This window comes from Alexandromys fortis, unplaced genomic scaffold, assembly GCF_014885135.2.
Source record: "Alexandromys fortis isolate MF-2015 unplaced genomic scaffold, M_Fortis_MF-2015_v1.1 scaffold_3, whole genome shotgun sequence".
NCBI classification, from domain to species: Eukaryota; Metazoa; Chordata; class Mammalia; order Rodentia; family Cricetidae; genus Alexandromys; species Alexandromys fortis.
In genome coordinates this window covers 29,292,191-29,434,034 of record NW_026067909.1, presented here as the reverse complement: position 1 = coordinate 29,434,034, position 141,844 = coordinate 29,292,191, and the positions used below count along the sequence as shown (strand labels likewise).

At 49.6% G+C, this 141,844-nt stretch overlaps 1 protein-coding gene across 6 annotated transcripts; it reads left to right on the top strand.

Moving 5' to 3' along the window:
• Positions 1 to 23,942: 23,942 nt before the first annotated feature.
• On the top strand, positions 23,943 to 127,536 carry Arhgef7 (Rho guanine nucleotide exchange factor 7). Of its 6 annotated transcripts, none has more exons than XM_050136914.1 (22): positions 23,948 to 24,354; positions 51,063 to 51,149; positions 73,942 to 74,026; positions 74,998 to 75,128; positions 78,393 to 78,594; positions 84,022 to 84,110; positions 91,969 to 92,063; positions 92,275 to 92,370; positions 96,686 to 96,808; positions 100,844 to 100,982; positions 101,674 to 101,733; positions 102,582 to 102,728; positions 104,791 to 104,877; positions 107,119 to 107,197; positions 107,341 to 107,480; positions 110,025 to 110,249; positions 111,890 to 111,983; positions 114,434 to 114,523; positions 117,348 to 117,524; positions 123,980 to 124,079; positions 124,325 to 124,379; positions 125,525 to 127,536. In XM_050136914.1, exons 1-22 carry the CDS (start codon positions 23,986 to 23,988, stop codon positions 125,645 to 125,647), a joined length of 2,793 nt encoding a protein of 930 aa, XP_049992871.1. In that variant the 5' UTR covers positions 23,948 to 23,985; the 3' UTR covers positions 125,648 to 127,536. The 6 variants fall into 6 exon arrangements, 5 of the variants coding, with proteins under 5 accessions (XP_049992871.1, XP_049992867.1, XP_049992869.1 ...); XM_050136910.1 differs by lacking the exon at positions 117,348 to 117,524 and adding an exon at positions 107,582 to 107,677 and having other exon boundaries at positions 23,949 to 24,354; XR_007590820.1 differs by lacking the exons at positions 117,348 to 117,524; positions 124,325 to 124,379; positions 125,525 to 127,536 and adding exons at positions 107,582 to 107,677; positions 119,605 to 119,662 and having other exon boundaries at positions 23,943 to 24,354.
• The last annotated feature ends 14,308 nt before the right edge of the window (positions 127,537 to 141,844 follow it).

Here is a 141,844-nt window from a genome sequence, read left to right as displayed (position 1 = left end):
ACCTGTCGTTTTAAAGCTTTGGCTGTGCCCAGAGATGAGAGGTACCTGGCACTGTCTCAGTGGGAGAATACTGGGCGGCCCAAAGCCCTGGCCTGTTTGTTCTTGTGCACTTTTATTTTTAGATTGTTATTTTAAAGTTAATGTACATGTTACTGGTTCCTCACATACATGGTGTGTGTATGAAGTTGTCATACACACACCATGCTTTCTGATTTCCCCTTCCTCGTGGCGGTTCTTTTCCATGTGTAAACCAGCCTCCCTGAGGCTGGGCAACTCCTAGGCATTGGTGTTTCAGAGAATGAGGGGCACCCCAAGCTCTTCCCAGCTACCCCTCTTCACCCCGGCCTGCTTCGCTGAGACAGAGAACAGTCCATGTGCAGCCAGGGATGTAGTGGGATTTCTGGGTAGGTCTCTCTCTGCTTCCCTCTAGTGGTGGTGGTGGGGAGTCCATGCTCCCTATGCTCACTCTTTCCCCACCCTCAGACACACACACCTGCTTAGAAGCCTTGGCTTTGACCCTCATCTGCTCCCTAGGTGAGATGTCACCGTTCCCTCAGAATGGGTGTTGGGAGTAGCCCGGGCTCGGTAGTCTCAGGCTGGGGACCCTTGCCAGCTTCCCCTTGCCGGCTTGCCTCATAACCTACCCAGTCCATCCCACGACCCACTGAATGGCTGTTGGGGGTTCCTTGGCATCTCTGTTGCCTCCGTTCAGTTCCAACCCTAGATGCACACAGGGAAAACAGTCGTGGAGAGAGGTGAGTTGCTGAGCTCAGGCTTGGGACCTGCTTCAGGCTGTGTCACGCTGTACCTAGGACAGTGGCTCTGGCTGGGACTCCCCATTATAAAGCAGTAGTTTGTTCCCCTAGGAACAAATGCTGAGGCACGACTCTGCACACTGTTTGCACACACAGGCAGCCACCATCTGTCCTGCACAGACCACGAGGCACAGATGAGACATAGCTTTACACCCCAACTATAACCACCCATAGACTTAAATTAAAGCCGGGAACAGGTGCGAGCATGGGACTATCAAAGCCGTTTCAGACAACCAGGTCCGTGAACACACCGTCTCAGCTGCAATGCAATGCTCTTCCAGAGTCACATAAAATGTGGGACACCTGACAGTGGCCCCAATCCTTCCCTGTGTCTGTCATCAGCTCATCACGGGCATCCAACACGGAAACCATACGTGGGAACTTCTAACCCACACAGACCTGCCCCCTCCACATACATGACCCTCCTAAACTGCAGTTCACCCGGCCCCAGGTGTGTCCTTGAACCAGCTCAGGCTAAATCCAGCTCAGCTCCTGGACAGGGTCCTTGATGTCTAGCTACCTGGCTGCCTCCTGGTGCTCTCTGATCCTGCTGCAGCAAGGACCCTTTGAGCCCTGCAGCCTCTGCCACCCTTTGTTGGCAATCTGTAACACAATTGTGTAAAGTATGTGTGAGCATTAGTAATTAAGAGTGCGTAGAAGAACCCATGATTGCTGTGGTCACATCTGTCAAGGGCAATCAGTGGCACTTGGTGAATTAAAGCCAACGACATCAACATAGCTCTTGGATTTATTGTTACTAGGTAAACTGATGTTGTGGACAGAAATCTGACCATCTGTTTTTGACATCTTGTGCTCACAACAGTGAATGTGTACCTCCATCAGGAGGATCTCACACATCACGGTAGGGATGTGTTTCCAGTCTTTCCAGAACCGTCTCTTAAAGGTGCCCTGGCTGATGGCAGCAGCTGGAGAGACAATCACAGCCTCCCAGGGCCTTGAGAAGACTGATGTTTCTACATCACAAGCTTGGTTGAAAGGCGTCTGTTGTAGTTACTGTTCTGTTGCTCTGAAGAGGCAGCATGACCAAGGCAACTCTTCTTATAAAAACGAAGCATTTAACTGGGGGCTGGCTTTCAGAGGGTTTGTCCAACATCAAGGCGGGACGCAGACAGGCGTGGCTCCGGAACAGAAGCCGTGAGTTTTACATTCCGATCTGCAGACAACAGAGGAATCGATAGAAAGACTGGACTTGGTGAGGATTTGTGTGGAACCTCACAGCCCACCCCTGTGGTGACTTAACCTCCTTCAGCAAGGCCACACCTCCTAATACTTCCTGAAGAGTTCCCTAACTGGGGACTAAACATTCAAAACCACGAGCCTTTAAGGGACAGTCTCATTTAAACCACCAGTGTCCTACTGAAATTCACATCTCCTAGGATTCTTGGAGAGCCTCTTAGCTGGTCAGCTAGCAGTTTGGAGACAAGCCATTTCAGATTCTAGTGGGTTCTGACCCGGCGTCTAGTGCCTGTCTCCTCCTTCAGAAGGCTACCTGGTCCTGGACCTCTTCTCATGCTGTGATCTCAGCCCTGGCTGGAAGCTTCTATCTGGGACCATCTCAACATCAGGTCCAGGTCCAGCATGGTCCCTCAAGGCCAGTAGCAGGGTGCCTCCTGCTGGCCCATGGTGTGCGGTGCCTCCTGCTGGCCCAGGGCGTGCGGTGCCTCCTGCTGGCTTCTGCTGGGGAAGCACTGGAGCAGAGCCAGAAGGGGCAGGCTGGTGACCCCTCTGCTGCCTCCGTTTTCTCATCTGTCTAATGAATACGGTGACAATAACAACACAGTAATTACACCCCAGAGTTCTATGAGTGACAAACAAGTGTCACATGGGTGCCTTTCAATTCTGGCAGCAGCTCACAGTGTCCTCAGTGGTGAGCCAAAAGCTGCTGCTTTTGAGTTCGTGCCTCACAGTTTAAACAGCCCATGTGTGTCCCAGTACATAAGCATGCATGTGCGTATTCACAGATGTACATACATTCCACATATGTTTATACTGCCACACAAACACCCTGACACATCCATATCCATATACATGCACCACACACACACACACACACCACACACACACACTGCCTCTGCTCCCGTCCCTGGGAAATCTCCCACATCCTCGAGTGCGTCTCTTAGCAGCCCTTCATCCACAGCAAGCGCCTTTGCCTTGAGCTGGGCCGAGCAGGGAACTTACGGTTGTTCCAGGGTTGACTGTGGCTCCTTCCACACTGCACCCAAGGAACCCACGGAGGAAAAGCTGGATCCAGATCCCGATGGCCCTGCGAATGTGGAGCTAGAGATCCCACGCAGCCGTCTTTGCCCACCAACACCGCCTGGCCTTCCTCGAGGCCACTGCCTCTGAGGGAGTGTCGGATTCCCTCTAGAGCCCACCAATGGCCCAACTTTGCTTCTAACCCTAGAACTTGATTTAGACCCAGCGGGACCAGCTTCCCCCAGGGTGGAAGCTCTTCTTTTGGTTGGGGCAGAGGTCTGGGGACATGTGTGGTGGGGGAAGGAACAGGACCTGGGATCTGGCCATTGTCACTACTGTGCCTATAGCTGAGATGTGACAGGTGCCGTGTGTTAGTCTGAGAAGTCAGTGAGGCCTTTGAGGGTCCAAGGGTTCCAACAGGAACAGATGGACTCTGGGCATGCAGTTGTGAGGTATGCCCACAGGAGACCGCCACACGAACACTCATCGGTGCTGGCAACTGCATGGGGAACTTGCCCAAACCATGCAGCCGTGAGCCTTATACCCCTGTGTCTTTGATGCACAGAAATCACAGCCTGGTTGTTGCCCCACTTCTGCGAGCACGAAAGGAGAACTACAGAAGGCGAGGGTCGTACATGCGGGGCTTTCCTGGAACTGTAGATGGGCTCTGATGGGCTGAGACTTTGTTCCTGTTTTGGCAGAGGTTGGAGGTTATGGGGTTCTAAGGTCAGATGCCTCTAACACAGCGTCAGTTGTGCTAAGGTCTGAGAGCCTGTGACAGTACAGACAGACGATGGCTGTGAGTTGAGGCCAGAACCACACACAAGCCTGAGCCAGCAGGGCTGTCAGCAACCCTGATTCTCCTGGCCACTTAACCCCGGCAGGATGTGGGGAATCAAACCTAATCAGGCTCTCCTGCCGTCAACACAGCTGCGTCCGCCGCTCCTCCTTGTGGCAGCAAGATGCAGAGAGCGCTGCAGAAGGGACAGACAGACTGCCTGTTGGAAATAAGCTGGGCTGCCCTGTCCACATACCCCAGATGGAGGTGCAGGACAGAATTACAGTACTACGTGCACATGGGTCTGCCTTTTGTGTGCCTGTGTGGATCGGAGCAGCTGGGTTGTGGAGACGATGAAGGGATGCTCGGAGGTGGGAATGTCCAGTGCTGGACAGAGAAGGTGGACCGGGGAACCTTTCATCAGGACAACTGCTGTCTCAGAGGCACCCATGGGGGTGGGGGGGGGCGGGGAAGACAGATCAGGAGAACCACTGTGCCGCAGGCGCCCTCTGCTGGCTGACCGTGCATCCTACACTCCTAGCCTCGTAGATAGGAAATTGACCCAACTGAACAAACCCTGGTAAAAGCTGGTGAGAAAAAGGATTTCTGTATCAACACAGTGGAACTGCAGGAGCCCCACTCTGTTCCCCATTCCCAGCCTGCATAGGTTACATTCCTGTAACTACTGTGAAGGGAACTGTGTCCCTGAGGCAGAGACTTTTAGAAATGTCTCCCTTTGGGCTACTTCCTGCTATGAGAAGTCTCAACACCTCAGGGCCTTCGGAGCTGCCCTGGAATGTGGTCTCTCCTTGACTACACAGTGGCCAAAGGGCAGACTGCCTCTGTCCGGTCCTAAAGCAGGTCTCTCCAAAGAGCTGTGCCTTGAGAGGAGGGGGGACAAGCAGAGCTCTCCCCACTGCCCCCCAGCTTCTCTTCCTTCGTGAAGTGAGCCCGGCTGAAGAGGAGCCCCACCTGTGAACTACAGACGGGAAGAGTAATTGGGTGAAGAGTGGAAGTACGTTGGCAGGGCTCCCGGGAGGATAAGCCAGGTTCCCCCAGTGAAAGAACAGAACAATCCGTGGGGCACCTTCTCTCACCGTCCCCTCTAGGGCAGTTGAAATAGGGAGAATGGCACCTGTCGGTTAAGTCCCCGGGACACTGCTTTGTGTAGAAGAGCTTTTGTAGAGCGGTGTCAACACTGTGACATCATTTAGTTTACAAAGCTGTACACTTGGTTGTTGAAATAGGAGCGGCAGGGCTGCGTCCCCGGCACCGGGCCGCCCGCATGGCTAGCTTATGCCCAGAAATAATTACACGGAAACTGTATTCTTTCAAACACTGCCTGGCCCGGCTAGTTCCAGTTTCTTATTGGTTAGCTCTTACATATTGTTCTAACCCATTTCTAATATTCTGTGTAGCCCACAAGCTGGCTTACCAGGGAGGATCTTAACCTGCGTCTGTCTGGAGTGGGGGAATCATGGCGACTCCTCCACTAAGCTTCTTTCTCCCAGCATCCTGTTCTGCTTTCTCCACTTACCTAAGGGTTGGCCTATCAAATGGGCCTAGGCAGTTTCTTTATTAGTAAGAAATCACTCCCACATCACTTGGTGGTTGGCAAAGTACCGCTGGAGGACCACCCCACCTGCTGCCTGTTCTTTTAAGTAAAGTTTTATTAGAACACACCCGTGTTGTCTGCTCACTTACGCATTGTCTGTGCTTTGTTCATAGCAGCAGCAAAGGCCATGTAACCACAGAGCCTGAAGTACTGGCCGCCTGGTTCTTCATAGGATGTAAAGATCAAAGTGTGCTTGTTGTCCATGCACCCGCACTTGGGGAAAGAGGAAGGGAAGGAAAACAGAGCTGCACTCCACAACTCGTTTTGTCACTGAAATTGCGCCAGTCCTGGTCTCACACAGCTGGAATCCCAGCTCTTGGGAGGTGGAGACAAGAGGACCAGGAATTCAAGGTCGAGCGCAGCCACAGAGCCAGGTGGGGGCCAGCCTAAGCTATGCGAGACCCTCTCGAAAACAAAACAGCACTTTTTCAAAAGCAAAATGGAAACAATGACACATTTTTTTTAATATTCTCTATACTTTTCAGCATTGAAAACGTATTTGGGTAATAATGAGAATGAAGAGAGAAAAAGGCAATGCAATGTACTGTATTCCTGACCGCGAATGGGCCACACTGTATGTGACCATGTCCGTGTGCAATGCATGGGTCCTCTGGTCCACACTATTTGTGACCTTGTCCATGTGCGATGCTGTGGGTCCTCTGGGCCAGAGTTTGGGTGGAGAGAGGGAAGGAATCTCTGTATAAAATGCAGAACTTTAAACAATGCACCTCTACAGCCAGGCAGGCGGTACACACCTTTAATCCCAGCACTCAGGAAGCAGAGGCAGGCGAATCTCCATGACTTCGAGACTAGCCTGGTCTACAAAGTGAGTTCCAGGATGGCCAAAGCTATATGATGAGGCCCTGTCTTCCTGTGATGTTGGAAGTGTTGATAGGGACTCACTAAGTGTACCCGAGGGAGCAACTAGGGAAGTCACGTGCCTGGCCTTTTGGGAGACATATTTTTGGATGGTCACGCTGTCTCCAGGCCCTTTGCCCTTAGTGACTGGCTGCTTTAGTCAGCCAGTCAGCAGGCGCTTGAGTGTCTGCATATTCCAGGAACAGAGACGAGGGAGCCGTTATTTATGGAAAGGCTTGTGAGAATGCTGGGAGTCTTGGAAGAGCTTCACAGGAGAGGAATGCCTGCGCAGGGCTGCCAGTCACGTTAACATTCCCTGGGGATGCCTGGGTAAGGGAGCGAGGGAATGCTTGGTGGCTGGTCCCAGGGTGCGGGTCATCAGGTTTAGTGACAAGTTCCTTCACTCTCTAAGTCAGTCGGCAGCTCTTTCTTTCTCTTGTTATTTTCCTTTTCTTTTTCATATACCTCTAGCAATATGACCTGTGTAGACCTGTGTAAAAGCCATCACAACAGTGCCTCTGGGTGCACGCCTCTCTGGCCCTTGCCGTCTGCTCTCTGGGTACACTGTAAGATCATGCCTCCATACACATGAAATGTATTCACACCTTGGCCTTGAAATCCCGGCCTCCAGGACTGTAAGCAAGGAACCTTTCTTCTTCATAGATTATGGGGTTTCTGGTATCTAGAGATAGCAGCCAGAGTGGGCTAAGATGGAGGGAATGGGTCCAAATGCCAGTTCGGAGAAACAGCATCTGGAGCCAACTTGGAGAGAGATACTGTTTGGGGGAGGGGAAACGTGGTATCTAGGGAGAAGACCATTTGGCAGTCAGTTAATTAGGGAGGCGGTTCTCCCAGGAGGCGAGTGCAAGGGGCAAAGAACCCTGGTGGAGGCCCTGGGGAGGAGACTGGCTTCCTGCAGTAACTAGAGAGAGGCCCCTGAGACCTGGGCGCTGGGGATGAGGTCCGCCTGGCAGCCTCCCCTGCAGATGTGCTGTATCTGCTCAGATGTCAGAGGCAGACGGATAGAAAACCGCCAGATAGTAAGGGACCCACCTTGCATCCCTGCCAGCACCCTTCTATGGCAGTCAGTAGGATGACCCAGTGTGTCCCTGTGGGAAGGGCTGTAGAGAGTTGGTTCTCTGACTCTCCACACTGCTGGGATGCAGATGCTGGGGAAAGGAGCCTGATCACTTTCACAAAATGTGGAGTGGGGGAACCCAGATTCCTCCCACAGGCACCCTGAACCTATCAAGTGCCCATTGCTCTCTGGGCATGTCTGCTTGTCCAGAACACGGATGCACGCGGAAGCAGCCACCCTGAGCCATAGCTACCGTTCTAGAGCAAGGTTCCCCTCCTGCCCTGGCCTGGGCCTGGGTGGGGGCCCGAGTGACTCGGTTTCTTAAGAACGAAGCAGTCAAATGTCCTGAAACAAAGATGAAGCCGGTGCAGCTCTGCATCACTCAGCAGATGGCAACTTCCACCTAAATTTCACCTTTTCTGCTAAATTTCACTGCCAGTATAAAGGTGTCATAAGCAAAGACGCATCAAAGCAAGCAGTAATTGACTCAACCATGCAGTTACTGCTAGCGACCAACAGTGGGCGCTAGTTAGCAGCGCGGCTCATTGATCACAAATCCTAAGGTTGCAAATTGATAAGAAAAGGAAAACAAAAGATTGGACCAGAGAGATGACTTAGTCGTTAACAGCATATACTGATCTACCAGAGGAACTGAGTTTGATTCCCAGAACCCATATTGGGTGCCTCACAACTGCCTATAACTCCAGTTCCAAGAGGCATTTCTGGCCTCCACAGCCACCCAACTTATACATACATGCACGCACGCGTACACACACACACACACACACACACAATTAAACATAAAGTGAAACTTAAAATCATACCTAACCAGGTGTGGTGACACACACCTTTAATGCCAGCACTTGGGAGGTAGACCCTGGCATATCTCTTGAGAGTTGAGGCCGTCCTGGTCTACATAGCAAGTTCCAAGATAGCCAGGGCGATATAGAAAGATCCTGTCTCAAAAAACAATCAAGCAATCACTCACATCTCTGGGCGGGTCTGTGAGACTTTCTGGGAATGACTGTCTGACTGTGGACAGAATCATCCCTAGCCTGGGGTCCTGGACAGAACAGAGAGGGGAAAAGAGCGAGCCAGCTATGATGGCCGATGCTGGTTGTCAGCTTGGCATATCTGGAAGTGGGAACCCTCAGTTAGGGGGTTGCCCCAGTCAGACTGGCCTGTGGGACTCTGTGAGGGTGTTTTCTTGATTACCAATTGATGTGGGGGCCCTCTGTGTGTGGTACCGTTCCCTGGGCAGGGGAGCTTGGGCCGGATGAGGTTAGTGAATTAGAGCAAGGAGCCAGCCCAGAAGCAGCCGCCCTCTAATGTCTGCTTCCAGCTCCTGCCCTGAGTTCTTGCTTGGCTTCCCTCTGTGCATGACTGTAAACTGTAAGATGAAATAAAACCTGTCCTCCCCAAGTTGCCTTTGGTCATGATGTTGCCCACAGCAACAGAATTCAAACTAGAACACAGCTGGGTGCCGCCACACCCTTCTCCATTTCCTGATTTGCTCCTGTGCACAAGCAGCCTCCCTCCTGCCACAATGGACTGGACCCTCCAGCCCAGAGCCCAAATAACCCCTTCCTCTCCTAAGCAGCTTCTCCCAGGTACCTTTTTTGTTTGTTTGTTTGTTTGTTTGGTCTTTTTGAGACAAAGTTTCTCTGTAGCTCTGGAGCCTGTGCCGGAACTAGCTCTTGTAGACCAGGCTGGCCTCAAACTCACAGAGATCCGCCTGCCTCTGCCTCCCGAGTGCTGGGATTAAAGGCGTGCACCACCGCTGCCCGGCTGGTACCTTTTCATAGTGACAAGAGTGACCAGCTCTTCCCCCACCAGTGGGACTCTTAGGCACACGATGTTCCCATGCTAAGCTTGTGAGCAGCCGCCATACCATTTCCCACAGTGGTAAAGAATTACTTTTGTGTTTCTGGGGTCTTTGGCCCCAGAATGTAAAAGCCTTCCAGTGGCTGCTGGGGTCCTTTGGAAAGGTGGGAAGGGCCAAATCTCATGGCCATAGCCATAGATTCATGGAGCAACACACAGGTGTGTAAAATAAGACCTCACCAGCTTCTGTGGCCATCTCACTCCCCCATTCCAGAGAAATTAAAATGCCAGGTTTGGGCAGAACAGTGATAGGGGTGGGGAGGAGGGGCATGCCCTAAAAGGTTCATCAGGAGAGCCAGCCTGAGGAGACAGAAAAGAATCAGGACCACAAATACGGGCAGGACATGGGAATGACACGGGCTTAGGCCCAGCCAGCCACCCCAGAGTATGCAAGAGCTATGGGAAAATACCAAAGTTAGCATTTGTGGAATTGGAATTCCAAAAGAAAAGAAAATAGGGCATGGGAAATATCTGAGAGTTCATGCCCCAGAACTTTTGGAAGGAACAAGGCGCTAGAAAAACAGGGAATAAATAGTACAGGGAGGCAATGACCACACAGCGTCATGGGAAGTGCAGCCCAGTGCAGCAGCCACTATGTGCTGGGGAGGAAATGTCCCCCCATGCCAGCGCTGGAGAGAGCAGCCATGAGTGCGTCATCCTCAGAGTGACCTCTAGGCTCCTGCTCTGTCCGAGTGGACGTCTGCAGGGTGAGATGCAGGCACTGTGGGATCGGTTCTAGCCGTGGAGGCTAACAAAGGTGGGACAGATGCACGCGTGACCACAGCGAAAGCAAAGTCCAGCAGACCCAAAGCAACGGAGACTGCAAGGCAGAGCCCAGGACACAAGGGATGACCGTTGTTCAAAAACATCCGGCGCTGGATGTCTGAGATCCAAACAGACAGAGAAGTGTGAGCCAGAGAGAGGGGAGAGGGGGAAAACCAAGGCTGGGAGACGATCTGTAAACAATAAACAAGCGCTAGCAGGAGGGATGGCTCAGTGGGGAGAGTGTGTGCTGCTCTTCCGTAGGACCTGAGTTCTGTCCCCAGGGCCCCTGTCGGGAGGCTCACAGCCACATGCAGCACTAGTGCCAGAGGATCAGGTGCCCTCTTCTGTGGTCTTTGGGCACCCACATACTCTGGTGCATACAGTGTGGTGTGTATGTGTGTGTGTGTGTGTGTGATAAAAATGTAAAAGCACAAGTATGTAACTGATCCTCCTGACAGAACTGATGGACAGACAAACTGACTTCTCTTTGTTCAAGGAGCCCGAGACAGAATGGACACGTGGAAGCACGGCATGGTTGCACAAGACCAGACTCAAGTGTCTAGAAATGAAGATTATAGCGATTAATGTCAGAGGAGGCCCTATGGAAGAACAGACCAGAGGGTGTGATGCAGTCCACCTGGGGACGGCTGCAGGCAGCACCCACAGCCCTGATTGGTTGAAAGACCCACAGCTTCGGCAGGAAAGGCGAGACAGCTACTTTCCAGACTGAAGAATGGTTCTTTTTTTAATTAGATTTTTTATTTGTTCTGTGTATGTTTGTGCCTAACGTGGAGGTCAGAGGCCAACTCATGGGAGCTGGCTCCGCCTTTCACCGTGTTAGTCCTGGGGTTCAGCTCAGGCTGTCAGCCTTGGGGGCAGGCACCTTTTCCCACTTAAGAATTTCTGTATGCTTGCTCTGTCTCTAGAGGCTGATTTTTATTTATGTGCATGTGGCCGGGGTGGCCCCTGGGTGTTGGATTCCCTGGAGCTGGAGTTACAAACAGTTGTGAACTACCTGGCACGGGTGCTGAGCACCCAACTCAGATCCTCGGCAAGAGCAGCACTCCGAGCCTTCTCTCCAAGCCCCACACCCCCCTGGGGATTTTTAAAATGCATGATCTGTTTCAGCTGTATCCGCCCTGTTTTATTTGATAGGTCTGTGTGGCGATCTTTGCGGTGTCCATAGTCAGAGCGTGAGGGAAACATCTTCAGTTGGGACATAGCTCTCTCCATCTCCTCCCTGTGAGCTGCTAGGTCCCTTCCTGCAGCCAACCATGGGGAGGCAGAGACACAGGCTGTGGAAGCTCAGGGTGTCAGGAGCCCAGCAGTTTCCCCAGCCTCCTGTGTTCTGTTCCTGTCATTGTTTCCCCTCAGACCTCCCTTCTTCATCTGCCGAGCTGAGGACGACCACAGCTTCTCTGGTAACTTGACTGACGAGAGGCTTTAGACGACGGTGAACGTTTGATCAAGGCGTCATGTTTATCAGCCAGAATTATTTTAAGAAATGATATGCATTTTATAAAGTCAAATGTTCTCTCACATAATTTTATAAGCAGGCATTAGAGAATTTTTTTATTAAATCATTTCAGAGTTACCAGGTGTTTTCTTGGATCTTTGAGGAACAAAGTCGGCCTGCTCTGTGTCTGAGAGTGACTCTGAACTTTGGGTCCTTCCGTTTGTAACTCCGGAGTGCTGAGCTCGCTGGCATGTGCTGCTGTGAGTGCTCTATGCAGCGGCAGAGATGGGGCCTAGGGTTTGTGGATTCTAGCAGACAGTCTGCCATCTGTTCTAAAGTTAGCATCCACTGTGCCTTAGTCTATTTGTGCTCCTATGACAAAATAGGACAGATGCATAATCAATGAAGAACAGACAGTTGCTACCCACAGCTCTGGAGCCTGGGAAGCTGAGATCAAGCAGGCCCACTGTCCAGTGAAGGCTCAGCCCTGTGCAAGATGGCATTGGGGTACTGTGTCCTCACAGGGCAGAGCACCCCATCCCGTCCTCACGGGTGGAGCACCCCACCCCGTCCCGTCCTTACAGGGCAGAGCACCCCCTCCCGTCCTCACGGGGAAGAGTACCTCGTCCCATCCTCACAGGGTGGAGCACCCTGTCCCATCCTCACAGGGAAGAGTACCCCGTCCCGTCCTCACGGTAGAAACCCTATCCCATCCTCTTGGGTAGAGCACTCCATCCTGTTCTCATGGGAAAGAGCACCCCACCCCATCCTCACGGGTGGAGCACCCCATCTCAGCAGGAAGAATGGCAGGTGCACTGGCACAAAGTCTCATATAAGAGACTCAATCTCTTCACAAGGGAGCACGCATGGCCTGGTCACTCTCGTAAGCTCTGCCTCCCACTTCTTTCACTGCCTGTGAAGTTCCGTTGTCTGGAGTTTGGAAGAGATACTCAAGCCGCGAGTAAACAGACGTTAAGTAGAAGCCATCTAAACTCATGGAGCAGATGCTGAAACAACTGACTTTTGTCTGCTTGCTGTTTATCTGAATCAAAATGGGACTTCCTGTGGTGGGGGGGTGTATATATGTGTACACATGTATGTAGGTGTGTGTGTGTCCCTCAGGTCACCATCCACCTCGGTTTGTGAGGCAAGGTCTCTCACTGGTTTGCAACTCATTAGGTAGGCTAGGCTGATGGGCCAAAGAGCCCAGGGATCTGCCTGCCTCTGCCTCTGCTGTGGGGGGATCTGAGTCTGCACCCCCACACCCAGCCTTTTCTGCTGGATTGAATGGCCATCATTATGCCTGCATGGCCAACATTCTTCCAACCAAGCCGCCTCCCCAGCCCCAAGGAACTTAACTTTTTAAATATGGACTTCGTGTTCTACCCAGATACCATGTGGCTCTTGTAAGGCCTTACTTAATGGATTTCAGGAAGCGTATTAGCTCACTCAACTTCTGCTTTCTGGTTGAAACCCTGCTAGATTCACGTTTTCTCCTGTACCAAACTCCAGGGCCAGAGGGAGAGATCCAAGATAGACAGGCAGGAGTCACTTCCATGTCTGGAAGGTGTGACCTACCTTTCTGGAGCCTGGGGCTCTCAGAGCCAGCACTGGCTAAGGCAGAACTTCAGGAAGCAGGACACTCATCTTTCCTCCCAGCTCTGTCCCTGAGGCCGGTCGCTCCGAAACACCCTCCTCACGTGCCTCTAAGATCTCCCAGTCCCTAGGGTGGATTGGAGAAAAGCTGAGTCCTTCTGGTTAGGAAGACATTTCCATTTTACTTCTGGTCCAGCGGCCTGTGTGCTCACAGTGAGGACCTGGTCCAGCAGCCCGTGTGTGTGTGCTCACAGTGAAGATCTGTCCCTTTGCTCTGAGTCACCAGGAAGCAATTCCCAATCAGGCGCCATTGCCAGTCCCCTGCCCCAAAGCCTTTCCCCAGAACTTTCATTCCTGGGTCAAGGGTTAGGTTTTAAAAGCCAAGTTTCTCTTAAAAGCCATCAAACAAACAAACAAAAAACAAACAAACAAAAAAGCAACCCACAAAACAAAACCCACAGGATCTTTCAAACCAAGGCTTCAAAGGTGTTGGTCACCTACAGGTCGCACTCTCCCCTGCTTTCCTGTGATAGAACCTCGGTCAAGGTGGGGAGGGCGGGCTCCACCACTCGGTGACTAGAACATCTCAGGGAACTGTGTCAGTCAAGTCATTAGGGCATCAGGCACCTTCTCTGAGGCCTGTTGGCAAGGCCAGTCTGTTTTTCTTTTCTTCTTTTTTGGTTTTTCAAGACAGGGTTTCTCTGTATAGCCTCAGCTGTCCTGGAACTCACTCTGTAGACCAGGCTGGCCTTAAATTCACAGAGATCCATCTGCCTCTGCCTCCCCAGTGCTGATATTAAAGGCTTGTACCCCTATGCCTGGGTGGCAAGGCCATTCTTAAGAGAAGTGCCTCCTCTCTCTGTCTCTGTCTCTGTCTCTCTCTCTGTGTCTGTGTGTGTGCACGCACCCACGCATGCTGAGTGGAAGATGGATAAGTGGAAGTAGAAGAGGAAAGAGCACAGAACCCACTCCCTGCGTGTGTGCCAATTTTACAGGAGAGTCTGGTCCCAAAGGGTTTCTGACACCAGCTCCGAGGGCCACAGCAGGCTTGATGCCTGATTTGTCCTTGCCACTGGGCACCTCTGCTAGGTGGTCTGAATGTTCTTCTGATGGGGCCGACAAAGCAGGTCCCTGGAGCTTTGGAGCTAGCGTGCTCAGTACTACGCAGTCCAGGTAAGCCTGGGTTTCTGTTGTGCTTGCCCGTAAGGGACAGGCAAGCATAGTCGCTGCAGCTGGGCCAAGAAGCAGCCCTAGCAGCCCGAGGCTAGGAGTGTCTGCAGTGTGAGCTGCTGCCTCCAGAACATTCTGGCTCTGAAGATCTGATAGTGAGCTGTGTCCTTCTGCTCTCTGTTGAGCAACGAGTCACACTCCGCTGCCCTGGCCCATCATTTCCTAGTCCTTTTTTTTTTTTTTAAAGGAGGTTCACTAAGTAACAGAGAACAGGAGTGTGTTTGGCCCGTGTTTTAGTGATGAGAAGAATTACAGAGCAAAGGGAAGCCAGTGAGCAGGAGATGAATGGTGCCAAACCTAGGGGCGACCCCACTCTGACCTTAGTGCCTACCGTTCTCTTGTTCAGTCTGCTCCCCACCCTCCAGACAGGGTTTCTCTGTGTGACAGCCCTGGTTGTTCTGGAACTCACTCTGTAGACCAGACTGGCCTCAAACTCACAGAAATCCACCTGCCTCTGCCTCCCAAGTGCTGGGATCAAGGGTGCAAGCCGCCACCACCACCTGGCCTGCAGCCTGCTTTTTTATTACACCAGGGACCACCAGCCTGGGGTGGCACTGCCCGCGCTGAGCTTGGCCCTCCCACGCAATGAAGAAGATGTCCCCCAGGCTTGCCTACGGGCCAGTCTCGTAGGGGCATTTTCTCAGTTGCGCTTCTCTCTTCCCAAATGACACTAGCGTGTGTCGAGGACGTGAAACTTGCCAGCACCACACACATAATGACTGCGTCTCATCCGTGTGTTATTGCTTTGTAAGGGCTCTAGCACAGGAACAGAGCAGTTTTTTAAAAATTCATTTTAACGTCCGTATTTTTTTTTCCCTATGGGAAACTTTTGAAGGCAGAGAAAAGTCAAAAGAATTGTACAATGAATGATACGTACCTTCCACCTAGATTCCAGAATCCATGCTCCTGGAGCGGGTTCCCAACGTGCACGTGAGCACCCAGAGCTCCCTGCCACATTCCAAGGGTATATTTTCTAAGAGTATCCTTTCCTGAGGCTGTTTGTATGACAGTTACACCATTATGAGAATGAAAATTACTTTAGTTCAATAACATTATATAATGTATTTTTCGTATTCAATTTTCCTGGATTATTCCCAAATGTCTTTTTTTTTTTTTTTTTTTAATAGCTGTTTTCTAATTCTGGAGCCAGCCAATTTCACTCATTGAGTTTTGGATCTTCCTGTCTCTGGTGGGCTCTTAACTATCAGGAATTTTGACTTTTGTATAAGGAATGAAGTGGGGCTTGATTGCAGATAGCATGTCATTGTTGTTGGTCACTGTTCTGAGCAGTCAGGACCTCCTTTCTTCACTGACCTTGCATATGGCTCTGTGGTAAGCCAGGGCTCATTTGTGGCTGTGGTTCTGAGACCTCCACCCTGTTCCCTTGATCTAAGTTAGCCTGAGTCCTACTTCACTAGCTTTGGGTCAGTTCTTGACCCACTATGGTCTCCCTCGGGCATGCTATGGTTGTTCTGCCCTTTCCTCTTCAGTATAATCTTACAATCAGTGTGACAACTGGAATCTTCTGGAGCTGCATTGCTTAAGTGGGCCAATCTGGAGACAATGACACTTCTGACAATGTGTCTCGGTTGAGACATATTTTTATTACTTTTTAAAGATATATTCTCAATCCCTACCTCATCTGTGTTCTCCTTCCCTTCCTCCCCTTTCTGTGTGTGTGTGCATGAGTGTGCATGTGTGCATATGTGTGTGCGTGTGTATGCATGTTTGCACACAAGCCATAGGGGCACCCTTCAAGCTGCAGTTTTTTTCCTTCCGCTGTGTGGTTCCTGGAAGTTGGTCTTGAGTCACCAGGCTTGCTGACAAGCACCTACCTTTACCTACTGAGTCATCTTGCTTGCCCCAAGGCACATTTTAATTTCTGTGTGTGGGGTGGGAACAATGGCTTAGTGGTTAAGAGCGCTGTCTGCTCTTACAGAAGACCCAGGTTCAATCCCCAGCACTAGGTGGCTCACAGCTGCCTGTAACTCCTGTCCAGAGGATCCAACACCCTCTTCTGTCCAGGGCACCAGGGACACATGTGGTGCACAGACATACATACTGGCAAAACATTCATACACGAAAACATAAATAAAAAGATTACTTTCAGCTTGTTTTGTGTTGTATTTTTAATAATGTATTCATATCTTTTATACTTATTTTAACAATGATAACACCTTTTGTTTAAGTTATTTTTGGTGTTTACAAATAAAGTTGATTTGTTATGGTTTTTCCCTCCACAGATATCCTGTATTTGCCCTGTTGTCCTGTTATTTTACAATTTTTTTTCTTTTTTTTGTGGGAGGACATATTCCCACACAGACAGTCACAGATAGCATTTGCTTTCGCCTTTCCCATCTTTATGTCTTTTAATCCCTTGGATTTTTACTTCGGGAATTACCCATGATCCCTTACTGCCGTGGAATACGATCCCCCCGGTGATTGTTTCATCTCTGTCACAGGGAATATTTCCCCCTTGTCCAGAACATGTCTGAACTCTGGACAGCTGTCAGTAGGGGTCTGAGAAGGTCGCCTCTTGATGCATGGCAATGAGCAATGTCAAGACCACTGTATTCAGTGTCTCTGGCTACGCTTTCTCTTCCCAGTGATTCCCCAGCCTCCAAAGTCACCAACCTGGAGGTGGATACCTGGGCGCTGCTGCCTGTCCCCGCTCTTGGCTGTGACACTTGAGAACCAGCCTGGGTCCCTCATCCATGAGCCAATGAGGAAACATCAGAAGCAGCTGAAATCCCACGGGGGACATCTGATCTCTCTTGATCTCAGTGTTGGCCACCAGACAGAGGGGACGCAAGCGCCAGGTCAGCTTGTGGCCACTCCGCACATTTACGAAGGTGATGGAGTTGACGAAGTGGAAGGGAGGGTGGGAGCACTTCAGACCACAGCTACAGGAGCTGTATTTCTTGGTGGTTGCTGTAAGCACTGGGCAATACCCCAGATCTGCAGCTTGAAGCCCACCACAAAAGGTCAAAGTGCAAAGGCACCCTCTGCACCCAGGAAGGGTCTTACCCGAATCCCTCTGCCCACTCCTGTGCTGGCATCTAATTCTGTACTTCTGACCTCTAGAAGGATATGGGATAAAGCATGCTGTTTAAGCTCCGCCCTCTGTGGCACATTGTTTTGGTTGCCCCAGCTAAGCAATGCAAGTTGTAGCTTACTGTTGAAACATTTTCTAAGCCCGACCACGATGCTGCAAACTAGCACTCGACGAAGTGTAGGAAGAGGTGGGCGCTGTGCGCCAAATCAGCAAGAGACTTCTGTACCATCCGGATGATTGGACCACCAACCTCTAAAGAATTCAGAGCCTTCTCCAGCAGATGCTGTGAAGTGACCTTGGGAGAGGGTTCCTGCGGGCAGGTATTTGAAGATCTCTTCCCGAAGCAGCAGCGCTAGCTAGTATCTGGAGATCTGTCCTCAGCAGGTGTTCGTACTGCCCTTACCACAGTCCGCAGAAGCTGTGCCTGTGTTCCTGGCTGTGCCCCAGTCCTGGAATCCAAATCCCTGAGCCTCACCCTATCAGAATGTCCTGCTAGCTGGGCCTTGGAGCCTTCTTTCTGTCCACCTGGGTGGGTTCTTCTTGTGATATTGAGATGAATTGCAGTGGGTCAGGAAGCCTCAGGGCGTGAGAGATGCCCCCAGTTCCCCTTTAGAAGTCACCACACCTGTCCCGGTGTCCACCTAAGAGGTGATTCTTGTGAATCCTCTACAGGGTCATGTCAAGTCCCTGGGTACATGAGCACTGTCATCCTGGCCTCATCACCTTCCTTGGTTTGTTCTGTTCCCACGGCCGTCAAGGTACCTATCACTGCACCCCACCGGGATACAGTTCTTGGGGTGTGTCCCACCACCCACCCATGGCTGGCTAGGGTGAACATTGATGTGGAAGAAGAGGACCACAGTGATGTGTAGACACTTGATCAGGGCTGTCTTGGCTCTGGTTTCTGTTTGGCCTGGAGGTCAGTACAAGTGAGGCTGGCAGAGCCTCATGTGTAGCATCCTCAAACCTTGTTTTTAGACCGTGGGCCCCTAAGGGGCTCTGTGTTAATAGGACTATAGCCCTGGAGCAGATGCTGAGCACCTAGGAGGCGGCAGGGAGACAGCTGACATGGTCCCAGTGATTTAGCCTCACTGCCCTGGCCAGGCTCAGCGCTGGGGGTTTTCTGTGTTTGCAGACACCACTGAGAGACTGTCCACCACCATCACCCACAGAAGCAACAAAACTTCTTGTAAATTTTAAAGCTTCAGTGGGATACAGGAATGTGGTGGGGGTGGGGGGCATTCTGTCTATGTTACCTAGGCTGGAGGACCTGCAGGGCACATGGACCTCCTGGAGAGACTGTCTGGCTATCTGTGCCAGGTTTTATAAGAGCACACATTGAGGCTGGGGACGTGGCTTAGTCAGAGGAGTGCCTGCCTGGTTAGCAGGGAGTCCTGTGTTCTTGCTCCAGCATTGCATAGAACTGGGATGATGGTGCATGCCTGCAGACCCAGCGCTTGAGAGCAGGAGGGGTCTTGAGCTATGTAGCAAGAGGTTGTCTTAAACAAACAACTTTAAAACAGAGTGTGGTGGGTGGGAGGGATGGAGGGAGAGAGAAAGAGAGAGAGATTTGCTGAAGCTAAAGGTGGAAAAAAATCAGGATAACTGTGCATTGTGAATGGACTCACGGTGTAGCAAATGAAAAAGGCAGACAAACTGCACACCAAATATACATAACTCTCTAAAGCAGCTTGGAATTTACAGAGAACTTGATTGAAAAATAAGCCTTTGAGAACTCATAGGGAAGAAAATTTAGAAGTCAGGGACCAGAAAGGACTCAGAAGCTCAGTAGGCAGAGCACAACTTTAGAGTTGAGCTCCAGGGAGCCTGTGTGATTTGGAACAGGGCTACAGCCACACTGTGGTGGTGGCTGCATGGGTACAGCCATAGAATACCTATCCCTAGTCCACACACATTTCACACCACACCACACACACACACATCCAAGAGCACGCACCATGCACCAATACTATACACATCATACCATAGGAGCACACGCACATATCCCCCATACTGCACCCACACACCCTGCCACAGCCCGCCCCCACACACCGTGCACACGCCATACACTGTACACACCTCTCTCTACTCCCCCCTTACTTGGACTTATCTGTCCAAGTCTAGGGGGAGTCTCATGACACACTTGGTTCAGTTAGTAGCTGCCCACCTTCAGAGGCGTGTATTGAAAGTGTGCTCTGTTGGCGTGGGTGGTTTTGGTTGGACGTCCTGGGTGTGGGGTGCGTGGAAACTATTCTTGATACATACTGTGAGTGCACAAGTGTTTTCCAGAAGAGCTTTTCTTCTTTAGGCACAAAGGCTTATATAACATGCACTCTCGTGGATGGTGAGCAGGCACTCACTTGTGTGTTCCTGGACCAGGTTTGGAAATGGTATTTACGGGCTCTGTTGCCGGATCACGTCGGTGGCCAGCGACATCGGGTTCTTGGCTATTAAGAAGTACATTCTTCTGTAGCACTGTGGTGAAGGAGATGATCAGAGGGAAATTATAACTCCTTTTAGAAGCAGTAAGAAAGGAAGCGTTCTTTATAGAACCCCTGGGACACAGTGGGGTTCTCTCCAGAGGGAGGGGAAGCAGGATGGGAGGGGGAAGGGATGGAGTGTTATTCTTGGAACAGATGAGGCACCGCAGGAGCTGCAGGGGACTGAGAGGTCAGCCTCCTTGTCAATCCAGACAGCTACCCAGCACTCTAGCTGTGGCTAGGAGCAGTGTGACTTCCTGGGCTTTGGATAGAGGGTCTTAGAGTCATTCTCTGTAGATGGCGGGGGCTTCAAATGTGCATTTTGCCCCTTCCTGCTGCGTCTTCAGAGCTGGAGTTGCGCAGGTTGATGCTGCACACGGCGGGCTTGTGCCACAGATGAGTGTCCCCTGAGCTTTAGAAACAGTCCCTATTGGATACACAAACCTGCCCAAACTTGTCACAGGAAGACATTTTTTTTTTTTTTCCGAGACAGGGTTTCTCTGTGGTTTTGGAGCCTGTCCTGGAACTAGCTCTTGTAGACCAGGCTGGCCTCGAACTCACAGAGATCCACCTGCCTCTGCTTCCCGAGTGCTGGGATTAAAGGCGTGCGCCACCACCGCCCGGCTTGAAGACATGGTTTTTAATCTGCAGGCCAATCATAAAAATTTGTTCTTTGTCTGGGAGAAGAGAGAATATTTCTATTTTCTGCCAGGCAGTGGCGGTGCATGCCTTTAATCTCAGCACTTGGGAGGGAGGCAGAGGCAGGTGGGTTTCTGTGAGTTCAAGGCCAGCCTGGTCTACAGAGAGCTAGTTCCAGGACAGGCTCCAAAGCTAAAGAGAAATCCTGTCTCGAACACTGCCCCCCCTCCCCCCGCCAATGATTTCTCTTTTCTTAAACAATTGCTATTAAAGATCCTTTTTTGGAGATAGGGCCTTGCTGTGTAGCCAGGCTGCCTTTGAACCAGGGATCTTCTTGCCTCTCCCCCACTAGGATTAGAGGTTCATGCCCAGGTATACTTCTGAAAGGCAGGTGAGGAACAAAAGGTGTGACCAGTTGTCCATAAATGTGAGTATCCCAGAGCAGGCATTAAAAGACACAAGTAAGCGGGAATAACAACAGAAACATTGGCATGTCCTTCAGATTCCACAAATCAGAACGCGCCTCTACAGGGCATGATGCTGAAACTGGTGGGCAAACAGGAGTGGGTGTCCCACCCTGATTTCTCTGCTGGAACCACAACACAAGACTCTCCAAGTTTCAACCAACAAACAACAGAGACTGACCACACCCAGAGAATTCCAGAGTCCAGGACGGTGGCTGATGGCCCCTGAATCATAGAGGGTGATGGCTGGATTCTTGAAGGATCCACCCAGTGGCCACACCAGAGCCTGTAGAGTCAGGCACATCTTAGAGAGGCCTTAGGCACCATATTCTTCCGAGGGATGGTGGGAAGTTCTGTCCTGTTCTCCAGTGGGATGTATCTGAGGTGGGGTCCTGGAGGCTCCTCAAATGGTCTGGAATACCCCAGAGAGCATGTTCAAGCCATAACTCCCAGTACCCATGTGCAGGACTTTATTTGGAAGTAGTGTCTTTAAAAACTCAATCAAGTCAAGATAAAGTTGTCCTGGACCAGAGAGGATGGCCCCACACCCTGTGGCTGGCATTACAAGAAGTGGGATGTTAGACCTAGGTATAGAAAGGAAATGCGTGCCATGAGAAGGCAGGATGGAGACTGGGAAGTTGAGGTGTGAGTCAAGGAAGGGTGCCCCAAAACTAGTGGCTTCAGCAGAGGCAGGACAGATCCCCCCACACCTCTAGGAGGGACCAGTACTGCAGACACCCCACCTCAGACGTTATAAACCTCTCAACTATGAAAGAACACATTTCTGCTGTTGTTTGGAGTTACTCCATTTCCTGAAGACCACAGCAGTCTCAGGAAATGAACCCAAGCCCAGTAGGGTTACATCGATGCCCAGGGACCACCAGCTCACCACTCCTTTTGACTTGTGACCAATTCTAGCCTGTATTGAAGCCCTATAAAGCCGAACTGACACGGGTATTTCTGAGGGGACCCTGGAAAGCAGCCACACAGAAAGGAAGCCCAAAGGCAGCCCAAATAAAATGTTTCATCAGTCAGAGGCCATACTGTATCATGTGCTGTGTTAGTGTTCTCCAAAGGAATGGAGCCACACAATATTCAATAATAATATAGGGTCTTAATCTACCTGTACATCCCTAGATAGCCGTATGTATTATTTACACTTATCAATCCAGCGTCTACGATCTATTATCTGTTGATCTCAGTCAACCACCTGCCTGTCTAAGGGGAGATCCATTAAGGAGTACTGGCTCAGGCGAGTAGGGAGGCTGGCCAGTCCACTCTCCAGGTGACTGAGGTTGGAGTGACAGATGCTGACAGTCCAGCTGTTTCTTCACCCACACGAGAGGGACATCTCCTCTACTCAGTCTTGTAGCAGGGACTTACAAAATGTCAAAGAAATGTGACCAAGTGCTCACTGTGGATGCCAGAAGTGTTCAGTGAAGCAGCAGAAAACACTCAGTTGTGAGCAACGCTCTTAGTAGGACTTCCTCCAAATGATCCTTTGAAGTTAACGCGTACTCAAGTTAAACAGAACGCAATCCGTAAGGTGAGCTTTTAGCAGCCCTGGGGCTTTTGCCAAAACGACAGGGTGGGTAGTTTATGGCCTGTGAGTCTCCTTTCTGACCAAGAGCTCCCCACTTCTGCAATCTCCTAGGTCTGCCTAGGCCTGGGTTCCTTAGGATAGTTGATCTACATAACTATCTTTAGTATTACTGATAAGCCCAGATCTGGTCTAACAGGATTTAAAAATCGTAAGGAATGTGTTCTCCATTCGTTTTCAATTCAGCACTAAGGAAAGCAATTACTTCTGGCTTGAGCAGCATGGTTGGTGGACTCCTGGGTGTTGGTGGTCAGCTGCATTGCCCCTTTCTGGACAGACACAGGGCAGATGGGAAACTGGCTGGGCTGCTGCCTCTCACAGGGAACCAGGAAAACGGGCAAAAAAAAAAAAAGAGGCTTGGGTTTGTTGGTAATAAAGACACCAGAATCGCACCAGTGGCTGGTTAGCGCTCCTTCAAAGGCAGCTGCCATCACAGGGGAGCTCGCCCTCAACAGATTTCACACTATTCTAATGCTTTGTTTGTGTCTGGAACAGAAATGTAGCCACTTAGCCAGAAGATGCTATTAAATGCAATCGATGGTGGTGATGGAAGCTCCTGGGAGAACATAGGGGAGAGGGTAGAACCTCTAATCGTTTTCTGATAGCGTCGCAAGGCTTCTAGTCTTGGACCGTTACAGTACGAATGTGTGTGCCCTGGCCCAGGGGAAGGTCTCCTGGGACACTGCAAGCTCTATTTAAACTATCGTGGAGTGCCAGCCAGCAGGGAAAGCATAGGGCCGGGGGCTGGAGTAAGTGGAAATCCAAGTCGGTTGATGGTGAGCACCACCCACCCCCAAGCTCCTGTCACGTCCTTCGCGCTAGAAGAGGACGCCCGAGGTCCGGGCCTGAGCGTGATCAACACGCTCTCGGGCGGGCGCTGTTCCCCCCTTTTCGCGCAAACCCACCCGAGGCAGCGCTGTATTCTTGACGGCTGGGCACGTCACCATCAATTTCACGCAGAGTCACGCAGGGTTTCTGGCTGCTGAGGTCGCCCGCGCCCCTCACCCCCACCCCGTCCCCCGTCCCCCGCCCCCCGCGGGTGGCCTTGAAGCCAGCCGCTCCGCCCGCGCGCCCGCGTCCCCGAGGCTCGCTCCTGCCCGAGTGAGACCCATCTGGTCCCAGATTTAACGAGCATGTGCGTGCCGTCACCGCCGGCTGCCCGGGTGGCGAAGGGACGCCCGCGCCCCGCAGTCGGCGGGCAGGCTCGAGAGAGCATTCTGGGAAGCGCTTACTAATCGCTCACCGCCCTCCCCACAAAGGCGCGCAGCCCCGGGGCGCGCGGGCGGCGCAGGTGAGCGGGGGGCGCGCCAGCTGTCGTGCGCCCGGGCTGGCGCGGGGCGCGCGCGGGCGGCCGCCGCGTCTTTCTTCTCCGGTGATGTCATCGGGCGACGGCGGCCGCGGCCGGGGGGCGGCGGCGGGGGCGGTGCCGGGCGCCCGCAGGTTCCTGCGCCGCTAATGAAAAGGCACTTGACAGCGGGCCAGGGCGCGCGCGAGCCCGCGGAGCCTAGCGGGACCTGCTGGGCCGGCCGGGCCAATCGCCGGCGCGCGGCCGCCCATGGGCGCGGAGGCGGCGGGGGCGCGGGTGGCCGCGGCCCGGGCCGCTCCGAGGTGATCGCGCGCGGCGCCCCCTCCGTGCGCGCAGCCCGAGTCGCCGCAGCGATGAATTCTGCCGAGCAGACCGTTACGTGGCTCATCACCCTGGGCGTGCTGGAGTCGCCCAAGAAAACCATTTCGGACCCCGAGGTCTTCTTGCAAGCCTCGCTCAAGGACGGGGTAGTCCTGTGCCGACTGCTCGAACGTCTGCTGCCCGGGACCATCGAGAAAGTAAGTGGCCCTGGCGCGGTCTCCGGGTGGGTCCCTGGCCCGGGCGGGAGGCGGGCGGCGGGGCGCGCGGGAGCACCTGGCGCGCGCCGGCTCGGGGCCCGCGCGCCCTCCTCCTTTGTGCGCGGACACGGCGGCGCGCCGGGCGCGGGGACCGGCGGCGGGAGTTCGGGGCGCCATTGTGTGCGGGGCGCCGGGAAGGGGACCCGCCCTGAAGGCAGGGGCAGCGGAGGGGGTCGCTTCGACGCGCGGGGCGGGGTCGGGGTCAAGGGTAGGAGAGTTGACTGTGCCGGCGCCTGCGGGGTTCTGCTCCACCCTAACGTGAAGTTGGGAGGTCGGCTTCGCCCCTCGCCGTGACCGATCAGAAAACCTCGTCTCAGCGCCACGCAGCTTTCTGCAATGGCTTTGTCTGAGCGGTTTTCATCGCTGGCTTTGCAGTCTCACCCTGGCGTTGAATGGACCGGTGGCTGGGCATGTTTAACGAATGCAGCTATCAATGCGGAGGGAGGGCTGAGCTGTGAAATGACTTACTGCTTTCCCTACCGAGACACTCCTCACTCATCCAAGCCCACAGAACCGCACACACACGGTCTAGAAGCCCCGGCTTTTTGGGAATGGTTCCGAATTTTCATCTTCAGTGCACGCTGGATTCGGAGCAGTCTGCTTGCTGCTGCTGGCTGGTGGCTCCCCGGCGGCGCTGCAGTGTGAACCTTGACCGCAGCTGGGGGTGACCAAAGTTTGTTTTCATCCGCAAGCACACAGAGCAGTGTCAAGGGTTGAGTGCGCTTCTAAGGACAGTCAGCTCTTATATGTTAAAAAAAAAAACAAAAAAACCAAAGTCCTGTGTTCAAGATTTTGACCAATACACAGTTTACAAAAAAAACTTAAGATCCTTAGTTACTTAAAAAGTGTTAAATGAGGCAATCAAACTGCCCCGTAATTAGGAAGAAGTAGCACTTCTTAATGGCATGTACATGCACACACAGAGAGACGCTCACACACAAGAACACATACACTTGTGTACACACGGCTCCGGGCAGGGCATAAATTTGTTACTAACAAGATGCGGATTAAATGACCAGAAAAGCATTCTAATTTTATTCATAAGTTGGCATGTTGCAGTGTTAATCGGAAAACGGTTAACATGAATTCTGCAGGCATACCATAGGTTTGGGGTATTTTCCTGAACATTATTTACGAAAACCGACATGCATTTTAGAACGAACAGCTGGCTCCCTGATGTGAAAAATGATGCTTATAAATGAGGCGGACTGATAAAGTTATGATTTAAGATGCTATGGACTGAAGAGCAGGGCCTAACTTTCAAGGCACCGAGAGAACTGGATTGTCATCTGGACCTCAGTGCGGAGAGTATAAAAGACAGATGTCCCAATGAGACACGCTAAGTTTTCCAAAATAGGCTTTAAAGAAAACCCCTTGAAAAGCTTCCTATGCTATTCCAGCAGGGACATCAATATTCATATCATGTGACATGTTTGCTGCATTAATATGGATAGGCAAACTTCAGTAACCATATTCTGTTTTAACTTCTCCAAAGATTTTCTGAAGAAACTGTGGCGGCCCTTTCTTCTCTGAAAGAACAAAGGGAGGAATGAATAAGATGTTTAGCTTCTGGCCGCCAGATTGGCCCTAAACATTCTGAAACTACATTCAAAAGAATGTTCACTCAAGTCAGATGTCTTGGGTTGATGTTGTTTTGTCTCTCTGAGCCTGGACTGGTTTGTTTTAATGTGACTGTGAAGGCTGATGACACCATCCAGAGAGTTCCTGGCTCTTTGGGTCAAAGGTAGGTGTGGGGAGTAGACCTCCCGCCACTGTCTGAAATACTGAACTCCACAGTTTGCATCTGCCGTGAAGTCATCGTCGGCATTGGGCAGTGCCAGCATGCCATCATAGTTGTCGCGAAGCGCGTGTGTGGAGAAACTTTCGCCTCAGTGGGGTAAAAAAAGAGAGAGGCCGTTTCTCCTTAAAAAGGAAATGCTTGGAAGTGGGGCTGAACATTTGTGTGGCACGGAAAGTCTCCGAGCTGGACACACTGCCACGTGGACGTGCTGACACTGGAGAATTGTGAGCAGCATGGGGCTTCCCTTCTGCAAGTTCACGGTTAAAATGAGGCTCAGGCCTGGGAAGGAGCACAGAGCGAAGGCTTCCCATGTGTCTTTTATTAAGAACACGTCCTGCTCTGTTTCAAAATGGGGTTGGCTAGCAGGGCAGGGACATTCCTTGGGCTTCAGCTCAGGCAAAGAAAATGGCGGGTCGGGGTCCCTCTCCTGGAGCCTCTGTATTTGGTCCTTGGAGGTGAGAAGTGGGAGCTCCAGACTGGCAATGAGAGGTGCTACTCTATGCTGCTGGCCATGGGCTTTCTGCTGCAGGGAAGATGGGAGCTGGGATTGGCAGTTTCCCCAGCTCTGGGAATGCAGGTCTTGCTCTTTGCTTGTCCTAGAGAGAGCCAGGCCCCGAGCTGGGCCCCTGTCCTGTGCCCGCCGCCTTCTTCTGATCCCAAACCTTCCATAGCCATCATGTCCCTGAGCCCTGAAGCACCATCCCTCGCAAGTTCCCCCTTCAGACATCTCTAGGTTGTTTTGTTAAAGGAGGCACCCTCGGATGCAGCAATGTTAGAGGATAGGAAACTGCCAAGAATAACCTATGCTCAAATGCTGTTTTAATTTGCCTTGTGAATGCAGGGTACAAAGTTGTTAGTTACTGTGAAAACCTCCAGGAACTTTGTCCCTTCCGTGTGTCCCAGAATCAGATAGGGAAGCTGCTTGCAGTCCACATGGCATTCTCTGTGTGAGATCTGGGGCTGCCAGGGGTTGGGGGCGAGCAACTGAATCAAAGGTCCCCCCTAGGAGATGCATTTGTCTCATGGTCTGGAGGCCACAAGTTCACGATCAAGGTATGGTGTACGCTTCCTGCATGTGCTTGTTCAGGCCTTTCTCCCTGAGTTTGGAAACACAGCCTATATGACGTTCTCACTGTGGCCTCCATTCTGCACAGATCCACTGTAGATGGCATCCCAGCCACATCCAAAGTGACCTCAAAACCAGGCAGAGCCACATCCTGTGGCCCTGGGGGCTGGGACCCCCATGTGTACATTTTGTGGAACAGTTTAGCCTACAGCAGTTGAGCTAAATCAGCTTATTAAGAACTTTATTGCCTACTTGACACTGTGGTAGCTGACTTCTGGCATTTCTTTTTTGGGTTATATTTTTTATTATTTCAAACAATTTTTTAAATTTAAATGTATTTAGATCATATTCTGCCACACAAGTCCTTCCAGGTCCTCTCCCCAGCCCAACTTTAAGTTCTTTCAAAACAAAACAAAACAAAACACCAAAAACCCATTACAACAACCCCTCCCAAAACCAATAAAATAAAATAAAACAACATTCCTAAAGGAAGAAAATGAAACCCTCCCAAGCTGCAAACAAGTGAAGCCCCCACAATGACACTGTGGACACCTTTCTATGCTGACCACTATTCCCGAACACGAGGCCTGCCCCAGAGTGGAGGATACACCCCGTGTCACTCGGTTGGAGAAAACCGAAAAACTCATCTTCGCTCTCCCAGCAGGAATAATTGACAGTTTTTCAGTAACCTGTACCGTAGTGGCTAGGCTTTCATTTATTCATTTATTTTTTTTAAAAATACAACAAAATAAAATATTACAAGATAAAAATTAACACATCGAAGTTGGACAAGACAAACCCACAGAGGGGAAAGAGCCAGAGAGAAGTCACGTGTCAGAGACCCACCCATTCCCACACGCAGGAATCCCATACAAACGAAACGGAGGGATGCAGTGTGTACACAGAGGACCTGGTGCAGACCCCTGCAGGCCCCGTGCATGCGGCTCCAGTCTGTCCGTCCATCCGAGCTTTGCTTGTGTCGATTTCCAGGGTCGTGCTTTCTTGGTGTCCTCTATTCCCTCTGCTATTAGACTTTTTTTCTGCCCCCTTTTCAGCAGGGGTCCCTTGTCTCCAGGGGAGGGATTGGATGGAGACATCCCGTTTAGGGCTGAGTGTTCTGTCTGTCTGTCTCTCTCTCTGCATGTCTGGCTGTGGGTCTCTATATTTGTCCCCACCCATCAGAAAAGGCAGCTTCTCTGGTGATGGCAGAGTAAGGCCCTGATGTATGAGTGTGGCAGAATGCCATTAGGAATCATTTTCTCACTACATTTCCCCCTCTTTTCTGGACCAGTCTTATTTGGTTTGACTCTAGGTCCCTGGGCTATCTAGTCTCAGGTCCTTGGTCACCCAAGGAGAGTCGGGTATGTGTTCCATCTCCTGGAGTGGGCCTTAAGTTACTCAAACACTGACTGACCACTCTCCCACGCTTTGTACCACCATTGCATATCTCGTAGGCACTACACCGTTGCAGATCAAAGAGTTCGCAGCTGGCTTGGCATTTACCTTTCTTTGTGGTAGTACGCTGAAAATCTTCCTCTACCAAAGACGCTGGGATGTAGGGGCGAAGGCTCTACATAGGCACTGGCTTGACATCGTAAATAGCAGGTTCTTAGGGAGTTAGAACAAGAGGAAACACAACTCTAAATGCCAGAACAGTGTGAGACAAAACGACCCTGCAGATCTCGGGTGGGACGGAGAAGAGGCCCACCCAGCCTTTGAGGTGAGCTGTCGGGACTGACCTCCCTGACACGTGACTTGTTCTGTGCTCATGTTTCTCTGCCATGGGACACCCTCCAAAGGCCTGCTCTCTCAGTAGACACAAGACTCACGTTTGGTTCAGGTTGGGTAGCCGGTGTTGGGATGGGAACAGAAAAGGAGTCTCCATGAACATGGGCAGAGGATAGAAGTACCCAGTTAAGAGTGGCATTTCTTCTGGTCCTGGGCACCCGGCCGCACATGCTCTGACCTGAATGACCACACAAAAACTGTATTAATTACAACACTGTTTGGCCAGTGGCTCAGGCATATTCCTAGCTAGTTCTTATATCTTAAATCAACCCATTTCTGTTATTTTATATTTTACCATGAAGCTTGGGGTTTGTTACCTCACATCTTGCTTCTTGGGCAGCTACATGGCGTCTGCCTGACTCCACCTTCTTTCTCCCAGCACTCAGATTAGCTTTCCCACCTGGTGATATTCTGCCCTGCCACAGACCAAAGCAGCTTCTTTATTAACCAATGATAATAAAACATATTCACAGCATACAGAGGGGACTCCCACATCATTGCTCAGTGTTGGCAGTGGTGACGTATTGATGACATAGTCCCTCAGGGTGGGCTGTGTAGGAAGGGTGAGTGCAGTGGCTCTCAGGAAGACACAGCAGTTGAGTGACAGTTCATTTGGAGAAAGCTACAAGACAGCTCCAGGCCATCGTTAAGCACAAGGCACACCCTGAGTAGGATCTGGAGTGTTCATTTTGTTTCCTTTAGCAGCGTGGGACTGCAAGGTTCTACCTCCGCAGGGACCCTGCCAAGTGTAGCAAGTGGTTTTGGGTTTCAGGCCTGAAGAAAAGTCAACTGGATCTGCCCCGTTGGCTTGTTTCAAAAACAAAACAACACAGAACAGAACAAAACAAAACCAAAAACCACTTGAATTCAGTTTAACTCAGGAACCCTGAAGAGATTCCTGAGGGCCAGACTGAAAGCACATCTGGGTTTATGTTGGCATCCCGCATGCACACATGCACTCCCACCCACAGGCGAACATGAAGCCACACATAGACATGTGCTCAAGCACAGGGCGTGTGTGCACTTGCTGATGTACCTGTGTACATCCTCAGGTGCACACGCAGATGTCCACATGCAGGTACATGCAGAAGCATGCAGATTACATTTATATGCATAAAGGTGCATGAACGCTGACTAGCATGCATGTAAACTCACATAAATGCATGCAGTAGACACATGTGCACACTCAGTGCACACAGCAGTACACATGCAGTATATGCATAAAGGTGTGTACATGCTCACTGGATGTGTGTATGTTCATATAGATGCACATATACATGTGCATACACATGCACAGCTGAGCACATAGCAGCATAATATACTTGTGCATATACATAAAGGTGTTGTATGTACGTTTACTAGGTCATATACACGCATGTGTATACAACACACACACACACAGGTGCACACAGCCAGCGTGGGACAGGGGAGTAGGAGGCATAGCCACGAGTGTCCCCAGGGTAGCAGCGTGAGAGCGCTGAGCCTGAAGCCCAGCATGTGCTGTGCTGGCAGGGTCCTTCCTTCTATCATTAGAAATAACTGGCACCTCCCTACAGCCCAGCTTTAAATACACGCAAAGAAAGCTCCCACCCAGAGTCAGTGTCTCGGTTACTCCTTAGCACATCTCACAAGAGGCTCACCGTGTCGCACAGGACACTGGGACGTGGCAGGCGTCTTTCCCCAGGTCACTCAGATGCAGGGGACATGAGAGAGTCTCACTTGGGTCTGAGGGAAGATCAATAGTCACAGCCTTCAGGGACCTCCACCCAGACTGGAACGCTGGAGAGTGGTCTGGGTATGTCCTAAGGATTAGGTCATGTGGTACAGCCCCCATTCAGCTAGGGGTCAGGGAAGGGAAGGACACTGCGCAAGCACACAGAAGGCTATGGCGGCAGTGGCTAGCATCCTGGCTTCTCCTGCAGTTTGCATGCTTGCAGCCCTAGCCTGGCTGTGGAAGTACCCTGTCTGGGTGCTGTCCTCTGGAGGCACCTTCTCCAAGGCTAGCCTGTGCCAGTCCTCCCAGGCTCCCCTTGCCATGGGCATCAGTGGGTGGACACTACCACGGGGCAGAAACCAATCTCTGTCCTGCCTCACTGTGGATCCCGGGACTTGCACACTGTGTTGGTGGCTCCTGAGTTTCTGTACCAAGAAATGTGGCGTGCACACGGATGTGAGCCACAGATCGGGTGCTAGAGCAGTGTGAGAGTGGGCAGTTTATTCCTCTGACAACTGGCTCCTGTGCGGGGCCCGGCAGAGCTGTGTGTCTTTATGGATGATGTTTTCAGCTTTCAAACTGGAATTCCATGTAAAATGGGGAGCGCCCTGTGTCGGCCACTGTACCCAGAAGAACACTCATCTCTTCCTCTGTATGCAACTCGGCCATGAAAGCCCGATCTCTTGTCACTTCCTGGAGATCAGTCTTCCAGGGTCAGGGACACTTGGCTTCACGCTGCAGGCCTTTGCTGGGTGATTTTGGGTCACCTGCCTACCTTCTCTGAGTCCCAGTTTATGCAGCCCTCACTGGCAGGAGTGGCCTTATGGGGCAACAGGGTGTCCCCAGGGTTAGTGAGAAAACCTGCTGGGCTGAGGAGCCACTGTTTTGACCCTGAAGCTAGAAGCTAGGGTGTGACCCCAGAACCGCCCAAAGGCAGAAACAATGTTTTATTCTCATGTGGGATAGACTCTGATAACCTTTCTTTTTTTTGGGGGGGGGTTGTTGCCTCCCTCCCTTCTCCTGGACAGACCACTGTCATTTTGGGGCAGAGCATAAGGCTCAGCTCCTGGGCCCTGTGCATCTGCTGGGTGCACAGCTGCAGGCTGTGTGAAGGTTGAGCCGCTGCCGCTCAGCCTTCCCTGGTCCAGTTTCATGCAGGCTAAAGGCCAAAAGTCACAGATGGGAGGGGAGGCAGGCAGCTCAGGCTGTTCTGCAGAGAGAGGCCTCCAGGCTGCTGTGGCCTCCTGCTGTCCAGGCCTTACTCTCTCCTCCCTCACTGTGGTCCGGTTAGGAGACACTGTTTCCAGCCATTGCCCTGAGGTTCTCTTGCTCTCAGCCAGGCCGATGCTGCTCATTCGCTTTGGTCCGGAGGCCAGAGCAGTGGGATGGCCACACAGACCATGGACAAAGTCCCTCCCAAATGCGCTTCTTTAAATTAATCCAGGGGCTGGAGAGGTAGCTCCGTGGGCGACGTGCTTGCTATGCTCACAGAATGACCCGAGTTCAGACCTGCAGCAATACAGTAAACACGGTAAAAACAAGGTGGCGCTTGTCTCTAGTCCCAAGGCTGAGTCAGGGTTGGAGACAGGAGGGTCTGTGGAGGGGTCTTAATTGAATCAGCGAGCTCCGAGGTCAGTAAGAGACCCTGTCACAAAAAAATAATGATTGAGGAAGACAGCCAGTGATGACCTCTAGCTGACCTCCCTCCAGCACACAGGCGAGCGCGTGCACACGCGCGTACGCACACACAGACGTTTGTGCATTCGGGATCACACTTCAGGGACAGCATAGTAGACCTGCTCCATTCTTTGGTGTAGAGTGTTTGAGCCCCAGTGTGAAGCGTACCGATGTCACCCAGCCCAGCTGTCTTCTTACAGCCAGGTTAACCAAGGGTCAACACAGAGGGTTGGGTATATTGTGAATTTCAGTCCCAGGAAAATTGCTCACACTGGAGTCTTGAGTAAATGGTGCCCACGGGACTATGCTGGGAGGGGCTCCCGTGTAAGAGAGAGGACAGCTTCTCAGGACACAAAGTAAGGATGGATGTGGTTGACTCAGGAAGCCACTTTAATTCCCCAGCCCTCTCTGCAACCACTGTTTACATTAGGATGACTTAGGCCCAGAGGCGGACTTGACTTCTTCATCTGAACCTGGTCTTGGTGTGTGGCCAGCGGGATGGCGGTAACATCCGGTGCTGGCGCCGAGCCCGGGCATCAGTAGGTCTGTGCTCATCCTCTCTTGCGGACTCTGACCTACTACAAAGACAAGTCACATGGAAAAGAACTTAGCAGTTCTCACCGAGGTCGCCCCATCCCTCTAGGGCCAGCGAGATAGATGGTCCATGCAGAGCAGACATCTGGGTGTGATAGAGGTTGTCAAGGCTACCTGCAAGATGCAGCCTGGGGATGTGGCCCAGCTCTGGGCTCCATCCTCAGCACCACATAAAACTGGGTGTGGTCCTGCACAAGGAATGCGGAGGCGGGATGATTAGAAATTCAGGGTCATCCCCAGCTACCTAGCGTGTTTGATGCCAGCCTAAGCTACAAGAGACCCTGTCTCAAAAACACTAGCTAAAACCAAACCCTTTGGTTAGGAGTTCAGATTTTCAGAGAACACCAGTTTCTTTTTGAACACTTGACAGAAGAGTGACCTTGACAGTCACTTTGAGCAAGAGTGTCACCATAATCGTGACAGAAAAGGAGAAGCTTGGGAAGGAGGTTTCAGGTTTTATGGCCAGTGCCGCAGGCTCACAGGAGGAGGGCGAGGCTCCATCCCAGCTGCCCTGATTTCTCCTGAGCCATCTCCCTGCGGTGTCGAAGAGCTTGCTTTACTTAAGATCTGTGATGTATAATTAATCTCAAGAACGCCGGATTTTCCTACACAGCACATGCTCTCGTTTGAAGACAGGCTTCCTCTGTAGCGTGTGGTCAAAGTGACACTTCCAGACTATGGCACACAGACCGCATGTTCTGTGGACAGGAGAATGGATCCGTGTCTTCCAGACGCCATCAACAGGGGACAAGTGGAAGGAGGGTGGGAGCTCCTCTTTGTTATGTCCACGAACTCGGCCACTCTGGGTCAGCTCTCCACGGACTCGGCCACGCTGGGTCGGTCAGCTCTCCAAGGATGGAGCAGAGCTTCCTCCTGGGCTCCTGATTGTGGGGCAATGCTTGGGTGGACGCAGCGCGGCCGAAGGCTCAGGAGGGTCTCCAGGTGTCTGTGATGGAGCTGATGGAGCTTCTGCTTGAAGAGACTAGAGTAAGTCTCGACTCACCCAGAGGAGTGAGGAGGAGCAGAATGGGAATCCATGAAATATCAAAGCCCCACAGAAAACCAGGAAAGCCAGAAGCTGCACCCGTGAAGCAGAGTCCACAGGTGGGGATGTGTCAGCAGTGAGCTGCCAGGAGGGGAGCCTCCTCAGTGGATTCTGTTTCCTTGCCAGTAAATTCTACAGCTCAGAGGAAGTGGATATGTCCCTTGGGAAGCACAAACTTTCAAAGCTAACTCAAGAGGAAATCAATAACCTAAGTAGTCCTTTATCTAGTGTAGAAATTAGGTTTGGAGGGGAAAACACCTCCCTTAGAGAAAATCCCAGGCCAGGTCATTTCCCAAGATCACTTGCTAAGTGTTCAGGGGACAACAATGCCACTTCTGCATGATGTCTTCTAAAACTTAGAAATGAGGAATATTTCCCACGCTATCCCGGGCAGTCAACCTTATCCCGAGGACAAACCTGATGACGGCACTGTAAGGAGAGACATCATCAACCCATGGCCTTCATGAACTTAGGGGTAAAGCTTCAAAAATTAGTCTGTCGAGAACTGGAGAGATAGTTCAGTGGTTAAGAACACTGACCGCTCTTCCAGGGGGCCCCAGGTTTGATTCCCAGTGCCTACATAGTAGCTCATAACTGGTTCTAACTGAAGTCCCAGGAGATCTGGTACTCTTCTAGCCTCTGCAGGCACAGTATGCACACGGTACACAAACATGCAGACAAAACACCCAGGTGCACTTAAAGGAAAAATTAATCTATCAGCATTACATGAAAATGGTACCATGCTCAGTGGTTAAGAGCATTGACTGTTCTTCCAGAGGACCTGAGTTCAAGTCCCAGCAACCACATAGTAGCTCACAACTATCTGTAATGAGATCTGGCGCCCTCTTCTGGCATACATGGAGGCAGAATGTTGTATACATAAAAAATAAATAAATATTTATTTATTTATTTATTTATTTATTTATTTATTTATTATGTATACAATATTCTGTCTGTGTGTATGCCTGCAGGCCAGAAGAGGGCACCAGACCTCATTACAGATGGTTGTGAGCCACCATGTGGTTGCTGGGAATTGAACTCAGGACCTTTGGAAGAGCAGGCAATGCTCTTAACCACTGAGCCATCTCTCCAAGCCCCATAAAAAATAAATAAAATCTTTTTTTTTTCTTTTTTTTGAGACAGGGTTTCTCTGTAGCTTTGGTGCCTGTCCTGGAACTAGCTCTTGTAGACCAGGCTGGCCTCGAACTCCCAGAGATCCGCCTGCCTCTCCCTCCCGAGTGCTGGGATTAAAGGCGTGCGCCACCACCGCCCGGCTAATAAATAAAATCTTAAAAAAAAAAAAAAGAAAGAAAGAAAATGGTACCATTCTTTACCAAGGGGGACCAGTCTCAAGAATCGTGTTGGTTTCTCAGTTGGAAACCTATCAATATAATCGATTATGTTGACAAACTACAAAAGAAAAACAGGATTGTTTCAGGCGATGCAGAGACTTATCAGGACCATGTAGTACCCATCCCCGAGACATCCTGTCACTGACTGAGGTGAGGAAGAAACGTCACCTGGTGCGCTGAAGTGGCCGTTGTGGAATCCACAGCCACGGGTGTGCCCGGGAGACAGATGGGACCTCCTCAAGATTGGGGGCCAGACTGGGACGCAGCTGTCCCCACCTCTGCTCAGCCTTGCCCCGGATGTCTGAGAGGCAAAGAAACTGAAGTGCCGTAAGAAGGTAGGATTTCCTTTCTACACAGCCCCACAGCACACGGCTGTCCAGGTAGAGAAGCAAATACGTGCCACTGCACGGCAAATGAACATGAGGCCTTAGCAGGATCTCCAGAAAATGCTTGCGTTCCTGCGTATAGGCAAAAAGACTTGAGGCTGAAATAAAAACTACCAGTTGCCACAGCAAAAGGGAAAAGAAAGGAAAACAAAAGAGCGAATGTTGCTGATCAATCTGAGAAAGGAAGATCCGTGTCCTCGCTGACGCTGCCCATGGATGCCTCGGCGAGCTGCACAGCACACTCCGTCTCCTGCTTCTGTGAGGGGAGCAGGACTCGAACTCACCACACTGGCCACTTCCTCCTTTTGAGCCTCCCCGTGAATGTCTATGCGTGGAATTTTGAAGTCTGAGGATGACTGACGTACCGAATGTATTCACAGGAGGGGGAGTAACTGCGGAGAGCCTCCCTATTGGTTTGTTTCTCACCAAACCCCGAGTGCTTACTGTGTCTGAGAACTGGGGAGGAGAATAATGTCAAAGAAATGATGTGAGTTGATTGAACTGCGAAGGAGCGATGTGCTCTGACGGCAGGAGACAGACAGATTTCCAAATACAGGCGGCACCAGGACCTGACTGACCCTTGGCAGATGGGACCGAGGATGCTTGGGGAAGGCTATAGTGTCACAGTGATATTTGAGTTGAGCCCTGGCAGATGGCGGCTGTATGGAGGAGGGGATGCATGGGCTGGATAGAGGTTCTGCTTGGCCTGGGGCAGGAGTAGTGACCTGGTTCCCTACACTTGTGTATGGATGGTTCAGGACTGAAGCGAAAGTCTCAGAGGGCTAGAATAGGAAGACAGCAGAGGACCTGGTGGGCCAGTTGTTCTCAAGGCTTTGGGCCACGACTGGTTAAGTGTTTAGAAAGCGCTACTTTTCTTAGAGGGTTGAAAACATGGGACAGCTGTTAGAGCTGGCGTAGGGGCTGCCAAGGAGAGGAAGCTGGAGTGGGGTAGAGAGGGTGCCAAGGGAGGATGGTGGCGGGTTCGATGCAGGATACCTGGGAGCGGCCTTTGCCATCCCTCCTGCTCTCTGGAAGCTCAGCAGGAGAAGGGGTTTTGTCTCTGAGGAAGCCTGGGTGTGAGTCCGGGCTGTTCCTGGGGGTCACGAGTACAGTACAGAGCATGGTGTCTGTGGAGCACTGGAGGTCTGGGGGACAGTGACCAGCTATTATTAGAGAATCGCAGTTTAGAGAAGGCTTGCAGCTGTAGGCAGGGGACATTGAATTGGCAGTGTGGAGATGATGGTGACTAGACAGTGCCTGGGAGACCAGGAGACAAGGGACGTGGCTTGCAAGGCACTTAGGCGAAGGTAGAATGACAGGAAGGTTGATGGAGCCCAGTGATGCTGGGATGTTGGGGTTCGCCACCTATAGACTCATCACCGTGAGGGAAGGATCCCCCACTTGTGACCACCCAATGTCAGCAGGACTGGCTAGGGCCACCCAGGTTAAAGTTCCCCCCTTATCTTGGTGACCTTAGCCAAGGCCCTGTGGTGATAGTGGGCTGAAAGGGAGAGAGGAGGCTGCTGGGCTTGAAGAATGGAGGGGGAGTTGCAGAATATGACAGCCTCACGGAGCAGGAGTTCAAAGAGCTGGATGCCTGTGGAAAGGCTGGATGTGGGGCACAGGAACAGTAGTTTTGGGGGGCCCAACTGGAGGTCCCGTCATTATAAACTTTATTGGGAATTTGGTACAAGAGTGGACCTTCAGGCATGGTTTTTCTCCACGTAAGAGCTTTAGCAAACCATACTCATCTAGAACGTGTTTCTTTGAAACCTCAGCGGTTAAAGTCTGTTCTTTTCTTCACAGTGAAAGAATCCCTGGGTTAGGTCCAGCTGAGCTGTGTTGAGTGCGAACAGTTGCATCTTGGGAACGCTCAGGATTGCCTCCTCCAGCTCATAAGGACATCAGCATTGGGTCTTAACTCACTAGGCAATGACATTGTGACTCTGCAGTGTGTGCCTTGTAGCTGATACTTTGAAGTCCAGATCTGGGAGCGGTCAGGCCTGTCAGGGATGCCAGTGTAGCATTTCCACCAAGTTCAGGTTCAAGTCGAGGGTCATTTGTTATCATTTCGTCTCCCCATGGATTCTCAAGCGTTGTCTCTCTTTTCATGGCACGTCACTGTAGGAGGAAAGCTGCTTGTTGGTTCCCAAAATAATCACATAGAAATTGTACTAATTAAATCACTGCTTGGCCCGTTAGCTCTAGCTTCTTATTGGCCAACTCTTAGATATTAATTTAACCCATCTCCATTAATCTGTCTATTGCCATGTGGCAGTGGTTTACTGGCAAAGTTTCGGTGTCTGTCTCCGGAGGGGCTACATGGCTTCTCTCTGATTCTGCCTCCTTTCTCCCATCTACCTGTTTAGTTTTCCCTGCCTAGCTCTGTTTCCTTATAGCTCTGCTATAGGCCCAAAGCAGTTCTTTTATTAACCAATGATATTCACAGCATTCAGAGAGGAATCCCACATCCCATCATATATCATCATGACAGACAGGGAGGGAAATGAGCTGAGGGTTGTTTGTCAAACCAGCACGGCTGAATTCCATACAATCAATGTAAGCAATTTTCTCAGGTATTATTCTTCCAATTGAAAGCATTAACACCAGTGCAGATTCAGCTCCATCTTCATGGCTGGGGAAACAAACACATTGAGTTTCCTTCCTCACCCCCTTTTCTTGAGAGACCTCAAGGAGAGTTTTGGGGAGTCACAGTGGACATGGAGACATGTCTTGTTACTGAGTTTGGGGCTGAAAATGTCTGGGTTGGCTGGCTCACCCTCTCCTCTCAACAGAGGCGGCATAGCATATTAAAATGCTAGCAGGGTCACCAGACTCAGTTAAGAAGGCACTGGGTTTGGATCCTCTTCAGTCACGATGGTGGCTTCTATTGTCTGTGCTTTTGGTTCAGGTGGTTTGTGGGTAAATGTCACCATGTGGGCTCATGAAATTTTAGACTTGGTTTTCATCTACAAAGTTCCTGATATCAAAGGTGTGGGCCAGGCCTGAGAACCTGTGCCATAACAAGGCCAGAGGGAAAGCTGATGCTCTGGGGGCCCTGTTGAGAGCCATGACCAGCCTACCAAGTGAATCACAGGGTACCAGGACTAGATGTGCCTCAGGGATGCTTGTGCAGGTGGCTAGGCAGCCTGCTCACCCTGGTGGGTCTCTTCATGCCTGGTGGTTCCTCACCAGTGTCTTCTCTGTTTAGATAGTGGAGTCTCAGTGTCTGCTTGGGTGGCTTCTGCAGCATTGGAATGTGGAGGCAGGAGGTGCGTTGGGTTAGAAGGGGTTTTGAACTTGTCCAAGAAGAGGGGTCCTTCTATGCCTGTGCATCAGAAAAAGTCCTCTTGTCTTCTAAGAGACCGCTCTCAGGATGCCTGTCCAGGGTCTATGACTTGGCCACTTAGCCTGTAGAACAAGGGAACAAGAGAGACAGGGCCCTCTAGAAGCTCCCCGAAGAAGCAGCAGGAGCTGTGTAGGTAGATTTTCCTAATGGGGCTCTGGTGGAGCGTTAACACACCCTGCAAAGGGTCTGATTGTGGTTCGTACCACTCTACCAGTCAGCTTTGCTCCCTGCATCTGCCCACCACCTCTAGGGACACGAGGCTGGTCGTCCTTGCTCTGGGCTGCCCTGGTGTTCTGCAGGTCCACCAAGCCCGAGACTCTCTGGAGGTCACCCCATCTGCTCCAGTTCAGCCTCTGTTGGAAATCCATGAACAAAGACACTGGACAGTGCCTGTCCCATCGTCCCACAGGAGAACACCGTCATGCAGAGGACGATCAGGTGCCGTTTAGCCTTAGCTGTGGTCAGCATGGACATTCTTTTGGGGGCCTTGTGAAGATCCTGTGGTCAGTTTTTTGTCTACTGAGATGATTCTAGAGCCATGTCTGGGGAATTCCAAGAGGGCCGTCATGAGGAGCCTGGCTTTGAGAAACAACAGACGAGAAAGACCATCTCGGCAGAGAGGCCAGGCTGCAGAATGAGAAACCAGTGGAGATTACAGATCTGAAGAAAGAAACACCGAAGCAAATCTCCCAGCGTGGGCTCAGAAGTGGAGCCGAGGTGACTGAAGGCAGATTGCCTAACCGAGGCCACGTCTGTGACAGAGAATGTGGACTGAGGGGAGATGAGAGAGTAGCCAGGCTATCCCCTCCTAGAGATGCTGTGAGCTGAGCGGGTATTGGGGAGCAGATGCCTAGCCTCTCCCTCTCTGTCTGTGTCTGTCTCTGGTCCAGCCTGCCTCTGTGGCTCTTCACTGCTGCTGTCTAAATCCGCATCTCTCCCGCTGTCTCGTACTCTTTCTGGTCTCTGAAATGTCAGACTTGAGGGCTACATGGAGACCCCCACCTGGAACTCAGCCCAGTGAGATGTGCAGCCCTCAGGGGCAGCCACATACAGTGCCAGCGACAGGAGCTGGACCAGGCCAGGTGATGAGGCCAGCTGGCAGGGCACCCTGCGAGGAGCCAGCGATTTTCCTCAGTGATAGACGGACGAGCGCTGAAACCAAAGCTCCCTTGGCGGCACAGGCTGCAGCCATGCCTGGATGCACCTGCAGGAAATGGAGCCGCAGACCCAGTGCGGGCATGTGTTGTGTGGCAGAACTTTTCCTGGGGATACACAACATCCTCGTCTACAGCCGAAGATAGGAAGCCCGCGACAGACCAGAGTACGGATACTCCCGACGTCTAAGTTGGTGGAACAGGGAGTCTATTGTAGCTCCTTACAGGAGTAAAAACGACTCAAAGACAGCTGAATCACATCACCAAAGCCCACCCCACATGGGTGACAGCTCACAAAAGCTGGAACCTGGAGCACACTGCACAGCCAGCAGACAGCTCAACAGGTCGGAGTGTGTTCTTTCCAGGTAGTTCAGTTTGTCCAAACCTCTTCCAGGCATTAGTTTCTTTCCTTTGCAGTTTGGCTTCTCCAAGGGTCTTCTTTGCAGCTTGAGTCCACATATCTGAGGGGGACTCTTAGTTTTTTTTTTTTTTTTTTTTTAAGATTTATTTATTTCTTACATATACACACACACACACACACACAATGTTCTGCCTGCATGTATGCCTTCAGGCCAGAAGAGGGCACCAGATCTCACTATGATGGTTGTAAGCCACTGCGTGGTTGCTAGGAATTGAAGTCAGGTTCTTTGACTTCAGGTTCTTAAGTGCTCTTAACCGCTGAGCATCGCTCCAGCCCGACTCTCAGTTTTTATTGCTTATCCTGGCAGGGAAGGGCTGGTGAATCTGGTCAGTTTCAGGGACTTCCTAAAGCTATTTTGAGTTATCTACCTTCCTGCTTAAGGAGCTTCCCTGCAGGATGGAGTGTTTCAGCCTCAGAGGAAACTTGCACAACCGCATGCCTGAGAGCTGGGAAACCGGGGTCAGCAGCCTCCAGCGGAAAGCATGCCTGTCACTACGGATGAGGTGGCGGTCTTTAGACAAAACCAAGGGGGTTGGTTCATTCTGTACGTCATTTGCCGTAGAGTTGTGTTTCCAAGGATATAGTTAAAGGATGCTTTAATGCTTACGTCAGAATGGTTTTGGTAAACCCACCGCTGAGCCTCCGTTGCCCAGTCCCGTCATAGCTGCCGGGTGCCGGTGCACACTGATGTCTAGACAATGACAGAGTCACCCAAGCACGTGTTTCTCAGGCTCTGGGCCATCAGTGTCACATTTGGGGGCTGCAGTCAAGCGGATTGTGCTATTTAGAGGCTTTTAGACACAGGTCCTTAATTTACTAATTTGCTGAAAAAATACATAATGTGCCTATCCATATCCTGTTCGGTTGTTTTTGTCCCTGTGGTACGTTGAATGAGAATGGCCCCCTTGGTCTCATGTATTTGAATGTTTGGTTCCCAGCTGGTGGACTGTTGAGGGAGAATTAGGAGGGGTGTCCTTATTGGAGGAGGTGTTGTCATTGGGGGTGAGGGTGAGATATGAGGTTTCATACGCCCATCCCAGGCTCAGTACATCTGACTTGGGGAGAAGATGTTAGCTCTCAGCTACTGCTCCAGCACTATGCTCCCCACCATGCTGGCCATGGACCCTAACCCTCTGAGACTGCATGCAAGCCCCCCCCCCCCATCAAATGCCTTCTTTGGTAGACTGCCTTGGCCATGGTGTGTCTTCACATCAACAGAATAGTAACAAAGATAGTCCCTCAGACTGTTTATTAAGCGGATGGAGCTTAGACTGTAAAGTTCAGGGAGGTACCCTGTAAAGTCCCTGCATCACATGTTTACCAGTGACCAGTGTTAAGGAGGAAAACGGAACATGCAGTTTGCATCAGGAAGTGGGGGTAGCTGTTCCTGAGATATGTCATTTGAACAGAAACTTGTCTGGATTCCCTGGAGGAGAGTGATGTGGCCAACAGGATAGTTATCCTAAAGGTCTTAAGGTAGCAGGGGCCTGGCCAGGCCCTGGAAGAGCAGGGCCAGCCTGAGTACACAGCAGCTGGCTGATGTCATCGAGGGGGGAGCCTGAACTGACCACACCAGCTGGAGGGGCCGGCTGTGATCAGACCTTTTCAGATCTGCTTGAGGCTTCCAGAAACGTTGAGCAGAGAGTACAGCGAGTCCCCGTTGTCCCCCGTTGTCCCCGTTGTCCCCCGTTGTCCCCCACAGCCTTCTCCATCTCAGCATCGCCCGTAGGCTTTGATGCAAGCCGACAGCCAACATCAAATTAAATGGAGAGAAACTCAAAGCGATTCCACTAAAATCAGGAGCAAACAAGGCCGTCCACTCCATTTCTCTCCAATTTAGCACTTGAAGTGCTAGCTAGAGCAGTAAGACAGCTGAAGGAGATCAAGGGGATACAAATTGGAAAGAAAGAAGTCAAAGAATCACCATTAACCGATGATATAATAGTATATATACATAAACAACCCCAAAAATTCTACCAGGGAACTCCTACAGCTGATGAACACCTTCAGTGAAGTGGCTGGATACAATATGAACTCAAAAAAAAAAAAGTCAGTATCTCTCCTAAATATAAATGGGCTGAGAAAATATTAGGGAAACAACACCCTCCCCAATAGCCACAGATAATATAAAATATCTTAAGAGATAACTCTAACCAAGCAAGTGAAAGACTTGTATATAACAAGAACTTCAATTCTTTGAATAAAGAAATTGAAGAAGATATCAGAAGTTTGGAAAGATCTCCCATGCTTATGGATAGGTAGGATTAACATAGTAAAAATGTCAATCTTACCAAAAGCAACCTACAGATTCAATGCAATGCCCATGTAAATCCCCATGCAATTCTTTACAGACCTCGAAAACGCAATACTCAACTTCATATGAAAAAACAAAATACCCAGGATAACTAAAACAATACTGAAAACAAAAGAACTTCAGGAGGTCTCACCATCCCTCATTTTAAGTCATACTACGGAGCTATAGTAAAAACAAAACAAACAAACAAACAAAAAGCCCTCATTGGTATAAAAACATTGGTATTGGTATAAAAACAGACATGCTTACTGATGGAATTGGATTGAAGACCCCCCCAATTTTTTTCCTTCCTTCCTTCCTTCCTTCCTTCCTTCCTTCCTTCCTTCCTTTCTTTCTTTCTTTCTTTCTTTCATTTTTTTTCTTTTTTTCCAAAGAAGCCAGAAATATACAATGGAAAAGAGAAAGCGTCTTCACAAACGGTGTGTGTCTAACTGGAGCTATTTGTTCTCTAATTGCTGAGTTTTTAAGAGTTCCTCGTATACTTAGGATATCGATCTTTTGTTATTTTATGGGTTTGAGTGTTTTGCCTGCACTCTGTGCATCACTTGTGTGCAGTGCCCTCAGAGGTCAGAGAGGGTATCGGATCCCCTGGAACTGGAAGGTGCTGGGACTCAAACCTGGGTTCCCTTCTAGAGCAGCCAGTGCTCCCAATGCTGAGACATCTCTCCAACCCCAGGGTACAGGTCTTGGATTGGATGCATGTTTTGCAAATGCCTTCTCCAGCTTGTGGCTTGTCTTTCATTCTCCCTAAGGATCTGGCTTTTTCTTTAAGTGCTGTGGGTGCTTTGAAGAATTCTGGGCAGAGGGTTGAGGTTGGCGACAGTCAAGTGATAAGCAAGGGATGTCTCAGTGATGGAAACATGGACAGAAGAAACGGCCCGTGTGTGCGCTGGCAACCTTACTCTTTAAACTAAATTTAACTTTTTTGGTTTTTCAAGACAGGGTTTCTCTGTGTAACAGCCTTGGCTCTCCTGGAACTCATTTTATAGACCAGGCTGGCCTCAAACTCACAGATCCGCATGACTCTGCCTCCCAGTTGCTGGGATTAAAGGCACGGGCTTTTAATTAAACTGCGTGGGATTCATTTTTAACCAATGAAGGTCAATTTTTCTAAGTGCGTTTCTGAAAAAAATCAGCCCTCTAGGCTGCTTCCCCTCGGGTTCTCTCCCAGCTGTGCCCTTCTTACTTCAGACACGCTGTGCTGACCTGAGGTTCAGGAGCCAGTGGTCTTTAATCAGCCCTTTGTCACCCCTGACACTAGTGAAGTTCCAGCTGGCCTTGGTTCTGTCCCGCAAGGGGGTGGGTTCATTTCCAAGCATGCCAGGCCAGTGTCACTTCCCACCCTTCTCATCCCGGCCCTCCTCCAGGGCAGGGCCCCTCAGCTATTTATAGAGACGCACTTTACTTCACACACCCTCAGCTGTTGCCAGCTCCTGGTCAGCCATCTTTCTGAGGACCTCTGTGGATCTGAGTGTCTCTTGTCCGTTGCATGCCTGGCCCTTCAAAGTCCCTGTGAGCAAAGGCACAATGAGGTTGCCTCCTTGGATGCTGAAGATACTCTGAGCTTGGCAAATATGGCTCTGACAGGCCTTGCCCTTCTCCCCAGTTCCCTCTGCCTTGCTAAAAACTGTTAGATTACATTCCTAAAACTAGCCACCAAGGTCTAGTCCCTTATTTTGCCACTTCCTTCTCTTGAGGCTGACTACCAAGAGCCCCCTTTGACTCACCTAATTAACATGCCCAATTAAAGTTAAGGGCCTCATCTTAACATGGGCTTTCCCCTTGTACCTTTATAAACTGCTATTTGCATAGGGCCGTGTCTGTCTTCTCTCTGTCTCCAGAGACAGTCCTTTGTCAGCTCCTCTCCCTTGTTTCCTCCTCCTTCTCCCTCATCTTCTATCTCCTGTTTTTGTCTATGATTCCCTCTCCTCTGTCGCTCTGGGGCAAACAAATCTCCTTTGTGCTGAGAACTTGGTCTTGGGGGGGTCCTGAGCTGATATCAGTCCTTTCAGAAGCTGCTTGATCTCCCCCTCTCCCTCCCCACCCCCTCCTCACACACAGACACACATACACACGCACACAATCATAATGATGATAATAAAAGCAAAGATGGTTATTCATCCAGCAGAAATGGGAACAAATGAAGGAGTCTGTGGGGATCCCCTGCTATCACTGCTAGCGGTAATGTGGAGATCATGGTGGGACAGTCCTTCAGAAGCAAGTATGAGTAGCTGAGGCAAACCAAATGACACCAAACACTGTTGAGGATGTCTGAGGACAAGGTGTGTGCCTGCCCTGGTGTGCTTGACCAAAGGGGTTACTGGTGAGAGGTGTCTGCACGCCTCATCCCTTCACTTTCTTGGAGTTTTCCCAGCAGGCTAAGTGAGCTCACACTGCGGATTAGCGCTTGTGTTATCTTTTCCATCACTGTGATAAACAAAGTCAATCCTAGTGATGAAGGGTTTGTTTTGGTCTGAAGTTTAAGGCCACAGTCCCTCGTGGTGCAGACGCTGTGAGAGCAGGAGCCCCTCGGCTGTGGTGGCCAGAGCAGAAGGCGGCTGGTCACACCGTGTCTGCAGTTCAGGAAGTAGGGAGATGGATTTGGGTTTTCCTTTTCTCCTCCCCCTCTTTTTACTCAGTCTGACATCTCAGACTGGTACTCCACATGTTCAAGGTGGGTGTCTTCTCACCTCAGGGTCGCCTTTGTGGAAACACCTCTCTGTATATGTCCAGAGGTTTGAATAGTGAGTGAATCTAAATGTCATCAAGTTGACAAATCAGGTTAATCACCACAACATCTTTCTCTAAGTGGCCAAGGCTTTGTACTATAGATCACATGGAGACTTAGAAGGTTTATCAGTGCCACTTTAAGATACCACAAGAGAAGAAACAGACATGAAAGGATCCCATATAGCATAGACATGGAGGAAGGAAGCAGAGACCGGAGAGATGGTTCAGAGGTTCAGAGTGCTCACTGCTCTTGCAGAGGACCCAGATTTGGTCTCCAGCACCCACACAGTCACCTGTAACTCCAGTTTTAAGGGATCCTGACACCTTCTGTCCAGTGAGAACACTGTACACACAGGATGCACATAAACTTATACAGGCACACACTCATACACACCAATTAAACAAATGCACCCTTTAAAAGAGAGGAAGCAGTCAGCCTCTTAGGTGACCATATGCCATCCCATCACTTATGGGCATCCACTAAGCCACGCCCACAAGGACAGATGACAAGATAGGACTACTCAGTATGAGCAGCCTCAGTCAAGGGAAGCCTCTGACCACAGACTTGGTTTGACCTATGACTCTTCTCAGCTTTTCTGCCTAAAAATTTCTGAATGGAGAAGAGTGGCTTTCACGGAGGAGTTGAGTGAACCCTCACAATGGCTTATCTGGCCACATGGATCTCAAGGTAGGAAGCTGTCCTTCCCAAGTGTCTTTCACTTGACAGTTTACACTCTGTGGACTGTTTATATAGCATTTCTGGGAGAATGCTCTTCTGAGTCATGTGATCAGTGTTTTATCTCTAAATATTTTCTTATCCATTTTTGGCATGCCTGGTGGTAGCCAGCTCTCTGAGGGGCTGGACATGCTGTAGGGTTGGGGGAACCAGGTCACTCTGGATGTGGCTGACTTAAGCAGCGTGCAATGGTTTGTCCCCCAGTGTGTCACATCCCTGGCTTTTCTGAGTTAGGGTGGGACTGGAAGCTGCATGTTTCTCTCTGCTATTGCTGGCTTTAGTCTGGCCAGTTTTATACAATCGGAAAAGATTTAGTCTTTCTGATGGTGGAGGTAGCATTCCATCTGGGAACTGAGATTTGAAATATATTGGGAACAAAAAGCAAAAGAAAAATTACATTATGAAAGGCTCACACTTTTCCCAATAAACTTCCTTGCTACGGCACATATTTTTGGGAAGGACTTTATTGGTAGTTAGCCACCAAATCTCGGAGCTCTCCACTCACTGGCTTTGCAGTGGAATTGGGGGAATGGTCTGTAGACTGCCCGGGGCCCTACTCACATGCAGTTCACCCACGCTGTGCCGTGCCAGAGGGGAAGCAGAGTGATGGGAGGAGTGGGACCCTGATGCAGCCTAGCTGGGCTAACAGGGAAGCTGCAGGGATGGAGTGGTGAGCTGGAAAGTGTGAAACGGACTCCAGAGGTAAACGCAGGGTTCCCTTCTCAGTCTGGAGTGACAGATCTGCTCCACAAGAATCCTTCCCTGTGTGGGGTGGCTTTGTACTTGAAGGCAGTTTATGACAGGGAAGGCATGCTGACCTGAGGGGAAGGGTTGCAGGTTGGGGTTGTCATTGTCCATTCCCTAGTTTATTTAGTGATGAGGTACAGTAAGTGCACAGTCAGAAGAAAGCTCTGCCTTGCATTCCTGGGGGCACTGCTGTGGGCACTGCTTGCAGGTAATGCATGTTTTCCTGGGCACTCACACACAACTCTATCAGAAAACTGAGTGCTGTTCACACTGTATGCTCTGTTTCTTGTTGGCTATATAAAGACGGCTACAAGGTCTTGCTCTGTACCCCAGTCTAACCTTAAACTCAGTCTCCTGCCCCTCCCTCCTGTGCTGCCGCCACAGGCTTCAGCGTCACTGCACTGTCTCAGGTGCTGTGTGGTGGCCCATCTTACGGAAGCATCATAGTGTCTACTGATTTTGTTTTTCTGGTTATCTGTTTCCAGCGGCCACCGGAAGCTCTCCAGGTTAGGGTCTTTGGAGAAAATGGGCAACACTAGACAAATAAGGCTGGAAGAGCTCGTTTGTGAAGTGAGTACCTAAGAAGCCATTACTCCCCTAGGCCTGTAGGGACGATGGGGAGCAGGGTTCCTGGAGTGAGCATGAAATAAACTCCAGAGCTGGCCTTCAAAATATCCGGCATGTGGTGTGAATGCTTAGCAAGAGGCTTTCAGGGGTGGGGACCCTGTGTTATGTTTGTTGATTCCTGGGTACCAATGTGATGTTACTAAGTGCAGAACTTGGGTGAGATGCTCCCAGCTCTGTCACTTAGCACCGTCACCTAGCACCAGTAGTACATCATGGAGCCAGTGCCACCAGTGTCCATTTCCTGCCAGGACCTCCGCTGGCTGAACCCCCTCACGGTCAGAGAGCAGGGCCTGAGAGACATATGCTGGCTGATGAAGCCTGCAGCAGAGAGCTTGAGGCAGGGCGTGTCAACTCTGAGTGAAATAAGAGCTCCTTCCCTCTGCTGTTTTCTCCAGCTTTCCCTCAGGAAGGTTTCTGCACTCACTTCAACCCACACGATTAAGTTAAGTTATTGGGTGCACAGGTGCTCATCGGCTATTTACTGAGAGATGGCAGAGGCTTGGCATTAGGGCTGGATGTCTGGCAGAGCTGAGGTGCGCTCCAGCAAGTCTTGCCCTGTGGTGGAAGGCACAGAGAAACAGGGCTCAGAGAAGTGATCTTCCCCACTGGGTGCAAGATTATTGATGACGGAGCGGGACCTTTGCTCTGGAGTTGGGAGCTTTAGGGAGCCTCAGTGACTCCATGTTGGAGAAAACGGGACATTCCTTTTCTGGCAGCTTAATTCACTCTCTAGGTCCTGGTCCTGGTGTCCTGAGCACCTTGCAGGAACTTCAGGCCTCTGGCAGTTCTTATGGCCAAGTGTTCTGGGCATCAGAGTCAGGTAGGGGCTTTGTGCAGTTAGAACCCCTAGACAGGGAAAGCTGGGTAATGGGTTGTTGCTGTGGCAGCATGGGCAACTTTTTCCTTTGATCTCGGTTGCTCAGGCAGCAAGCCCCCTGGCTGCTCACAGCCTTGCTGACCTGCCTGTCCTGCCTTCTCATACAGCTTGCTCACAAACGCCTCAAACACTGTCCAACTGTCTGTCTGAGGCAGCTGCCTTTGCTGGCACTTTGTTGAGACTATGGGGGAGGGGGCTGGCTGCCCTCAGCCAGAAGCAGCTGGTGAAGAGTGGAGGAGACTCTGGACTCTGGTTTCAGCATTACTTGGTGGCCAGTTTTCATATCAGACACACTTGAACCAAATATTGAGCGTAAAAGCCATTTCTTTGAAAACCAGAGGTTTCAAGATGATTTCTGATTAGCTCCTGGTAAAAAGCTTGCAAGTTATTATCGTGGAGAATCTGGATGTGACCAGGGCAGAGCAAGTGGTTAGGTCTCTTGTTCTGGAGTGCACGCAGAGCCCTTTGCTTGGTGGCCTTGCTTAGGAAACAAACGGCTGTGAGCATTCTTACGTGGGGCTTTTGGTGGATATGTTTTCTCCTGGGGAAACAACTTTCAGACTCACAATGTTATCTAATCATTTTTATTGGTCATCATCTCAAGGATCCACATTTTGCTGCTTTTCCTTCTTCTCCATAGCTTCATCAGACACATTCAATATTGGCTTAGCGCCTTCTGGAACAGCCTGGTCCAGGGACACATCTCTGCTTTCTGTGTGGACATTCTATATTGTTCACTCACAGACAACAGCACTGTAACTCAATGCCCAATCTAACGTAGACTTTTTCTTCTTCTGTAAAACACGTCACTATCCCCGTGACCTTCTGGACTCTGGTAGCACGTTAGCATGTTTGGAGGCATTAAAACAGTGAAGCTGCCAGCTAAAGTACGTAAGCAGACAAACATGGCACTAGACGTGAAAAAATGGCATCTGCTCACAGTTTGAGAATTAAAGCAAGTGAGCATGGCTCTGCTCATTTGGAGCAGGGAATGCGCACAAAAAGCAACTTGTCGATGAGAATGTGCTGTTTTCCTGGGGTTAAATGTAAAAGTTAACAAATAAATCTGTGATGACTTTATGGATGGGTCTCTTGCAAAAGGAAACAAACAAACGAAGACAATGTGGAGGGCCTTTTGTTCCTAAGAACATTTCGGCTGAGGGACTCATCACTTGGTATTTCTGAACACCCAAGCACTTTGCAGAGACCACTGTATTCCCGGGAGAAGTGGATGGAGGTTGTGACTTCTTATAAAAAAACCATCTTGACTATTTTCAGTGCGAAAATTCTGGATGATGATTTAAACACCAACATTTGATTCTTCTAATCCGCTTCAAAAAATCTTACTTTCTGAATCCTGAGATTTAAAAACGTTAAGAATTAAAAACCTTTTTGATGGATTTGAGTCTTCCTTCGATTGGTCATAGTCACGGGTTCTGTTCCTGTTTCCCTTGGTGCCAAGCACGGTCGGGTGCATAACGTAACACATGTGGCAAGGGTGGCAGAATGCCGGCCACTGCTCAGGGTGCAGGCTAGGGACACCAGCCTTCTCCGATGCCTCACCCACGCTAGCCTGTTATACCCACACTAGCCTGCTATTCTGGTTCATCATTCACAAATCACACGGCCTGTGCTTAGGAAGAGAAATCATGGCACTTTCGTGCCGACTTGCAGAATTCGTTGTTTTAAGCGATGGCTTTAGAATTAAAAGCACACCTTCCAGGAGCCTAGGTCGGACAGGGCGGACGTCCTCTCAAACCTCCTTGGGGCTGCTCGAGCAGCAGAGGCAGAGTTCTGTACATTGAGGACGAGGTCGGGAAGCAGCACGCAAGGGATGGGAGCCCACCGTGGGGGAGAGGAGGTGGCGCGAGTTGGGCCGGAGCGGGGATCTGGAGGAGGCAGGGCCGGAACAGGGCCAGGAGGTGGCGCGCGTGGTCGAGGAATCCGGGCCAGGGAGTAGGGGGGCGTGCGTGAGGCGGAAGCCGGGCCTAGAGGGGCTGGAGGGCGCGGGAGGCGGGTGTGTGTGTGTGCGGGGAGGGGGGGGTGTGGAGAGTCGGGCGGGAAAGGAGGAGGGCGCGCGTGGGGGCCGGAGCAGGGCTGGGGAAAAAGTAGCAGCGGCGGCAGATTTCCGCACCCGCGGGGGCGCGGTTTGACGGCGTCACTTCCGGTAGGGCGCACTTCCGGGTGCGGGCAGGGGGCGGAGATTGGTGCAGCCCAAGGTAGGGAGCGGATGAGGCGTCCGGCCCGCTCAGCGACGCTGTGTGTTGCAGGTCTACCCGGAGCCGCGGAACGAGAGCGAGTGCCTGAGCAACATCCGCGAGTTCCTGCGCGCCTGCGGGGCATCCCTGCGCCTGGAGGTGGGTGAGCGCGGGGCCGGGCCGGGCCGGGGCGGGGTGGGGGAGGCCGGGGTCAGGGCGAGCCGGGGGTCGGGTCGGAGTCTCGGCGCCTGTCGCTGTCTGGGGCGACCGCTCCTCCCCGCCGGCTCCCTGCCCGTGGTCCCGGGAAGCAGCGTCTCGATGTCTCCTCGTGGCCCGCGGGTGGATCCCACCACACCTTGTGATGGTTTCCACGAGAACCAGTGGGTTCTCTGGCTCATGTGCAGGTGGCACACGTTGGACATCCCCGCTGGCCGGCGACACCTGTCCCAGCCCTGAAAGCTGCCTTTCGGAATTACCCAGCGTCGTACCCAGGTCGGACTCGGCCCTCAGTAGGTGGTCAGGCCAGGTCCAGGCTCAGAGGACAAGGGCCAAACCCCCTCCTGATCTCACGCCCTCGTCTGCTGCTCTGCAGGCCCGAAATTAGGCGGTGTGCCTGGATTCTCGAACCGTAATGCTTACGTTAGAAAACTCATGAGGTTTGAGACTGGGGTTTGTAAAGCCTGCTTCTGGGGGTAACTCCTCGGGGTTGTCTATTCCGTTCTGCTTGCTGCTTCGTGCTGAACACTCTTTGTGGCCGTTCAGTGGCCGCTCTCCAGGGATGTCGCTCTTTCCTTATTTTTCTTCCTGGGCAGTGCGGTAGCTGTAGAAAACTGGCTTTGCTTTTAGAGCGCTTGCTAGGATCGCTCAGGTGGATGAGCTTGCGGCCACTTCTGTGTTAAAATCTTGTTATCTCTGTTTGCAAGCTCACCGTGTGAAAGGGTGGTAATACCACATGGCACCCCGACCCGGTGATGACCCAGTATAGCGTTCCTTTCTGGGTAGGACAGTCTTCTTCTGTTTTTCCTGGGAGGAATTGCAGAAGTCATCCCAATTACGTTTGGGAAGTGTATTTAATTGAAATTGGACACACAGCGATTTATGGTGATTAAAGTGTCCCTGTTTTTATTAATTTATCTTTGATGTACTCGAGGAAATTGCTGCAGGTAATTGGGTAGTGGCTGGGATGATTTCAGAAAGCCTCACAGCTCTTTAAAGATGGGATATTGGTGTCCTTCGGGTACCACCCTTGTCATTTTAATGACTTAACTTCCTTATTGGACTAGAGAGCACTTTTTACTTCATCTTGACCTTTGTCATGGGGGAGTTCATTCCTGCCATGCTCCCAGGTACCAGTGTAAATTGTAAGAAATCGCTGTAAAGGAATCGAACGTGACACTCTTGTTTTCAGCTTTCCGAAGGTGGGTCGCTGTGAGGACTTTATGGTTCTGAGTTTGCCCAGAGATGCCTCACAGCCACACCTGGACCTGGCTCAGGCACCTCGAACATCACTTGAGACATAGCAGGTCCTTGCTAAGCCTTAGTTACCGTGGGGATGAGCCTGAAGTTGCACTTGGGATAACCAGTGAGTTTCCCCTTGATGGGGCGGGGAGGACCAATTATGTCATTCTGTGCTGATTTTGAAGAGTAAATATTTTTTCCAGTTACTCAATAGTATAGTAGGGGAAAATACAAGATTCTTTCAAGGTCAGTGTATCACACTTCAGATTTATAATTACCCCAGGAGATAATAAAAACAAAACAACACATGCAAAAACCTTAATCTTTTTTTTTTTTAAAGGAAGTTTCTGGAGAAAAGAATGGCTTTAACTCAGCTATCTGTTTGTAACTCTGTGTGAGGGCAGAGGCCTCTACAGGTAAAGCCCTAGTGTCCTGCACACAGACACAGGGAGAGACCTAGTGTCCTGCACACAGACACAGGGAGAGACCTAGTGTCCTGCACACAGACACAGGGAGAGATCCAGGATTGTGCCCTTGAGCAATTCTAGGACTTACACATTTAATTTCCACCAAATTCTCAAAGAAGGGAGACAGAAAACATTTTAAAATTGCAAATGGTAAACAAAACAGCTTAAATTTCCAAGTTAGCTTTTGTTCTTAATACTAAATATCAAGGTTTTTTTCTTTCTTTCCTCAAGAGGTTGTTTTAGGCAGAATCGTGTTGGTAAGAAAGACTGTCTAGCTCACTCCAGTTTAAGCTCCTAGTGATTTCTTTAAGGAAAAGAAATTGAACATTTTGTTACCAGATTGGTTGTTTTTAAGCTTGTATTGCATATATTTATTTCTGTGTATTTGCTTACGTCTTCCAGTGTGCCACGGTGCTTGTTTGGAGGTCAGAGGTCAGCTAGTGAGAGTTGGTTCTCTCCTTCCATTATCTGAGTCCCAGGGATGGAATATCTCAGGCTTAGTGGTCATGCCCTTACCATCTTGTTGGCCTCTGGTTTTTTTTTTTTTTTTTTTTTTTTTACAACTTCTTTTTCCACCAACCATATACTTTAAAAATTCTGGGGTAGCTGCCAGGGAGATGGTTTACTCAGCACAGCGCTCGGTGTTCAAGCACAAGGAGCCGGGAAAAAGCCAGGAGTGGGGTTGTGCTCGGCATCATAGAGGTACGGTTCTGAGGCAGTGAGATTCCCTGGGGATTTCTGGCTAGATAGTCAAGCCAGTTTGGCAAGCTCCAGGTTCAGGTAGAGACCTTGTCTCAAAAAATAAGGTTGAGACTGATTGACAGAAGATGGTCAGTGTTTATTTCTGGCCTCCACACATGTACGTGTGTGTGTGTGTGTGTGTGTGAACTTGCATATGTTAACATGCTTGACATATGCACATACACACATACATTTTTTCTGATTTGCGCAGAAAACTGGTCACAGCTGTGCCAGTTTCTTTCTATTTGTATCTCAAAAAAAAAAGTGATGGTGATGCTGATGCTCGGTGTTGTGATAAGAAACACTGCAGTGAATCGGGAGACAAGTCATGACGTTGTAGCGCATTTCCCTGCAGTTCCACAGGAGAGGAAACAACTGCAGAGGTGTAGAATTTCTCTCTCTCTCTCTCTCTCTCTTTTGTTCTGTTCTCAGATTGTGGTCCCAAATGTGTTAGATGTATTTGTTGATGGTCACAGTATATTAGCTGTCAAGATTTTCTTACCCAGTAACGTTACTTAATTAGGCACCCGAAATGTATTGAGACAGATAACCTGCACCTGTTCAGAGCAGAGGCTGCCTTCCTCAGGAAGAGTGGCTTCCCCGTCACCAGAGATGCCTCAGTGGTTAGAGCACTGGCTGCTCTTCAGAGGATCCGGATTAAATTCTAAGCACCGACATGGTGGCTCACAGCCATCTGTAACTCTAGTTCCAAGAAATCTGATGCCTCTTCTGACCTCTGTAGGCACACATACATGGTGCACAGACATACATGAGGCAAAACACCCATGAACATGAAATAGTAACTTTTAAAAAACCCTAAAGTTAAGGCCATATGAATCCAGTTCTAATGGTATCTTATATAGCTTAGTCCATGTCATAATACACAGCGTCAGGGATGTTAGCAGCAAAGTTACAAAATGCAACAGTGAACTCAGATTTAGTTGTTCATCAGAGGACTAGCTAGTGTTCCCAGTGTTTATGTGCATTGCTTTTTATTAGGAATTTTGAAAAGTTGGAATTTAGCACTATTATAAATAAGCATATTTAAGGTCATTTTCTAAAGTCCACGTTGAAATTAGGAAGTGGGAGCTATGCTTGGCTGTGAGCTTCCCTGGCAGAGTCCTCTGCCCAGATGGCACTGGCCTTTCCAAGGCCAGAGAGAGCTGGGTATAAATGAGGAACTGACAGATAGGCAATGTGTCGCCAGGGCGCTCCTGGAGAGCTGACACTACCTCCAGTACTATTATTTACTCTGGAAAGGAAAATCAGGCTCAGGTGCGATTTCCCCTGGTGGGCAAGGAGGATTTCAGGGAGCCTGTTCAGTGAGGCCTGCCACCGCACTTTTTTTCTCCAGCCAGTTTTGGCTCCGCTGTGTGGGACCTGGAAGGGATGATGACCCACCGCTGTTAACCTTCCTACTTTTTTCACACATCTGTGAATATAAGATTCCATTCCTATAGACAGAAACATTCATTAAAATCTTAATGTATCAGTCATTGGAGGCCTAGGAGATTCAGAACAGACATGGCTTCCCTCCTCACTCTTGGACATTTTGGTTAGTACATTTGGTTTTTCAGGTCAGTAGAGATTAAAATGTAGATTATCTGTTGGCATATAGTTTGCTTCACTGGCTAGTTCCTTTTGTTTTATTTTCTTTTTTGGGGGGAGGGAGAAGTTCTGAGACAAGGTTTCTCTGTATAACAGTCCTGGCTGTCGGGGAACTCTCTCTGTAGACCAGGCTGGCCTTGAACTCTCGGAGATCTGCCTGCCTCTGCTTCCTGAGTGCTGGGATTAAAGGCGTGCATCATCACCACCTGGCACAAGCTAGTTTCTTGTTTTGTGTGTGTGTGTGTGTGTGTGTGTGTGTGTGTGTGTGTGTCTGGTGTACCATGGTGCTTCAGATATGTGACTATGTCACAGGGTGATTAAGTCAAGCTAATCGCCATTTGTCAGCACCACAGGTGTTTTTTGTGATGAGAACATTTTAAATTTTTTTATAGCACCTTCCCGTGTCTGCCGTCAGTAGTTGCTGCCACCAAGTCCCACCAAGACTCTCTGTCCTACTTAGACTTTGTCCCCTCTGACCAACATCCTCCCATTGCTCTGTCCTTCCTCCTGTCCCCTGGTGACTGCCATCTTGTACTTTTATTAGTTCATATGAGTGAGGCCGTGCTTTGTTGGTCTTTGGTGACTGGCTTTACAAGTGGCTCTCCAGGTTCATCCGTGCAGTCACTGTGATGTGATTTCATTTCTCCTTTTTACACTAATAGTAATAGCAATGTCCCATTGCTCATATGTATCTTGTTTTCGTACATCTGTCCATCTCAGGTGGTTTCCATTTTGTGGCTGTTGTGAACACTCTTGAAGTATATAGAGAACACACGTTTCTCTAACATTCTCTCAGTGTCTTTGGATATACGTCTGGTACTGGGATTGCTGGGCCACAGGCTAACTTTTAGTTTTCTGGAGGACGTCTCTTATCAATTTCTGTAATGCACTGACTAGCTTACATCCCACCAGCCAGGGTTCAAGGATTCCATCTCTTCACATTTTACCAGCAGTTAGCTTTTATGTTTTTGATAGACATTCTAAAGGTGAGAGGTGATAGTTTATTGTGGTTTTCCTTGGCATTTCTTTGCTGTTAGCAATGTTGAATGTTATAAAAAAAATAGCTGTTGGTTATCCTTATGCTTTTTGAGAAATATCTATAGAGAAAATGTTCTAGGTGCCGTTTTCACTTCCTGGTGTGTTGTGGACACCAGCTCCTTTCCAGATGCATGGCGTACTGCTCTCTCTCTCACTCTGTCCGTTGGGAAGTGGGTGTGTTGATGCTAGCCTCTTGCGTGTGCTGCTAGAAACACAGGGGTTAGCAGCCAGCACCGTGGAGAGTGCCAGGCAGGCCCGAAGAGCTGAGTAGGAGCAGGGCCAGTTACAACCAGCAGCATTTTCTGTGCTTTAAGCCGTGGTGGATATTGTGCTTTCAAATTGCTTAGCAGTCTGTGTGTGTTGCAAAAAGCTCAGGAAATAGAGAATTGCGGAAAAAAAATACATGATACTGCCATCTAGAGATGGCTTAGTAATCTTTCATTAGTAGTTTAGCTGCTTTAGTAATTTTTTCATTGCACACATGCAGATAGCTTTAGAGACCCCTGACACAGCAGCATATATGTTCTGTAATATACTTTAGCATGATATGGTGGCAGTGTGTCCATTTCCTCATGCCTCGCGTTTGTCTCTTGATTTCAGTGACTGCCTCTTGGAGGCCAGTAATCCTTGTTGAGTGTGGACATGCTTTTCAGTTGTCACTGCTGTGGACAGTGGCTCAGGTGAAAAGCTGTTTTTTCCTCTGTGCTAGTTCTATTAGCCTTGACTGTCATGGTAGGTGGGAATTCATGCAGGCTTTCAACAGCTGTCGCCACCCCTTCTCTGGTGACTCACAGCACTGACCTGTCAGCAGCATGTGAGAGTGCCTTCAGGCTGCCCTGCAATTCCTCGTAACTGTTAGAGGCTCTTTCCCTCCAGAGAAGTGGGCCTCCATGGTACAGTGTGGTTTCTCTTGTATGTCTGGCTTGAATCTGGTAAACTGAGGTAAGAATGAGGCACCGTCAGTTCCTGTGGCTGACTTGAGACTGAGACCGTGGAAGAAAAGCAGCCCTGGGAACAGGTTGAAGCTGGAACTCTGCGGATCTTCCTTCCAGCCTGGCATGGGTTACCAGTGGGGCACTCCACAGGCGGAGGTCCAGAGCCCCAGCTGAAAGCAGGCTTGCAGCTGCTTCAAGGGTGGAAGGCTGGGCTCCTTCAAGTGAGGTTTTTTCCCTGCCTTCGTGTTGAAAGAGTTCCAAAGGACTTCCGTCTCCAGTGCTGTAATGGGCCAGGCTGACTTAGGAAGTTAAAGTGAGGGTCTCGGAAGGGGATTACTCATCTCTGACTCCTCTTTCCATAAGAGTGAGCTCATGAGTGGCCTGTGTAATACTGTAGATGCAAGGAACTTGCCATGCCGGTGAGTTTTAGGTAGTAGAGCTGACGGAGAGATAATGCTGTCACTTCACCTGTTCTTTGGGAGGGAGAGGGTAGTTGGAATGCTGGACAGAGCCGACAATAATTCTGTTTCTGTGAATTCCCAAAACTAGTTGTGGTGGTTTGAAACATGATTCTAATGGTTCTTAATAATAAAAACCCAGAGTCAGATATCAGAGAAGCGGAGCCCCGCCACTAGAGAGTTCTTACCTCTACTAATACTTGGACCAGTGGCGACCCTGTCTCTGAATCCTCAGACTGCTGCTGTCTCTACAAAACCCCAGACTAAATCCTCAGACTACATCTGAGTTCCTGTTTCCTCCCACCTTATAGTCCCCTCCCCCCTCCCTCCCCCCCCCCCCCCCCCCCCCCCCCCCCCCCCCCCCCCCCCCCCCCCCCCCCCCCCCCCCCCCCCCCCCCNCCCCCCCCCCCCCCCCCCCCCCCCCCCCCCCTCTCTCTCTCTCTCTCTCTCTCTCTCTCTGCCATATCACTCCTGTCTCTACTTCCCTAGTGCTGGGATCACCTTTGTGTGAGCTCGGTTTCTCTTTTAGGTTGATTCAATTTCCTGTAGCCCAGGGTGACCTTGAATTTACAGAGATTACCTGCCTCTTTCCTGAGTGCTGGGATTAAAGGTGTGTGCCACCATTGCCTGGCCTCTGTGACTAACTAGTGACTTAGCTTTGCACTCTAGTCTTCAGGTAAGCTTTGTTAGATTATAAACAAAATATCACTACATTTGTTTGAATGAAACTATCACCCATAATCACCAAGCATATGTATGTTTGAATTCATGGTCCCCAGTTGTTGAAACAGTTTGGAAGGCATTATGAGGCATGGCCTTGTTGGAGGAAGTGTGTCACTGGGGGTGGGCTTTGCACTTTCAAAGTCTTGCCTGGTTGGTGGCTCATACCTTCAACCCCAGCACTTGGTAGGCATAGAGCTCTGAGTTCAAGGCTAGCCTGGTCTACAGAGAGTTCCAGGACTACACAGAGAAACCCTGTCTTGAAACAAACAAAAAGCTAGCCCAAAATAAACAAAAACCTTGTATCATTCCAAGTGTGTTCCCCTTTTCTCTCCTACTTGTGGATCAAGACACGAGGTCTCAGCTCTTCTGCTTCCATGGCTTAGCTCTGATATCATGGACTCTTAACGCTCTGACATTTTAAGTCCATTTGAATTCTGTCTTTTGTAAGTTAGGTTATGGTGTTTTGTTACAGCGATTTAAATGTAACCAAGACACTAATCATGTCTGCTAAGAAGTTTCAAAGTTAAATGCACAAAGTTCAAATATTTTCTTGAAAAGAAATTTTTAATTCTTATTTATCTTTTGATTCTTCCACCTAGTGAGCGGTATGACTATTAAGTTTGGAATTCCTGGCTAATGGGAATCCACCCCCACTGATGTAATAAGCCAATCAAACTGAATTAATAAATCCAGGTTTATTCTGAGCAAAGCATTCTTGGGCGGTGCCAGGGGAAGTTGAAGAGACCACAAGGGGAACCCATGAGGTAGGGGCTTTTAATGCCCTCAGGGGTGGAGCCACCAAGGACAGGCTTTCTGGTAGGGGCAGAGTCTGGACTGAGACAGCTCCAGGGGAGGGGGCTTGGGGTGTAGCCCCCACCGGAACAGTAACCTCAGCCAGCATCTGGTTCCCTGTGTCCGGCGGTGTAGGAGAGCTGAAGTAGTCTAGAGCAGTGACAGGCCCAGAACGTCTGTGCTTTTGGTGGAGTTTAAAGGCCTCTGTGTATTTCTAGAGTCCAGGCATTTCCCTCTTACCCGTCTTTCTGTGTGAGCTTTGAATGTCACTAGATTGTGGCTGTGCAGAGTAGTTGGGTCATCTGTGGCATGGTGGTTGGTTTGGTTTTAAATGTCAACTTGCCACTACCTAAAAACTCACCTGAGAAGAGCCAGTGAGGAATTATCTACATTAAGCTGACCTGGAATATGTCTGTGGGGATTATATTGATTATTGATTGGGAGAAGCGTCTGGAATGAACCCTGAACTCACGACTGAAGAAAGCTAACTGGGCGTAACTAGGGAGTGCAGTTCCATGTGTTTCTCTTGGCTTGTGAATGTGATGTGGCTAGCTGCTCGAGTTCCTGCCTTGACTTCCTCCTCAGGGATGACTGTAATTTGTAAGCTAAATAAACCCTTCCTCCTTGTCTTGGTCAGTGTTCTATTGCTGTGAAGAGACACCATAACCATGGCAACTCTTAGAAAAGCATTTAATTGGGGCTGGCCTACATTTCATAGGTTTAGCTCATCATCGTCATGGAGGGGAGCATGGCAGCATGCGGGCAGACATGGTGCTGGGGAAGGAGCTGGGAGTTCCACATCTGCATCTGCAGACAGCTGGAAGAGAGAGTCACAGGGCCTGGCTTGGGCTTTTGAAACCTGAAAGCCCACCCCAGTGAGACACTTCCTCCCACAAGGCCACACCTCCTAACAGTGCTGCTCCCTAGTTACCAAGCACTCCAATCTGAGAGCCTGTGGGCCCTTGTTACTCAAACTGCCACACCCCCTAAGTTGCTTTTGCCAGGATATTTTGTCCCAGCAGCAGAAATGAAACTATTATACATGGGCTGCTGTTGACCCCAGCTTCTCAGTTCATAAAATAGGAAGTGGAAAGGGGCTATCGAATAGATGGCTGTGTTTAGAGCACTTGCCGCTCTTGCAGAGGACCCGGGTCTGTTTGTCAGCACCACAGGGCAGCTCTCAGCCACCCACCACTCCAGTTCCAGGGGATTTGATGTCCTCTTCTGCACTCCTGGGGCACTGTCCAGACACATACTCGGGTCAGACACTCACAGTTAAAATAAAGAGGTTGAGTGGAGAGCCACTGTAGAGGTCTGTACTTTGTCATCTGCTTGTTGTGAGTGCCCATTGTCCTAGCTTTACAGAGTCCACACTGATGGGGATATTCACAGTAAACAGCAGCTGTTGTGTGACAGACTTGTCGTGGAGCAATACAACATACACAGGTGTTTATTCACCCCAGATAAGGTTTTCATGTCAGTCAAAAGTCCAGTTTGGTGAATCAATGAATTTATTGGGGTTACTTACAGGCATATGGGCGAGGGGTTAACTTACAGGAGCAGAAATGACTCAAAGAAGAATGTTGTATCACCAGAACCCACTCCTGTATAGAAGTCTAGAGCACACTGTACAGCCTGCACATGGCTCAGCAAGTTGGAGAATATCCTTTCCAGGTAGTTTAGCTGGCCTGAGCCTTGTCCACTTTGGGTCAGCTTTGCAGCTTGGCTTGTCTGAGAGTGACTCCACCTGCTTTCCTGCTAATATGCTAATATGGGAGGGAGGAGCCTAGTGAATGTGGTCAATTTCAGGGACTTTCTGAAGCTATTCTGAATTGTTTACTTCCTGTCTTAATTGAGCTTCGCTGCAGGATGGTGTGTTTGACCCCCTCTTTGGAACATCTTGTTGTTGGACCTCTTTGTAAACATTCTGTCCTAAAATACCTTGTTGTTTCACCTTCTCTGTCCCATGCCTTAACAAATTTTCCTCCAGAGAAAGCTGCTACATTACATGAACCAATGGGGAGAGTCCTGAGGATGGCCTGATTTAGGAGAAGACAGTGGGGATCAAGGGGTGACAGAGCATTCTGGGAGTGGAGAGGTTCCAGGTAAGGCCCAAGGATTGGAGCTTTCCATGATCTTTGCCTCAGAAAACTCTGTGTGAAGGAAAGGGAGCGCCCACTGCAGGGTGGCTTGTGTAGACGGCCCAGTGGAACTGTTCTGTTGTCTGAAGCCGGCTCAGTGTTGAGTGAGTGTGTGAGTTTGGGAAGGCCTCCCTGCTCTGTTTGCATCCTTCCTGCTGCAGGTGCATTGATCTGGCCTCTCTAGACCTTTCCCTGGCTGTAGACCCCCCATTGCAGCCTTTAGCAGGGAGGGTACTGTCCCTGTCTGTGGATGAACATGAGGCACGCATGCCAAGGCTAGGTAGGGAGTCTGGCCTTGGGTTTGCTTTTCTTTAGGACTCATGCCTCTTCTCTAAGGACCATGGCAGGAGTGAGGTGTGGGTTTATTATAATTGTGGAGAAACTGGGGTGCTGGAATGTAGTCCACGTTCCTGGCCCTTTAGAGTTGAGTTCCTAGTCTTCTGTGGCTTGCTGCAGGTGTCAGATGAGCTGCTGTAGTCCTGCGTTTGGCTTTGAAGTCTGCAGGACAGTGTCTGTCCCTGGAAAGGTCTGAGTAGTGTACAACCTCCCATTCAGTGGTCTCTCCCCAGTTTGTCTCCCTGCCTTCTCCCTGTGCTGGCTGTTCTGCTGCTCTGACACCTGTGACTTGGGCCACTTTCCTGCCTGTGACCCGAGACATTGTGTCAGGCTGGGCCTATCCAAGAGCTGGCCTGAGTGGACTGGTCTCTGTAAAGACTATCACCTCTTGGCTTCTGTCCTCTTGGACCTTTGAGTTCTAATAGTGTCCTCCTGTTGGAGACATCCATGATGATCAGTGACTTGTGACCTGTGCTAGGAGTTATAGCTTCACAGTGTCAGCTCCTTGACACCTCCCCTGCTCTTGAGAAGTGGCATTAGTGCCTAGAAACTGAGACACGGAGAGGTCAGGGACAGAGCTGTGGCCCTGGCCAGTGATTATTCTGCCTTCTTGTACCTGTGCTTGGAGCAGCCTGTCTTCTCTGACGAGTGCAGACTGTCTCCAGTGCCGCTCCTCCCTTCTTTCTGGGTGCTTTAGGCTATCTGTGTGTCTGTGGCTCCTTGAACATGTGTCATTGCTTGTGGATCACTAAGTAGACATTTGTTGAACTGGCAAAAACTCCACAAAGTGTCCTTACAGCAGTCTTGTGGAACTGTTAGGGACCATGGGGTGTCCAACTAGGGGACTGGGATCCTTGAGCATTTCTCAGGAACTGTGGGGGCCATCCAGAGGCCTTAGGGTGCTGTCTGAGACAAATGGTGGGGGTTCAGTTGCATGGTGTCTGTTACCTCAGTTTTCCTCCTCTTCCTTCCCCATGCACTCCTTTATTTTGTCCTTAGAACTACAGAAGTTTAGTTTCATTCTCTGAGAGCCTTGCTGCATAAACGGTTGCAGATCAAGGGTGTCTGTCAGATGGTTTGTGTGAACTCTGACTTGTCTCCAGTGGGTGCTGTCAGCCTGGCATATGGGCATCAGTGTGAGAGGACAGATGGCTGGTAGATGGCTCTGTGCCACTTGCTGCCTGGTACTGAGTCCTGGTTTTGGTGCTGGCTTCCTTGTGGAAGGATGCCCAGGTCCTAGCGACCTTGAGGTCCTGCAGATTGAGAAATGGTAGAAGTTTCAGAGTTGGAGGGCCCTGGGCATGGTTAGGAACTGTACCTGGCACATTTTGCAGTTCTGGGGGAAGAGGGACTGAGGAGGTCCCAGGCAGCAGCAGGATGGAGGACTACCCATTGTGCAGCCTTTTCCTTTGGCCTGTTGCTTCTGCTCTGAGCTACTAGGGAAATGCCTACAGCCGTTTCAGGTCCTGTGCAGGGCAAGGTGCCCCTTCAGTCCTTACTATCGGAGGCTTGGGGGAATTCTGGGAAGGTTGACATACAAAAGGGAGAAGTCCACAAAGAGTTCTGAACTGAACTGTCTCCATCTCATAGGAAGCTCAGCTGAGCTCAGTTTGGTGTCCAGTGAACAGGCATGTAGGCAGTTTTTGGCATGGGGTGAGTTGTGTACCTCTGAGCCTTCAGGTAGGAGTGCAGGTTTCAGGCCAGGCTGTGGCTGTCACAGGTAATGCTGCTGCTGTGCTGGTGGCTTGTCTGGACTGGCTCATTTGACCACGTGGGCCTGGGAACCTTCCTGGGAAAGCTTCTCAGTCTTGGGCGGTGTCACTGCACCAGGGTAGGTAAGGACCAGGCATTCATATGTGAAGTATGTTTTATCCTGTATACATTAGATCACATGGGTGGACCAGGTGTTCATATGTGAAGTATGTTTTATCCTGTATATATTAGATCACATGGGTGGACCAGGCGTTGTATGGGAAACATGCTTTATCCTGCTACATTAGGTCACTTGGGAGTTTTTCAGGGATGCTCAGGGTTGGCTAAACAGTAGGAAAATGCTTCACTGAGAATTGTGCTTTTTTCCTCCTTGGTCCTGTGGCAAATGAAACAGTGATAGCCATGACAGCTGGGCGGCTGTGGGATGAAGCTTTAGATGCACAGGCGTGGCTGGGAGCCCTGAAATAGGGTGACTGCTGTCTCTGTGGGAACCCTGTAGGTACTCATGGTGGCCTTTCACCTTGTCCCCCTGGTTACTTCCTGTCTCTTATCATATCTTATCACCACCCTTCCCCATCGTGGAACGCAGAGCTGTGTGCAAGCTGAGTGGATGCTGCTGTCTCACAGAGTTCGATCCTCAGCCCCTCCCACCTTCCCTAAATCTGGTCAGGCGGGTTTCCTTTTGATTGTCCTTTAGTCGTCACGTTGCTGTTTGCCTTTGGAAAGAAACCTAGGCGATTGTCTGGTTGGATGGGGAAACCCTCTCTCTCTTTGACAGCTCCTTGTCCTGCATCTTTTTGTCTCTGAGTGTCCTTTGTGCTCTGGGAACCAGCAGAGGACAGGTTCCCACTGAGTAAGTGAGACAAAAGCCAAACCCTCACACTGTGTTTGGACGTGAAGTCTAGATGAGTATGTCTTAAAAATAACTACCCAGAACACACGTGTCTGCCCAAATTTTTATCAGTCTGTATTGATGTTTTCTCTTGTAGTTAGGGACCCTCATGGTGTGCATTGATTCCTGTGGCCTGTACTATTCTCCCCCAGAGAATGGTAGGCTCACTCCTCTGTAGGGCCTTACAGGTGAGGGAGGCTCATAACCTGGTGGGCTTCAGTGTGTGGGGCTTTACAGAGGCCGAAGTCTTGGAAAGCGCTGATGTGTTTGGTGTTTAGAGCTCACCAACTTGTCTCTTAAACCTGAGTGTGCTGAGGGGCATAGATGGCACACGTGACCCAGCTGGGGAAGGACCCACTGACTTCACAGGAGTACCAAAGAGTGGCAAGGCTTGGTGGCCTAGAGCAGGAGTGAGGAACACGCTTCTTCCCAGCTGTGGCTCCACAGAACTGGGCCCACCTGGCTGCCCAGCTTGAGTTGTAGGGAAGTGAGCTGTGACTCTGCCATCCTGGGCGGGCAGGCTGCTGGACCTTCTGGGATGGCTCCCTGCCTAGGCTGGCAGGAGGATTAGTGCTTTCCTTTCCACCTCGAGAGGTTAGATGTGGTGAGGGGATGCTAGACGCTTCCTGCCCTGTTCTCCGTGGAGAGTTTCTTACGGCAGAAACTCGAGCAGCTGCTGGAACGCCTTTACTACGGCCCTGGGCCTTAGTGCCTGTCTGGTGCTGGTGCTCTGCATCTTGTTTTCTCTCTGCGAGTTTCTACGTGCTGGTTCATTTTATCTTGCTAAGCTTTCACACCACATTACAGGCCCAGTGATGCTTCTGAGTTCTGGTGCATGTGCTGGACTGTGGATGCGGCTTTCATCGTTCCCAGGCCACTTAGCGTGTTCAGATGTGCACCTTGTTCTCAAGGGGACATGCTGTATTCCTGTTTCGAAGGGGCTGAGTAAAGGTCATGTATCATTTACCCTGTCATGCCTCTTCAGTTTCTTTTAACAAAGAACTGTTCCCTCACCTTTATCATTTATGACATGGAATCTTTGTTTTTTTTTTAATGTTCTTTACAATTTTATGCATATAGTATACTTTGACAGTGTTCCCCCATTGTCCTCTCTTATCTCTTTTTCCTCCCACTAAGCCCTTCCCAGCAAGTCCCATGTCCTCCTCTGATGTCTTTTCCCTGTGTCTGACTGTGTTTAACTAGGGTTGCTTGCATAAGTGTAGGTGGGGAGTTATGTGAGCAAGGGTGGCTTACACTGACCAAACCACAAGGAACTACAACTCTTCTTCCCCTAGCAACTATTCTGCCTTCACCTCCTCCGGGAGGGCTGGGCCCTTGTGCACCCCTCCTTTCATCCACGACGGAATGCTGAAGTCCCAGTCTTGTACACACACATAGCTGCCTCTGACTTCATGAATGTAGACACTCACGCCATGTTCAGAAGACACCGTGTCACAGCACTCCTCCCGTTCTCTGGCTCTTAATTCTTCCCTTCTCCTGTTCTGCAGTGTTCCCTGGGCCTTGGAGGCGATGGTATAGATGTTCTGTTTAGGGCTGAGCACTCCGTCGCCATGCATTCTTAGCACTTGATATGAGTCTCCGTATTTGTGGTCGCCTGCTGTAAATAGGCTGAGAACAGCACTAATCTATGGGTACAAACCCAATATTTATAGGGCAGGTTTTTGCCATGCTCATAAAGCAAGACAGCAGAAGGAGGACCCATATTTCCCTCTCCCCATTTCACCCCTAGCTTTGGGCAAGGTTTGCAGTAACAGGCACATATCCCCCTGTGGAAAAGGCCTAAAACCTAGGCAGACAAGAGTTGGTTACCGCTCTGTCTGCAGATTGGTACTTTTCTCTGTTAGCTGACTGGAAAGCATCTTCTGTGTAAGACACCTCTGCACAGTTCCAGCTTGGTTTCTGTCACTTACTTTTATTTTTTTGACAAGAGTCTTACTGTGTAGCCCATTTTGGCCTTGACTTGAGATGCTTCTGCCTTATCTCTCCCTGCCCCTTGCAGGGGTTCAGATTACAGTTGTGTGTCATTATGTCTGGTTAGATGTATACCTGGGTGTCATTTGATTCTAGTTAAATAATTTTGGCAAGAATTCTGCATGAAGGTGTTCTAATTTCTTCCCACAGCATTTGTGAGAGGACATTTATTGTCCGCTCCTCTGTCTCTGGGGTGCTGAGTTAGCACTCAGAGTTTTTGTGGTGCGGGAGCCTTTCCCTTGGTACTGGGCACGTCATCTTATTAGCACTCTACCTGTGCTGTTCCCAGGTGTCTGTCTGACCCTGCTGGCCACCTGTGCTTCTGTCGTCTTCCACTTTGGTAGTTGCTATTTGGAATCAGACCCTTGGGTTTGAGGCTGCCCTTGGGATATTAAGTTCTAGTCTGCTCTTGTACAGTACATCAGACGTTGGTGAGTGGAGCTGGTGACATCAGGCTAGAAGGTTGTGTGGAAGAGAAGACACTCCCTTGCTTCCAGAACCAGTTGTCTGTGTACACACTCATCACTTCTGATCTCTGTGTCACTTTTTCCTTTTATGCAGTTTTTTTTTTTTTGTTTTTGTTTTTGTTTTTGTTTTTTCGAGACAGGGTTTCTCTGTGGCTTTGGAGCCTGTCCTGGCACTAGCTCTGTAGACCAGGGTGGTCTCGAACTCACAGAGATCCGCCTGCCTCTGCCTCCCGAGTGCTGGGATTAAAGGCGTGCGCCACCATTGCCAGGCTTATGCAGATTTTTTATTGGGCACATCAGTCTGACCTAGACTGGAGCTCTGAACTCATGTGGCCTCAGGTGTAAAAGGAGAACTGCTGACCCGCAGGAAGGGAAGACACAGGGCAGGCATGTGCTTCACGTGGGAGGAGTATCCTGGCAGCTGAGGGCTAGGCACCGCTGCTTCCTCCTTGTGTCTGCTGCGGGACTTGTGTGGCGTTGCCGCTACTCTGCCTCGTGAGCGTGCTGAAGGGCAGAGATGTGATCTTGTGCCTGTGGATGGTGTATACCCAGTGGTACATTGACGTGTTAGTGCGTTTCCAGAGCCGCTGTCTGGAGTTATCTGCTCCCACAGGAGCGGTGGGCATGCTCTCAGCAGCTGGCTTGTGAGGGTCAACTGTGTGCTTGTTTGAGGGAGAGATTCTCCTTCCCTGTACCGGAAGGAATGGTTGAATGTTTGGTTCACTGTTGGTGGAACCACTTGGAAAGAATTTGGTGGTGTGGCTTATTGGAGGAGTGTCACTGCGGGTGGACTTTGTGTTTCACTAGCTAGCCCATGCAATTCCCAGTTGTTCCTGCCCTGTGTGTGTGTGTGCCTCCTGCTTGTGGATCAGATGTAAGCTCTCAGTTGCTGCTCCAGGCACACACCTGCCTGCCTGCTGAAGATGTTGTTGGGCCTGGGAGTTGCTGCATGCTAAGGGTGGCTGCCCAGGCTCTTTGGTTGGCTTGCATAGGAGCAGGACTGCATTGGGCGGCCCCTTCCTGGTGCTTTGGTAATGGATGTGCTTCTGGACTGGTGGTTGCTGTACTTGAGTCATTTAAAGCATATGCCAGTGCAAGTGAGGGGTTCTAGTAGCCAGTTGGCCTCTAGGCCTTCCGGGCCTTGTGCTGCTTTCTCTGGTGTGTCCAGGGCTTTCAGCTGCACTTAGGTGTGTCTTCTCCATCTTCTCTGTTGTTTCTCATAGATGCACCTTGCTCATACTTCATTTTTCATGTGGTACTGGTGATCCGACCTATTGCCCTGGGTTTGACAGACAAGTACTCCGCCACTGAGCCACATTCTTAGACCTCCGGTTCATCCTGTGACAGTAGCCAGCATGTATGAGCAGTTATGTGGGTGGGAGGGGCTTACTGTGGTAGTTTGCTGAGTAGCAGGCAGGGAGAGTCTGGAGCTCTCTGTAGGAGCGGTACCTTGGCGAGAGCCTCGTGCTTCTAGTCCTCCTGTGCAGCAGCATAGCTGAGCTCTGGGGGACTGCCCTTGGGGCCAATTCCTGTCTCCTCTTCCTCTCATGTCAGTGTCTGTTCTGTGAGTCCAGGGACATCTCAAATTGGTCTGCTGTTTGGATCAGTGTAGAGTGCCTGCTTCTCCTTAGAGAGGGGTCAGGGTGCTGTTCAGCCTCTGTCCGAGGAAAAGGGTTGTGGGTGTAGTTGCTTGTATTGCTTGGTGTCACATGCCTTCATGGGGCTGTTCCCAACTCTGGATTTTCAGGGCCCATCTGCTTCCCTACAGCAGTCTTGTAAAATCTGTCCCGACTGCTCCCGGCCTCCGCCCCCACCTACTTCAGGCTTTTTCCTTCTCACTGCCACCTGCTGTGGGAGGAAGGAGAGGGCTCTTTGCAGTGTCTGGAAACCCTAAGCCTGGGGTTTGTAATTGCTGTTAGTTTTGATGTTAGTGTGATGCTCTCGTCACCTTTTAGAGCTGCAATTGCTGTCACTTCCTTTAGGTTAGCCCAGTCAAGTGTCCTGTTGAGATTCTAGGGACAGGCATGCAGTACTTGCCAGGTAGGTAAGGGGCTGGGAGCAGACTGTCTGGGATGCCTGTGTAGAACTGCACCTACTTTCCTGGCTGGCAGTGTGCTGTGAAGGATGTATTTCTGCCCTTGGAGGCTTTCTTTCCCTGTGTGGAAGGCACAGTTGGCCCATGGTCTAAACTGAGAGGTCTGGGCTGTGCTCACATCAGTGTGACACTTACCCTCAGTGTGTTTATTTCCACTCTTCCTGACCGGAGCTCTATCCACTGTCCCAGCTCTGCTCTCTGAATGTTTCTCCTAGACTAGGGAAGAACGTGTACAGCTGTGTAAAGGCCTGTCTTCTGCCTTCCTGTCACTGAGTTCTCGACTGCCTCCCGTTCTCTGTAGGCCTCTTGAAAGTTACCGACAGTCCTTGATTACCTTCTATGGATATATGTTCTCTGCTGTGATGTTTGCATGTTGTTGATAGAATAGATTCCTAAACCCAGTAGGATTTGAGTCTGATCTGAAAGGGAAGTAGCTTGTTAGGGGCATGTTAGGTGAAAGGACTGTTACTGCTGGAACCTGTTAGGAAACTCTGTTTTTACCCCTGGGAGCAGAAACAGGTGGAATTAAGTTCAAAATCTGCAGAAGCCGAGAAGATGAGGAGCCAGGACTGGAATTTACTGTCTCAACAGTATGGGCATTTGCACTAAACTTAAATAGCACTACTTACTTAAGATTCATTGTCATTCTTGCTCTGAAATCACAGATTCTATTTGACAATATGAGAAGACAAAAATGTATTTTTAAACTTTGCAAGCAACACTCCAGAAATATCTGCCAAGAGTCCTGATTTTGTGCATGCTCATGTGTTTGTGAAATAGAGCTTCCTCATACACCCTTGGTAGTGGAGCTGATGCCAGGGTGCTGGGGAGTTGAAGCCTGGGGTCAGTCTCCTGCAGCAGTTGTGGACTTGAGATGGGGAGGAGAGACACCTTTCCCAGGTGCTTTCTGGGTGTAGCCACCTAGGGATGTCATGTACGTATGAGTCACTCTGCTTTGCTTTTAAGTCAGTAGGACCATATCAGTTACAGTGGCCGATGATGGTTGTGCTGTGTGGCCAGGCTGCTCTGATTCAGAGCAGACAGTTGGACATGGTGTGGGGAGCAGTTGGTGGAGCTCGGATATCAGCAAGTGAAGTGTCTGGATGGGCTCTGTTCGTGTTTAGTGCTGGTGCTGAGTCTAAATTCTAAATTCATGATGTCTAGTCATTGGCTCCTTGCATGGCTCACCTTCTCCTGGCGTGGCTTGTGTCTTGATGAAGGAGATGTACTCTCCTGCCTACATGACACACACAGCTTCCAAGAGGAGGCCTTGATTCCTGAATCTGTAGGCCCTGGCTTCCTTTTGTTTGCACTGGGGAGCTTTATTCTTGCAGTGAGAACACAATCATCCAGGTCTCCTTCCAGCAGCCTTGCAGCCTATTGAGTCCTTCGGGCTGCCAAATGCCTGCAGCTCCAGCCAGCATCTTGATGGCTTTCCACCTGGAGATTGCACCGCATTCACGCAGCAGAGCTGCTTCTGGACATAGAAGAGAGTACTGCAGATGTTTGCAGTTCAGGCTGCTGGGTTTAGAGGATAGAAATGTGTGGTGGCTCAGGTGCCCAGAGACGACACAGTGTAGTGGCGTGGTACAGGCCAGCGTAAAAGAGTCCTCCTGGGGTGTGTCCTCTTGTGCCTTGGTGTGTCACCTACTGAGGGTCCAGTGGAACCCTCTGGGAAGGAATGTGCTCCCTTACAACCGATTTGCATACATTTCAGCATCTTTTTTCTCTTGAGGTTTTTGTGAAGCCTTAACTGCCAACAGTTTATAATTACTGTGTTTTGGATTTGAGGTGGAACAGGGTCCTTGTTTGCTAGGGAGTGTGGAAGGAAGTGCTTGATCAGAGTCACCTTTATTCTGAGTCTCCATGTTCTGAGAGGAGGAGCTGCTGGGTTATCTGGATGGCCTGTGTTTCTGCAAGTCTTGTGTTGGAGGAGGAAGATGAGGCTCTTTGCTGAGGGACTTTGTTTTTGCATCACTCTCCTGCCCTGTGCCTCACAGCAGAGGCTTCTCTGGCCAGGCCTGCTAGCTGCACAGCTGCTCCACTTGGGCTTGGCCCTTCCCATTTGAAGAACTGGGTCAGAGGCTTGTTGACACTCCACATGGCTCCTGGAACTTAAGCTCCATATGATGGGCTACAGCCAGGCAGTAGGGTGGCCAATTTCATGTGCCCTGGATTGCAGGCTTCCCCAGAAAGTACAGTGAGGAAAGGCTATCTGCCGTAAGCCTGGGTTAAAGAAGCAAAGAAGGTCAGAAACTTGTCCTGATGAAAAGTTCTGAGTGGATCAGCCTCACCAGCTGTGCTCTGTAGGCTTCTGTTGTCCCACTGTTCTTTTGATTGAGACAGTGTTACAGTTTGGTCAGGTGACCAGGCACGTTCATGCCTGCACAGAGGATCACCTTTTCGGTGTCAGCTTGCCAGGCAGGTACTGTGGACAGTGCACATTCTTCCTGTTTCAGGCATTCATACGAGAACTAAGCCTGACATTGCATTGGCTATTATAAAGAACCCTAAAATAGGGAATATGCACATATTAGAGGTGTGGAAGAGGTTATGGCGGGAAAGGGCATCGAGGCCAGAATGCTAAGTCTTTGGGGATCAGAATTAGCCCATCTGGGAATGTGGCCAGCAGGGTCACGGGCTTCTGTGCCTGGATAGAAGGAGCATCAGGGCGGGAGAGGGGCAGGCTCCCCTGAAGCACATGTATACTTCAGGTCTATGTGGTGGTGGCCTCCTTCTACTTCTGTGTGCTGTGAAGGCCAGCCTTCCTGCCAGCCTATGGTGGTGTCTTCTTGGTGAAGGCCAGTGAGTCCAGCCTGTGCGTTTGGTCTGTTTCAGACTCCTCATGGCTCTGGGGAACTGACCTTCCAGGGAAGGCTCCAGGCCTCTTCTCTGGTTCCTTTAGTGCTAATGGCCTCTGAATGAATGCCTTTTGGTTTTGCTTTTGGCTGTCTAGGTTGCTGTTTGGGGAAGTTGTATATTCTGCTCCTTGGAAAAACAATCCTGACTGACTGCTCTGGGCCTTACTTAGAATGGGCCTCCTGGTTTGTCTCATCTCCTCCTTGGGTTTCCTGGGGAGGAAGGAAGGCAGCAGTAGGCTCACTGAGTTCTGACGTCAGCCGAAGCCCATTGGCAGGCTGCTGCAGCCAGTCAGATGCTCCGTGGTATCCGGGTAGGGAAACTATATAGTCTGGGAATAACAGGAAGCTTTCCCATATTTCACATCCTGTTGTGCTGGGGTTTGTGACTTGCTGCTTTGCCATAATGAAGGTTAGTGGACATTTGTCTGTGTGTCTCTTGTGGAATTAGACCTTAGAGCTGAAGGACAGATCACCATTGTGACATTTTATAATTAAGGGGACTTCACATTTTGCCTGAGGAAACTAAGGCTTGGGCAGAACAATACCTTTTATTCTTTAAAAAGATGCAACTTAACCTGTTGTTATCCTCAAAATCTCAGCAGGGAGGTGAGCCTAGAAGGAGCTCCTATTTGGGCTGACTTTCTGTAAGTTACAGGTGGTACAACCCGGGAATCAAATTGCACCCCATGAGAAAGTTCTGAGGGCCCTGCCGGAAGGGGTTGAGGAAGACTGGCTTTCTGAGACCAGTGGAGCTCCAGGCAGTCGTCTTTTGGCTTTTGGTGTTTTGTCCTTTGGTTTGGTTCTCATGAGCTTTCAGCGATGAACTGTTTAGACCCCCAGCCTCTTTCTTAAGGTACATCTGACTCTGGATGGGTGACCCACAAATCCACCCGATCCAAGTCTGAGTGGTGGAGATGGGTAGTCATCCTCTTTAAACTTTATGCCCGAGGATTGAGTGCACACATCGACACTGGTCCACGTTTTTCATGGGATAAATGTACTTGGGATTTCTGGGAGCTCAGCAAGGGTCAGGCAGGGCTTCAGGAAGTAAGAGGAGTGAGACTCAGCAGGAAGGATGTGGGGTGTTGGAAGGCAGGAAGGGGTGGAGGAGGGAGTTCCTGACCCTGGCTGAGAGAGGCTGCAGAAGGAGGAGGAGGGCAGAGGTTCTAGTGGCCAGCCCACAGGTGCTTATCCCAGGGCCTAGGATCAAGACTGTTCTATTTTGCTTCAAGACTATATTAATTTGGTATGCATTTTGGTATTTAACTTTTGGCATTTAGCTTTTCTTTTTATAATTTGCACCTATTATATTTGTCTCACTTTTTCTAGAATAACAGTATTGGATGATTTGGTTATCAAAATTATTTGTAAAAGAGGTTATTTAGTGATCAAAAGTGACACACAGTCTTTAGAGAGTGTTTGAAAAGAGTTGTGCATGTTTTAGCGTATCTGTAAGAGGCATATGTGTGCATACATTCCCCCGAACAAAAGTCAGATGGGTTTACCAGGCATCTGCCCATTCTCTTCTAGATTTAGCTGGGTGGACATCCACATAACACACAAATGCATACACACAGGTACACACACACATTTGGATTCCAGCTATTTTCACCCAGGCTAGCTCATGTGCCTTCTCTCCTGGCTCAGTCTTGTGGTGTGACTGACTCAGCATCAGAGTAGTTAAGTGGCCCTGGATCAGACTGGATTGCCTACAGTTCAGGTTTTTCAGAGCTCTCTGCCCAGAGGCCGCTACCCTGCCTGTCTCCTGGGAGCCGCTTTGTCTTCCATCTGTTTCCTGTCGTCTTCTGCTTGTACCTTGTGTGCTATTGTCTTGGATGGGGTGCATTTAATTCACCTTCCTTATGTACTAGAAGAGATCTTCTTTGGCCTGTCTTGTCCTGTAGACTGTACAATCTAAGGAGAGAGGACTACAACCCATCATGAGCCTTTACTGGCGGCCCCTGGCTCACACCTTGCTTTTGCCTGACCTGGGTGGAGAAGGGAGCAGAGCTGGTTCGGTCCTCCAAGGACTGGATGGCCTGTGTGGAAATGCCTCACAAGGACATTCCAATGAACTCCTTCCCCAGGGACCCGCTTGGTTGGAGATTGCTCTGCCTCTTGAGAGTTTCAGACCGAGGGTGCTGGCCATGTGCAACCACTTGTCATCGGGAGAGTTCCATTTATCCTGTGCCTTGACATGGTACTAACTTTCTTGCTTCATTTTCTTCTTTCAGACTTTTGATGCAAATGATTTATATCAGGGGCAGAACTTTAACAAGGTCCTCAGCTCCTTGGTGACACTAAATAAAGTGACAGCAGGTAAGACTCTGTTTGGGTGTCCTCGGGGTGAGAGTGTAAAGGCTCATCTCTGGTTTCCACAGCAAGGCAAAGTGATCATTATGCCTTGAGAAAGAAGCTTCTTGGGCGATGAATGTGCAGTTGTTCCTTCTGCTGCTGGTGGTTTGTGAGTCTGAATTGTGAGTGCTGGGGCAGCAATTTCTGGTGCTGGAGCCTTCAGCACAGTGGCTGTCTCCGAGCCACTCCCCAGCACATAGATTGTAGTTTGCAAACTGCCCTTTTCCTGATCCCTGGGTCTACTAGCTAGAGCTATACAGTAAGAGTAGGGTCTGTTGGTTCAGAGCACTGGGGTGTGCCACTGGGGTATGGGCTGTCTTCACTGGTACACGGTGAAGGTTTGAAGGATGTGATAGACTCACTGTTGGTACTCACACTCCTTTTTTAGTATGGCCTTGAGTCCCACAGTGATGATTGGTCAGTAGTGGCCTGCTGTGGTAGCATGTACTGTGTAGCCCAGCTGCACAGTAATAGGCTCTGCCGGTAGTTCTGTGTGTGAGAGTGCACCTGGCACATTCGTAGTGCCGTCTTCAGAAGTGCGAGCTTAGCGTATGTGGCATAGGACTGTGCATGTCTGTCTCCTGGGTGGTGATGTGGCATGTAGTCTCGGAGTTCCTCGCTGAGCAGTTACATTGTGCTTCTAGATGAAGGGAACATTTTACAAACACCTGTAAAATGGTTTATAAACTGTTGAGAATTGCACTAGAGAAGAACCGATAAGTTAGTCATCCCCAGATTGTTCCTGGAGAGGTAATTGGGGAATAAAGAATCTGCTCTTTGTTACTCTGTAAATGGCCTGATTTGTTGTGGGACTTGGTGTGTCACTCCATGCTGGCCCAGTTTTAGAGCCAGTATGTGTGGAGGGTACATGGTGACAGGCGTCTTCATATCTCTCTCTCTCTCTCTCTCTCTCTCTCTCTCTCTCTCTCTCTCAGACATTGGACTAGGAAGTGACTCGGTGTGTGCTCGGCCCTCTTCACATCGGATAAAGTCTTTTGATTCCCTGGGATCCCAGTCTTCACATAGTAGAACTTCAAAATTGCTTCAGAGCCAGTACCGAAGCTTGGTAAGTAAGATGTTTTATTTTGATTCAAAGCCATTTTGGGCATGAGAGTCTGCAGATCCCTTGGGAGATCCGAATGCCCATGAAGTTGGAATGTGGACCATCCCGGGTGGCTCCTGCAGTGTGGGAGCATCTGCTCCTCACTGGATTCTCCCAGACACTGACTGAGTGCTTTCAGAAGCTTGTTTATTTGGGCTTCTGGTGAAGGCTGCAGCTGCTCATCTAGAGAGGCGAATGCTTTGACAGTCATCCCTAGGTAAGTGCTCATTGTGCACACGAGTGTGAGAGTGTGAGAACAAGCCTGGCTACACAGGGATGGTGCAGAAGCCTGATGCCAGGAGTTGCAGAGTGGGACCCAAGTTGTGGAGCAGGCAGTGCTCAGAGGTGCATATATCTCTCAGAAGTGCTCGTGAGTGTGGTCAGCTATACCCTCCATACCTTTCCGTTTGTAACATTTCTGTGAAGCCACTCAATCTTAGTTCTCTTGATGAAACACAACTCAATCCAATCAACTCTTTTTTGAGACTCACCTTTAGCAAACCTGACAGTTTCCTTTTTGAAGTAGAGCACATGGAAAACCGTGGTCCTGTTAAATCTTTGTAAGAACTTTTCAAGACTCACTGCAGGAGTACTGCCAGTTTCTCCTCTCCTCTTGGGGAACCGACTCGTTCCACCAGCTCAACGGAGGGTGTAGTGTGGGCATGTGTCAGCAGGGTGCAGCTCTCTTAGAGCAGAAGATGGAAGGACAGGACAGCAGGAGAGAGTGACAATGGGATGTCTGGGCAGTGCCCCTGCTGGTGGGGTGGCAGTCCTGATTTCCCACAAGGAGATGTAAAACTCAGAAGAACCAAAATTTCTGATGAAGGGACAGCAGGTATTTCTTTACTAAGTGTAGATTTCTAACATATTCCTCTTATGTATTTATTTACTCATTCGTTCATTCATTCATCGACCCATCCACCCATCCATCCATCCATCCATCCATCTATCCATCCATCCATCCATCCATCCATCCATCCATCCATCCATCCATCCATCCATCCATCATGCATCCGTTGTCCATCCATCTATCTGTATTTTGAGACAGGGTTTCTCTGTGTAGACCTGGCTGTTGTAGAACTTGCTCTGTAATCCAGGATAGCCTCAAATTCACAGACATCCTCCTGCCTCTGTTTACAGAGTGCTGGGATCAAAGGCACACCACCACCGCCTGGCCCTCTTATGTTTTAAAAGCTACTTTAAATACTGCTTTGTGAGGCACCTCTCAGCAGAGGAGCAGCAGCAAGTTAAACCCCGAGTGTGGGGATGCATGTGCTGTGGGCTTTGGATTGGGGTTTTCCCCATGTGTGAGATGCGCTGTCACATTTTGTCATTGGAACTCCACCGATGCCTTTAGAATGTCTGGGTCTGATAGTAAGCATGGCTGTAGGTCTTAGTATGGCTCTCAGGGTTGGGCCTGTGTTAGTGTAAGCCTTGCTGTCGTCTCCCTTCTCTGGGAGGAATGACTAGATTGCTAGGGTACAGGGCATTTCCTCAGTTCTTGGAGCCAGGGACCCCAGACTTCTCTGGTGCTCTCCTGACACTCCTTTGGTACCAGTCTCCGAGTTCACAAACTGTGTGGTTGGAAATTTTACCAGAGCTTACCCATGCAGATTGTATTAGTTCAATAGCTGTGGAGGATGCTTTGCTGCTTTAGTGCATTGTATGCCATCCTCCTGGTTCCATTTTCTAACCCACATGGGGCATCTGAGCGTGAGATGTGCTTTCTCCCATGTTAGCTTCCTTTTGTGTCAGGTTGCATGCAATGATCACCCTTTTCTGTTTTGTCAAGAATTTCCTGATGGAAATAAAGTCTGCTCTGCAGTGGGGACATCTTCTGTTGTGTCTTTGACACTGTGGAGAGGAGTCAGCACTGCAGGGTCCTGCCGGGTCCTGCGGAGTCCTGTGCCAGACTTCTGTTTCTCTGATGGGTGGAGGGCTAGTATACACCAGTATACCCAGGTGGGACTCCCTGCTGCTGTCCTGTGGGGAGGTGGCCAGGACTGCTGCTGGTCTTTGTAGATGTCAATGGCATGGGCAGGGAAGTGGTGGTCTATGGCCCTGGGTCATTGTGTCAGCCTTTGCTCACCCCAAGATGTAGGTGAAATGAGGCCACCCGCTGTGCAGATGGGTGTGTGCTATCTGGTCCCTAGAAACACAGGTGCAGATTTTGCGGATTGACCCTTTTTGCTCCTGTAGCTGTTAGGAGAGGCTTGTCTGTGGGTATTTTTGTTGTTAGGAGGGGGTATCTTGTTGGTAGATTTGTACTTGCCAGCCTCTCCACAGCCTCATCTAAGCTGAGTGGAGAAGAGAGAATGCCCAGGTCTCTCCTGATTCTCAGAGAACTGAAAGTGGGGTCTCTGAGCACCGAGCCTCCAGGATGTGAGGTTGTGTTTTCCCATTACTGTGGCCGCATACTTGTTAGCATCTTCGGAAAGTACAAGTTTGATGAAATCAGGTCTCTTAAATACTGATGGATGTGTTACTTTGGTGTAAATGTGTAGAGCTTTTTGGAAATCAGTTTAAGCATATCTATTAAAGTTTAAATGTGTTACATGTTCCAGGACAGTGAAATGGATGTGTGACTATTTCTAGTGGAGCCCTTGCAAAATAAGAGAAATACTGCTGCATGCAGTACATAGACAAACATTGGGCGTAACCTAAAAATTAGTGGCGCAAGTGTCCAGTGTGACATTATGTAGTCAGAAACACGTCCACAGTGTAGAGATTAGTTTTCAAAGTAGAGACAGGCACACTGATTGCATCCAGATGTGTGTGTGTGTGTGTGTGTGAGAGAGAGAGAGAGAGAGAAAGAGAGAGAGAGAGAGAGCGCGAGCGAGCATGAAAGGGAGCCTGTAGGAGTGGTAGCATAGAGTGTCTTCTTGGCCTGCAATCTGACAGTGGTCAAGGTGCACAGGGAGATGGGAAGCTTTACATTTCTGTATTTAAGACACTTTCCTGATTTTTGTTTATGTTTGAGACAGGGTCTTACTTTGTAGCATTGACTGGCCTGGAACTCACTGTGTAGACAAACAGATCCACCTGCCTCTCTGCCCCTCTGCCGGGATTAAAAGTGTGTACCACCATGCCTGGTGCTGTCATGTTTGAATGTGTGGAACATTTATAATAATGTCTTGGCTCTCTTCGTGACAGTGAATTGTAACTGTTTTATAGGAAAGTAGACCGTGCTTCATGGGAATCTCCCCACCCCTCCCTCCTGTCTTCCAGGACATGACTGATAACAGCAGCAGCCAGCTAGTGGTCCGAGCCAAGTTTAACTTCCAGCAGACCAATGAAGATGAGCTCTCCTTCACGAAGGGCGATGTCATCCATGTCACACGCGTGGAGGAAGGTGGCTGGTGGGAGGGCACGCACAGTGGCAGGACCGGCTGGTTCCCCAGCAACTATGTGCGAGAGATCAAGCCAAGTGGTGAGTGGCTAAACTTTTCTGTGGGAGGAGGAGGAGCCAAAAGGGTGTGAATGTTCTAGGGTCCTGAGTGCCTGTTGTCAGAGAAAGATCCTGGTCTTGGATGGCATCTTCAGTTCAGCTGAATGGACTTTCATCCGTTCCTGCACATTGGGGTGCTGGGTAAAGGCCCCATCATTGTAAACTGACTTTGTATTACATCATGACATTTTCCTGAGAAAAACTTCTTAGGTCTGTTAGTTATGATCGCTTGCTTTCGAGACAAAGTCTGTTGGACGTGTTGCCCAGGCGATCATGGAACCCCTGAGCTCAAGTGATCCTCCTGCCTCAACCTTCTGAGTAGCCAGGTCTATGGGTATGTGCCCCTGTAGCCATCTGTTCATTTCATTGTGACTGCTGTGCTTTATGTTATAAAGCATAACGCTTTTTTATGGCCTATGCTAGGCTGTATTTTTTTAACTACCGTGTACTTGTTTGTTTGTTTGTTTGCTTGCTTGCTTTCCAGTTAGGCACAGGCAGGTAATTTCTGTCATTGATTCTGGGGAAGTGTGTTGGTTTTCCTGTGGCTGACGCTTTGTTCAGGACCGACCTTTCCAACTCCTGGAAGTGCACAGCAGCCTCGGCCCACTTGATGCTGCTTCGCTGTGATTGGTGTCTTGGAGTTGAAGATTCTCTGGGGCTAATGGTTTGATCCATGCAGGGCAAGGCTGTGAAGTCCTGTAGTCTATCAACTTGGGGCCTAGCAGAGGCTCCTTGTTGATGAGATTCGATGCTGTCCTTCCTGACACAGGCTCTGCTTGGCCATGCTCCAGTAGTGTGTCGCCGCCGTGTCACACGCTCGTTTTCAAGGGACTTAGAGTAGGTTGTATGTGTGTGCGCGCGCGTGCAAGAGAGAGAGAGAGAGAGAGAGAGACAGAGAGAGAGAGAGAGAGAGAGAGAGAATGTTTCCTTTTGCTTTCCTGTTGAATTTGGTTAAGATGTTCTTGTGAAATATAAAAGAAGTAAAAATATGTTGTAAGCAGGCTGCTGGGGGAGGGGGGGCTCCCTCATGCTGTGCAAGGCCCCTTGGGAGTAGAGACTGGCTCTGTGAGAGGTTGTTGTTAGGTCTGGTCTTTTTAAGTCATGTGACCGTCTCTGTTCTACTTTGATGTGGGGTGTCCCATGAAGCTTACTTCTCAGGTATTTTTCAGTTCACCTAGCTTAGGAAATGCCCCGAGGTGGCCATGACTTCTGGATGGACTTTCAACTACAAATGTTCTTAATGTTGTCTCTTGACAGCATGTGAGTAGAGTTGTACTTGGGCATGGAGTGTGTTAGGAGAGGAAGCTCTAGGATGGGCCAGTGCTGTGTGTGAAGTACCAACTCCCTCACTCCACCCTCAGTTCCTGTGTTTGCTCTTTATTTCTGCATATGTTTCTCTGTGCCAGTTTAAGATTGTGTCCATGGGCTCAGTGCGGGACCATGTGCCTGACACGCAGGCTCCTGGCTTTAGTCTGCAGCATACCCTCTTCAAGAGTATTCTTTGGAAGGAGGCGAGTTGAATTCATAGTTTTTGTGCCAGAATGAGACCTAGCTTGCTTTGGAAAATTTTCACACTTTTTTTTTTTTTTTAAATAAGAAATACCACAGTTTGCTATTAGTGTTATCCTGAATGTCCTCTATTTGGCAGTGAGACGGGAGTCTCTTGGGAAAAGCGCCTGCCTACAGTATCTTCTTAATGTGAGCCGACTGTGAGAAGAGTTAAGCCAGTCTAATTCTAATGTTGGCAGCTCAAACATAAAGGTGTGAAACGTTTAAAAAGAAATTCAGTCTCTTTGTAGCCAGCATTCAGGATAAAATCCGAGGATGGCAGTATATTTTCTACTGGTTTATGTGGTATTCTAATGGTGGGATGAGATTCTTCTTTGTAGTTTATAGCATAGTTGGTGCGTAGTTTCCTGAGGACAAAGCTGCCTGTTTGAAAGCACCTCTGAAATCCCTTGAGGGCCATGCCTCACTGAACAGACTCCGGAGTCCATCCCCTTGCCCGAATCTGTTTCTTTTGCGTTCCATTTAGGTTTGATTTACAGCTTTTGTGCAAACAAAAAGCCACAGGGTGCTTCTGAAGGGGGCTTTCTCTCCTCCACCCACTTTGAGTCTCCAGGAAAGGATAGTAGCCTTCGACTGCTTCCCTCTTGTGGTGGGACTTGGAAATGTTCTTGTCACATTTGGTGTTGATGCTTTTGGCCTGTTTCATTGAAGACAGGCTCTATCCTGGTTTGCTTTCTATTACTGTGATGAAGATCAAGACCAAAAGCAACTCAGAGGTAAAGGACTATTGCGTTCACACGCACGCGTCATCCAGGAAACTCCGCAGGACCTCAAGCAGGGCAGGGACCTGGCGGCAGGACTGAAGCAGAGGCAACTTACTGGGTGGAGGCACTTTTTTCTTTTTAATTCATCTATTTATTTTACATCCCAGTTGCAGCCTCCCCCACTCACGCTCCCCTCCCAGTCCCTCTTCCCCATTCCCCTCTTCTGTCTCCATCCAGGAAAGGGCACATCTCTATGAGTATTAATAAAACACAGCATATCAAGTTGCAGTAAGGCTAAACACCTCCCCACGAATTAAGGCTGGGCAAGGTGACACAGTACGAAAAGTAGGGTCCCTGAGCTAGGAAAAGAGTCAGAGACAGCTCCTGTTCCCACTGCTAGGAGTCCCACAAGAGGACCAAGCTCCACAACTGTAACATGCAGAGTTCTTAGGTCATTCCCATACAGACTCCCTGATTGTTGGTTTAGTCTTTGCGAGCCCCTATGATCCCAGGTTAGTTGATTGTGTGGGTCTTCCTGCAGTGTCTTTGACCCTTCTGGCTCCTACATTCCTTTCTCCTACTCTTCTTCAGTATTCCTGAACCCCACCTAACGTTTGGCTGAGGATCTCTGCATCTGTGTTCATCAGTTGCTGGATGGTGCCTCTCTGATGACAATCGGGCCAGGCACCAATCTGGTCAAAGGAGATGGCCAGTTCAGGCTATTTATCCACTGTTGCTGGGAATGTAAGCTGGAGTTCTCTTCCTAGGAGATTCCTCTTCGCCCAGCTTCTGCCCAACCCTGAAATGCCCCCTCCAGCAGTCCCTCTCAGGACTCTCCTTCTCTGTGCCCCCGCCTGATCACTCATGGTCCTAGCCCTACCTGCCCTCTGTCCACTCATGACATTTCTTCTATTTCCCCTTCCCAGGGAGATCTGGGTATCCCCCCATAAACCCTCCTTGTTACTGAGTCTCTCTGGGTCTGTGGATAGTAGTAACATAGCTATCCTTTATTTTACAGCTAGTAGCCACTGATGAGTGTGTACATACCATGTTTGTCTTTATGGGTCTGGGTTAACTCACTTGGGATGATTTTTTTCTACTTCTGTCCTTGTTTTAACAGCTGGTTAATACTCCATTGTGTAAACTTACCACATTTTCATTGTCCATTCCTCAGTAGAGGGGCATCTGGGTTGTTTCCAGGTTCTGGCTCTTACAAATAAAGCTGCTATGAACATAGAAGAGCAAGTGTCCTTGTGTAATGATTGAGCATCCTTTGGGTATATGCCCAAGAGCAGTATAATTGGGTCTGTATATATAGTAGCAGGTTGATTTTCAGTTTTCTCAGAACTGCCACACTGACTTCTAAAGTGGCTATACATGTTTGCACTCCCACCAGCGATGGAGGAGTGTTCTCTTTGCTCCACATCTTCTTTATCATGAACTGTCTCTTGCAATTTTGATCATTCTGACAGGTGTAAGTTGGAACCTCAGAGTCGTTTTGATATGCATTTCCTTGATGGGTACGGATGTTGAACATCTCAAGTGCTTTTCAGCCATTGAGAATCTTCTGTTGAGACTTCTCTGTTTAGATCTGCACTCTATTTTTTAATTGAATTTTTTGGCTTGTTGATGCCTAGTTTCTTGAGTTCTTTATTTATGTTGGATGTCGTGTTGGCAAAGATCTTTCCCCATTCTGTAGGCTGTTTTGTCCTGTTGATAGAGAGGTAGTTTCTTTAATGAGATTTCTTCTTCCAAGATGACCTTAGCTTGCTTCAAGTTGACAAAACAAACAAACAAACATCAGCAGCAACAACAACAAAACCCAAACTGACTAGCACAGATACTTTCCAGGGGTCTTTGGAAGACTCTTTAATTGGCATTTAATTGGCATGGCATTCTGTCTGTAGTTTCTGGTGCGTACAGTGCTACAGAAGGTACAGAGTTGTTATGGAGCTTTTATTTCCTGTGCGCCATTTTGGATGTGTAATATGTACAGATTTTTACTGTGTTTTATCATATTGATATGTGTGGTTTAACACACACAGGTGTCTAACTCCCTCAGTTCAGGGGATAAGGGAAGAGAGAAACAGGAAGTTCTAGCCTAGTGATGTTGGTATTCCTGTTATTGAATAAATGTGGAGGCCAAAGACGTGTGTGGTCATCATGACTGTGCTGGTGGCCGCAGATGACCATCACAGATGCTGACCTGGGCTACTGGAATACAAGTCTTGGCTCACTTACAAGCCCAGTTTTGCTTGGAGTTGCATCCTTGCCAAGCTGCTTTGAGGTGATTGATTACTGCCCCCCCCCCCCCCATGCTGTGTGTGCTCAGTCTCCTTGTCATTTCTGGGCTAGTGGAAGCATCAAGGTTGCTTTTCAGCATCGCTTGTCACTAAAAGGTCCTGCTTTTGTTATTGTGCTGAGCCAAGATGAGTCTGCCTCCCACCCCCTCACAGCCCATCATCTCTGAGACCCAGTGGAATCCTCCTGGCACACACACCACTAGAAACTGTGGTAGGTAGACCCACCCACCCCACAGGGGAAGTAACAGACACACCTGTGGAACCACTGCTAGACAGACAGACTGCTCAGAACCACTGCTGCTTACAGGACTTCCCCTTAGAGAGTAGGGATTTGTGGGTCCTGTCAGATGTCGGCAGTGCCAGTTTAGATAATTGAGTGGTGCGCTGCAGGCCCAGGCAGAGGTCAGGCCATGAGGGTTATCTTAGCTTTGCTTAGCCCAGCTTTCCTTTCCTCCTTAGCTGTTTAATCTGTCACTAGTCACCATTTGAGTATGTGGAACTCCCTAGAATTGTGGGTATTGGTTCTTTGATGCCCTTATATACCAGCTAGCATCCCCTAATTTCTGCTTGAGTAACATTTTGTATTTATGTCTCTGAGTCTGTATGTACGTGCAGTCAAACCCTAACTGTTATTTCTCAGTTGCTCTGGGAGAATGGGTTGGGTGGCTGGCGTGCAGTAATGAAGCCCATGACCCTGTGACCTTGGACACCAGCTGAGAGAGAGGTCTGCACTGTTTCGGGCTGGTTTCCAGGTGAGGCTTTGGTGTGCGAAGGCTGTGCATTCTGTCATCATAACTTTGATCAGTAAAGCTTCCTTCTGTTTTTTATTCCAGAGAAGCCTGTGTCACCCAAATCAGGAACCTTGAAGAGCCCCCCCAAAGGGTTCGACACAACTGCCATCAACAAGAGCTATTACAACGTGGTGAGTAACTTCAGGGCAGTTGTCACAGATGCCCAACTCCGGTTCTAGAGGGAGTGTCTAGCCTGTTGGGATTGCTCCACTTCTTGTCCCTGTGTGATGCTCTGGTGGTAGGACGTCTAAAAGTGAGACCTTGTGAGGGGTGGTGCGCAACTGAAAATCTTCCATGCTTCAGGTGCCGATTGGACTGCTTGGAGTGGATTAGATGGCCTTCAGCTTTACAGCTTTTGGGTTATTTTGTCCCTCGTTCTTGCCTTTGTTGAGACAGCTGTGTCTGTATTGACTTACATGGAGTTAGAGGCAGGGCCTAGACCTGTGGCTCTCCACCTTCCTAATGCTTTGACCTTTAATACAGTTCCTCATGTCATTGTGGGTACCCCAACCATAATATCATTTTTGTTGGTACTTTGTAGCTGTGATTTTGCTACTGTTAGAATCGTACTGTAAATATCTTTGTTTTCTGATGGTCTCAGGGAACCCTTGTGAAAGGGCTCTTCAACTCCCAAAGGAATCATGACCTACAAGTTGAGAACCTCTGCCTTAGACTCTGAACAGGAAAGACAGGTATTATAGTGTGGTGCCCTTGACTCCCCTGCTCCATTTTTGCCAGGCTTCTGGGTTTACTGTGATAAGTGTGTCAGCAGGTCAGCTTCCTATGGAGACACTTAATACAGTTTCTATGTGATTATTTCGGGGCTAAGCGGCCAGAAGCAAACTAGCAGCCTCCTCCTACAGGGATGGGGATGTTAAGAGAGAAAGGGAGAGAGACAGACATTGATTGGAAATGGCCTGGGGTCTTGAAACCTCAAAGCCCACCCCTCGGTGATACCTTCTCCAACGAGGCCACACCTCCTAATCCTTTCTCAACAGCTTTACCCACTGGGGTCTAAGTATCCACACATAAGCCAGTGAAGGACATTCTCATCCTGTGACCTTGGAAGTCTGACAGGTGAGCTTGGGGAGACCTACATTTGTTGGTGGAGGCCGCTTGTAGGCTCCCGGCTGCTCAGCCCCGAAATAAATCACACAGAAAGTATATTATTTAAACCACTGCTTGGCCCATTAGTTCTAGCTTCTTATTGGCTAACTCTTACATCTTAATTTAACCCATCTCCATTAATCTGTGCATCACCACGAGATGGTGGCCTACCAGCAAAGTTTCAGCATGTCTGTCTTTGGCAGCGGCTCCATGGCTTCTCCCTGACTACACCTCCTTTCTCCCAGCATTCAGTTTAGTTTTCTCTGCCTACCTAAGTTCTGCCTTATCAATAGGCCAAGACAGTTTCTTTATTAACCAATGGTATTCACAGCAGACAGAGGGGAATCCCACATCATCCAGCATGATTTTTCCCTGGCTTTCTGGGAGTGCCCTACTTCCTTTGCCTTATCTACAGTGTCTGTGGAAGTGGGCTGCCTGCCAGCTCCTCAGATTTTTCTCCTTGTTCTTACATAACTACTGTTTGATGTAGGCCAGGATGACATAGGCTGTAGTTTGTGGTGGCAGCAGAAGCTCAAGACAGTGAGGAACTGAGTGTCTGGTAGGCGAGTGATTAGTGAGTTACCTAACCTGGGGATGCAAGACCTCCTCACTAAAAGTCCCTCAAAGATCAGCTCTGATGGTAGTCCTGGCAGGCTACGGGTGCAGTGTTAGGTGGGTGGGCTGGCTGGCTGAGTGCAGTGTTAGGTGGGTGGGCTGACAGGCTGGGTGCAGTGTTAGGTGGGTGGGCTGGCTGGCTGAGTGCAGTGTTAGTTTAGGTAGGGTGGGCTGACGGGCTGGGTGCAGTGTTAGGTAGGGTGGGCTGACGGGCTGAGTGCAGTGTTAGGTGGGTGGGCTGACGGGCTGGGTGCAGTGTTAGGTGGGTGGGCTGACGGGCTGGGTGCAGTTTAGGTGGGTGGGCTGACGGGCTGGGTGCAGTGTTAGGTGGGTGGGCTGGTGGGCTGGGTGCACTGTTAGTTAGGAGGTATGTAGCATTTCCTGCTTCCTAAGTTAGAATTGTCACAGCTCAAGAAGATTCCTTTTTATAAAAGAAGGAAGCAGAGTTGTGTAGTCCCAGACAGTAAGTAGCTGAAAAGGGTAGGAGTACAGGTGTGCATGAGTGCAGAGGGGGTGTAGGGGTGTGAGTTCCTGCAGACTGGTGTTTTGGATTGTTTGGACCCACTTTCGTTTGGTGAATTTTTTTAATGTTATTTTGCTTTTTAAAAATAATTTGTAGGTGGAGCTTCCCAGTGCCGGCTCTTCTTGAATAACTACTCAGACTTAATATTAATTGCAAATGCTTGGCTAATAGCTAAGGTTTGTTACTAGCTAACTCTTATATTTTTAGTTAAGCCATATTTCTTATCTATGCTCTGCCATGTGGCTTGGTTCCTTTTCTCAGTCCAGCATGCCCATCTTACCTCTGCTTGAGACTCCTGACTCCACCCTTCTTCCTCCCAGCAGTCTGTTTGGCTCTTCACCTAACTTTATCTTGTTCAGCTGTTGACCAGTCAGCTCGTTTATTAAACCAATCATAGCAGCATACATTCACACCAGTATAGGAATATTCCACAATGATTCATTTTTATTTTATATACATTGGTGTTTTGCCTGCATATATGCTTGTGTGAGGGTGTTGGGTCCTCTGGAACCAGAACTACAGACAATTTATGCCATGTAGGTGCTGGGAATTGAACACAGGTCTTCTGGAAGAGCAGCCAGTGCTCTTACCTCTGAGCCATGTCTCCAGCCCCTTATCTGGTATATCTTTAACATCTGGAAGAAATGTTAAGCTCCCAAACCTAGTAGTCCTGAGTTAGGACTATACTGCAGTGAACTATTGGTTTTAAAAGGTATATTATATTATATTATATTATATTATATTATATTATATTATATTATATTATATTATATTATATTATATTATATTATATTATATTATCACACTTGTCCGCCGGTTAAGTAGGTTCTAGATGTCGGGTTATTAAAGGCAAGCACAAATGAAGACACTGTCCTGGTTTGTGTTTCTGTGGTAACTTGAGGAAGGGTTTACTTTGGCTCTCAGTGTCTGGTCACAGTCCAGTGTGGTGGGGCAGTGAGAAGGCAGGGGCTAGAAACAGCTAGTCATGCGTCCTGACTCAGGACGAGAAGCGAGTGCCTGTGCTCAGCTCATTTCCTTACACAGCCTAGGACTGTAGCTTAGGGCATGGTGCCACTCACGGGGGCAGTCTTTGCACTTAACCAACTAAGCTCATCTCTCAGGATGGCGATTGAGATGAGCCGTCACACTATGAATCAGTGACCCGGGGAGAGTGACTAGCCGTAGGAGCTTTGCCCCTGCGTCCGTCACTACCGCCCTTGTGCTCACAGGGCACGCACACTGCTCGCCAGGTGCTGGGCTGGGGTGGAGTCCAGCTGTGCTGTGGACGCAGGAGGGCACCCACGTAGCAGCCAGGCGAGTGCCAGGGAGGAGGAGACAGGTGATCCCTAGAGTTCACCAAGTGAATCAGTAAAATCCAGGCTCTCCATCTCCAAAACCAAGATGGGAGTAGTTGAGGAAAACTCCTCAGTGCTGACTTCTCACCTCCACATGCACACATGTACACACTTGCACACCTGTATATACATGTACACTTGGGGCACACATGCATAGATACCCATACAAAGAAAAAGACTAAAGTCATGGTGCTGTCTGGCAGGTGTGGGTTGGCAGAGTAGAACACTGTTTAATGTTGTATGGTGTTTTATTCTTTTGACTTTGGGGGGGCACTCAGCTCCCAAACCAGACAGGGAGGCTTATTCTTAGTTTTAAATGCCTGGCCTTAGCTTGCCTTGTTTCTAGCCAACTTTCCTTATGTTATCCCCACTACTTTCTGCCTCTGGGCTTTTTCTTATTTCTGCATATCTTACTTTCCCACTTAACTCTGAATCTGGCTGGGCCTGGCATCCTCCTCTCCTTGTTCTCTTACTGCCCCTCTCTTTCCTTTGTTCTCCCTCTGTTTATACTCTGCCTGCAGCCCTGCCTATCCTCGCTCCTGCCTCGCTATTGGCCGCTCATCTCTTTATTAGACCATCAGGTGTTTTATACAGGCACAGTAACACAGCTTCACAGAGTTAAACAAATGCAGCGTAAACAAAGTCACACACCTGAAAATAATATTCCCGAACAGTTAGGATAGTTACGCCATTTTCCATTCCCTGTTTGCATAAACTAGGGTTGTATTGCAGATATTTGGGGTTAGTTTTTGGTGATCTTTGAAAAGGTGACCTAATTCTTCCTGCCTCCCCCGACCCCCAGACAGGGTTTCTCTGTGTTGCTCTGGCTGTTCTGGAACTCACTCTAGACCAGGCTGACCTTGAACTCACAGAGATCTGTCTGCCTCTGCCTCGGCCTCCATAGTGCTGAGATTAAAAGTGTACGCCACCACTGCCCGACAAAAGTGACCTAATATTTATGGCTTTAATATGTATGTCAGTTATTTTATATATACAGGATAGAGTCCCAGGCCCCACACGTGCTAGGCAGGCACTCTGCCACAGAGTGCTGCTTCTAGCCCTGTAGATTAGTTATTTTCAATGGATACACAGGGCATCTCAAGGCAGAGATGCCAAGGGCGAGTGTCTGTGTCTGCACAGTGTGGGAGTTGGTTTGTTTGAAGGCGGAAAGCCTTAGGAACATCTGTGTGGCTGCCGAGGGTGCCCGCCCTTCTGTGTGGCACTATTGTCTGACTGGACAGTTCTATGTCTCGTGACTTAGAGCGAGCCATGCCGCCTGAGTGTTTTTTTCTTCAGCCTCTTTAGCACTGTGGGTCACGAAGTCTGCGTCTCCCCGAACACTGCAATGTTCTGGGTTCCCAGTCATGGTGTGATGGAGCCGTGGCGGCTGGGGTGAGGTCCATGGGGTCCTGCAGCAGCCACCGTGTGCCTGAGGCACAAAGAGGAGGAGAGGTGAGGCTAATGACTGGCAGACTCAGGCCAGGTAGGGTGATGAGGCTGCCCAGGTCAAAAAGCACATGAGCCTCCTGAGTGAGGGGTTAGTGGCACTGGTGTAAGCGGGTGAGTGGGTGTGTGCCTGTGTATGCACTTCTGCAGACACCAGTGTGAGCGGGTGAGTAAGTACGGGACTGTCTGTGCTCCTGCAGACGCCAGTGCATCTTGCTTGGTTTTCTGGAGAGAGCTACGGAATGGTCTGAAAGTAGTATGTGGTAGTAGGCAGTACTGGAGTTGAGCAGTAGGATGAGCTTGGCTTCTCTGGGGCAGCCTTGACGTGTGTCTGTGCTCAGGGCTGTGGCTAAGGGAGGCTGGTGTGTCCTGGGTTCTCTGCACTCTGACACTGGCTGTGCTTTCCCCTTCCCAGCACCTCAGGAACGTGCTGGGTTTCTGAGGGTGGGTCCTGCTAGGGTCTCCAGCTGTCTCTTCTCCCTGTGCTGTGACAGTGACTTAGAGCCCCTCCTCTCACATGCCCTGGGAAGAGCCTTCTCTCTCTTTAGACCCAGGGGCGGTGGTGGCTGCCCTCCTCTCTCGTGGCTTTTTGAGAACCATGTCTGGGGTAAATGACTGTCTCTGGAGCAGTGTCTGGAGTCACAGTGTGCTGCTGTCACCAGGCCTTTGACACTTGAGTTCACTGAGTGTTAGGAGGACATTGTCATTGTGGGTGCAACATCCAGATTTCCCCACAAAGGAATGAACTCTCTGCCTGGTCCCTCCCCTTCCTGGCTGTCTCCCAGCTGTCCCCATGAATAAGTCCATTCATAATGAAGCTGGAGTTGGACATCAGCAGAGACAGAGCCCGTGGTGTTTCTTCTTGGGGTTGAGTGTGTAAGCTGCTCATGGCACTTCATCTCCTCCGAGCTCACAGAGCCAGTGCTGCCCTGAAGAGCAGTCAGATGGTGCCTATGAAGGCTGAAGTGTTTAAACCTGAGTTGAGATTCCTCAGAGTGGTCAGAAAGACACAGTGCTGCTGTCTTGGCCATCTTGTGCAGTCTGTGTGTTGAGTTGGTAGGTGTGTGTGGGCATTGTGAGGCAGGTAGTACAGAGTATTCAGGAAGCCCCGGCTGTCTAAAGGGCGGGATGGAAAAGGCTGAGGAGGGACCCTGAAGAGTTCTGATTTCTCCCCTTTGGGTCTGGAGCTGCCCTGTGGGGCTGGTGACTCTTTGGCTCTGCAGTTCACCAGGTGTCTAATATAGAAGGCACTAACGGCTCAGAAAAGGAAACTTCATATGTATGGATAGGGATGGGGAGGTGGGGGGACGTCCTACTCCTGGGTCTTGATCCCAGGTCTTGGGCTGCCAGGGACTAGGTCCCCAGTTCATCCTCTCTTCCTTTCCCTCTTGAATCATTTGGAAACAGTTTATCCATTTTGCCCATGTTGTCCGGTTTGCCCATGTTGTCCGGTTTGCCCATGTTGCTCGTGCTCTCCTTGAACTTGCCACATAAGCCAAGTAGATCTTGAATTTGTAATTGTCCTGTCTTGGCTTCCTGAGTGGCCGAGATGACAGGTCTTCATATCAGACTTAAACGAAGGATGTGTTTTTTCAGGGGTTAAGGACTGCTGTTTTCTGATTACTGCTAGGTGCAAGGACAGGTGGCAGTGTGTTGGAGTTAGTGCTTGTAGCCCTGGCCCTGGAGAAGTCCACACCTTCTGTCATGCTTGGTTGGCTGTAGAGGTGGTGGTTTCTGGCGGGAAGCATTTGTTTAAGCTCATCTGTTTGGTACTTTGTGTTTATCTATTTAGAAATATTAGAAGCTCACTAGTTTTTGCTAAGTTTGGAAAGATTTTATTTTACCTTTAGTTTATAATTACTGTGCTATCTTTAAAAAAATGTCCATTTAAAGGTTCTTTACTTGGGTAGGCCCTTCATCTTCAGTATTGTTGTGTGTGGGTTGATCTGAGACATTGTATTTTCTGATGAAAGCCACTGTTTCTCACAAGTTTATTTAGACTCACTCAGTCTGAAGCAGTGGTTCTCAACTTTCCTAACACCGAGACTCTTTAATACAGTTCCTCCTGTTGTGATAACATAAGTTAATCTCATTGCTACTTTATAACTATTATCTTGCTACTGTTATTAATTGTGATGTAAAATATCTGATATGCAGGATATATGACATGCAACCCCTGTGAAAAGGTAGTTTGACCCCAGAGGGTTGCAACCCATTGGTTTAAAAAGTGATGTTCATGTATTTGAGATATGTCCTACAGACAGGTTGTGTCCATTGTCTTTATGCTTGGAACCAGAACTTTTGTCAGATTTTGCAGTCTGGGTTTGGGAATACTTGCATAGACTTTACTGGTTGAACATTCTTAAATGCAAACTCTGCAGTTGTCCAAAGTCTAAAACTTAGAGCATCCTGATAGAACTCAAAAGCTCGAGATTCTTGATGACTTTGGATTTGGGCTGCTTTGCGTAGGGATGTTCAGCTGCATACAGTAAAGAACAGATTTTATCTAGTTCAGGGAGCGTCAGCAAGTGTGTTGATGTGTAACCCTGCACCCCCTGAAACCTGTTATTGTAGTTAGCTTCCTGCTTGTAGACCACATAGGTGGTTTTGTGTGCGATACTTGGTGGTGGCTTTTTTTGAGACACGTCAGTTCATCAGTGCTCTGGGACTGTCACAGTTCTTTGTGATTTAAGCAGACCTTGCCTTCCTTGTCCAAGGACTGAATGTGATCTCACTCAACCTAGGCATACCTGTTGTCAGTACGGTGAAGTCAGACATCTGGTGGTAATAATTCATTACATAGGGTTAGTAGTTAATAACCACAGAGGAGTAAATGTATTAGTAACAAAATATGACTTGAACAGTGACGATGAACTTGCTAAAGGTTATACATTATGGCAAATAACTCTTGCAATGTGAATGATGGGGTTATTATTGTTGCAGGTGCTACAGAATATCCTAGAAACAGAGCATGACTATTCTAAGGAGCTGCAGTCTATGCTTTCTACCTACCTGCGGCCCCTGCAGACCAGCGAGAAGTAAGTTGACTGCAGAGTGCTGAGTGCCAGCCAGTCCCTCAGTCTGTGCTGCTGTTTGCAGAGGAGGGAGGGGGATGTCACAGTACCATCTTGCTTTGGACACAGCATTATGGTCATTAGGTTACGGCCCACAGTAAGGCTTCATGGTTCAAAACCAGGATGCAAAGTTAGACCAATGATAGAATTCTGCTTTTGTTTTTCTTGGCCTTAGGTTGAGTTCAGCAAACACTTCATATTTAATGGGAAATCTAGAAGAAATATCTTCCTTCCAGCAAGTGCTTGTACAGTCCTTAGAAGAATGTACCAAGTAAGTGACCTGCCAAAAGCTTACAAGTCCATTCCACTAGCCCTTATAACTTAATTTAACCTGTTTCTCTTCTTCTGTTTTTTGCCTCAAGGCTTTATACCTTTTATTCATTCTGTATGTCCTATTTTTCCTGCTTCTTCTGTGTCTGTCTGTCTGTCTGTCTGCTGCCTTTTGGCCCCAGGCATCTTTTTCTTTTTCTCACTTGAGCCTAGATGCCTCCTCTTGGCCTGCCAGCCCTGCCTCCCCCTCTACTGCTAGCACTTGGCCATTCAGCTTTTTATTAGACCAATCAGGTACATTAGGCAGACAAGGCGAAACAGTAACACATCTTTATATCATTAGGCAAATGCAGCATAAAGAAATGCAGCAACCTCTACACAGCCCACATCCCTCTCTGCATGGTGAAATACTGGTTGGTTCTGAGATGATCTCCCCACCCCCTAGGGTCTCTGGGCTGCCTCCAAATCACTTTTGGTGTTGAGTACTCTTGAATGTGTTTGACTTTAAACTTCCTTTGACATACTGTTTCAGGTGACAATTCCTTAGATTGACTGTATTCCTACTGGATGGCATTTCTTTCACAGCACCTGTGATGGGAATGTAGGGCATGGCTTACCAATTGCTTCTACAGAAAAATGAATTCTGGGGTCAGAGAGGTGGCTTAGTGGGTGCACAGACATACAGGCCAGCAAAACACCCATACACATAAAATTAAAATTTAAAAAAAAATGAGCAAGTTCTTGATAAGGTACCAGGCCGGTGTTGAGTTCTGCTTGTGCTCCTTCTGCCTCAGTTTCTCTGGTGAGTAGCATCATAGATGTGTGGTAGCTTCTGGTTACTTAGCTCCTGGTAAAATAGCTGAAGTTTAGCATGTGTTCTGGCGACATGGACATGGGTTTTTTAGTCCATCTGATTGAGAAATATTGGTGCCAGTTACCTTAGGAAGGCAAGGCAGAGATTGGGGATAAGGTCACAAGACCAGTTTTGAGTTGCTTATGTCTTGAGGCAGGGTGTCAAGTGTACAGTTGGCTAGTCCTGCAGTCTGGCCCAAGGCAGGGAAAAACTCTGGAAGCCCTGGGCCCTCTCAGACTCTGCAGGTGGCTATGGCTGTGGTTCATGCTCCTGCAGTTTCCTGGTCCTTGTCCCTCTTGTGAGGCCATAGCAAAATACAGCTGACCTTGGAGGGCCAGTGAGCCTGCTGGCCTGTGAAGGAAGGTCTGCGCCCTGTGCTGGGGAAGTCCGCTCTGGCCTCTGCCTGCAGGTTTGTCACCCCGGTTCGCCTCTGCTCCCAGAGGCCGTCTGCAGGAAACAGAGCATTTCACTTGATTTTCCTTTCTCCTTGTCTTTCTCTTGTTGAACACAGTTGACAGGCAGTTGTCTAGCCAGTGAGTCAGTTAGGCAGAGACTGAACTAGTGAATTTCTTGAGTGATGTAAAGACTTGGATGTGATACTCAGGTTATTGCTTTAGTGGTTTTGTTTGTTTGTTTGTTTGTCCCCCCCACCCCCCAGACAGAGTTTCTTTGTCTAACAGTCCTGGCTATCTTGGAATTCACTTTGTTGGCCTTGAACTCACTGAGATCTGCCCGCCTCTGCCTCCTACGTGCTGATATTAAAGGCATGCACCACTACCGCCTGGTCCTTAGGTTTTTGTTTTATATAAAACAATGTATTTATTTTTGTGTATGAGTGCTTTGCTTGCATGTATATATGTATGTATGTATACTAGGTGTGTACCTGGTATCAGTCGAGGTAAGAGAAGGACATTGGATCCCCTGGAACTGGAATTACAGAGGCTTGTGAGGCTCCGTGTGGATGCTGGGAACCAGACCTTCTCAGGCTCATCCTCACAATGGTTGTGCAGTGCACTGTAACCTCCTCCAAATAACAGATGAATGAATGTCTAACGAAAGGAATATAAAAACACACCTGTTGCTCTCGCTCTCCACCGTCCAGATAGTGCCACGGTGGTCCGAGAGTAGAGTGCTGCTTAAAAATACATGATCTCCCCATCCTGTTGTTTTATAGGAAAGATAATTAAGATATCCACACCAAGAAATAAAACCTGGGGCTGGAGAGACAGCTCAGCAGCGGAGAGCACTTTTTGTGCTCTAGGGTTTGGTTCATGAGGGAAAGCAGAGCAGAGATGACACCCTCACTGGTGCAGTCCCAGCCTCTTCCTCAGGTCCCATGCCTCCTTTGTGGTGGCCCTCTTGTTGTTCTGTGTGGTTGATTCTCTTTCTAATGGGGTGTGTGCTCTGGGCGGGCAGTCAGCACAGGCTTGGGTTGCGGTGGATGCAGTTGAGCCCATCTTCGTGTTGCTGTGTTGAGTCTGTGTGGTGCTGAGGACCCTTGAGCTACTTAGCCCTTTGTGAGGCTTGTTTCAGCTTCCAGTGGCTCTTGCTAGAATCTGACTTGAGATTCTGTGCTGCCTGTCTGGGTTAGTGCGTACCCTGGCACATGGGAGGGGGCCACTTCCTATATGGGCACTGGCATCTTGCTCAGGCATTCTGCCCAGTTTCATGGTTATTTCTTTAATTTGCCTGTACTTGTCTCTTCCATTTTGGAACTCTAATGGTGCAGGGCAGCATCCCTCTGCTGTCTAAACTGTTTTCTAGTCTTGGTGGGGTGGGGGGTTAGAACTCTATTCTCTTACTATTTCATTTTTCTTGTCCTCGCTTTGTGCTGTTTCTCGTTTACGTTTATTTGCACTGCAGGGAATTGGTCTCAGAGCCTTACGTTTGTCTAATGCCTGCTCTGTCCATGGCCCATGTGTACCCCAACCCCGTGCCACAAATGTCCATGGAAGCTGTCGTCTTCAGTGTCTTCCTTTTGGCCCTTCCATCTTGTTAGGCAGAAGTTTTTGTCAGTCCCCTGCCTACTGTCTGAGTTAGGGTTTCCACTGCTGTGATGAAACATCGTGCCCAAAAACATCTTGGGGAGGAAAGATTCTGACTTATATATCCTTTATCACATGACTGAGGAGGCCGAGGCAGGAGCTGATGCAGAGGCCATGGAGGAATGCTGCTTACTGGCTTGCTCAGCCTGCCTTCTTATAGTCCCAGGGTGGTATGAGCCACCGTGGTCAGCTCGTTAAGAAAACACTCTGGAGGCTTGCCTGCAGATCTTCCTGTAGAGGCAGTTACTCAGTAGAGGTTCTCTGAAGGCGTAAGTCACAAACAGTGCCACGCCAGTTTGGAATTACGATTAATAGGGTGGTATTTATTTAAAGAGGAAAAAACTTACAGATCACCGTCCCAGACAACAGCCCTCTGCGCAACCAGGAAGGGAGTCTAGTCGCCAGCGGAGCAGGAAGTGAAGAGAGAGAGTAGAGGGAAGTGGCCGCGTTTTTAAAGGGAGAGAGACCACGCCCCAATGGGCTGGTATCTCAGCGACTATAGGCTGGAGGAGCGGAAGGACCTCCTGCAACAGTTCTCCTGTCATTCATGTTTCTAGCCTGTGTTCAGTTGACATAAAACTGACCAGCACAGCTGCTTATACTTGAGACTAACATAAAATGCTTTTGCAGCACTGACTTGGGTCAAGACTTGTTGATTTGGCTTTGGTTAGGAGTTCTGGTATGAATAGCTTTGCTCCTATTTTCTCTGGGTCAGAGTTCCCAGAGAGCAGGAAGTCCTCTTTCCTACCGTGTACTGAGACCCTGGTGGATGTGGACTCCTGGGGATATCCTCTCAGGCTCCCTTTTAGTAGCATGATGTCCTGTCCTAGGCCTACAGTCTGGAGAGATGGGTAAAGAAAGCCCCTCAAGCTCCCAGTGACCCCTGAATGTAGCCTACTTGTGTCCTGCTGGTTGATGCCTGGTCTCACTGCCGTCTCCACTCCGTCTCCACGCGGGGCTCCAGTTGGCTGTTTCTTGTTCTCGACTTTAAACTTTAGAATGCTGTCACCTATTGCCATTGCCTAGAGTTGGGAAGAAGTGGCTCATCTCCAGCCCCTGTCACCTGTGGTGACAGGTGTCTTTAGTACTTGTGATACTTCGTTACTACCTGTGTAAAAATCTTAGTTAGGCAACCATGTGTAGTCACTTCTAACTTTGTATACAGTATTTGAGACTTCAGGACTTATATTTTCCTAACCACACAGAGAACATAGGTTTGGCTAGATTGGTCAGTCATGAGGAACGGCCAACTTGGCCTTCTGGACACTGTCAAAGTCAAAGGTTGGTTAGTCCCTCATCCTGTAGGGGAGTGGGCAGGGCCAGAAAGGTATAGAGTCTGGGCAGAGGGGAAGACCTTGGTGCATTTGCCCCTTGCTGGTTTCTTCCTGTCTGATGGTGTCTCTGTTTCACACCTCCAGGTCTCCTGAGGCCCAGCAGAGAGTTGGCGGCTGCTTCCTGAGCCTGATGCCACAGATGAGGACCCTGTACCTCGCTTACTGTGCCAACCACCCGTCTGCTGTGAGCGTCCTCACAGAACATAGGTTTGTTGACTGGGATATCTGGGCCAGAAGGGAGGCGGGCAGCTCTGGACCCATGTAACAATGTTCAGACTAAACAAGGATAAGTTTATTTTGCCCTCAAAATTAAGTGCTTGAACATCTGTTTAAAAATCCGAAAGGCTGGTTGGTGTGTTTGTGAAAGGAAAGGGTTCTAGGGCTGTGTCTTAGGTTTCTATTGCTAAAAAGAGACGCCATGACCACAGCAGCTCTTACAAAAGAAAATGTTTGATTGGGGCTGGCTTACAGTTCAGAGGATTAGTCTATGATCACCATGGCAGGAAACATGGTGGTGTGTGCAGGTAGACATGGTGCTGGAGAAGGAGCTGAGAATTCTGTATCTGGATTGGCAAACAACAGGAAGAGACTTGAACCACTTATCCTGGCTTAAGCTTCTGAGACCTCAGAGCCCTACATACACACACTCTGTCTCTGTTTCTCTCTCCCTCTCCCTCCTCCAGCAAGGCCACCCCTACCCCAACAAGGATATACCTCCAATAATGCTGCTCCCTATGTGTCTATGGGGACCATTTTCATCCAGGCCACCACAGGCTGGACAGGTGGTTCATGGGTAACAGTGCTGCCATACAGCACGAGGGCTTGGGTGTAGACTTCAGCACCCATGTTAAAAATGCGCAACGTGGCCACATGTTTAACCCCTGGAGCCCCATTGCTGTGGTGGCAGAAACAGGAGGATTGCTAGAGCTTGCTGACTGCCAGATTGGCTGTAGGTTAAATGAGAGACCTGTGTCCCAGGATTATGGTGGAGGTAATAGAGCAGGGCAACCATCATCCTCCCCTGGACTGTTGATGTGTGCCTGCCTATGTGCTCATCTCCAGACACGGGTGTACGCACACACCCCACACCAAACAACTAAACAGAAAAACAGAACAGAAGAGGGTCCTTCTGACGTTTCCTTAGCATCGAGGGGAACTGGTAAATGCTTAGGAAGTTGCTGCTGGCCGCCTAGAGGCTTCAGAAATTAGCTTTCTCCTGGGCGGGTGGGAGTGCTGGAGACTGGATTGGGTTGGGCAGTTGTGGGAGCAGCGGCTGCTGGAGGTGAGGACTGTCTGCAGGCAGAGCATTCGGTTGCAACCGTGTGCTTGAGCCTTCCAGTCTGCACAGAGTTAACGTGCAGGGTTCCCCTCTTTACAGAGTCAGGAGGAAAGACTGCTGGGTATTTCAGGTGTTCTGAGCCGTCTCATGGTGAGTGCTGGTATCATGCCAGGAGACCGAGCAAATGTCTAGCAAACTCTGGCTTCTTATGCTTGAAGAGGCTCTGCATTTCTATGTTTGTTATCACGGCAACTTTGTTATCGGAAGAAATGATGTGGTTTCTGTTGTGAACAGCAGTTCAGTGTGTTCAGAGCTGTTACTGGAAAGTGTGCATCAGCATCAAGATGTGTGCGCTTTTTATCCCAGCGGCTTTAGTCGTTCCTGTCTGGACTCTGCTTTAAAACTGGAGCACAGCAAGTAATAGCTTGGGTGGACCGACCTGGCCTCCCTAGAAATGCAGCGGAGGCCAGCGTGGGTTCCCGACTGAATCTGCTTTAAAATAGTGGAGCACAACAAGTAACCCTTGGGGTGAACCAGCCTGGCCGGCCTCCTGGAAATGCAGCAGAGGCCAGAGTGGCAGAGCCCTTGTTCGTGGAGTTGTGATAAGTAGTAGAGGACCACGCACGCCTTAGTCAGCCAGAGCACACACTGAGGCTTGTGATTTTGTTGTCTGAACTGGGTAAGAAGACTAAGTGGCCTGGATGTTTTCTGCTCATTGGTGTGCTCAGGTGTGCAAGGATCACGGTGTTGCTGACCCCGTCTGTTCAACACCTGTAGTTCTGAGTGGAAGGGAAGGAGCTGGAGTGCTTCATAGTCAGAGGGAAAGTAGAAGCCTGCCCCGTGTTCTCCTTCTTCCTCCCCGGGTGTTCTCTTTAGTGTGAAGCTTATATTCAGTTACTTGCTTCATTGACCCCCTTCGAGCTTAGAAATGATAAAATTTTACAAAAGCAAAACCCAGGTATCAAGTTTGTGTCTGTAAATGTTCTGTAAGAATTAATGATGTAGTGAGACAGGAGATGTAGAGCTAGTGAGATGTTCTATCCCCACCCCCGCACACAGGAGAGTGTCTGGTCTAACGTCCTTTTTGTGGGAGGGAGGTGGTTAAAGTAGCAGAGCTGAGGAGAAATGCAGTGGGCAGTGCCGTTCACCTCCACTCTGCTATTACCCCAGTGACTATTTGGGTCTCGTCTGAAAGGCAAACACAGTATCTCAAAATAGCAGGGGGGAAGGACACAGATGAGGTGTTTGGCTGGGGAGTGTCCCAGCTGCTGTTCAACGTGGCATGTTGGCTGTGGAGTGGGGACCTTGGGGTCTGCTCTGAACAGCCTGGAACAACTGGGTGTGAGATCCTGAGCTGTAAAGAGGAGAGTCCTTCTGAGCCAGCAGATATAGCAGGATGTGGTGTTTGTGTGCTCTTCTGAGGTACCTGAGCTGTGAGCGGTCCCCCTCAGCCTGCCACAGATCCCATCACCCTCCTGAGGCGTAAGTTGGTGCTTAGAATCATGCACTCTCGTGTCTGATCACTGTTTCTGCATTGTTCTCTCTGCTGAGTTGCCGGGCCAGCTAGCTAGTCTTTGCTTCCCTGTTACTCTGACGACTGTTCAGCTGCCACACCATGGCCAGTAGGTTGTGTTTTGATGCCTGAGCTATCTGAAAGCTTTGCTTTTGTAAGCTGGGGTGTAGTTCACTGGTGGGAATGTGCAAACACTGGGTTTCGGTTCTGTGTTCTTAGCTGTTAGACTTGGCCCTCAGCAAGCAGTCTAGCCTATCCCTACCCCTGTCTATATATCTGATGTGTGTGCCCATGGGAACCTTTCCTTTGTTGATGGTAGACACAGGGTCCTAGGGTCCACGTGTTCTGAGGGAGGTTTTTAAGTTATTCTCTAAGAACACATTTTTCACTGGTTTGTTACCATCATTCTGTCAGAATTATATAGTGAATTATTTTCTTAATCACGATGTTAAGAAGCTACAAGGTGAAACTGCCCGGGAAGTTTGGTGTAGTTCTGTTTCCTTTCTTGGCTGTGGATGTCTTTCCTGGCAGCAGCAGAGTGCTGTGTGCAGATCACATGGCATGTTTAAAGTCTGCTTTGTTCTGAAGACTTCTGAGTTGTATTATGACAACCTCACTAAACCCTGGACCACCTTACTGCCTGGGGCCCGTTTTCCCTTGGAGAAGGACTCTGAATTTGGTGGATTTATGGGCTGTACCTCATCAACTGCTTGTTTCAGAGAAAGCTGGTAAAATGGGCATCTCTCCTACTCACTGTGGTGCTTTATGGAGAGCAGATAAGGGTGGAGATACTGTTCTTAGCAGAACCCTAAACCTAGAGCAAACTCAGCAGGTGGGCCATGAGAAAACTGACCCCAGTTGAGGGCCCATGGAAACTGAGGACCCTAGACCCTGCTTGTTGCCAGGGACTCTGCTGAGCAGTGAGAAGACTATGAAGGGGGGAGTGTTTAAGACTTGGTTTAATGCACTCTAAATTTTGGGAATGCCGTAAGTCCCCACCTGCTTTCTGCATACTCTGTGGGCGTGAGTTGGGGTGATGCTGTGGCAGTCTCCCCATGCCAGAGCCTTTGCCCGGCCCTGTGCCGTGCTCTCCATACCCACTACTGCTCCTAGAGAATGAGGTCAGGTCACTAGGACGTCAGGGTGTGGCCCCCTCCCACAGGTCTCTGAGGCTCAGAGACAGCTTATGGAAGGATGCTGTTACCAGTTTGTACTCTGGACACCTCTGAGGACTGGTAAAAGCTCCACGAGTCCAGCATGCCCAGGGCCCTGTCAGTGGGATGGAGGTGAGAGTGCTGTCGGGGACTTTTCACATTGCATGGTAACTGGCGCATCTGTGGGTGTAAAGCTGCAGCCATCGCCATAGGACATTTCTGTCTGTAACACAAGCCCTGGCCCTGTGTCCCTAACTGGAGCCTCTTCTCTTTCCCTCTTTACCCCTGCTGCTCAGTGAGGACCTGGGTGAGTTCATGGAATCAAAAGGTGCCAGCAGTCCTGGGATCCTGGTGCTGACCACTGGCCTCAGCAAGCCCTTCATGCGCCTGGACAAGTACCCAACACTGCTGAAGGAGCTGGAGAGACACATGGAGGTGCTGCTGCTCCCTGAGACCCTGAGCCTTGTCAGGCCTCATGTCCGTGAGGTTACCCCAGAGCTCGTCTAGAGTTTGTAACTGAGTGGTTTTCAGAGGGACTTTGTTAAGCGTGGAGGTTTTCTCCTCATCCAGCTGTAGAAGAAAGTATCGTCTTTTTCTTTCCTCCAACACCCTCCTGTACCCATCTGCTCCCCAAGTGCTCCAGAAGCTGCAGAGTGTCATGTTCAAGTAGTGCCGGGTGTTGTGCCAGAGTTGAGCTACAAGCAGTAGGAGCCCGAGTTGCAGGGTGATAACGGGAACGTCTGTTGTCTGGGATAGCAGCTCACAGAGCTGACAGGGACCCTGGGCCTGCTTATCGCTAGGCTTGGCTGTGTCTGTGGACCTTCCTTGGAACTGTTGAGCTCAGCTCTGCCCTTAGAGGACAGGGCAGTCAGAGATGGCTGTAAGCAGGCATGGGGCCATGCTCTCATGAGGCTTTATTTACAGAACAGCATTGCCTGCTGACCCCTCTTGGCAGTTTTGTTCCAAATTAATTTTCCTCAAGTCTGTTGGTGCCATGATCCCTTAAAAGATGAGCAGCCCCCAGCCACTGAGAAGCTAATAAGGACTGAACAGTATCAGAAGTTTTAGGATAGTCTCCAGGATGTTTCCAGTGTGACTGTTTGTCATGTCTATCTTTTATCCACAGGATTATCATCCTGATAGACAAGATATTCAAAAGTCCATGACTGCCTTCAAAAACCTTTCAGTGAGTGATTTTGCTTATGTTGTAAGATTTCGATTTGTTTAGCCGATGACCTTTAGGGCAGGAAGCCCTAGGGTATGGTCTTGTCTGCCTATGTGACCCTTAATAAGCTGAGTGGGAAGGGTCACACTCTTGTTTTCTTCTTCGGGTGGTTGGACCTCAGCCCCCCTGATTCACACAGCAGCTGGATCAAGGTGGCATCTACCCTATGTCAGTGAGTGTTTACCCCTTTCATGTAAGCAAATTCTTGAGATCCTTTAACAGACTCGTGGGTTCATGTAACATACTTATTCCACAAATGCACGTTGAACTAAAACCCACTGGAAAAGACACAGTAAACAAGTGACTTGTGAAGTGAACGCACTTGTATTGGGATGAGGTAGAGGCCGTGTGTAGCAACACTCCATGACCAGTGAGCTCTCCTTGAGTGCACTCTGAGACGACACGGCGTCGTTGTTGCTGTAGGTGAAGTCATTTAACTCCCTGCCTCCAAGTCCACCCAGGACACAGGTCCTCACTTGTCATACTGCCCAGCTGTGGTTTAGACACATGTTCCATGTATTATATTATAGCACATGCTACTTCCTCCTCTTGAGCTTGTCTGCTGGCAGACACTGATGAAGCCAGAAGGAAATGTTCTTCTAGTCCACTCTGAACATGGCTTCCTGAAACTGACAACTGCCTAGGGAGTGGAAGGTGCTGGAGCACGTGCATGCTTTTGTTGCCTTGATTCCACCAACTCCTTCATTATTCGACTGGACAGAACAGTAATCGTAAAAGCACAAGCGGTGTGGTGAAAACAAGATTCTGAGAGTTTGTGTTTGTAAACAGTTGTGTGCTGTGTTCCACAGGCCCAGTGTCAAGAGGTTCGGAAAAGGAAAGAGCTGGAGCTGCAGATTCTGACGGAGCCGATCCGCAGCTGGGAGGGGGATGACATAAAGACGCTGGGTGCTGTCACGTACATGTCCCAAGTCACGATTCAGTGCGCAGGAAGCGAGGTACTGGGCCCCGCTTCCCCACCTGTCCCGCTCCTAGTTTTGTATTCAGGCCTAGAATAATGGCATGTACTGCGTCAGTGCGCAAGAGTCTCACCCTTGACAGATGTGGAGAGCTTATGGTGTGGGTGGAAAGCTGAGAGCAGACAGGCTTGTCAGTTCATACCCACCTAGGTTCAGCTTGGTCCAGAGCTCTGAACTGAGAGGGCATCCACCCAAGACTGTGTCTCACCATATGCAGGTGTTGTCTAGGGACAATTACCTGGCCGAACTCAGGCTTCTCGTCAGAGCACACTTTAGTGAGCCTAGTGTTTATGGCACTGGCGTGTGTGTATTCTGGTGCCTACTTCTGGGAGTCTGGCTTTGTTGCTGGCTTGTTCAGTGACATCCTTCCACAGTGACAGTTGGCTACATGGGAGTAGTCCTTTGATGGTGGAGCAAACTTGAGCTTCACCCTCCACACACACAGCCATTTGGAGAGAGAGGAAGCAGAACTTGTCTGAGTATCCCCATCACATTATAGTGTGGGTACTGTAAGAAATTGTCACTTTCTTCTTTGACTACACTGACCTGAAACACTCAAATCTTTCGAAAATTTGTCACTTAATCAAATGATTTTATATGTGTGGGTATGTTGCCTCCACACATGTTTTTGTATAATGTTTGCGCAGAATCCACAGAGGCCAGAAGAGGTTGATCCCTGGAAATGGAGTTATAGACAGTTGTGAGCTGTCATGTGAATGCTGGGAATCAAACCTGTCTTCTAGAAGAGCAGCCAATGTTCTTAAACTCAGAGCTCTCCCCAGCCCCTTACCCTCGTGATTTTTAAGTTTTGTTTTAGATAACTTTGCAACATTTCCCAAAGTGCTAAGTCTCCCTAACAGTGGTGGCTACTCCTCCAAAGAGAATCAGTGCTGTCCTGCCCTCGAGGGCAGAGGTCTTCTGCTGGCACTTCCCAGCCTGTGTGCCTCCAGGAGAAGCAGCAGGTTGTTTGTGCACCTTCTTCAGGATACACACTCCTCCCCATCCCTGCTGCCCTGTGGGTGGGTGTGACATTGTGAAGAATATTCTTGGGAAAGCTGTTTGCTGTACTTAGCCACTTCTGAAGGCAGTGGCTCAAATGCTGGAGGACTCATGCCTGTTCCTTTGACCTTTGTCTTTTAGATGTGTGTGTTTTCCATGACTTTTGTTACCTTGAAGCAAATGGTATTTAATGTACAAGAAATAAGTTTTCCATATAAACCACAAAAGGTTAATCAGATAGATGATAGCAATATTTACTTGATTTTTGCCCTATTTTTCTTGTAGCTTGAAGAATCAACCTGTCCCCATCCCTCATTAAAATTTTCTAGTTTTTTTTTCCCTTCCTGGCCATGAACAGAAAGTTATAAAATAGTATTCAAAGGTACTCCACACAGGGCTGGAGAGATGGCCCAGTGGTTAAGAACACTTAATGTTCTTCCCAAGGTTTGATTCCAAGCACACATGGCAGCTCCCAGCCATCTATAACTCTAGGTCCAGGGGATCCAGCACCCTCTTGAGGCACTGTACTCATGTGATACACAGAGACATTCATACATATAAACAGTATAAATAAATAAACCTGTAGTTTTTCTTAGACAGGGTCTCTCAGTTGTGTAGCTCTGACTATCCTAGGACTCAGTATAGGTTTCTGGCTGGCTTGGAGCACAGAGATCTTCTTGTCTTAGCCTCAGGAGTGCTGGGATCAAAGGTGCTACCACACCTGGTTAAATAAACCTTAATAAAAGAAAAAAGTCTTACAGGAACTTGCAAGCTCAGGGCTCTTGAATCATTTCATTACTTTCTGCCTTGAAAAATCTAATAGTGTGTGGTTGTTTTCACTGGTTATATGTTCTCTGGGTGCTGAGGTCTGATGTAGACTCAGTGCTTGTGTCTAATGGAGACTTGGTTATACTTGGTCAGCATTCAATACTGCTAGCATAATTTGGTAGAAATGTCAGTTAGGAAACACAGTCTATGGTTTCATAGGGGCTTGTATGAAGATTTGTGTACACATTTGTGAACAGATTCTTTTTGCTATTAGGAAAAGAATGAGCGATACCTCCTGCTCTTCCCAAGTCTTCTGCTCATGTTGTCTGCCAGTCCCAGGATGAGTGGTTTCATCTATCAGGTAAACACAGTTACAGTGACACTTTCTGGCTTATAGTGGATGTCAGAATTGCTTCCAGGATGCCTTTGAATTTATGTATTCATATTGGACATGCCTGTATATGCACAGTATGTGATACCATGTGATGGCTCCGTTCTTACCTGTAACTTTGTTTTTTTATTGATTTTATTGAGCTGTATATTTTCTCCATTCTCCCCCTTCCTTCCCCTTCCCCTTTTACCCTCTCCCATGGTCTCAACGTTCCCAATTTACTCAGGGAATCTTGTCTTTTTCTACTTCCCATGTAGATTAGATCCATGCATGTCTCTCTTAGGTTTCTCTTTGTTGTCTAGGTTCTCTGCGATTGTGAACTGTATTCTAGTTTTTCTTTGTCTAAAAGCCACTTATGAGTGAGTATACATTTGTCTTTCTGGGTCTGGGTTAGCTCACTCTGTGTGCTCACCTCTGTTGCACCTTTCAGTGTGCCTGGAGAGAAGTGTGCATTTGTGAGCAGTGCATGTCAGTCTCTCACTGGCTGCTTTGTCCCTGCAAAGCAGTGCTTCTCTGGGCTCTCATGTTCTGTCGTGCACAGCCTAGGCTCAGCGAGGTGTTGTGGGCTGTGATCTGTTTGTTGTAAGGCGTAGAACACCCCAAATAAATACACTGGGGGTGTCACTGATCGTTTGACCTTTTGTAACCTATCATTTAATGTTACTTTTTTTGGGGGGTTCTTTTTTTTGGGGTTTTTTTTGGGGGTTTTCGAAACAGGGTTTCTCTGTGGCTTTGGAGCCTGTCCTGGAACTAGCTCTGTAGACCAGGCTGGTCTCGAACTCACAGAGATCCGCCTGCCTCTGCCTCCCGAGTAATGTGTTTCTTTTTAATCATTTCCCAGAGAAAGTTTGAGAGCTGACCGTGGGAGAAAGCTTGAGGGGCTCTTTTCTGTTGCCATAGGGTCTAGTGGTGGAGACATTTAGGTAGGATCTAGGAGCCCTGGAGTCCACCCTCCACACTGACCTAAGAGAGACACTCATTCATTTGTTTAATTCATTCGTTCAATTCATTCATTCATTCAATTGCTCTTCGCTTTCAAGCGGCTTTTCTCTGATGTGAGTGTTGTGTTTTATGTTGTTCTGACAAGGAGTGTAGAGTCCTGAGTGGAAGGATGTGGCTTGGTCTGCCCCTGGGAGGGCTTCTCACTGTTGTTCCGAAGGACCCTTTCTAGAAGGCCGAGAAGATAGGCGTGGCAAGACTCAGAAAAGACTCTCCTCTCCATTGGTGAGGCATCCTGAGGAGAGGCTGGGTAGCTGAGGTGCCAGAATGTCAGCTCCTGTTGACAGGTGCCTGTACCCCAGATCCTGAGCCTAGACTGTCCTTGTGCTGGGATCATCTCTTGCTGTGGCATGTCCCTGGAGACGGCATCTCAGCGGCAGGATGCTGTCTTTGTACTCTAGAAGGTTTCTGGATCAGCCCTGGTGGTGGGCATCACGTCCAGTCATCTCTGCGGGTGGACCACCTGCCCAAGGATAGTGCTTCCCATAGCGGGCTGGGCTCCTGCATCCGTCAGTAATCAAGAAAACTGCCAAACTGGCTTGCCAGGGGCCACTGGCAGGTTGGCAGTTCTCCTAGGTTTTCCTCTTCCCAGGGGTCTGTAGCTGTGTCCAATTGACACAGGTGCTGTCCTGCCTGCTGATAAAGTCCTGCCTTCGGCTAACAGTTATTTCCTGGGGCCCAAAGCCATAGACTATATAGACTTGGCCTTTGACAACTGGCTGTCGCTGTTTGTGTGGCCTGAAGGAAGCTGTTGGGTGCTGGACTTTGCTGTTTAAATGAGCTTTATCCCCATCCACTTCTCAGCTGACATTTCCTTTTTCTTGTGAATCCTCCCATTTTTACAGACAGCATGTCTGCCACTGTGTGCACCCTGTGGCAGCTATCTGTCCTAGCTGCGTATTTTCCGCAAAGCCTCTCAGTGTATGCTCTTGTCTCCGTGTCCATCAGTTGGGCCTCTGGAAGGCAGTGTGCGCTCTCCCGCGGGGCTGGATGAAAGTCCCGCTTTGCCTCATACTCTGCCATTGCCAATTTGGGTTCTTCATCGTGGTTTGGTCATTATTTAAGATGGTAGTTCTTTGGAAGTTTCTTATTTTGTTTTCAGGATAAGACGGTAGTTCTTTGGAACGTCTGGTTCTGCAATGTGTAAAATCTTTTCATGTTTAATGGCACATTTATTAGAAAAGCATTAATTTTGGGGGGGCTCTCTTTTAGGGAAAGCTACCGACAACAGGAATGACAATCACAAAACTTGAGGACAGCGAGACCCATAGGAATGCGTTTGAAATATCAGGTAACGTGCCCCAGCTTGTGTACCCTCTGTGTCACAGTGAGGAGAAGCAGCCAATTTCAAAGGCAGTGTGAAGGTGGCCTCAGGCTCTGGGCGTCTGTAGTGCTCGTGTGCATTTACTTGTAATTCCACCTCCTCCTCTCCAGGAAGCATGATCGAGCGGATTCTGGTGTCTTGCAACAACCAGCAGGACCTGCATGAATGGGTGGACCATCTACAGAAGCAGACGAAGGTTACATCTGTGAGCAACCCCACCATCAAGCCCCACTCTGTGCCGTCACACACAGTAAGAGCCACATGCTTCTCTTCTCGGCTCTCACCAGTGGGTGCAGGAGTTTTAAACTCTGCCTTGTAGCACGAGTTCTAATTGTGCAGTTGTCATCACAGAGCAAAGCCTCGCAGACTGTCTGTGTATGTGCGAGCTCAGTGATGCTCAGCGCTGCCTCAGTTCCCACTGCACCCAGGAGCCACGGGCCCTGTTCAGTAAGTGGCTTTTTCTGAGAAGTTAAAACTTCATATATGTTACTCACAAACAGACAAAGCGAAAGAGAAGTGATAGCTGTGTTAGTCAGGCATTGGGCACAACTCTTGACTTACTCTAGAAAGTGGCAGTGTTGGGCCTGGGCTCCCTTGCGGAGGTCTTCCTTAGTGCAAAGTTCAATTCCTTGCATTATCTGGGTATGGTAGCACCTGACTGTATTCCTAGCACTTGGGAGGTGGGGGCGAGAGGATCTGAAGTTCAAGGTCATCTTGGCTGTGTGTTAAGGCCAGCCTGGGCTACTTGAGACCCTGATTCCAAACAGAAATAAAATAAAACAATGAAAACAACAACCAAAAAAAAAAACCGTTTATTTTTTTACTTAATAAAAAAACTCAGCAGTACTTTGTGTTTTTTTAGAGATATAAATTTCAAAACATGTTGACATTGGTGTTTAAACTTTGTATGTTTTTTGCTTGAGAAGTTGGTGTTATTTTAAAACATAACCATTTTTACTGAACACCTGAGCAAACCTTTCAAAAATGACCTTGGCTAGCACAGTTTATGATGACAGTTTCTGCCGGGTAGCTCATTTTTACATCATTGCCTTCACGTAGAGGTCACCATGGTTACCTAGAGCTCAGCTCTACCACTCGTGGTCTCACATCAGGGTCCAGTTTTCTGAGCTTGCTTTGTTGTCTCAGAAGTTGGGGTGTTGGATGCCTTGCTGTGGTAGCTAGCACCTCACTCTCCGAGGCTGAACTCTGCCGTAATTTCTCCTTGCTTCAGAAAGGTCCTGGAGAGTCAGGCGGTGGTGGCACACGCCTTTAATCCCAGCATTCAGGAGGCAGAGGCAGGCGGATCTTTTGTGAGTTTGAGGCCAACCTGGTTTACAGAGTTGAGTTCCAGGACACGCACCAAAGCTACACAGAGAAACCTTGTCTCAAAAAATATAAAAAAAATAAAAAAATAAACAAAAAACTAAGAAGGACCTGAAGAGAAGGCTGGGAATTGGGGGTGTAGCTCAGTGGTAGAACATTTCCCTGATGTTGCAAGGTGCCGGGATCATTTCCCCATGCCACCAACATAATAAAAAAAATTAAAACCACTTACTTTTTGTGGGTTACGTATATCTCAGGGATATAGGTTGCTTGAATGAGTATGTACAGAACAGCAAAGTGAAGCCAGGCTCCCCACACCTGACACATAGTCTTTGCTGTGTACATGCCTGGCGCCTCAGCATTTGGTGACGTGTAGTGGAAGCCGTAATATCCCCTGCTGTGGGCCGCTGTGCAGCCCTGGTGGGAAGAAGGTGCCGTGGCTGGTGTGCTGTGTATGGAGTACTGCGTTCCCCTGGGGTCCAGCACCAGGTGATCTCTCATTGTAGCATCGGGCACCACTCCGCTTTTCCAAGTAGAGAGAAACAAGCCAGTGTTTCTGCTACAAGGGGCTGGGTGCAGCTTTCTCCTCTGTGGGCTGCTTGTTTGTAGTGGTACAGTGTTGATTAAAGTACCATGAGCCAGCGACTGGTGGCTGGCCTGGCGCTTACGGTCCTGTTTTCCGCTCTGTGGTGCCACAGCTCCAGCATTCAGTTCAGAGCTTCGCAGCCAGCTCCTGTTAGCTATGCATTAACTACGTCATCTGCTTGAGATCCAGGGGCTCATTTGAGTCACGCTTACTTTATTAACATTTTCATTTCGTTGTTGGTGTGGTTGATTTGGGGTTTTATAAGAATATAAATCTTATTAATAACATACCCCACTGAAAAATCAGATTTCAAATTATTTTTATTCAAACAAGCTTGAGATTTTTAAGAGAAAAATAACCTTTATTATGGAAATTAACATCCTTTTATGAAGGCCAAGTGGTCCATATTCCTGCCTTCTCACAGCTCTGTGGCAACTGAGTGTGCCCAAACAGGAAAGCCCTAGATGGGAGGGGCCTGGCTGCTGTGCTCCAAGAGAATTGTGCCCTGCTTCCCCTCTCTGCACAGGGAACAGGCCTCGGTTTTGCCCTGCTCCTGTGTTACCAGGTGATAGTGTGTTTCTGGGGAAGATGCCCCACCATCAGCCACCTTTTCTGTATAGGAATACTTGTTTGTTTCGAAGTCATGATGCTTACACTAGTTTCTCACATGCTGTGACATCGCAGCTGTAACCTATGTACAGTGTGGGTCTCTCAGCCCCATGTCCTGCCCAGAATCCCTTGGGAGCATTGTACAGCCAGGGGTTAAAGCCGTGTGGTTAGGGCATTCTCCCGTGGTACAGCCAGGGGTTAAAGCCGTGTGGTTAGGGCATTCTCCCGTGGCCTCACCCATCTCATGCTCTCTGCTCTTGCTTTTGTGCCTGGCAGCTTCCCTCCCATCCTATCACTCCATCCAGCAAGCACGCGGACAGCAAGCCTGTGGCACTGACGCCTGCATACCACACGCTCCCCCACCCCTCTCACCATGGCACCCCACACACCACCATCAGCTGGGGACCCCTGGAGCCTCCGAAGACCCCCAAGCCTTGGAGCCTGAGCTGCCTGCGGCCTGCACCTCCCCTCCGGCCCTCAGCTGCTCTCTGCTACAAGGAGGTGAGGTCCTGCAGCCACTCAGACTGCCAGCTGCAGTGAGCATGTCTTGACATCAGGGTGTGTGAGGGTCTGCACTTAGTTACATGTGTCATTTCGGTGAGTTTAGAAACGAAAGTCTTGTGGTTTTGTTTATGGCATAAAGGACCCCCAGTGAATCCTTAGAACTGAGAAGAGGGTCTGTCCTTACTCTCTGTCATCCCCTTCTGCTGCAGGGCCAGGAGGCACCTTTAAACATAATAGGATGGGCATGCAGCTCCTTCAGATCTGAATGTATTGTGCCATACCTGAGGGGGTGGTGCCATGAGGCACCAAGCCTGGGGTGCTCGTGAATGCTTGGCTGCTAGGGCCTCGCCCTATGGGTGCCATTCTGCTGTGTCCAAGGTCTGTCCCAGAGTACTGAGTCTGTTGGAGGTAAAGATTAGGTTCCCCAGTGATAATGGTGCAGTCTTGAAGGCAGTGCCTTCTTGGCCTCCAAGGAGTTGCAGCAACCTTCCTCAATCCACTCCTGCTCTTGCCCGCATGCCAAGTGTAGCCCTAGTGCACTTGCGTTCTCACTAAGTGTCTGCAGTCTCATGTGCTCCACCTAACCTGCTTTCACCTGTGGAGGCTCAGCTTTGGCGAGCGTGAGAAAGAAGCCAGGTGGGGCGTAGGTGCAAGCCTAGGCTTGGTGGTTTGTGTGATAAAGAGTGATTGGAGCATGCGCAGGGCTTTCTGATAGGTGCTCCTGTATTTCAGGAGTGCTCTGTTGAGTCCCCAGTATGGTTCTTTTGGAACTGATCTCTGCCTAAAGTCATTGCAGAGATCTGTTACATAGGAAGTTTGAGGCCAGCATGGATCTCAGGAGAGAGGTTTCAAAAATGAAGTCAAGCAGGGTATGATAGCACATGCCTTTAATTCTAGCACCCCAGATGCAGACAGGAGGGTCTGTGAGTTGGAGGCCAGCCTGATTATACAGTGAGCTCCAGGCCAGCTAAGGCTACATAGATCATCTCAAAAGAGGAGCAGCAGCAGCTCAGGAAAGCAGAAGTATCTCTAAGAGCCTGCTATGCCCCGAAGTGCTTCACCACTCTGTAATGGCGGCAGCTGGGACAGATTGTATGCCTACTGTGCTCCTGGATGGGCCCTCTTCTAGCCTGCTGTGTGCACACTCTGTTTGTACCTTAACTAGAGGTGCTCAGGTGGTTGCTGGACACCGCCTCTACTTTGCTCAGAGAAGCCAGCAAGTCCTGTCCCCACTGGTCTGTGCTTAGCCATTGGTTCCCTGCCTACCCCCTTTGCTTTTATTTTTGGAATTTTGTGTATTTTCTCAAAAGTATCTTTACTTTCCAAAATTTTTTTTAAGTAACCTTATTTTCCTCTCATACCCCAGAATGGACAGCCCTGCTCTGGCTGTGGGGAGTGTGCGTGTGGGCCACCTCTTTCTCTTACTCTTTTGGAGTTCGTGGGGTCTGGTCCTGTTGGTGGGGTTTTCATCAGAGCTCAGGAGTGTTACAGAGGGAGGGATGGTGATGCTTGGTTTGGGTTCGTGTTGGCTCTGGCAGAGACAAGTGGAAGAGCTGGGGTAGGGGTGGAGGTGCTTGTTGGTGGCCAGCTGGCTGCACACAGAATCTGTCAGCGTGTGTTGTCGATGGTGTTCCTAGGATCTTAGTAAGAGCCCCAAGACCATGAAGAAGCTGCTGCCGAAGCGGAAGCCTGAGCGGAAGCCTTCAGATGAGGAGTTTGCTGTGCGCAAGAGTAAGTGCCCACTTGTGTGAGCATGGCCACTCATGGGCCTTAGTGCCGCATGTGGGAGAGGTTACCTTCACAGAGTGCTACCTGTGTATATTGATGGAGTGCAGGGGAGAGCAGGCCTGCTTCTTGACAAGTAGGTGGCAGAGTGCAGCAGGCCTCACCAGCCCCCTGTCCTTTTTAAGACTTCTGTTCCCACCTTAGTTCTGCTCCTGCATCTCCTGGTCTTTAGCCCCACCCCTGACTCATAGAGTACCAGTCCACATCGGGATTCCGGTCACCTTTGCTCCACCAGGTCAGATCCACCCTCCCTTTCACTCATCCATGGAACGTCTGGGCTCAGGTCTGCCTGCTGACCCTTCCTGAACAAGTATTTGCCATGTATCTTTTGTGTGATTGGCACCACGGGGTGCTGGGACATGAATGTCGGTCAAATCTTAAGTCACTAGCACACGTTTAATGCTGCTTAGCATCCAACTGTGAGACAAGGTGTGAAGACCAAGTCCACAGCACTGGTCGTCAGGTGGGTGGATTTGCCCCAGGAGATGTGGGTGGGTGCCTAAACAGCATTTTACTTGTCGCAGTCAGATGCCTGTGTTGTTGTTGTCTCTTGATGGAGGCTGAGGAATGCTGTGGGGCATTCTTTATCCGGATGCCTGTGTTATATATGTATATCGATGGAGGCTGAGGGTGCTGTGGAGCATCCTTCATCCGGATGCCTGTGTTACTGGTGTATATTGATGGAGGCTGAGGATTCTGCATCCTGCTCAAGAGTTGACACAGATAGCAGCAGTGCCCAACTTGTAGGTGCAACACCCCTTGTGGGCAGGCAGTGGGGAGGCTGAGGGGGTCTCAGCTGTGTGACTGGTGCACAGGTACGAGTGCAGTTGGCAGGGTGGACTGTGTTAGGAGACACAGCTAGGAGGCAGGATACAGTGGGTAGTAGGCCTGATGACGAGAAAGGTCTGGGCTAGCTAACTGAAAGTCATCTGTGCTCAGAGCTCAGAGGAGACCCCACGGGTTAGGGATGACATGCCAGACCGAGGACAAGGGTTGAAGAAGTGTTACGTTAATGATCCCCACTCAGCACCGGGGCCTGACTGGTGCCCAGCAAACCTCAGTACTCTAAAGCTTCTGTAATTGGATACGCCGTGTTACCGTGGAGGACCAGGAGATTACAGTCTGTGAGAATCCACACTGAATGGCAGCAGAATATGGCTGCTGTGAGGGGAGCGACTGGATGGCTGAGGACATAGTGAGCCTGCCCTGTGCTCCTGACTTTAGGGATGCTCTCTCTACCTTAGTCGGTGTACATGTTTTTGCCCAGTGTGAACAGAGCAGTGGTCACAGCAGCCAGACAGCACGCCTGACTGAAGGTGGCTTCTGCTGCCCAGACAGAGGGAACAAAGCTTTTATTGCAGCCTCCTGTGTTCTTAAGTATTTACGCGTTTTCAAGGACTTTCAACTCTTAGGACTGCAACTCACTGTCTGGAAGTAAATGTTTGGTTTGCGTTATATACAGTTTACACCCTTACAATGTTGCTGAGAACTGGACATGGTGGTGCACACTTCTAATCCCAGTGCTCAGGAGACAGAGGCAGACACATCTCTGTAAGTTACATAGCAAGTTCTAGACCAGTCAAGGCTACATAGTGAGACCTTGTCTCAAATAAATACATACGTAAAAGTTACTGAGGCACAGTTATTTATAGCTATGAGAATATCAGCCTTCTATTCTGTTTTTTTATTAGAGTAGATGAACTTAACAACAAACAAAAGAAAACATAACTAAGGCCCTTAGGGCAGAGCCTGAAGAAGAGAAAAACTTAGCGAGAACAAACAGCTTTCTTCCGTGTGTCCCCCTCTCTGAGCACAGAGGTGATGCAGCTGTGGCTGCTCCCACTGCCTCCCTCCCGTGTTCTTCTGGCCTCTGCCTGGAGAGGAAGCTGGCTCCAGAGCACATTGAAGGCAGAGCTCTGAGGCACCTCTGCTCGGCATGGTGACTTTCCTACCATGTTAGTGTCTGCCTGGGAATTCCTGGGCCAGAAGGAATGTCCCTTTGAAGGCCTATGAACTAGTGCCTTTCTAGAAGTTTCCTGTCTTCACTCCTCACAGCTTTCCTTCTGCCCACACTGTATCAAGGCCCAGTCTATGAAACTTGGGGTGCTTGGCTCTGAGTCTCACTTCCTGTCTTCACGAGATTTGATGTCTTTACTGTCCAGTCTCGTGCTGTTTCCAGAGTATGGGTGGGGACTGCTTTTCTGAGGGGTCTAGAGCTCTGCAGAGCTGTGATGCCAACCCTTTGCAGTGGGCTAGTTTCCAGACCTTCAAAGCTCCATGTTGCACCTATTTGTAACTACTTGAAGAGTAGCCAGTGAGACAGTGAGGCTGGCATCTGCCCTGCCCAGCAGAGCTCTGGGGTGTGGAGTGGTGATGGCTCACGTGTCTCTGAACAGGCACTGCTGCTCTGGAAGAAGATGCGCAGATCCTGAAGGTCATCGAAGCTTACTGCACCAGCGCGAAGACCCGGCAGACTCTGAACTCAAGTGAGTGTCACTCTTCACCCTGGTGGGCACAGTCTACAGCAGCTGCTCCACAGACCTAGCTGCTCTTTGGAGGGAGGTTTCGGGGGCTTAGCAAGTGGCAGATCAGTATACCCAGGTGCTGTGTTTAGGTAGCATCCACTGTGGGCCTCCATCCTTTGTGAAGCTTTAATTAGACAGCTGCATGCAGAAGAAGTGAAGTTCCTTTGTTTCTTTTCTTTCCTTTTTTCTTTTTTTGTTTGTTTGTTTTGTTTTTAGAGACAGGGTTTCTCTATAGCGTTTGTAGCCTGTCTTGGAACTTGCTCTGTAGACCAGGCTGGCTTTGAACTCTCAGAGATCCGCCTGTCTCTGCCCCTTGAGTACTGAGATTGAAGGCCGTGTCCCACCACTGCCTGCCTGGCTATTTTTTTGCTCTTTGATGGTGTTGCTGGGCTTTTTTTTTTTTTAAAGCTTTTAAAAATAATCTAAAATTAAAATCAAGAGCGATATTTCTATCTTTTAAATTTTTATTTTGTTCTTATTTTTTTATTTTTTGATGTTTTTCGAGACAGGGTTTTTCTGTGTAGCGTTGGTGCCTGTCCTGGAACTAGCTCTTGTAAACCAGGCTGGCCTCGAACTCAAAGAGATACACTTGCTTTTGCCGCCTGGGGGCTGGGATTAAAGGCATGTGCCACCACCGCCCAGCTGTATTTAATTTCTTTAGCAGATTTCAGGTAGTTTCTTTTAACTCCCCACAGGTGGGATCTGCAGTGTGGCAGCATCCAGGGGCACTGCCAGACTCAGAGGCCACTGCCCTTTGAGGCAGGTGAAGCCTAGCAGTCACCTTTTCTCTTCGTCTTGGAACTGACTGCTTGGCATAGAAACCAGTGGCTGTGGATCCCCTGTCTTGCCCCTTCTCCATCTCAGGGTTTGGAGAGACCCCTTTTCAGCTCTTCTGAAAACACCTGCAGGGTGGCTCAGATTCATGTCTTGCCAGCCTTAATAAGACAGAAGGTAGGGAAGGGACTTTTCAGGCACTTGAGTTTTTGTTGAGTAGCCTGCTGCTGTGCCAGCCCGTGTGGCAGGCTGAGCATTCCAAGTGCAGGACTGCACTCTCGGCTGCAATTTATGGCATTATGGTCTTGCTAAGGGTCAGCGAGGTCTTTTTTTGTCCCTGCCATCTCTGGGAAAGAACCTATTGTAACTGATGAGTAGAGGAGAGCCATGGGAGGTTTGGGTACCCTAGCAAGCCGTGGGCTGTGTATTGGGATGGTTGAGTGGTAATTCACAAATAGAATTTTGTTGATTAAAGTGTTACATCTTCATAATTTGCAGTGATTGTGTTGTTATAGGCTAAAAACAAAGCCAGCAGTTTCATAGATTTCGGATTTGAGGTTTTACATTAGTCACCTCACTTTCAAATGCTTAAACTGAAATGGAAATTCCCAAGCTTATATGAACTTATGTATCCCAAGCTCAGATGTAAACGGCAGGTCTCTGAACTCCTGAATGTCACACAGGCCATATTCCCTCTGGGCAAAAGGCCTGAGATGAGCTGTGGCTTCCCGCCTCGGCTGCCTTAGTAGGGCAACCTGTAGTTTGTGCAGAGCCTTTCTTTTTTGCCTGGCCGACGCTCTGTACGTCCATTCTTTCCATGCAAGAAAAGCAGTGGTCACTGTGCTGAATTTGCTTTCTTTGATGTGCTATGTCCCAGCCTGCATCCTGGAGCCTCAGAAGTTACCGTCATACATGGCTACCGCCTGGCATCTAAGACACAGGATAGTTGCACAGGTTGTGCTGGACAGGTGACGTGTTTGATGAGAGCATTGGAAATGGGTTCATAGTGAACACACTTCCACACTAAATGCCTAGCAAAACATATTGAGATGGCTAATTCATATATTGTTACCTAAAGCTCCGTTCTGTTCAGCACATGTTTGGATGCCAAGAGGATGTTGCAAACAAAACACAGTTGGCATTGTTTCCCGTCTCAAAGAAGGAATGGAAATGGCCTTCACAGACTTGGGACGCAGCCTGCTTTGGCTGCTGAGGCTTACCTGTGCATTCTCCCTGCAGGAGCCCCATATAGCCTTGCATGCCCACCTAGCTGTTGACTAGCTCATGCTCACATTGCTAACCATGCATGGAGTTCTGCCCCGTTCTCTTGCTCCTGCCTCTTGTCACCTCCCTTTCCACATGGTGGCATTGCCAGTTTGTTTCATCTTCCTGATGGTAAAGAACCACATCAGGGCAGGTGACAGGGACCTACTCTGTCCCTTCTCTGCACTCAGACTTCAGTGCTGGGGCAGGTTGTAGACCGACACGGTAAGTTTAGGCTCCTGCTGCTAATGTATGTTGTCTTGGCAAAGATAAAAGAAATGACTCAAAAATCTGACGAAAGTTATTTCTATTTAGTGTAACATTTTCAGAATAGGGAATAATGCTTAGTTAAGCACACAATTAGTATATTTTTATAAATTATGTCCTAAATAAGACTGTTGATAGAATTGGTTAATTGACAATTGTTACAGAATCACATTTAGGACATGAATGTACTGGAGTTTTTAGCCAAGATATATAGGTATCTTTAAATGAAGCCTTTGAAGGAGAACTATGATGGGGCTTAATGAAGTGAGTGGTTGGGTTTGTTCTGAGGGTTGTGCTAAGTTCATTGTAAAAACCCAGCAGTTAATAAGGAGAAACGAACATGTTGCCATTTTTTAACAATATTTTCTCTTTCCCTTCTCTTCCCATCACCTTTTGCTTTTGTTCCATGTTTGGTTGTGGCTCTTCCTGTCCGTCCTCCTCACCCCTCTGCCTGTCGCACCTGTCACTTCATCCGTCTTAGCATGGCAAGGCACTGACCTGATGCATAATCACGTCTTGGCTGATGACGACCAATCAAGTCTAGACTCCTTGGGTCGTCGCAGTAGCCTTTCTCGTTTGGAGCCCTCAGACCTCTCGGAAGACTCTGAGTATGACAGTATATGGACAGCCCATAGTTACAGAATGGGTTCTGCATCCCGTAAGAGCTGCTGCTCATATATCTCTCACCAGAACTAACGCACTGAGCCTTTCTTAACAATGCTTGTACCGCAGCCTGCTTTTCTTAGACGTTTCTTGCTGTTCCTTGTCTCTCTTATGTGATATTTTAACAACTCTGGAGAGTGTCTTGGTATTTCCCATTGTACCTAGTGGAGGCTCAACTGCTGCCTGTTGGAGGGAGGTGGTGGGTCCAATGAGTCTGTACCTGAGGGCCTTTCCCATTAGGGAGTGTTTTATACAAGTCCCAGAAGTTTTGGTTTTTTTAATTCTCCATGTAACAACTGTTTGGCTTCCTTTTGGATACAGCCGTATGGACACTTTCCTAGTTTATGCAGCCGCATAGGTTTGCGTCCAAGTGCCACAGTGGAGGAGTCTCTAGCCTTATACATAGGAGTCGAATTAGTTTTTTTGTATAATGCACTTGACCAAGTAGCTGTGGAGAGATTGAGAAGAGTGTCTGTAACCAAACCACTGAGTCCGCTGATAGCTGCCTTGGTGATGGTGCAGAACGCTGCATGGACTCTGTGCCTGGCAGATGCACACCAGGGCTGGCGCCATTGGGTGTTGAGAGCAGAGTCTGGGATCTGTCTCCACCCACTGTTCTGTGCCTTTCCCGTGTGCATGGCTGTGAGGTGAGAGCTCTCCTTGTAAAGGTGAGTTCACCACCACGGCTGAGACATCCGCTTACCATCACACACCACCATTCCCTCAACTGCAGTAGTCGCTAGTACGAGGCACTGTCCAGTCTGCATTCGGAGGCAAAAGCTGTGGTCTCAGCCGGTGCAGCTCAGCTGCATTCAGAGGGTGCTTGGTTGAGTGCTTGGCTTGGCCACAGCCTGACTGCCCCACGTCCGGACTTGTGCTGTCTGTGAGAGCCATGAGCACCTTGTTACTCTGAACACCAGCTGCAGTGAAGCTCCGTTTCTAGCAGCCCCCTAGGTCACCTTGTACTTGATGACAGTGCAGCCTCAAGGACTGAGTAGGTCCCCCACACGCTGGCCTGGAAGGCACCCCATAGCCCCCTGGGGTTTGTTGTAAGGAGTTTTCACTGGCACTGAGAAAGACTGAATGACATCACGTTCAGTTGTAGCAGCAGACCACATCTGGCCATTGCTTAAGGGGCAGCACTGTCTTCACAGTGCTCCTTGACATCTGCTTCAAAAACAGCGCCCCATCTTCATGGGGTGGAGTTCTAGTGATCATGACCTCTGATCCCTAGCCCTCCTTGCCTCGCCCATGTATACAGTATTGTGTGCCCTTTGCTCCCTTTCCTGGGAGCTGGGTCCTGCTGCTGCTAATGGAGGAGCGTGTGCATGGCAGGAGGGGCAGCCTGGAGTTGCTGGGGCAGCACAGCTCCCCACACCAAGTCTGTCTGTTCAGTGGCCACAAAGCTGCTTATGCTCCGTGAGAGTTGGGACTTGCACAAGAAAGTCTAGGAGCGAGCTTTTTAAAACTTACAACCAGTGTTAATTTCCAGTAGAAAGGAGGTTTGCATAGATCCAGATAGCAAAAGGGATTTTTGAAAAACAAAATCTGAAACGTCAGTATTTATTCGATTTCACACAGTGACAGAAACAGCTTTGCTGTCACAGCCCACTCTGTGGCTGTCTTTGCTGATCTGCCTCAGGCTGCCTGCCCCTGCCTTACCTTAGCATGGTTTGCCTGTCATAAGCTGTGTGATACAACAGGGGGGCACAGCTGTACTTGAGGTTTTCTCTTGTCACCAAGTGAAGTGACACTGGCTGTCACTGTCGGGATTGATGAGCAAAGTTCTCATGGTTTGCCCTCCATCTTTTCTTACCGGTCAGAGCCATTTGGGCGGGGTTGGTTTTTTGTTTTGTTTTTTTTGCTAAGCCAATGCTGTGGAACTACAGCCTGAACTATTCTTTGCATTTGTTTTTGAGTGTCTGACCCTGGTTTTGTGCCCTGGTTAGAAGTTTGTTAGTGCCACAGGCACAGGAGATGGTCCTCATGTGGCAGAGGGACACAGCGTTGGAGGGGCCATTGTTTCCTCGTTTGTGGGACTGTAGTCATGCTGATAGTATTTAACGTTTCTGCAGCTCTGTAAAGCCGTGTACAGTGAGTGTGCTCATGGAAGAATGCAGACTGAGCGAGAAGGTAGGTCCAAGCCATCCCGGGCCTCTGCAGGTGGCCCAGCAGTGTTCCTGTCTCACTGATCCTCGCCACAAGTCTTTACTAAACTACATTAATTCTGTGTTTGGCCTAACATTGCCGAAACACAATAATGTGTATATAGTGGTATAAGATCCTGGGGAAGTCCGTATATTGTGCTCTTTACCTGTGAATGGGAAAAGCCATTTTAGTACAAGACTCCCATTTGAAAACTCACTTGGATGTATATCTGAATGTTACATTGTATTGTACAGTATGCTTATTGTCTGTGGTTGCTTATGGCAATGAAGTGTCTGTTTTATATTTAAAAAAAGACATCTGTTCTGTACAGTTGAAATAAATTTTGCATTTGCTAGCCCTTGGCTTTTATATTTGTTACATGGGGGAGGGGAATAGCCTAGTTTGAAGCTGAGTGTGCAATGGCCCATTCTCCCAAGCTGGCATCTTCCATAGGCATGCCTTCTGTCTGCTGTGGTAGAGGACTGGAGCTTTCTTAGGTGGGATGTGTTCTCAATAGCACAAGGCAGGGTCTCTCTGTGCAGCCCAGGCTGGCCTGGATCTCACACAGCTCCACCCACTTCTTCCTCCCTAGAAGGGAGGAGCCAAAGGGTACGCTTCCAGGCCCAGCTGTTTTCTTCCTGTGTCCCTGTTCTGGCAAAGCTTGTCCTCAGAAGCAGCATGCCCTTCTCACAGGTGAAAAGCAGCTCAGCTTTGAAGTCCTTCATTTTGTGAAGTGCATGCCTAGTTCAGAAGAGAGAGTCATTCCTGGCGAAAGCTCTTCCCTTCCTAGCATGGAAAAAGATAATCCAAATCTCAGACCCATAGAGTGCAGCCCATGTGATTTGAATGCCACTGAAGAGACCTCTAAGAACAATGCTTTGTTTCATCCTCAGGGAGAGCCAGTTGAGTATAAATGATGCAGGAGCATGCCACAGTGTGTCAGGCACTGGCCAGATGGCTGATGCTCTTTGGAGACAGACAGACTTAGTCATTGCTTTGAGTGCAGGCAAACACACAGTGTACGTGTCCACATACTTACCTCACACGGCATGAGTCACACAGCTGTAGTTCCGCATGGTCCCTGGCATAAGGAGTGCCCTGGGGTGATTCTTGGCTATGCATCCTAGGCACCGTCTACTCTGAGTTGGATTCCTTGGTTAGATATGTGTTTCTCAATCGAGGCCCATAGCATGGTGGTCTTCAGCAATGCACGGCGGGATTCAGAGACCACTAGCATTTGACTCCCGTGTTTCTTTCTGTTGCTGTGAGCATGTTCCCAGTCTTGAGTCACATCTGTGAGTGAGTGAGTGTTGCCATAGGGCATAGAGCCTGCTGGCACCCCCAGCATGCCAATGTCCTCAAAGAGCGACCTTGTAGAATTCTTCCTCAGAGGACTTGAGGTTTGTTCTAGAGGTTGGGGCTGACTGTAAATTGTTCTCTGTTATCCGTGTGGTTTACTCCACTTGCACATGGAAATCCTAACAGTAAGGGCAAAGTGGTAGTTTTTGAGGGGCTTCTCACATTGTTAGCCATAAACCTCACAAAGGTCTGCCGCTTGGATGAGGCGCTTTGGGTGGCCTGACAGAGTGAATCCGGCCTCCCCCAAACCCGCAGTGTTCTAGAAGTGCACCGTGAGCCTTCTTTCAGGGAATGGCCATGGCAGATCCTGACTCCCATCTCCCCAGAGACCACAGCTTACAAAACACAGCTCTCAGCTGTGCAGGGCCCTCACCGTGCACTGATGGCTTGACATTCCTCTGATGGGATTTTAAGTGCTAGACTGTTCTCTGGTTCTATGGTTACAGGATTTTCTGAGTTAGGTATTCGAGAAAAAGTATGCTGTGATGCCACTAAGAATGTTTCCGATATAATGTGTTAAGTAGTGTATTTTAGGAAACTTAAAATTCTTAGAATAATTACTAACATATAAACGTGGCTGTGCTGGCTTCCTTGTTTTGTTGAGAGGCTACGTGGTGGGCTGGCAGGGGTCTGTCTGACACAGGCAGATTACCAGCCCCCTGCCTGTGTCAAAGCTGGAGCGGCTGGTACCTCCTACCAGGAACACGGCCAGAGACTTAGACTTGGGGCAAATTCTTGGGTGTCTGTGCACAGCAGTTGTACATCCTAGATCTGTCAGGTGTCTCCAGCTGACAGCTGGAGCCATGACATGTTAGTCCCTCAAATCCATTGTTACGTAGTGGAACTGGGGGCTTGTACTTAGGACTTTGTTGGTAGGAGCTGCCTGTCAGACCTTGTGCCTTTAAGAGCAGCTCTGTAGAGAAGGCTGCCCTTCCATGATCTGGTGTGGGTGTCATGGTTTCTCCTTGCTTTGTAGAGGCATCTTTGTGTCACTTACACAGTCTGGACGCTTTAACGCTAGAAACAGATTGTTCAGTGAGAAGAGAGTAAAGAACTGAAGGCAGGTGTGTTGACTGCTGCTTGACTTGGTTCTAAAGCCTCAGTTCTCACCTGCTGGTCCTTTTCAGGCCTCTTGAATTTAATGTGACAGAGCAGTCACCAAGGCTTCTTAATTTGGTGCTGATTCAGTCACCGGCTATCAGCAAGGATACTTGGCTGCTGATACCAGAGGGGAACCTGCGGAGCTAACCAAGTACTGTTCCTGGCTGCCGTTCTTCACCAAGTAGCGTGGGTCCAGCTGCTCAAACACCTGAATTGCTGGGATCCTTGTTTTTCTTGGCACAGGGAGCATGCACTTGTCACCTGCCTTCCTGTGGTAGGCACAGGTGCACACACGCCTGGCGCCTTCTCTCATATTTCCCCAAGTGACCTCTCTGCTCAACAGGAAAGGAGCCTGAGTGGGCTCCTGCTGTATCAAGGAGGCGTCCAGAAGGGACGTCTGCCTGTCAGTGGACTCCTCTAAGAGTGGGATGGCCATCTCTGGGGTAATCTTTTACACAGTGGCCTGTGAGTGTACTCAGAGCGCATAGGATGTTGACAGCCTTCCAGCTACTCACATGGGACCCCAGGCTGGGCTGCCTCACCATACTCTGGCCGCTTCTCTGCTGGAGAATTATGCTGCGTGACAGAGCTGGCTGCATTGCCGCCCCTGAGCTCCCTGTCATCCTGCACTTGACCCAGCACCTTCCAGTGCAACAGACTTGGAGATACACAGAAGATGGCCTAGGGAGATAGACCCGAGGCCACAGTCTTCCAGGCCCCGTAGTTGCCCTGGTGGATGGCTAGCTCAACTTGTAAGTCACAGCTTAGACAGCAGTGGGTCACCTTGATTTGTTGAGAGAAGCACAGGCTTGGGTTAAATTGCCCGCAAAGCTGCTCTTCACGGTGCCGCCTCTCAAACACTGTTCTAGGGTTTCCATGCCAACAAGGGTGCATAAGAGTGCTCCTTGAAATCCGATGTGCTTTCAGGAAGACACACAAAGGGCACCCCGGAAACACAAAAGCAAATTAACCCCGTTTCCACAGTCAGCCATCTTGCCTCACGCTATGTGCTCTCCTCAGAAGCGTGAGCAGACAAGCCCAGCCGTGAGCAGGTGCACCTGTTGCACAGCAGAACCCACCCGTCCTCCAGTTGCATCTGGTGGTGTTGCTCCAAAGCCAGTGATCACAACCACGTTGTATAATCCTCCTTCCCGGTACCTACCCTTTGAAGGCCAGTGTCTGTTGCACAGTACGTGTCACATGAGGTGGTCACCGGTCAGCGTGTGTGCCAGGGCCATGTGCCTCTGGTGCTGTGGGCAGTGCACTCCTTCGCACTCAAAGCCATGTATGTCTCACTGTGACCAGACAATAAATGCCACTTCTTCTAAACTATGTGTTACAGTGTTACAGTTTTATGAACATTGCTGTTTATGTAGTCTTTTCTCGATGTTTGGGTTGTTAATTTTTAGCCCTTAACACTGAGTTACCTCTCCAGACCTTAAACTTTTTGTAATTTCTAGAGTTTTTTATTTATGAGCCAAGAATTACGCATTCTTTGCTGGTCTGGTCTTTTCCAGTGGTGCTGGAATGATAGCGTGGTTTAAATTTTGGTTGTGTATTGAGTGTGGTGTGGTCAGACCTGTAGTGTACTTGCTGTTAGAGATTTCTGTAGTTAAGAGTTTAATAAGTTGCAAAAGAGTATTTTTACATTTTTTTTTGGTTGCTGTTTTCTTTCCTCTGTAATGCTTTGGTTGGCCACACCCAACAGACAGCTGGAGAAAACCAGTCAAAGATTTTAATGTGTAGCCACTGGCCTTGGGTGTCTAAGTGGTAGGGGTAAAGTAGATGCCCTTCCTTGGTCCTGCCACGGTACTCACATGGGGCTTTCCTTTTTAATGACAGGTTCACGTAAGGAATCTGCACCACAAGTGTTGCTTCCAGAAGAAGAAAAAATTATAGTCGAAGAAATCAAAAGCAACGGGCAGACGGTGATAGAGGAAAAGTAAGAGTTTTCTTTCTGTATGACTGGCTCCCCCTGCTCCCCTTGGTGGTGCAGCCTGAACTCTGCTTCAGGCTGGCTGCGCCCTCACTGATGGGGGATGGCCGGGCGGGCTGCTCTGAGGTTAGGAATTAAGCTCTCTCAGTAGGCAGAGCTCGGCTCGCTGCTGCTCAGGGTAGCCCTGGGGGTCCTGCCAGCTTGTGCATCCTTGACATACCACTTTCCTGTGCTTACTCTCTCCTGTCCAGGAGCCTTGTGGACACGGTGTACGCACTGAAGGACGAAGTCCAAGAGTTAAGACAGGTATGCCAACCAGGTTTTAGTTTTAGTCAGGTTTGTTTTTGTTTTGTTTTAATGGGAGAAAAAAGGAAAATATTGTTTTAAAAATAAAATCCATTGAAGAGTAAAAGGAAACAACAAGGCCACCAGCTTCACTTCAGAGTGGCAGGCAGGGGCTCGAGATGACTCGGGTTAAGAGCACTTATTCTTCCTGAGGTTCCAAGTTCAATTTCCAGAATCCGCATGGCAGCTCAACCCTCGGTTAACTCCAGTCCTATCTGATGCTTTCTTCTGGCCTCTTTGGGTATTGCATCCACACGATGCACAGACATACATTCAGGAAGAGACACTCATGCACATAGAGCAAAACAAATCTAAAAGCTGGAAGAATTCTCTAAGTCATCATGTAAAAATGCAAGAGTGACAGGCCAGGAGATACTTGTTTCTGTGGTACTCTTTGGATGTGAGCCACCTCAGCGTGTGCTGGAGTAATCTATGGTATTGTCCATCACACTACCCTGATGGTTGCCGCTGGCTACTTGGCTTCAAAAATCTGGGACAGCAGGACAGTGGTGCCTAGCCCATTGTGTGTGTGACCCTATGGTGTTTGGTTTTGTTTTTCTTTCAAGTTGTATTTTATTATTTATTGTGTGTGGGGAGGGGTGGGGCACATGCCATGGCATATGTGTGGAGGTCAGAGAGCAGCTGTGTGGAGAGGGTTCTCTTCTTCCTCCTATATAGAGGTTCTGGGGATCAGACTCAGATTGTCCGTCTTGGATTGCAAGCGCTGACACCTGCTGAACCGTTGTGTGATGTATCTGAGCAGCTGGTGGGCAGGTTTGAAGAAGGGGGTGCAACACAGGCACTTTATAGGGACAGGGCAGGACTGTCCTGAGGGTGTTGGAGGTGGCACACTTTCCTTCCTTCCTGACTTGGTCCTTCGGGTGCCCTTGTTGCCCTTTGCAGTTGACTGGGTAAGGGACTTAGCCCGTTTTACCAAGTTGTCTTGTTGAGGAGTGTAAGTGGAGACTGCCCAGCCTACCGTGGTGTACGTTCATGGCTTGGCTCTGTTGGCCCGTCCCTTCCAACCTGGCTACCTGGGGATGCAGCTTATGAAGGTACTTTCGGTGCCGAGGCAGTGACCCTGCTGTCATCTGCTCGCCTTGCAGGATAACAAGAAGATGAAGAAATCCTTAGAGGAGGAGCAGAGGGCCCGCAAGGACCTGGAGAAGCTGGTGAGGAAGGTTCTAAAGAACATGAACGACCCTGCTTGGGACGAGACCAATCTCTAGGCCGACCTCACTCTCACAGGCCGAAGACCAGCAGTTCCCAGACAAGGCTGGGGTCTTTGGCCCAAGCACAGTGACATTCAGGACTAAGGCAGGTGGTCTTCACCAGGCTTTGGCTGATGTAACTACAAGTGAGTTACAGACACTAAGGCCTGGACTGAGCATATGTCTGCCGACTTTTCCATGCAGTGACTGACCAGAGTCCTCGGGCTTTTGGACTGCAGTTGAATCTGTAATAGCATACCTATGTACTTGTTGTAAATACTGATCTTTGAACGCATACCTGCGATGTGACCGGGCTAACCCTCTTGCTAGGATTTCCTTCTCAGCCTTTCTGGCCACAGGGATTTGAAATTGTGTTCACGAAGTGTTGGGAGCAAGGTGAAGCAATAGATACCTGGGTGACTGACTTGTTCCACGCGGTGCAGGCTCCGTGGTACCATCAGGAGCACCCCCTTGGGCACAGTGATTTTTGTCACCGTCCTCTTCTTAACTGCAGTATTCCAGTCTCAGGCATGTGTCTGTGCCCAAGGAGTCATGGATTCTAGGAAGGTGACGTTGCTATCTGCCTGTGACGCTTGTTCCTGCTGCCCTGTCCTAGCTGGGCTCTCAGTCACAGGAATGCGTCACAAGTGTGGAGAAGTGGCCCTCCCCCGAGAGAACTAGACCATGTATATAGATGTGTTATTTATTCCATGTTCTCCAGCCGGTGCTGCCGGGCAGGTTTGACTGCAGGCTGTCGTCAGCCATGAGCTCTGCTTTGGCTGCAGTCGGCGCTGCCCAGGCCACTGAAAGCCCCCCTTTCCCCTTGAACAAGAATAAAGCAATACATAGCCGCAGTTGAGCTGCACAGTGAAAGCCCCATAGGACTGTGCCCTGCTGTGCCCTGCCGTGCCCATGCCCTACTCTGTTGCCTCCCTGGGCCCAGGCAGGCCCTGGAAGGCAGGTGGTCTGGACTAGAAGCCCTGTTTTCTGTGTGACCAGGGTTTGGCAATAGTGACAGTGATCTCAGGAGCTTAGCTGTCTGCTGCTTTCCTCCAAAGAGGTTGTTTGGAAGCCAGTGGGACTTTGCTGTAGAAAGGTGTTGGGTAGCAGTGTGGCTGCAGGTGCTTCAGCACCGTCTCCCCCCACTCCCATCCCGTGTGGACCCGGCCCCTCGCCCCTCCTGTTTCTGAGCAGGCGCTGAGAGGCCCTTTGTGTCTCTTCTCCCTCCACACTCTGACTGGGTCCACCCAGCCTCACTCAGACCATTTTATCGTATAGGCTGAGTGAGAGAAGCTGAGGTGCTCTCGTTCTTTTTGGTAAGCCCTGTTTCCCAAGCACTCTGCTGACGCAAAAGACACTGCAGCAAAAGACAGTGTTGCTGTCACAGGAGATCTTAACTCAGGAACCATGCTCCTTGCATCTCTCACTGCTGGGGACAGGTGTCCGGGCTTGCGGTGCAGCTCCTCCGCCAAGAGTAAGCGAAGACCATATCTGCCACTGGCCTCACCACCACTGAGGTCGCCGTCCATGCCCCAGGACAGTTTCTTACAGACCTGCCTTAATGATGCACTTGGAGTATTCCATGAGTATTCATGTCCCTAACATCCCTACCCCAGACAGGGTGGCTGCAGGGTACGTGTGGGCGCACGTTTTCTTTCTGTGGATCCAGCGTCTTCCAGGCTCTCCAGGGAGCGAGAATCTGTATCCAAGAGCAGTTCTTTTTAAAATCTGACCCTGTTGTAAACACCCATTTCTCTTTCCTCGAGTCTCTTCGGGTGGGACTTTGGTACCAGCAACCCAGGGCACCATTCACAACTGTTACTCCTCCGTGTCTCTAAGGGGTGCGGGGGATGAAGCCATTTTCTACCCTGTAGATGTGAAGCACTTTCCGTTCTGAACCATGTTGCGATGTAGCAGCCTCTGAAGCTCCACTGTTCTCTCCATCAGCTGTCCTCACCCACCCGTGTGCTCCTCATGCCAATCCCCTACTTCCCTGGGGTGTCCAGGGCATCCAGACACTACAGGAAACCCGGTGTTGCAGACAGCTCCGGCGTTGACTGCTGCAGTGCGTGTGCTATCCCCTTGGAATTATTAAACTCCCTATTTTTCTTATCTCATAAAACGTGTCACTTTATCTTCTTTGACATACTGTGTGTGCACGCGTGTGCGCGTGTCTTGATTGTTCAGGTTTGAAAATCCTGACGTGTTTTGTTTGAAGCAGGAAAACAATGTCCTTTTGAATTGATGCTGGGAACATTTGTGGATGGGAAGAGTAGGAAGAAGAGAGTTCTAGGAAAAGAAGTTGTAGTGTTAGCACTCCCCCCCCCCCCATCCATCATTGGAATAATAACTGGTGTTAGCACGTGGGCTGCTGGGTGGATCTGAACAGAAGGAAGTGACTGTCCCATTCTGTCAGAGCCTGCCTGACTCTTCAGACACCTCACCGGGAGGGTACCTGGTGAAGGTGCCCCTCTCTCTCTAGTCCAGGGGGTCGGAAGACACATTGAAGGCTCAGGGGGAGCTGCCAGATAGAATTAGAAAGCTGCACAGGTCACCTTTCTTTCAGAAGCCTAGTTCTCTCCCGTGGGAACTGAGCTCACCAGTGTTCAGGTACATTTCATTGGCTGGTGAAACACCAGAACCAAGGAAGTTCACAGAGCAAAGTGCTTAACTGGGCAGAGTGGAGCAGTGCTAATTGACCAGCCGAGAGCTCGTTTCTAACCGCAAGCTGGAGGCAGAGAGCTCCCTAGAAACTGCCCACCTTTGGAAACTTTGGAAAGCAAACAGCCTCTTCCACCAAGACACACCGCCTCACCCTTCTAAAACAGTTTCACCAACTGGGGGCCACATACTCAAACCTTTGAGCCTGTGGACCGTTTCATTCAGACCCACATACCTGGTTATCCCTGGAACTCAGACCGAAGGAATTCCTGCGGACAGTGGGTACAGATGTGGGCCAGACACCCACCCCATACGTGGGGTCATGAGCTGGGCTGCGGGGAAGGGGAATGCCAGTCCTCAAGTGAGGGTACCCTGATGGGACATGGTGATGACCTGTCTAGAAGGGTGCTATGTCATTGCAGGACCCAGATGGACAGTACTATTGAAGGGAGCCTTGCAGAAATAGCTAGCCATCATTCAGATGAGAAAATCCAGAGGAAGTCAGAAGCTAAAATCTCAAGGTTTCCATTACTTCAGGCAAAAATAACTGGAGTCTTGTGTTGTGATTGGCTGAGCACAATGGACACTTGAGTTTGAATTGGTCCGGTTTGAAGCAGATTAAACCTCTGGTCTTTTTTGTGGTGGTTTTACATTCTAGAAATCCTACTTGTGGAGGAAGTATAAGCAGTGTGCCAGAACCCGAGTCACAAGTGCCTGCTCTGGTCACTCTAGGCAAAGGCTAGGGTGTGCATTGGGCCATCTCCCCCCCCCCCCAGATAAGATCACACTGGCTGATGGCTTGTGAATACCCCTGAGGGATGCCCTATGGCTTTACGGGGTAAAGTACGCCAGGAAACAGCTCTGGTTATCGGAGACTTGGAGGAGAAAGGTGCTGGAGCCAGTCATTCTCCTGCTTCCCAGTCTGCCCCTGCGGCAGCGATGTGGGGAGTCCCTGTCCCTGGGAAGTCCTTAACTGTCCAGCCAGTGCCCATTTCCTTCCCTTTCTTGCCTCTGCTCTCACCCCTCCTGACCTCTCCCCACCCCTTAGTTACAGTGGGACGGTGGGTGAGGGCAGTCTGGCTGGTCCATCATTCCCTTGCAAGAGCATTTGCGTTCCTAGCCTTGCTAGGACGTTGTTGGAAGGTTTGTATTGACCCATTGAGGCTCCTGTTCTCTCTACCTTGTGGCTAACAACAGGCCAGACCAGGCTTCAAGATGCCTTTGCCAGAGTTCACCCCATTAACACTCCTTAAATGGGCACAGGTCTGTCCTGTAAGTGACTTTCCAGTGAAGCTGATGAAGACAGTTGTCCCCAAGACTCACTCACTGCTGTTTCGGGAGTCCTGAGAGCAGGAGACTGTAAGGGAGGCCCCGTGATGGCCAGGCAAGCCCGTTCTGCTTAACGTCTTATGTTTGGTCTGGATGCTCCCCATCTTCCGGTAACTGTGTCAGGTCACAGGGTCTCCACCCCTGTCCCCAGGGTGGCAGTGCAGTGGTGCAGTGGTGACCATGGCTCGGGGCAGGGATGGGAAGAGAGAAATCAGGGTGAGTGCAATCTGGTTTTCCACAGGACTCGATAAAAGTGCAGATCAGGACAGGAGCACAAGGCGCAGGTGAAAAGACAAGGACCCTGTCAGATGAAGAGGGAGATCACGCCAGTGCTCAAGGTGGCAAGCGTGGCCCCAGGGTCCCCTGCCTGTCTCTGTAGCAGCTAGCTTGCACTTAAAGGTGAAATGATGTGTTTCTAGAAGACAGTCTGAAAATAGAATACTCATCAAAGACATTGACCTTGCCCTCTGAAGATGACCCCCACACAAACGTGGGCCTGGGTATGAGCGAGTGATTGATCATGCCATCTGAAGAGGCCCCCTCCTCTGTGTCTGCCCTTCCCGGGTATGAGCGAGGGCAAGTGTGACGTTCAAGACAAATCCAGAGGACAGGAAGGAGCCAGCACTAGGCACATTTTTGTTCCCACGCCAGTCTGACCCTGACGATAACAGTGAAGAGCATGAATAAGAACAGACGTAGAAAATGCTAAAAGAAGTACTGGGTCGCTGTGTGCTAACCCAGCTGCATTCATTTCAAGGTCCAGCTCTGGTGTCAAAGTAAAACGGTTCAGCATGACATTTACAGAAGGCAAAGCCTTAACTCGCTGGACTGGGTTTCAAGAATGCCACTGTTGGAAACCACTGCTCTGTGGTGTGGCAGAGATGGATGGAACAAATGAGACCATGAACAAAATCAGCCAATGCACATGTGTGTATGTGTGCATGTGTGTGCGCGCGCATGCGTGCGTGTGTGGCTTCCAGGGATTTGGACTTACTGTCAACACATACCACATTAGTGACACTGGACAGGTGAGCTTCTCTATGGGAAATAAAGAGAGCCACATTCATCTACTGTCCCAGTACCCACCTGGCAGGTGAAGGCGCAGGGATACAGAGGTCATAGAACACCCTCTGCTCTCGATACCGTTTGTGAAACAATGCGAAGTGTCTACGTTAGAAGTCACGCTGTGAGGTGCAAACCCATTTCCCATAGGCCGGGAACAAAATACTCAATTTTTATTAATAGTAACAACGATATTAAATAGAAATAGAGTGAACGATGAACACCTGGAAACCGAAGGCTGTGGAGGGAGTCGGCCGTGGAAGCAGACGCCCGTAGTGATGGCGCACACGCGACTCTAAGGCTGCAGCTCTCCTGTACCTGCCTTGATGGCATGCCAGGCCTTGAAAACCCTGCGTTTTTGTTATTGTTTCTGTTCTACACCTCAGATGTTCTGCAGATTTGGAGGGAATGGAAATGACCACGGATGGGTTCGAACCTTGTGAGAATGGGGACATCAAGAGGACTGGTTCATCTTGGTATAGGGGACAGACATGGAGGAAGCACACAAACCTGGTCTCAGAGTGCGGAATGACTCAGAGTGCCTCGTGGGCTCAGTTTCCCTGCTGTGCCCGTGACGCTGTGGACTGACAACATGCATATACCTTCCCTCTGAACACACCCAGCCAGGGGCATGCGCCTGGGTTCTCTTGGATCCCTACTACAGAGCCTAGATGCTTCTGGAACCCCAGCTCTGCCTTTGCAGAGTTCTGCTCTTGGTCAATTTGAAAGACTGAAAGAAAAGGAGCCCTGATGGGAACCCCTACTTTCCCACCCCCCACACTCCAGACAGCCAGCCAGTTCCTGCGCACCTGGCTGCACTTCCTACTTAAGTGCCAGCTGATCACCAACCTCACCCTGGGGAACACTAGCTCCCAGGGTGATTAATTTCCCTCATATTGTGCAGCCACCGGCTTTTAATTTTGTAAAGTTGCCGTTTTTGCAAGAGCTACACATCCTCTCGGTTATTAAATGCCAACCACATTTGTTTACAAATAAAACCGAGTTAATTAAATACTGCATCTACGCTAGCAAGTAATGAGGGTAGCATGGCCTCTGCAGGCAGAGCCATGTTAGCCTCCAGTTCTGTGCTGCAGAGAAGGTCCTTGTGCAGAACATTACAGTGTGGGGGGGGGGTGCACACGCTCAGCAACTCGCTCCCTAGCCCTGACCCAGGCCTGACCCAGAGTTGAGATTCATGCCACACCTGGAAAACACTGAAACATGGTCCTTCCAGCAGGGAGGCCAAAGGAAGTTGTCCTTCCGAGGACACACCTGGCTGGTGGCAAGCGGAAGGGACACTCTGGCGGTGCAGGCATAGAGTCACAGCACCTTGATCCTTCTCCTCCACAGACAGGTGGGATCTTGGTTTTGTTCACAGTTACACCCTCATAGTGTCTGCAGGCGCTCCCAGGGGGGATCACACTGCGAGACTGAGAAGTCTGATCCTGCAGCCAAGGTCAGGATGATGCACAGGCAGCCCACGGGAAGGGGGAACTTGGACTCTTCTTCTGAGCAGGACCTCACGCTCGGCATCCCTCCCCATCCTGTTAGTGTGCATGGCTCGCTCTCTCCACACCCACGCCATAGAATGAAGGGCTGTGACACCTTGGTAACCTGAGCTTCCAGATGATGTCACAACAGGCAGGGACTGGCTTTCTTCTGTCTACCTCTTCCCCCCAGCTGGCTGTGTGCAGTGGACAGAGTGGAAGAGGTAGCCAGTTCCTGGTTCAACCCCAAACGTTGTTCTTCCCTTGAGGGTCCTAGAGGGACAGTGTAGAGAACGCAGCTCTGGAAATGATGGACAGGTTGATGGTCACACCTGCTTCCTTGGGGCCAGGAAGAGGCCTCAAAGCATGACACAACGTGTCCAGCAGATGGCTACAGAACCACCCTGAGCTGAGGTGTCTTGTCCTGGCTTCAGGTGTGAACACTCCGAGGCCCCTGTGTGCTGAGGTTTCCTGTCTTTCAGGTGTGGATGCTCTGGGGCCCTCTTCTGGGGTATCCCATCTACCAGGTGTGAATGCTTTGAGGTCCCCTGTGCTGAGGTGTCCTGTCTTTTGGGCATAATTGATCCCTGCACCACTGTCAGCAGCTACCATGAGATACTCCCCAGAAATCAAGAAGTCCCCATCGCATCTCTTGAAGAAGTTTGCAGGTAAACATGGAAGAGGCTGCTGGGGCTGTTTATATGGAGGATTTATCTGACTAGCTTGTCTGGTCACGGGAGGCACAGAAATGTGTTTCTCAATGACCCAAGGAGCCACTGCCAATCTCTTAGGACTTCAGTTTCATTACAGCGCAACTCTCACATTGGTTTAAGGAACAACGGAATTACAGGGTTCTCTGCCAGCCATACTTGTCAGTTACTTTAGAATTCTTGTCTCAGAAGCTGCTTTTTATTTACTCAAATGTATTTTTCAACAAGGAAGCGCACCTTGCCTCCCTACTAGGTCTGTAAGCTGGCATTAGACTCTTCACCCTTGGAGATGGAAGCCGCGCAAAAAAATGAGATTTTCTTGACGGCACACTGAATATACGTGATAGAATTTCATTTGCTTTAAGTTAGGAGGAGGTGCTTCTAGAATTGCAGGCTTCCCAGAGGAACCTCAGACTGCTGGGGCCTGGTGAGACAGAACCGCTGCCTTTCTGGCCCCGTCTCCATGTTCGAAACCTTTTTGCCTCAGTTGTACATGTGTGTACACATTGCTGTTATGCTAAATGACGTGGAGGTAGCAGAGAAGAAACGTGTCCGTCTTTCGTTCGTCTCCCTTGGAAGGCAGGCTGGGAGCTTTCCTAGGGAATCCTTGCAGGGAAGCCAGCGTCTACCCAGGACTGAGCTCGCCCCATAGGCCTGAAGTTTTGGGGGAGGCTTAGCCACAGTGGGGTTGGGGAGGCACTCTGTCACGCTGGAGCCAGGCACCTCTGCAGGCAGAAGACTCCTAAGAGGACTATTTGTGATTTCTGACTCAGAACAAACAAGATAAGGTGATGTAGGCAGACTGGGGCCACAGAAAGCAGCAGAAACAGCTGGGCCAACTCTTGTATGCTTGGCTAGGATTGAGTGCCTTCCTCCCCCCTCCCCCCTCCCCTCCTCCGTGCACATGCGCCCAGTCCAGTGGGAAAGCAGTAGCTAGAAGAAAGGAGAGAACCTTGTCCTTAAGGTCCTCGTGAGCAGCCCTGCTAATGGCCCTGAGCCTCGGGGAGCTATCTGAATGGGGTGGGGATCAGGACCCACCCACTTCTTCAAGGGGTTTCCGGAACCATTGGGTATTTGCCCTGAATACATAAGCTTGGGGCTGGGACGCCCCACTCCAGGTGTGTGGGGTCAGGTGAGAAATGGTTTCAGGTACAGGGAATCTGTGCTCTGGGGGAGCAGGCTGTCTTAGGGGTGCAGGCTGGTCTATCTACCGACTGTTGAGCTGCACCCTGGGCAGGGAATGCTCCCACTTGGTGTCTTGCTTTCCTGGTGTTTCCAAGCTGTGGATCTAAGCAGTCCTTTACCAGACACCAGCTTTCCTGGGCCACCTGGCTGAGGAGGACACAGGTTCATTATACCCCTCGTACCACACATCCTTCAGGAAATGATCGCTGTAGCTCTACATGTTGTATACGTGTGGATTGCCTCACAGATGGCAAGGGTTAAAGAGGCCATGGCAGAGTTTCCAGAAGGTTCTGGAGCAGCTGATAGAAATGTAAATAGGGTGTGTATGGCTAACAAACCCGAATCAGCTTCAGGGAGCCAGCCCACCCTGGGTCACAAGCTCGAGAGTGTAGCAGTGGAGTTGTCTGGCTGCACAGGAGGAAGGGGAGGACCAGATTCAGGTGTGAGTCTGGGCATAGAAGACACCAAACCCACAGGACACCAACGGAGTCTGCCACATCAGCAGCAGGGGGAGAAGCTGGCAGGCGGCGGTTTCTCTGCCTGTCAGTCCTCGACACACACACTGATGTCAGTTGACAGATCAGTGGGCCACGGTCACTGTAGTGTGGGGTGTCCTCTTCATCATGGGGTGCAGGAGACGAAGTTATACCCTTTCCTGGGTCTGGTGTGTCCTGTAAGCTCATAGACCTAGTTCCCTTGATAAAATTTAGATACGTCTATTCCCTGCTGTCTCAAGTTCACCCCAGTGAGTTTTTGGAGTGACACTCTCTCTATTCTGAGTTCTTTATCAGTCTACACTGCGTGGGTGGAGCTAGACGGATTGGTGGTGTTCACGTCTCTACCCAGGGACAGAGCCGTCTTTCACTCTCGAGTCAGAGTTTCTTGTAAAATAGAGTCTCTCGGGGCAAGGTAGTCTGAGAAAACGGTTATACAATATGAAGTAACTTAGAACAGACCACAGATTGCTCACCTCACCCTCAGCTCTGGGGGCTCTGTGTACCTTCCAGCTGCCCTTCTTGGGTGTGAGTCCCCCCTCGCCTTCCCCAGGCACACAGATTTTCTTTCCTCAGGTGGGGGGCGGCCCACAGCCATCTTCTCCGCTATCCAAGGCATCGTGAACCTTGTGGTTACTCAGTGCACTCCAGGCTCTGCATGCCTGTCCAGCAAGGTTCCGTAGGCTTTGTGCATGGTTGTCCAAAAGGGGTAGAATGAGAGAGTGGAGATCAGCTTTCCTGAGACAGGCCAGACTGAGGCTGCCTCCAGAGCTCCCAGTCACATGGGGCAGGGAAGGGGCGTTGAACCCTGGCAAGAGGCAAGGCTGCTGGATCAGGCTTAGCTTTTGTCTGCCTGTTAAGCCTGACCTCCTGTTGCCTGGGAGTTGATCTACATATTCAATTAGTGTTGCTTCCTTCCATGTTGCCATGACAATGACATTGTTTCTGTAAATGGCAAAGCACTGTGTCTGCGCCATCTATGTTCCTTCTTGGAGGCCTGCGGCAAGTCTCGTGGATCCAAATGACTTGTGCTGCTTCCCGAGTGGCTGACCCAGGGACACCGTGTCCGCAGAGAGAACAAGATGACCTTCCATGTCCCCAGTCCCCCGAGAGTTCAGCTCTGTGTACAGGAAGTGGCCTCTGGCGTCTGTGCCTGTAACTTCTAACCAAGGAGACACCGTGGTGATAGCATTTTGCATGTGTTCATGTATGCAAATGCGAGTGCATGTGTGCACAGGCACTATGAGATACCCTGTGCTTGGGTCTCACCAGGTCAGCTGAACTAGCTGGTTAGTTAGCCCCAGGATCCTCCTGTCCTGTGTCCCCAGTGTGGGGCTAGTCCCTCCAGCCTTGGGTTGGTGATGTACCCCTGCCCTCTGTCTGGACAGAATCCTCTGTGTAGCTTGTTTTCCATTTGGTCCAGTCAGCTGCCTCCGCCACTGAAGCGCCACATTTCCCAAGTCAAAATCAGTTTGTGATGGAATAGTTGCTCTGGCTCCTTCCTTCAATCTCCTTACAGTACAGGGTCACTGTTTTCCCTTTCGGGGGGAAGGGGCCCAGAATTCTCACTCAGCTTTTGCTCTTTTGTTGTTTTCTTTAAGATTTAGTTTAGTTCCGCTTGTGTGTTTGTGTCTGTGTGTGTCTATGTGGTAGAGCTGGACTTAGAGGCGGTTATGAGCTGCTCCTCCCACCCCCCCCCCCCCCCCCCCAGTGCTGGGAACCTAACTTGAGGAGTGGGAACATCTTTAACATCTGAGGGACCCTCCTCCAGCCCCCAAATTGTGTCCCTTTAGATTCAGCTTCTAAATTCGGGCACAATCGTCAACCCACGCTGCTAGGTAAGGCCATGCTGTGGCTCAGTGTGCATATGGAACATGGCAGCCGGGCTCCCCCAGTGGTCTCGTGTTAGCCCGTGTGCCTGGCATGGCCCTGCTGAGATGTCTTACCATCCTCATCACCAGAGGCCCCTGCACTGTGTTAGGTAATTAACTTTATATTATTTTGCCCAGAAATTTTAATTCGCATCCTCGTTTCAAAGAGAGATTTGCATGATGGACAACAGGAGTAAGGAAACGTCAGTTAATCTGGCAGACTCTCCCCCACCTCCGCCGCTGCCCCCCCCCCATCGTATTTCCTGCCAAGTCAGCGCTGTTGTCTGTGCCTTGCAGTGTGTGACATCCCTCTCTATGACATCTGTGACTACAACATCAGCAGGGACCGGTGCAAAGAGCTCGGGTGCTGTTTCTACAAGGGTGTCTGCTACGAGAAAGCTGTTCCCAGTGAGTATGGGGGGGTACCACACACCTGACGCAATCCTAGCCACTGCCTGTGTCACGTCCCACCCATCACTGTTCAACTGAGTGCTGGCTGCTCTGCTCCGTGCTGAGTGTGAGGGGGCCTCTCACACTCTCTTTCCTGGAAAAGAGTGGGCTTGGGAAGGCAGGGTACAGGACCGTCCCTGCTAAGACAGCTGAGGGACAAAGGGTGCTGCTGGCCCCAGCCAGCTGAGAGTCTGATCAGGCAAGGACTGTGGTGTCCAACCAGGGATGGCGGGGACAGCTGAGAGTTGCTCCGTGACTGGGTTTCTCCAGAGATCATTTTAGCGCCACACTGGAACACAATGCAGTCCTGAGACCAGGCTTAGGCTGTCCCAGGAGCTGTAGAGCTGGCTTGTCACTGTGTCCCTCCTGAAGAGCCACGTCTAGACATACCAGTAGCCATGGACAGGAAGGGACAGTGGAGTCCTAGAGAACCAGGTGCAGCAGTGAAAGCTCTGTACACTCTGCCTCTTGGATATAGTCTCATGTGCCAGGACTTCTGAACTTTGAGAACTTTCCAAAGTAATGTCTCCAAACCATCATTAAATTCCACTTGGAGGCTCCTGTATTTCCTTACTCTGCTGATAGCATTCAGAGGGGCAATCATGGAAGCAGTGTGGTTTGCATCGGACACTCTGAGGCCAGAAGACCACACTGGCCATGCAGTGGGGACTGCTGGGAACCTTGGTGTGCTGGCCACCTGCCCATTCCCTATGCACAGTACCGCTTGCTCTCAGGGCCCTGCCCTCATGCTCTTTCTCCTCCTTCTACAGTGGAACTAGGTCCCTTGAGACAGAGCTGTGTCCGTTCCCTGGGTACAAGACCTGGGAAGTCCGGGGATAGTGACCAATGGGACCTGCCAGATCTGCTGCCCCCTACCGGCTCCCCAGGAAAAGAACTGGAGAAGGGCAGACAGGGCCACACCTACTTACGGCGGTGTCGTGCAGACTGAGCATTTAGGCAGGTTACAGGGAAACCCAACTTCTCCCAAAGAGGCCACAAAGAACAAAAGGATTTGGTGTTTGCTCTGCTGGAATTTCACCTTGGTTGGGCCTGGTCATTTCCTGATACCCAGATTCTTCCGTTTAGGGTGGGACATATTGTTCTATGCTGCTGTGTGTTGCGAGTATGTAATTTGGTTTTTATTTTGTAGGCGCTCACATTGAAGAGATTGCCTTGAGTCCCAAATGAGCTGTGGACTGTAGACTTTAAGCTGTTACAGTTTTTAGATGGTGGGGCCTTTTGAAGTTGGGTTGTGTTTTGCTTTCTGAGGTGAACCCCAAGATTTTGGGGAAAAGACGTGGAAGGTTATGATTTAAGTGCTGGGTGTGGGTATCGAGTTGACAAGTGGAATTGTGACGGTCTGTCTCAACTTTCAGCTTGATGAGCCCTTGAGTCATCTGGGCATGCTTGTGGGGATAGTCTCGACTACGTTAGTCAGGATGGAGAGACACGCACACTGTGGGCAGCACCGTTCCCTGGGGCGGGATGTGGGGCTGTGTAAAGAAACAAGGGTGAGCTGAGCACAGCGTTCATCACCTTCTGCTTCCTGGTGTGGATGCAGCACAGCCAGCCTCTGCCTCCTGGACTTCCTGCCGTGGCCGACCGAAGCCTAGAGCTGTGAGCTGGAAGAAATCCTTCCTCCCTTAAGTGGTCCTCGCCAGGGTGTTTGTCAGAGACTAAGAGCACTTCTGCAAATGAGCGTGTCTGGAACATTCTACGTTCAGAGCTTCTCAGAAGCCTGAGAAGCGAGCATCCAGTTGACATTTAAGAAGTGTGTTCAGTTGTTTCCATGTGAGCATATGGGGCACACTCAATTTCTAGTCTGAGCCAAGAGCTGGAGTGCTGATCTCAGTTGCTGCAGACCCCAGTGAAATGGAAACTCAGCAGGGCGACATGGGGAGCGGATCCTTCAAGGCAGACTCCTCCCTAGAGATGCACCCAGACCATCGCAGCTTTATCTGCAGTATCCTCTGGACAGTTTCCCAGCAGATTTTTACGACGATACTGGCGTTTTTGTGAATATGACTGTGTGCCATGTGTGCCACCCACACACCCCCTTAAACTGGAGCCATCACCAGCCAGTCACGCGAGAACAAGCCGTGGTCCCTGGAGTATCTTAGTTGTGGGTCTCCTTTATGAACCCAGAAAACAGCACGGGCTCTCAGGGGCTTCTGTGGGTCAGAGCCACAACGTTATCTCGTGGCAACAGATACGGACCCTCTGTCCATCTTTTCCATGATAGCAAGTGAGTGTGTGGGCTCTGCTCTTCCTCAGCTTCTGACTTCTTCCAAGTTGAGAGGTGGGGCCATCTGTAGGAAGATTCTGGGCAGTGAGCCCTACATTTGGGTTCTCACTGTGCCCTCAAATTATTTTTCATTTCTCTGACATCTTTCTCATTCAAGGCGGCACATGAACCTTTGTGCTGTGTAAGTTGTGGGATTCAGTGACAGGGTATTATGAGTTCTTTGTGCATATAATTCCCTGTTATGAAAACCTTTCACCAACTTCTTCAATAGGCTGGCTTGAAGTGCACATTGTGTTATGGCATAATCTGTATTATTAAGAATATGAACTTGGGGAATTAGCATTAGATCTTTCAAAACGAACAAGGAGCGAGAAGGGAAGACTTGCCTTCCTTCTTCAGTCTTGATTTAGGGCACATTATTTAATATGTCATTTCTCCTAAGTATTTGACTTTCAGTTTCTTCATGGGACTTGCTGAGCTTATTTCAAAACTTTCGTTAAATGTACTTGGGAGACGTGACTAAGTTGTTCCCTCAGGAAAATAACCCTTTCTTCTGCTCTTGCTGTCTGGGGAGAGCCGTCACAATATATGGCTATGACAAGCCACCCATGTGGCGTCTGCTGTGTGGAGGGACTCACAGAGTCCTGCCTCTGGCTTTTGCTAGCTTGACAGCGGGGACAAGCGATTGCCACTGCATGTGGGAGGTGCTGGTACTGAAACATGCAAACATGTGTGCAATGCTCACATGTGGTTTTGAATTTGTCACTCTCAAAGACACTGGGATTCACGAATTTGTGGGGTTTTGTCTTAAGGCCCCTAACTCACTCATAAACACCTTTTCTTTCATTTGGTTCTATGTGCTCAACATCATGACGAGGGCACTTGCCTTGTGGAGCCCCACGGCCTTCTTAAACTGTCATTCCATTACACTGTAGTAAGGTGCCCTCCACCCCAAAACTCACAGACTTCACTGGGATTGGGTGATACAGGCAACATAGCACACATGACTATGTCACCATAGCGCTCACAACTACATCACCATAGTGCCCATGACTATGTCACCATAGCGCCCATGACTATGTCACCATAGCGCCCACAACTACATCACCGTAGCACCTACGACTGTGTCACCATAGGGCCCATGACTATATCACCATAATCTTGGTCATTCAGTTTGAAGTCTTTGTTTCTCATAAGACTGACAGAGCCGGTTTTTGGTGTCTGCCACGGAAAACCACTTCTCCCAGTCACAAGGATTGCTTGAGTACCCTTGCAGTACACTGGAGGAAACCAGGGAGAGACCATAGAGTCGTTCAGCCCAGCCCTGGTTACCACTCTGCTGTCCTTCAGTCACAGGTCAGCCATACTCCCTGTGGGCTGTAGAGATCAGGAAATGGGAGCACAGTTGGACATCCCAGAGTTGTTGTGCAAGTCTGGGCATCAGAAGGAAAGCGTTTGTTCCTTCCTCAGCCTGGCTTGGGAGCTCTCAGCGCTAAGTCGTCATTTAAAAAAACAAGCCAACCTGGGGGTTTCAGGTCCCATGCCCTCCCTCCAGTTCTTCCCAGGTGAAGTTTTAGTTTTGGGGTTACTCAGTGGGCATCAGGCATGCATTTGGTATATATACACACATGTAGGCAAAGCACTTATAGAAAAGAAATCTTCAAAATGTCTGGGTTTCCTTAAAAAGTCTGCAGTCTCTTAACTGTGATTGTCTGTAGAGTAAAAACAAAACAAAACAAAACCGAGTTAAGTACTGTTTATTCCAGAAGAACCATGGCATAGAAACATTCAAACTTAAGCATAACCAAGATCAAGATTTTACAGTTCGGTGTTTGGTATCTACCAAGAGCTCGCTGGTGATATTTTGGCGCCAGAGGCTACGGGCAGCAGCCATACCTCCCCAGCTTCGCCATCTCCAGAACACACCATCTGCTGTGTGTGTTTAGGCTAGCTACACTCGTCAGTTGTTCTTGGTGGACTTCAGATGGTCTTGGGGTCTCCACTGCCAACTGAGGCCCCTTCAGCAATGGCCTCTCTTGGCTTCTCTTCGGGGACTCTGACCCTGTCACTTGGTTCCAGACCTCAGCTGTTTTCCATCGCTCTCTTAATCTTGCATCTTTCATGCCTTCAAAAAGTAACATGCAGGTAACTTTTCCACCCTGTCCAGTTCAGCTTCCAGCTTGAGATGTAGCCTTGGTCTTCTTAGATGTTAACTTCTAAGTGTCGATTCGGAGGAAATGCTTTCCATGGCCCCAAAGACAATGCCTCCGTGGTGCTGATCTCTTCTTATGAACCACAGCTGATTTTCCATCATTAGCCTGACCAGCAACCACAGATGGTGCCTATAGAATGTCTGAATCCTCACAAGCCAGGCCTCCAATGTCCGTGTTTCTCTCAGCCAGGCCTCCACTGTTGCTGCTACACTCAGCATTATTTTCCAAGGCCCCACAACAACAGCTCTTTAATCTCTGAATACTCATTGGGTTTTGTAGCCCAAAGTTCCAAAACCTTCCACAATCCTCTAACAAAATAGTCCAAAGGCATAAAAAGCTGCACAGTCAGGTCCATCACAGCAATACACCACTTACGGCCTGGTACCAGTTTCTGTTCTAATGTCTTTTCTATTAATGCGATAAAACATGTTTTCCAAAAGCAACTTAGAGAAGGAAAGGGTTCCTTTGACTTCTACTTCCAGGCCACAATCCATCATTTGGGGAAATT

Bases quoted from the DNA above. Each gene is read 5' to 3' on its own strand.
- Arhgef7 (XM_050136914.1), top strand. From the start codon at position 23,986: ATGAAAAGGCACTTGACAGCGGGCCAGGGCGCGCGCGAGCCCGCGGAG. The intron at 78,595-84,021 runs GTGAGTGGCTAA...TTTTTATTCCAG, and splicing joins GCGAGAGATCAAGCCAAGTG to AGAAGCCTGTGTCACCCAAA. The intron at 96,809-100,843 runs GTTTGTTGACTG...CCTGCTGCTCAG, and splicing joins AGCGTCCTCACAGAACATAG to TGAGGACCTGGGTGAGTTCA.